The 129,009-nt window shown below is 46.8% G+C and overlaps 3 protein-coding genes across 3 annotated transcripts; all 3 read left to right on the top strand.

The window, feature by feature from the left end:
- Positions 1 to 15,495: 15,495 nt before the first annotated feature.
- On the top strand, positions 15,496 to 91,479 carry LOC105709678 (ATP-binding cassette sub-family A member 17-like). The gene is given in 22 exon segments (XM_064362739.1): positions 15,496 to 15,873; positions 16,231 to 16,486; positions 28,889 to 29,013; positions 30,438 to 30,528; positions 30,531 to 30,596; positions 33,726 to 33,809; positions 38,049 to 38,209; positions 39,168 to 39,311; positions 42,636 to 42,794; positions 48,817 to 48,872; positions 57,600 to 57,842; positions 60,012 to 60,110; positions 73,658 to 73,839; positions 74,835 to 74,956; positions 76,240 to 76,434; positions 86,347 to 86,534; positions 87,634 to 87,804; positions 88,050 to 88,240; positions 88,448 to 88,521; positions 89,034 to 89,261; positions 89,893 to 89,972; positions 90,981 to 91,479. Coding segments are annotated over 22 exon segments (3,627 nt in total). The 5' UTR covers positions 15,496 to 15,660.
- Positions 91,480 to 91,631: 152 nt separating this feature from the next.
- CCNF (cyclin F) lies at positions 91,632 to 121,184 on the top strand. Its single transcript, XM_012441965.2, has 17 exons — positions 91,632 to 91,689; positions 93,379 to 93,533; positions 94,858 to 94,964; positions 97,005 to 97,072; positions 98,343 to 98,536; positions 99,278 to 99,331; positions 100,658 to 100,762; positions 101,059 to 101,136; positions 104,645 to 104,796; positions 107,997 to 108,161; positions 111,179 to 111,302; positions 111,607 to 111,787; positions 112,113 to 112,200; positions 115,560 to 115,659; positions 115,760 to 115,887; positions 117,682 to 117,851; positions 118,892 to 121,184. Exons 1-17 carry the CDS (start codon positions 91,674 to 91,676, stop codon positions 119,326 to 119,328), a joined length of 2,322 nt encoding a protein of 773 aa, XP_012297388.1. The 5' UTR covers positions 91,632 to 91,673; the 3' UTR covers positions 119,329 to 121,184.
- Positions 121,185 to 122,719: 1,535 nt separating this feature from the next.
- On the top strand, positions 122,720 to 127,310 carry TEDC2 (tubulin epsilon and delta complex 2). The gene is made up of 10 exons (XM_012441964.3): positions 122,720 to 122,745; positions 122,842 to 122,940; positions 123,183 to 123,253; positions 123,374 to 123,782; positions 124,276 to 124,329; positions 124,671 to 124,761; positions 124,936 to 125,047; positions 125,149 to 125,250; positions 126,247 to 126,437; positions 126,759 to 127,310. The coding sequence occupies exons 1-10, from the start codon at positions 122,720 to 122,722 to the stop codon at positions 126,903 to 126,905; spliced, it is 1,302 nt and encodes a 433-aa protein (XP_012297387.3). The 3' UTR covers positions 126,906 to 127,310.
- The last annotated feature ends 1,699 nt before the right edge of the window (positions 127,311 to 129,009 follow it).

Genomic DNA, 129,009 nt, shown 5'->3' with positions numbered 1-129,009 from the left:
GCAACCCCCCAACCAAAATATCTTCCCCATTCTCTACTTCCTCCCAGAAAACGATGTGAACTTGGCTGCTTAGCCCTTCTCTTCGCCTGGTCATATCCTGAATCATTTTTCTTTGCAAAACCAATCCTTGCCATTTCCAAATTGAATTCATTAGACCTTGCACGTTTTTCTGGCCCTTTCGAAACCTGATCTGAGTTCTCTGTAACCAAATCTAGTACCAGAAATGGCTGACTCAGAACTTAGATGGAAGATAAGGGTGGGAGTATGGAAAGAAGGATGACCTCACAGATCCAGACTGATAATTGCAGAGTACTAATTTTATATCTTTTTTCTTAACACTGTCAGGTTAATTTTAATTATTTTTATTTTTATTTTTTTTTGAGGCGGAGTTTCGTTCTTGTTACCCAGGCAGGAGTGCAATGGTGCGATCTCGGCTCACTGCAACCTCCGCCTCCTGGGTTCAGGCAATTCTCCTGCCTCAGCCTCCTGAGTAGCTGGGATTACAGGCACGCGCCACCATACCCAGCTAATTTTTTGTATTAGTAGAGACGGGGTTTCACCATGTTGACCAGGATGGTCTCGATCTCTTGACCTTGTGATCCACCCGCCTCGGCCTCCCAAAGTGCTGGGATTACAGGCTTGAGCCACCGTGCCCGGCCTAATTTTAATTATTATAGTCACAATCATGAGGTGGGAGGGTGTGAAGGCCACTGGCGAAGTGTCTTAGGCACAAAAATTTGAGGCTCTGGACTGCTTAAAATCCGTAGCCCACAGTGAGCTGGACCCTTCTGATGCCCTTCAACAATCACTGGGTAATTCATCACCTTGTGCTCAAGGCCCACTACTAAAAAATAAAACAAACCTAGATGCTCCATCTAATCATTTCTCTCCAGATGGAGGCCCAGATAAGGTTTGTTATAATTCTTTAAAGTCGTAATTTTTCATAATTTGTTCAGAGTCACCCAGTAGAGGTGAGATGACAACCTCCATATTCAGGCTCCTGGACTCTACCCCTCTCTGGTAAGGAAACACTTACATCCATATACCATGAATAATGCTGAGAAATTGAAGGATACATTTCTGGAAGTTACCATGGCTCAAACATTTCTTTCTTTTCTCCCAAGATTGATGGTAAACATTATAGTGGATGGTGACACTCATAAACAAATCTTAGAGCTTCACAAAGACCAGTAAATCTAGCCTTACACTAGTTGGCTGATACATATAATTAGGTCAAAAAGTCAGCTCTGAATTGTTTTGAAGGGGTACAAATACTGTATTCTATCTACTTACTTATCTGCCTATCTATCTATCTATCTATCTATCTGTCTATCTATCTATCTATCTGTCTGTCTAATCTATCGTACAGCAGTACCCAAATTGGTAATATCCAATGCAGAATCTTAGAATAGGGCTTCTTTGATTGTTTCCCTGGGAATGATGTTATAATTCAGAGATGCATTGTAGACCAAGGACTGTACACATATTCCTTCATTCAGTGATAGAGAGGCATTATGTTGTAATGGTTAAAACTGGACTCTGGCCACATGCCTCAGATTAAATTCCAGCTCTCAGTGTCTTTAGGCAAATTACAGAACCTTTCTGTGTTTTGGTTTCCTAGTGTAAAATGAGGATCATATAACAATTCCTCAATGAATTGTTGTGAGGATGATTAGATGCCTTAAAAAGTGTAGAGTACAGGACTTAGAAAAGTGCTTGGCACTCAGCAAGGGCTCAATAAGTGATCTAAGCTTTACACTGTATGCTTTGGAAACAGACAAATGAAATTTATATGTTTTGCAGGATCTTAAAAAATAGAGTTGCTTAATTCGATTTAGTTTTCACTGTGTGCTTACTATATGCCAGATGAAACTTGAAGTAAAAATATGAATAAGCCACCATCTATAATAGAATTCAGGGAGTCCAACAGTATGTTGTTAGAAGCAAAGATACAGCAATTGAAGACAATACAGATTATGAGTTGCACAGAATGGACATTAATGCATTGAATATCTCAGTTATTCAGGGGTTTCCTTTGTCCTATTAAATACTACAGGAACTGCAAGTAAACTGTTTCCTAACTATATTTGTCTAAACCAAATCACTTGCTTTAAAAATAGTTATTTTGCTTAGGTTTTAAACATTTAGAATTTTGGGGAGTTTTTTTTGTTTGTTTTTTGGTTTTTTTGAGACAGAGTTTCGTTCTTGTTGCCCAGGTTGGAGTGCAATGGCATGATCTCAGCTCACTGCAACCTCCACCTCCTGGTTTCAACCCGTTCTCCTGCCTCAGCCTCCCGAGTAGCTGGGATTACAGGCATGCACCACCACGCCCGGCTAATTTTGTATTTTTAGTAGAGATGGGTTTCTCCATGTTGGTCAGACTGGTCTCAAACTCCTGACCTCAGGTGATCTGCTCAGACTCCCAAAGTGCTGGGATTATAGGTGTGAGCCACCGTGCCCAGCTGGGGAGATGATTTTTATGGACGATTTACATGCTCTCAAATTAATTTTAAATGTAATAAGTGTTATATGAATATATTCTTGTTGAGAAATTCTAACTAATAGGCAAACCGGTGTTCTTTGTAACCACCATCCTCTTCCCTGATTTCCTCTCCATGGTCATAGGTTTGGTAAATATACTTCTTAACATTTTTCGGTGTGTTTGCACACATATATAGATTCGCTTACACATGTATAGCATTATTTTATGATTTTTCCATAAATGATTTCTATAGACATTCTTCAGTTTTCTTTTCGGAAATGAAAACTGGGCATTTGACATTTGAACCTCTCTCCTGTGTTTAGAAAAATCTCCATTGAATGCGTATTGGAGGAAGGCGCGGTCTAGGCTCAATGGAACAGGTGCTTTTGCAAATGTATTACAGGTGATTTCCCCAGGTTGTCTTTCAGCTTTTTATCTTTTTTTCAAAGAAAAGTTGTTTTTTAAATGTAATCTTTCTGTTTCTTTATAGTTTCCAGGTTGTAGGTCCTGCTTATTTAAAAAAAAAAATCCCAGCCGGGCCTGGTGGCTCACGCCTGTAATCCCAGCACTTTGGGATTACAGGTGGGTGGGTCACCTGAGGTCGGGAGTTTGAGACCCAGCCTGACCAACATGGAGAAACCCCATCTCTACTAAAAATACAAAATTAGCTGGGTATGGTGGCGCATTCCTGTTATCCCAGCTACTCAGGAGGCTGAGGCAGGAGAATTGTGACATTGCTCTTCAGCCTGGGCAACAAGAGCGAAACTCCTTCTCAAAAAAAAAAAAAATTCTCCATGCTAAGAATATAAAAGTGCTTTTATAATGAAATTTTATATGTTTAAACCTTTATCTACCTGGGGCTTATATTCTGGAGTGAGCTAGCCATTTTTCTTAACACTTTAAAAATATTAATTATTGCTGATAAAGGCATACCCAAAAGAAAAAATATATTAATTATTAAATTCTCAGCTTACATACAGTAAAATTCACTCCTTCTGGTTATAATTCTATGAATCTTTGTTCTTGTTTGGAGATGGAGTCTTACTCTGTCATCGAGGCTGGAGTGCAGTGGTGGGATCTTGGCTCACTGTAACCTCTGCCTCCTGGATTCCAGCCTCAGCCTCACAAGTATCTGGGACGTTAGGTGCGCACCACCATGCCTAGCTAATTTTTGTATTTTTAGTACAGATGGGGTTTTGCCATGTTGGCCAGGCTGGTCTTTAACTCCTGGTCTCATGTGATCCACCTGCCTCCGCCTCCCAAAGTGCTGGGATTACAAGTGTGAGCCATTGTGCCCAGCCATAATTCTTTTTTTTTTTCTTACATGAATAATGGAAGCACTGTGGTTTGTACCAGCCATAATTCTATGAATTTTGGCAAATGTACAGACTTGTGTAATTACTACCACAACCAAATTCAGACATCATTCTCCCAAATTTCCTCATGATGTCCCTTTTCTAGTTAATTCTTTTTACCTACCTGCTGGTAAGCACTGATTTTGTTCACTATTCTTATTTTTGTCTTTTCCAGAATGTCATATAAGTGAAATCATACAGTTTATAGAGTCTGAGTCTTGCTTCTTTCACTTAATACATTTGAGATTTGTGCATGTCAAGTATATAATAGTTCTTTTTTTTTTTTTTTTTGAGATGGGATCTTGCTCTGCTACTCAGGTTGGAGTGCAGTGGCACAATCTCGGCTCACTGCAACCTCTGTCTCCCAGGTTCAAGTGATTCTTCTGTCTCAGCCTCTTGAGTAGCTGGGAATACTGGTGCACGCCACCATGCCCAACTGATTTTTTTATTTTTAGTAGATACAGGGTTTCACCATATTGTCTAGGCTTCTTTTGAACTCCTCACCTCGCGATCTGCCTGCCTCAGCCTCCCAAAGTGCTGGGATTACAGGCATGAGCCACCACTTTTGGCCCAATAGTTCATTCTTATAGCTTAATAGAATTCCACTGAATGAATATACCACAGTTTGTTGATCCATTCATTAATTGAGAACATTTGGTTTATTTCCAGTAGTTTTGGAGATTATGAGTAAAGCCCTCTGTAATCATTTGTGTTCAGATTTTCATTTCTATTGGGTAAAAATTTATGAATGAGATTGTTGCATTGCATAGTGTTATGTTTAGCTTCTAAAGAAACTTCTGGCCAGGTATGGTGGCTCACGCTTGTAATCTTAGCACTTTGGGAGGCCAAGGCGTGCAGATCACAAGGTCAGGAGATCAAGACCATCCTGACCAATATGGTGAAACCCCATCTCTATTAAAAATACAATAATTAGCTGGCCATGGTGGCACATGCCTGTAGTTCGAGCTACGTGGGAGGCTGAGGCAGGAGAATCTCTTGAACCCAGGAGGTGGAGGTTGTAGTGAGCCGAGGTTGTACGACTGTACTCCAGCCTGGTGACAGACTGAGACTCTGTCTCAAAAAGAAAAAGAAAAAGAACAGAAACTTCCAAAATGTTTTTGATAATCAGTGTACCACTTTGCATTCCCAATATACTTAAAATATATATTGGCCATTCTTATAACTATGTAGTAATATTTCATTGTGGTTTAAATTTATATTTCCCTAATGACTAATGATGTTGAGCATCTCTTTATAGGGTTATTTGTCATGCATATATTTCTTTTTACTTTTGTTTTCTGAGACAGAGTCTTGCTGTCACCCAGGCTGGAGTGCAGTGGCATGATCTCAGCTCACTGCAACCTTTGCCTCCTGGGTTCCAGTGATTTTCCTGCCTTAGCCTCCCAAGTAGCTGGGATTACAGGTGCGGGCCACCACACCCAGCTCATTTTTTGTGTTTTTAGTAGAGACAGGGTTTCACCATGTTGGCCAGAGTAGTCTGGAACCTGTGACCTCAGGTTATCCACCTGCCTCGGCTTCCCAATGTGCTGGGATTACAGGCGTGAGCCACTGCAACCTGCTCTTTTTGGTGAAACATCTTCAAATCTTTTGGCCATTAAAAAAAGTGGGTTGTTAGTTTCCTTACGTTTGAGTTTTGAAATTTTGTTTGTTTGTTTATTTGTTTGAGACAAAGTCTTGCTCTGTTGCCAGGCTGGAGTGCAGTGGCATGATCTTGGCTCACTGCAACCTCTGCCTCCCACATTCAAGCAATTCTCCTGCCTCAGCCTCTTGAGTAGCTGGGACTATGGGTGCACAACACCGTGCCCAGCTAATTTTTGTGCTTTTAGTAGAGACAGGGTTTCACTATGTTGGCCAGGATGATCTCGATGTCTTGATCTCATGGTCCACCTGCCTCAGCCTCCCAAAATGTTGGATTACAGGCATGAGCCACCACACCCAGCCTATTTTGTTTTGTTTTGTTTGAGACAGAGTCCTACTCTGTCACCCATGCTGGAGTGCTGTGGCATAATCTTGGCTCACTGCAACCTCCACCTCCTGGGTTCAAGCGATTCTCCTATCTCAGCCTCCCAAGTAGCTGGGATTACAGGCGCAGGCCACCACACCCGACTAACCTTTGTATTTTTAGTGGAGATAGGGTTTCACCATGTTGGCCAGACTGGCTCGAACTCCTGACCTTAGGTGACCCACCTGTCTCGGCCTCCCAAAATGCTGGGATTATAGGCATGAGCCACCGCACCAGCCTTCTTTATATATTTTGTATACAACTTTGTATACAACAATTTGCAGATGTATGGTCTTCTCCCAGTCAGTGGATGGTCTTTCTATTCTATTAAGAGTGTCTTTTAGGGGACAGAGAGTGTGTCTCTTTTTTTTTTTTTTTTTTTTTTTTTGAGACAGAGTCTTGCTCTGTCATCCAGGCTGGAGTGTAGTGGTGCAGTCTCAACTCACTTCAACCTCTATCTCCCAGAATCAAGTGATTCTTCTGCCTCAGCTTCCCAAGTTGCTGGGGTTATGAGCATCCACCACTACACCCGGGTGATTTTTGTATTTTTAGTAGAGACGGGGTTTTGTCATGTTGGCCAAGCTGGTCTCGAACTCCTGGCCTCAAATGATCCATTTGCCTTGGCCTCCCAAAGTGCTGATTTTACAAGTGTGAGCCACTACACCTGGCCAGAAACAAAGGTTTTTAATCTTGATGAAGTCCAATTTACTATGGTTTTGGTGTCATATTTAAGAAATCTTTGCCTAACCTGAGGTCATAGAGATATTATGTTCTCCTGTCTTTTTTTCTAGAAGTTTTATAGTTTAGATTTTGTATTTAAGTCTATTTTAGATTTTGTATTTAAGTCTATTGTATTTAAGATTTATTTTGAATTTATTTTGTATAATGAGTTGAGGTTTGGGTTAAAATTTTATTTCCATACATAGATGTCCATTGTTCCAGTACATTTGTTAAAAAGACTATTCTTTTTCCATTGAATTGCACCTTTGTCAAAAATTAATTGACCATATATGTGGGTTTATTTCTGGACTCCCTATTCTATTCCATTTAGCTATATGTCTTCTGTAAAGGGCAAGATAGCAAATTTTTTAGGCTTTGCATGCTAATAGGCAAAAACGAATATATCATTTATGTAACAAGAGACAAGGCAAGTTTCCACAAAATTTTTATTAATGAAATTCAATATAATAATTGAATATAATTTTTAAAATAATACAGATCTAGTAATGGGAATGGGATTTTTAAAATAGGATAATAAGTTACTTAATTGGGATCCAAAGTCAGTGTTCCCTACCATCAAGAATCAGTTCTACATATTCATCTGTTAATGCTGATCTGTAATGAGATTTTACATATTTTTTGCCATGAACTTATGATTTCAATTGAGCACATGACTTGAAATACATTGATATATTAGATTCTCTCAATATTTGCCTTGTGACTTGTCATTACATCATACATTAATCATTTTCAATTGGAGGTTAGGTGGAAGTGCCTCAGTTACACAGTTAAATGGATTTTGAAATATGGAAATTTCCTTTGCCCTTGCATAAAGGTCTGGAACAAATGATGCTGGAACTGTAAGTTAAGCTTGGAAGATATATCTGCTGGCCACGTGTGGTGGCTCACTCCCATAATTCCAGCACTTTGGGAGGCTGAGATGTGTGTATGGCATGAGCCCATAGAGCACAGGAGTTCGAGACCAGCCCGGGCAACATGGTGAAATCCCATCTCTACAAAATATTAGCTGGGCATGGTGGCACATACCTGTAGTCTCAGTTACGTAGAAGACTGAGATAGGAGAATCATCTGAGCTCAGGAGGTCAATCTGCAGTGAGCTGTGATCACGCTACTACACTCTAGCCTGGGCAACAGAGTGAGACCCTGTCTCAAAAATAAAAAGTTATATATGCTGGAAATTTGTATGGGAATGGAGATTTTATTTCTTGTTTGAAATTTCACCAGCATGGGAAGTGCTGTGGTTTGAATGTGTTCCCTCGAGTTCATGTATTGGAAACCTAATCCCCTATGCAATAGTGTTGGAGGTGGGACTTTGCTCTCTCATACATGGATTAATGTCATTATCATAGGAGTCGGTTTGTTATAAAAGTGCATTCAGCCCCCTCTTGCCTTCTTTTGCCACATGATGCCTTTCACCATATTATAATGCAGCAGTAAGGCTCTTACCAGATGCAGCCCCTCAGTCTTGGACCTCTCAGCCTCTAAAACTGTGAGCCAAATAATCTTCTATCGTTTATGAATTACCCATCTTTGGTATTCTGTTATAGCACCACAGAATGGACTAGGACAGGAATGCTTAAAGCAGCTTGCCATTACTTGTGATTCAAGCAGCATTGGTTGTTATAAAAATGGCTGTACCGCCTAGTTGCAGTGGCTCACACCTGTAGTTCCAGCACTTTGTGAGGATGAGGTGGGCCAATCACTTGAGCCCAGGAGTTTGAGCTAGTCCAGGCAACATGGTGAAACCCCGTCTCTATAAAAAATACAGAAATTAGCTGGGTGCCTGTGGTCCCAGCTACATGGAAGGTTGAGGTGGGATGAACCCTTGAACCTAGGAGGCGGAGGTTGCATTGAGCTGAGTTTGTGCCACTGCACCTGCACTCCAGGTTGGGTGACAGAGTGAGACCCTGTCTCAAAATAAATACATAAATAAATAGACTGTACCACAATATAAGTTTCACACACACCGTCTCGAAAGACTAAATTCAGAGATATTTAGTGTTTGATAACTGTGGAGGACAGTTTCTCCATTAAAAACTATTGGCCAAGTGTGGTGGCTCATGCCTGTAGTCCCAGCACTTTGGGATGCTAAGGTGGATGGAACCCTTGAGGTCAGGAGTTCAAGACCAGCCTGATCAACATGGTGAAACCCCATCTCTACTAAAAATACAAAATTAGCTGGGTGTGGTGGCACATGCCTGTAATCCCAGCTACTTGGGAGGCTGAGGCAGGCGTATCACTTGAACCCGGGAGATGGAGGTTGCAGTGAGCCAAGATTGTGCCACTGTACTCCAGCCTGGGCAACAAGGGTGAAACTCTTGTCTCCAAAAAAAAAAAAAAGGTATCAAAATTATTCTTAGTTTGTAAGCTATAGAAAAAGAGGTCCCATGGCCCATAGTTTACTTGCTTGTGCTTCAGCTAATATTACAGTGGTTTGATTAGCATAGCTTTATAGTAGTTCTTGGAACCATGTAGTGGGATGAGTCCTCCAGTTTTGTTCCTCTTTCAAAATTATTTTTGTTATTCTAGTTCCTTTGACTTTTTATATAATTTTAAGAGTAAGCTTGTTGATACCTGCAAAAGATACTGCTGAGATTTTTATTGGAATTGCATTGAATCTATAAATCAGTTTGAGAAGAATTGGCATCTCAACAATATGGCTTGTTTGATCTGTAAGTATGGTATACCTTTCTATTTATTTAATATTTAATTGTGTTTAGAGGAACTTGCTAGAAAGAAAGCAAAAAACATATAATATTTAAAAAAACTTTTATCAGTGTTCTTTCATCAGCATTTGGATTCTGCAAATGTTTTGTTGCATTTATACCTAAGTATTTCCTTCTTTCAGTGTTACTACAAATGACACTTAAAATTTTCCACTTGTTTTTTGTTGTTACATAGAAGTAAGATTTATTTTTATTTTTGAAAATAATTTTTTTAAAGAGAAGGGATCTTACTTGTTGCCCAGTCTGGTCTTGAACTCCTGGCCTCAAGTGATCTTCCTGCTTTCTGCTCCCAAAGTGTTGGTATCACAGGCAGGAGCCCCTGTGGCCAGCCAATTTATATACTGATCTTGTCTACGATGACCTTGCTGAATTCATTTATTGGTTGTAGAATACTTCATGACGATTGTTTTGGGAGTATCTAAATAGAGAGTCATGTTATCTGAGAACAGAGATGCTTTTATTTCTTCCTTTTCAATCTGAATGTCTCGTTTCTCTTTATAATTGTCTATAGTATTCAGTACAATGTATGTCTCTCATTTCTGGCTTTATTGCACTGACTCGGGCTTCCACTATGATGTTGAGTAGTAGTGAGAGTAGTCACCCTTGGCTTGTTCTTCAATCTTAAGGGGAAAGTACTGACTCTTGGACCATTAAGTATCATGTTAACTGTAGGTTTTTGTAGCTGCTATTTATTGGGTTGAAAACATTTTCTTCTGTTTCTAGTTTGCTGGGAAATTTTACCATGAATGAATGTTGACTTATGTCAGATATTACTTATCCACTGAGATCATTAAGTAGTTTATTCTTAAGTCTCTTAATATTATGAGTTGCATTGTATTTTTTTTTAATAGTATGTCTTTTTTGTGATGTTTTTATCTGGCTTTGGATCACAGTAATGTTGACCTCATAAAATGAGTTGGAAAGTTGTCCTATTTTCTGGAAAAGATTTTACAGAATTAGTGTTATTCCTTCTTTAAATGTTTGTTAGAATTTGTCAGTGAAGCAATCTGGATTTTCTTTTTAACTACAAATACAAATCGTTTAGTAGATATTAGGACTATTCAGGTTACTTATTTCTTGGGTGAATTTAGGTAGTTTATATCTTTCAAGGAATTGGTCTGTTTCATCTAGTAGTTAAGTAAATAGGTATTAATACTGTTTTAATATTTATGTGGTTTATTTGAAAGCCTATGTTTATAATACACTAAATTTCCATATGTATTAGTTCTATATATAAATTGTTTTTGGGGGCTGTTACTATACTAGTAGGATGTTCTTTTAATTAATGAAGCTATTTACAACATATTTTAATATTTTGATCATCTCTGGTCAATAGCAGTCTCAGAATTTTCTTGGCTAATCTCACAGCTTTATATTTCATGTGAACTTAGAATCAAATTTCTTAATTGCATTAACATTTTTATTGGGTTACAGAACATTTGTAGATTTACTTGGAAGAATTGATATCTTAAAAATAATGACTGTTTCTGTGCAAGGATGGGATATGTTGCTTCATTTACTCGAGCTTTTTATTTATTGTTTTTAGAGACAGCGTCTCGCTGTGTTGCCCAGGTTGGTCATTAACTCCTGGGCTCAAGTGATCCTCCTACCTCCACCTCCTGAGTAAATGGGACCAGCACTGAGTCACTGAGCCTGGCTTATTCAAGCCTTAGTTTTATGTTTTTTTGATAGTTTTACAGTTTCCATCCCAGAGATCTTGCATATTTCTCACTATATGTATTTCTAAATGTTTTCTTTTGTTGCTATTGTGAAAGGGATCTTTTCTTCAAATATATTTTCTTAGCTGGTTTTTTGATAGGATAGCTATTGATTTTTTTATATACTGCTTTTGTAACTGGCTACTGTACTTACCTTTTACTGTTTCTTATGGTTTTTCAGTTGTTATCTTGGGTTTTCTGTGTATACAACTTTATAACGTGCCAACAATCATAATCTACTTCCCTCTTTACCCACATCTATGCCTCTTGATTCATATTACCTCTAACTGTAGTAGTATAGGACCACCAGGAGCTTATATAGGGTACCCGTGCCTGCTGAGGAATTGCCAAGAGGTGTTCCTGCCTCCTCACCTGTTAGATAAAGGCAGCTCTTCTTAGTGGACCAATTAGTTAAAGGTACCCAGCTGCACAAGCCAATTAGATAAGGGTACCCCTGAGTGGACCTTTCAGCCAGCAGATCCAGGCTTAGGTCAGGGTGACTGGAGCATAGACTGGATCTCAGCCCTGACTCTCATTCTCATAGCCAGGTGCCCTTGTGTAGGGAAGAGCCCTCATAACTGGACACAATGGCTCTGTGTTACCATTTCCAGAACGGTGCTAGAAAATAATATTGCCACTGACATTCTAATCTTGGTTTTGTCTTGTGAATGCTTCTGTAGTCACCAGAGAATATTTTTGCTTTTGATTTGAGAAATGTGTTTTTAGCACATTATAGATGATTTTGTTTCTGAGGATTTTTTTTAAAGTATCTAAGAACAGATGGAAAATTTTATCAAATGCTTTGGTAATTTATTTGACATGATTATGGTTTCATTCCTTTGACCAATTGATATAATAAATTATACTAGGCTGGGCGCGGTGACTCACGCCTGTAATCCCAGCACTTTGGGAGGCCGAGGCGGGTGGATCACGAGGTCAAGAGATCGAGACTATCCTGGTCAACATGGTGAAACCCCATCTCTACTAAAAATACAAAAAATTAGCTGGGCATGGTGGCGCGTGCCTGTAGTCCCAGCTACTGAGGAGGCTGAGGCAGGAGAATTGTCTGAACCCAGGAGGTGGAGGTCGCAGTGAGCTGAGATCGCACCATTGCACTCCAGTCTGGGTAACAAGAGCGAAACTCGGTCTCAAAAATAAATAAATAAATAAATAAAAATAATAATAATAAAAATAAATTATACTAATAGAAGTCATAGTGGTGGAAATAGTGAATCATTCCTATATTTCTGAAATAAATTTTCCATTTGTTCATGATATATTATTAATGCACTTCTAGATTATATGTGCTAGCAAGGATTTTTACATCTTCTCTTTACTAAAAATGGGCTTTAGTTTTCTTAAAAAAAGCTATAATTGTCAGGTTTGGGTATCATCATTAGCTAACCTGATTTTTTAGTTTTTTTGTGGAAGTTTACTCTCACTGTGCTTATGGATTAGTTTAAATAGCATTAGAATGACCAATTGCTTGTAGTTAAAAATAACTTACCCATTTGAGTTTTTGCACTTGCGCTGCTTGGAGGACTCTGACAAATTTCTCAATTTCTTAAAGAGTTTATGTGAAGAAATGTTTAGGTTTTTAAAAAGTATCTTACTGGATTATGATAGTAACTTCTGTTTTCCTAATCAACCCATCCAAGACAGATTGACAAATTTATCAGCATAGTGTTACAAAAAGCATTTAATTTTCTGTGCTATGTTAGGTATTTTTTCCTTTTCATTCTTCATTAATACGTCTGACGGTGTGTTTGTTCCTTTTTTTGTATTAACTGGATGTGCTAGTGGATTATTTATTTTAGGGGCTTAATTTTCCCTATCTGTCCTTTTTTTTTTTTTTTTGAAACAGGTTTTCTCTCTGTTGTCCAGGCTAGACTGCAGTGAGTGATCATTGCTCGCTGCAGCCTCGAACTCCTGGCTGAAGCAATACTCCTGCCTCAGCCTCCTAAACAGTTAGGACTGTAGGTTTATTCTCATCTAATTTTGGTTTGTGCTTCTGAGTTTGTTTGTTTTTTTTTTTTTTTGTAGAGATGGGGGTCTTGCTGTGTTGCCCAGGCTGGTCTTGAACTCCCAGGCTCAAGAGATCCTCCTGCCTTGGCCTCCTAAAGTGCTGGGATTACAGGCTTGAGCCACCCTGCCCAGCAACCACTGTTTTTTTTTTTTTTCTCTGAGAAAGAGTCTCACTGTATTGCCCAGGCTGGAGTGCAGTGGCACAATCTTGGCTCACTGCAACCTCAGCCTCCCAGGCTGAAGCGATTCATGTGCCTCAGCCTCCTAAGTAGGTGGGATAACAGGTGTGCACCACAATGCCCAGCTAATTTTTGTATTTTTATTATTTATTTATATATTTATTTGAGATGGGGTCTCACTCTTATCGCCCAGGCTGGAGTGCAATGGTGAGATCTCCTACTTCAGCCTCTCAAGTAGCTGGGATTATAGATGCCTGCCATCATGCCCAGCTAATTTTTGTATTTTTAATAGAGACATGGTTTTACTGTGTTGGCTAGACTGGTCTCAAACTCCTGACCTTAGGTTATCTGCCCACCTCGGCCTCCCCAAAGTGCCGGGATTATAGGTGTGAGCCACTTTGCCTGTCCTAATTTTTGTATTTTTAGTAGAGACAACGTTTTACCATGTTGGCCAGGCTGGTCTTGAACTCCTGACCTTGTGATCTGCCCACCTTGGCCCCTAAAAGTGCTGGATTACAGGCATGAACCACAGCGCCTGGCCTTTTAATTTTGTTTGTGCAAAGTTAGAAGTGCTTTCACATGAGAAAAAATATATTCCGTTGCTTTTCCCACTGGAAAAATGTTTTCTGTAAATGAAAATCTCATTGTTGTTATAATAATAGTATCTAAAAATTAAAGCATATATTACACTTGGGATACAAAAAGATTGATGGGAGGAACTTTCTGCTATCTGAGGTGTTTTTCTTTCTCACAATCATTTTTGCTTCCTTCACACCCCTACAAAGACCGTATACCCTTTAATTAATCAATTCATTAAATATTTACTGAGTTCCTTCCAGGTGCAACCTCTGCTCTTGTGTCTGGGAATTCAGTGTTGGGAAAAAAAAATCAGAACAAAAAATTTCTGCTTTCACAGAGCGTACATTCCAGTAGGGATGTCAGATTAAATAAGCAAATAAATAGCATGTAAATCATTTAAAAGTGCTAAGAAGAAAAATAAACATGGAAAGTTGATATGACATCTATAGGGATATTGAAATTTTATATAGAATGGTCAAAAAGTCCTCATTGAGAAGGATAGATCTGAAAGAGATGGGGGGCTAGCAGTGTTGATACACAAGGGAAGTGTGTACTTGACAAAGGAGTATGAATGTCAAGGTGAAAGTGTGTTCGGTGTGTTTTAGGAATAGCAGCTATGCCTGTGACACAGGAGCAGGGAAGAGGAGGGAAGTAAAGTAGGAGACACAATGAGATGAGGAAGTGAACAGGAACTATATCATGTAAAACTGTAGTTTATTGTAAGGCAAGCCTTTTGCTTGGAGTGAGATAAGAGCCAGTAGACAGTTTTCAGTAGAGGAGGAAGCGTGATCTGACTCAAATAGGGTCACTGTTATTGGTGCTTGGACAATGGATTGCAAGGTGGCAAGGACAGATGTGGTGACAACACCAAAGAACGTATTGCAGAAATCCTAGCAAGGGACCATAAAAATAGGGGTGGTGAATGGTGGTGAATTCTAGGTCTGTTTCAAAGGTAGAGCCAACAGGATTCACTAACTGGATTTAGGCTGTGAAAGAGAGAGAGAGAAAGAAGTAAACAATAATCCTGAATAGAATGAAATACTGTTGATATTTTGGTATCTAACCTTCCAGTTATTTACATACACATTCATGATTTTATATTTTTTAAAATAAAAATTGAAGTCATCCTCTACTTACTATTTGTAATCAGTTTGTTTTGTAACATGTTACTTTCCTGCGTCATTAAAAAAGAAGGACTGGTGAGGTGGCTCACGCCACTAATCCTAGTTCTTTGGGAGGCCGAGGTGGGTGAATCATTTGAGGTCAGGAGTTTTAGACCAGCCTGGCCAACATGGTGAAACCCCATCTCTACCAGAAAATACAAAAATTAGCTGGGCGTGGTGGTGCATGCCTATACTCTCAGCTACTTAGGAGACTAAGTAAGGAGAATTGCTTGAACCTGGGAGGCAGAGGTTTCAGTGAGCTGAGATCATGCTGCTACACTCCAGCCTGGGTGACAGAGCAAGACTATGTCTCAAATAATAATAATATCCTGTATAACTCAAAGAATGGAACTGACATGAACAGAGGTGAAGAATATTGTAGGACAGTGTTTTAACAGGTATAAGAAAGCCCAGTTTTGCCTTGTCAATTTTGAGATGAAACACATGGAAATGTTAAGCAGGCAGCAGGCAATTGGGTATCTAGGTCTAGAGTTCGAGCTGAGGTCTAGGCTGGAGATACAAATTTAGAAATCATCAGCATATAGATGGATTCAAATCTAAGAGCTGAGTGAGATCACCAAAGGAGAGCACAGACTGAGCTCTGGAGTACATTTAGAGGTTGGGAAGAGGAGGGAGTATCAGCAAAAAGACTGAGAAGGAATTACTAGAATGATAGGAGGAAAAGTAGTCCAGCACGATGATCTGGAAGCCCCAAAGAAGAAAGTTTTCGAGGATGAAAAAGTAACTCTTAACACTTTTGTACTATGCATAACATTTCCCCTCATTTGTTTCCTGACTAGTGGTGAGCCCTCCTCTTCAGCTATAAAAATGGCAGTGTTCAGAAAGTTAAAACTTCTTCTCTGGAAGAACTTCGTCTTAAAGGTGGGTATGGTTATCTGTGGGAAGATGTAAGTCCTTGGGAAGGATTGAATGTTTAAATGGTTCATAAAAATGGGTAAAGAACGATTAAGATCTTTGCATGTAAAGGGGCCCTTTTCTGCAAATGAGGCATGTAATTATTAAAGATGACATCATTGTTACTGATTTTTGGCCATTGGTGTTACAGAAAAGCTAAAAGGAGATGTTTCAAGCAATTCTTATTCTGTGTGTTTCTTTTTCATGTGTTGTACAGGGAGGTTGGAAGAAATTAAAGTGTTCCAAATGAAAGAGCATTTATCACATAGCAACTTACACTTGTGTTCTGTTTTGGGTTAACATTTAGTTTTGTTTTTACTTTAGAAACAGAAGACTCTGGTAGCAATCCTTGAAATCTTCATGCCATTGCTATTTTCTGCAGTTGTATTCTATCTTCGTTTTCGTAGTACTCCAATGAAAAGACCTTCTAGTAGCTACCATCCAATTGATATCAGTACATTGCCAGAATTCTTCTATTATTTTTCTCTGAAAAAGAGATTTCAACTAGCTTATATCCCTTCCAGGAGTGAAACTTTGAAGGCTATCACTGAAATGGTGGGACAGACCTTTGAGTTTGAAGGTTAAACATAAAGATGGGTAAGGATTGGGAGGATATTTTCATAAAGTATAGTTTGAAGTTTTTCCCTGAGAGTTCTTAGAGTAGTGATTATAAATCTAGGATCTCCAGATTCTAAAGAGTCTATGAGGTGGTAGCTATGGAAAAGCTGTCCATGAGATATTTTTATTATTTCAAACAACATACAGAGTCTTGTCTATATATGTGAGAAGACTTCAAGGCTAATTAAAATGTTAAGTATTTGTTTTTGATGGAGGGATTCAAGATGGCCGATTAGGAGCAGCTCAGGATTGCAGCTCCTAGCGAGAGTGCGGAGGGTGAGTGGACACCACATTTCCAGATGGATTTTTATTGCCCACAGACCAGGAGATTCCCGGGTGGAGGAGCCCCACGGGTTGCCAGCACAGCTGTTTTGGCCAGTGCAGCAGGTCTCTGTACAAAATACACGAGTCCGGGCGCCATTTTAGCTGGCAATTGGAGTGCCTGAGAGACAGAGTCACCTGTTCAACTGATAAAAAGGGGACTGAAACAGGGAGCTAGACCAGGAGATTCCCAGATGAAAAAGCACCACGAATCTCCAGCACGGCTGTTTCAGCCAGCACAGTGGGTCACGACTCGGGAAATCACACAGATCCAGGCGCCTTTTCAACAGGCGACTGGAATGCCTGGGAGACAGAGTCACCCATTCAACTGAAAAAAAGGGGACTGAAACGGAGCCAGGCCAGGAGATTCCTGGGCGAAAAAGCGCCACGAGCCCCCAGTGCAGCTGTTTCAGCTAGTGCAGTGGGTCTCTGCACAAAATCTCACACGAATCTGGGTGGCTTTTCAACTGGCAACTGGAACACCTGGGAGACAGAGTCCTCCATTCAACTGAAAAAACGGGGACTGACACAGGGAGCTAGGCCAGGAGATTGCCCAGCAAAAAAGTGCCACAAGTTTCCAGTGGCTGTCTCAGCCAGCACAGTGGGTCTACGCACAAGAAATCACACAAATCCCAGTGCTGTTTCAACTGGTGACTGGGACGCCTGGGAGACGGAGTTGCCCATTCAACTGAAAAAAAAAAAAAAAAGGGGGGGTCTGAGGCAGGGAGCCAGGTGATCAGGGTTGGCCTGTCACACCCCCACAAAAACAGCAATCTGAAATGCTCTGGATTGAGAGTTTCACAGCAAGCACAGCTGAACCCGGGATGATCCAACTCTGTGGGAGAGGAGCGTCCGCCATTACCAAGGCAGTCCACCACTACACAGGTAGTCTGCCATTGCCGAGGCGGCCTGCCATTGCTGAGGCAGTCTGCCATTACAGAGAGAGTCCACCATTACAGAAGTGGGCCACCATTACCGAGGCAGTTCTAACTATACCCCTATAAACAGGACTGCAGGGAAGTTTACACAGCAGCTGGGTGGAGCCCACAGTAGCTTAGCAAAGCCTTTGCAGGCAGACTGTGACTGGGCTGCCTCCTCACTGGGCAGGGCAGCCCTGAAAAAAGGCAGCAGCATGACACAAACTTATAAATAAAGCTCTACCTTCCCGGGACAGAGCACCTAGGGAAAAAAAAGGTGTTTATGAGTTCTGCTGCAGCAGATTTAAACGTACCTGCCCAGCAGCTCTGAATGGAAAAACAGAGCTCACCGCTGAGCACTTGAGCACCTATAAAGGACAGACTGTCTCCTCAAGCAGCTCCCTGACCCCTGTATATCCAAAGAGTCACCTCATAAAGGAGAGCTCAGACTGACATCTGGTGGGTATCCTTCTGGGACAAAGATAGCAGAAGAAGAAACTGGCAGCAACCCTTACTGTTCTGCAGCCGCTGCAGGTGATCAGGCAAGCAGGGCCTGGAGTGGACCTCCAGCAGTCCTACAACAGAGGAGCCTGACTGTTAGAGAAAACTAAGAAACAGAAATAACTACATCATCAGCAAACAGGACGTCCACTCAGAGACCCCATCTGAAAGTTAACAACTACAAAGACCACAGGTAAATAAATCTACAAAGATGGGAAGAAACCAGCGCAAAAAGGATGAAAACACCAAAAATCACAATGCCTCTCCTCTTCCAAGGGATCACAACTCCTCACCAGCAAGGGAACAAGGCTGGATGGAGCATGAGTCTGATGAATTAACAGAAACAGGCTTCAGAAGGTGGGTAATAAGAAACTTCTCTGAGCTAAAAGAACATGTTCTAACCCAAAGCAAAGAAACTAAGAACGTTGAAAAAAGGTTTGACGAAATGCTAATGAGAATAAACAGCTTAGAGAGGAATATAAATGAAATGATGGAGCTGGAAAACAACATGAGAACTTCACAAAGTGTACACAAGTTTCAGTAGCCGAATTGACCAAGCAGAAGAAGGGATATCAGAGGTCGAAGATCAACTCAATGAAATAAAACGAGGCAAGATTAGAGAAAAAAGGGTAAAAAGAAATGAACAAAGTCTCCAAAAAATATGGGACTATGTGAAATGACCTAATCTATGTTTGATAGGTGTACCTGAATGTGACGGAGAGAATGAATCCAAGCTGGAAAATACTCTACAAGATATTATCTAGGAAAACTTCCCCAACCTAGCAAGGCAGGCCAATATTCAAGTCCAGGAACACCACAAAGATATTCCTCAAGAAGAGCAACCCCAAGGCACATAATCATCAGATTCACCGGGGTTGAAATGAAGGAGAAAATGCTAAGGGCAGCCAGAGAGAAAGGTCAGGTTACACACAAAGGGAAGCCCATCAGACTCACAGCTGATCTCTCAGCAGAAACCCTACAAGCCAGAAGAGAGTGGGGGCCAATATTCAACATCCTTAAAGAAAAGAACTTTCAATCCAGAATTTCATATGCAACCAAACTAAGCTTCATAAGCGAGGGAGAAATAAAATCCTTTACGAACAAGCAATTACTCAGAGATTCCATCACCACCAGGCCTGCTTTACAAGAGCTCCTGAAAGAAAACTAAACATAGAAAGGAACAACCAGTACCAGCCACTCCAAAAACATACAGAATGGTAAAGAGCATCAAGACAATGAAGAAACTGCATCAACTAACAGGCAAAACAGCCAGCTAGCATCAAAATGGCAGGTTCAAATTCATACATAACAATAACCCTAAATGTAAATGGGCTAAATGCCCCAATCAAAAGACACAGACTGGCAAATTGGATAAAAAGCCAAAACCCATCAGTGTGCTGTATCCAGGAAATCCATCTCACATGTAAGGATACATAAAGGCTCAAAATAAAGGGATGGAGGAAGATTTACCAAGCAAATGGAGAGCCAAAAAAAGCAGGAGTTGCAATCCTAGTTTCTGATAAAATAGACTTTAAACCAACAAAGATCAAAAGAGACAAGGACATTACATAATGGTAAAAGGATCAATGCAACAAGAAGAGCTAACAATCCTAAATATATACACACCCAATTCAGGAGCACCCAGATACATAAAGCAAGTTCTTAATGACTTACAAAGAGACTTAGACTCCCACACAGTAATAGTGGGAGACTTTAACACTCCACTGTCAATATTAGATCAACGAGACAGAAAATTAACAAGGATATCCAGGACTTGAACTCAGACCTGGACCAAGCAAACCTAATAAACATTTACATAACTCTCCACCCCAAATCCTCAGAATATACATTCTTCTCAGCACCACATCACATCTACTCTAAAATTGACCACATAATTGGAAGTAAATCACTCCTCAGCAAATGCAAAAGAACAGAAATCATAACAAACAGTCTGTCAGACCACAGTGCAATCAAGTTAGAACTCGGAATTCAGAAACTAACTCAGAACCGCACAGCTTCATGGAAACTGAGCAACTGGCTCTTGAATGTTGACTGGATAAACAATGAAATGAAGGCAGAAATAAAGATGTTCTTTGAAACCAATGAGAATGAAGACACAACATACTAGAATCTCTGGGACACATTTAAAGCAGTGTCTAGAGGAAAATATATAGCAATAAATGCCCACATAAGAGGCAAAGAAAGATCTAAAATTGACACCCTATTGTCAAAATTGAAAGTGCTAGAGGAGCAAGATCAAAAAAATTCAAAACCTAGCAGAAGACAAGAAATAACTAAGATCAGAGCAGAAGTGAAGGAGACACAAAAAACCCTTCAAAAAATTAATAAATCCAGGAGGTGGTTTTCGAAAAGATCAACAAAATAGATCACTAGCCAGATTAATTAAAAAAAAAAAGAATAATCAAATAGATGCAATAGAAAATGATAAAGGGGATATCACCACAGATTCCACAGAAATACAAACCATCATCAGAGATTATTACAAACAACTCTATGCACATAAACTAGTAAACCTGGAAGAAATGGATAAATTCCTGGACACTTGCATCCTCCCAAGCCTAAACCAGGAAGAAGTCAAAACCCTGAATAGACCAATAACAAGGGCTGAAGTTGAGGCAGCAATCGACAGCCTACCACCCAAAAAAAGCCCAGGTCCTGATGGGTTCACAGCCGAATTCTACCAGACATACAAAGAGGAGCTGGTACCATTCCTTCTGAAACTATTCCAAACGATCCAAAAAGAGGAAATCCTTCGCAAATCATTTTATGAGACCAACATCATCTTGATACCAAAACCTAGCAGAGACTCAACAAGAAAAGAAAACTTCAGGCCAGTATCCATGAGGAACATAGATGCAAAAATCTTCAATAAAATATTGGCAAACCGATTGCAACAGCACATCAAAAAGCTTACCCACCATGATCAAATAGGCTTCATCCCAGGGATGCAAGGCTGGTTCAACATATGCAAGTCTATAAGCGTAATCCACCACATAAACAGAATCAAAGACAAAAACCACATGATTATCTCAATAGTTGCAGAGAAGGCCATTGACAAAATTCAACAGCCCTTTATGCTAAAAACCCTCAATAAACTAGGTATTGATGGAACATATCTCAAAATAATGAAAGCTATTTATGACAAACCCACAGCCAATATCATACTGAATGGTCAAAAACTGGAAGCATTCCCTTTGAAATCTGGCACTAGACAAGGATGCCCTCTCTCACCACTCCTATTCAATATAGTATTGGAAGTTCTAGCCAGAGCAATCAGGCAAGAAAAAGAAATAAAGGGTATTCAATTAGGAAAGGAGGAAGTCAGATTGTCTCTGTTTGCAGACGACATGATTGTATATTTAGAAGACCCCATGGTCTCAGACCAAAATCTCCTGAAACTGATAAGCAACTTCAGCAAGTCTCAGGATAAAAAAATCAATGTGCAAAAATCACAAGCATGCCTATACACCAATAACAGACTTAAAGAGAGCCAAATCAAGAACCAATTGCCATTCACAGTTGCTACAAAGAGAATAAAATACCTAGGAATACAACTAACAAAGAATGTAAAGGACCTCTTCAAGGAGAACTACAAACCACTGGTCAACGAAATAAGAGAGAACAGAAACAAATGGATGGAGAAACATTCCATGCCCATGGTTAGGAAGAATCAATATCGTGAAAATGGCCATACTACCCAAAGTAATTTACAGATTCAATGCTATCCCCATCAAGCTACCAATGACCTTCTTCACAGAACTGGAAAAAACCACCTTAAACTTCATATGGAACCAAAAGAGAGCCCGCATAGCCAAGTCAATTCTAAGCAAAAAGAACAAAGCTGGAGACATCACACTACCAGACTTCAAACTATACCATAAGGCTACAGTAATGAAAATAGCATGATACTGTTACCAAAACAGAGATATAGACCAATGGAACAGTACAGAAGCCTCAGAAGCCACAACACACTTCTACAACCATCTGATCTTTGACAACCCTGACAAAAACAAGTAATGGGGAAAGGATTCCCTGTTTAATAAATGGTGTTGGGAAAATTGGCTAGCTATGTGCAGAAAGCAGAAACTGGACCCCTTCCTGACACCTTACACTACAATTAACTCCAGATGGATTAAAGACTTAAACATAAGACCTAACACCATAAAAACCCTAGAAGAAAATCTAGGCAAAACCATTCAGGGCATAGGCATAGGCATAGGCAAGGACTTCATGACCAAAACTCCAAAAGCATTGGCAACAAAAGCCAAAATAGACAAATGGGACCTAATCAAACTCCACAGCTTCTGCACAGCAAAAGAAACAGTCATTAGAGTGAAGCAGCAACCAACAGAATAGGAAAAAATTTTTGCAATCTACCCATCTGACAAAGGGCTAATATCCAGAAGTTACAAAGAACTAAAACAGATTTACAAGAAAAAAAAGCCCATTCAAAAGTGGGCAAAGGATATGAATAGACACTTTTCAAAATTAGACATATGGGCCAATGAACATGAAAAAATGCTCATCATCACTGGTCATTAGAGAAATGCAAATCAAAACTACATTGAGATACCATCTCATGCCAGTTAGAATGGTGATCATTAAAAAATCTGGAGACAACAGATGATGGAGAGGATGTGGAGAAATAGGAAAACTTTTACACTGTTGGTAGGAGTGTAAATTAGTTCAACCATTGTGGAAGACATCATGGCGATTCCTCAAGGACCTAGAAATAGAAATTCCATTTGACCCAGCAATCTCATTACTGGGTATACATCCAAAGGATTATAAATCGTTCTATTATATGGATACATGCACACGAATGTTCATTGTGGCACTTTTTACAATAGCAAAGACCTGGAACCAACCCAAATGCCCATCGATGATAGACTGGACAGGGAAAATATGGCACATATACACCATGGAATACTGTGCAGCCATAAAAAACGAGGAGTTTGTGTCCTTTGTAGGGACATGGATGAACCTGGAAACCATCATTCTCAGCAAACTGACACAAGAACAGAAAATCAAACACCGCGTGTTCTCACTCATAGGCAGGTGTTGAACATTGAGAACACATGGACACTGGGAGGGGAGCATCACACACTGGGGTCTGTGGGGGGGAAATAGGGGAGGGACAGCAGGGGGTGGGGAGTTAGGGATGGATAACATGGGAAGAAATTCCAGATATAGGAGGGGGAGGAAGCCAGCAAACCACACTGCCACGTGTGTACCTATGCAACAGTCTTACATGTTCTTCACATGTACCCCAAAACCTAAAATGCAATAAATAATTTTTTAAAAAGTATTTGTTTTTAACTCACTATCATGACACCTGTTGTCTCATATTAATCCAAAGGTCTGATTGGCAGTTATATGTCTCTGACTAATAAAACATGGAAGACATTCAGAGGTTCTAAAATAGCTTCTCTTTTTTGTTGTTGCTGAGATGGAGTCTCGCTCTGTCACCAGGCTGGAGTGCAGTGACATGATCTTGGCTCACTGCAACCCTCGCCTCCTGGCTTCAAGCAATTCTTCTGCCTCAGCCTCCCGAGTAGCTGGGACAACAGGTGTGTACAACCATACCCAGCTAATTTTTTTGTTTTTAGTAGAGATGGGGTTTCACCATGTTGGCCAGGATGGTCTCGATCTCTTGACCTTGTGATCCGCCCTCCCTGGCCTTCCAAAGTGCTGGGATTACAGGCGTGAGACACGGCGCCCAACCACTTCTAACTTTTTAACTGGTCTCTGCTTCTCCTCTTGTCCCATTCGAATCCAATCTCCATATGGAGGCAGAAAGATCTTCAAAAGCTCAATAGGATCCGGCTTAGTCTCCAGCTTAAACCCCTTCAGTAGCGTCCCATTGCCCTGTGAGAAAACCAACTCTTCTCCAGGTTCTGATCGTGCTTTTTTCCCAGTCTTAGTTCGGCTCTTTTCTGTGCTCCCACTGGTCATGTTGGTCTTTTACTTCCTAGAAAGCAGCTCCATGAGGTTCTCTCCCCACAGGGCCTTTGCATCAGCTGTGCCTTCTGAAAGTGCTTCACCCCCAGCCCTCCCTGTGCGTTGCTCCCTCTTAGTCTTCAGGTTTCAGCTGAACTGATGCCTAGGAAGACAAATCAGTTTTAGGTTTCTTCTGCTTTATTCTCTCTCACAGAATCTTGTTTTATACTTTCTATTAAAAAGGGTATTTTAATAAATGTTTATGTACACATTCACTTTCTTTCTTTCTATGTATTGTCTGCCTTTCTCCACTGGACTTCACCTCCGTGACGGCAGAGGACCATGTCTGTTTTGTTCATCACTGTGCCTGTTATAGTACCTAGCACATAGTAGGCACTCAATAAACATCTATTGAATACATTAATGCAATTAGGTGGATAAAGTTCTTCAAAATATGTAGTTTATAGGATAAATTTTTAAAAATTACTATAATTGTTCTACATGCTACTGTAAAAGTATTCTAATAATACACAGAGCATAAAGTTAATAGATATTTTTCTCTCTAAGCTGCAGTACCACTCAGTGGGGATACTTCTTTCAAAGGCTTTCAGTTCCAGGAGTTTGAGACCAGCCTGGGAAACATAGTGTAACCCCATCTCTACAAAAAAGAAAAAATTAGCCAGCTGTGGTAGGTGATGTGATGCCTGTAGTCCCAGCTACTTGGGATGCTGAGGTGGAAGGATCTCTTGAGCCTACAAGTTAGAGGTTACAGTGAGCTATGACTGCATTACTGCACTCCAGCCTGGGCAACAGAACAAGACCCTGTCTCAAAAAAAAAAAAAAAAAAAAAAAAAAGGCCCTCAGTGGTAAAATGTGGAGGAATATGTCAGGAATATGTTTTGAAACTTGTGCTTTGGCCGGGTGTGGTGACTCATGTCTGTAATCCTAGCACTTTGGGAGGCCAAGGCAGGTGGATCACTTGAGGTCAGGAGTTCGTGACCAGCCTGTCGAGCATGGTGAAACCCCATCTCTACTAAAAATACAAAAAAATTAGCTGGGTGTGGTGGTGCATGGCTGTAGTTCCTGCTACCTGGGAGGCTGAGGCAGGAGAATGCTTGAACCCGGGAGGTGGAGGTTGCAGTGATCTGAGATTGTGCCATTGCACTACAGCCTGGGTGACAGAGCAAGACTCTGTCTCAAAAAAAAAAAAAAAAAAAAAAAAAAAAAAAATTTGTGCTTCATGGTTTTCTAGTATCCTAAAATAATACATATTCTAATTTAGTTACCTTATGAGATTATGAAATTTAAAAAAACACAAAGAAGTCACCTCTGGGGAGGGGATAGGTTAGTTAAGACACAAATGATAAAGAACAAGCCATGTAAAGCAGGATGGTGCTGGCTTTCAGGAGTAAGGGGCTATGCAGGTGGAGAGGGCAGCAATTAGCAAAGCCCTGAGGTAGTAAATATTAATACTTAGGTATCCAAAGATCTAAAAGTCAGCCAGCCAGTTTAAAGTACTTTGGGAGAGTGGTTTGAGATGAGGATTCAAAAATCAGTAGAAGCCACGTTATTCAGAGCCTTCAAAAAGTCCATGGAAAACTGAAATTAAACGAGAAAAATAAAATATATTTAAAAAGTTAACCCTTAAAATTGTTAAAGTATTTGGATTTTCTTTTGTATGCAGAAGGCAGCCATTGAACAGGTTTTTTTTTTTGAGACAGAGTTTCACTCTTGTTACCCAGGCTGGAGTGCAATGGCGCGATCTCGGCTCACCGCAACCTCCGCCTCCTGGGTTCAGGCAATTCTCCTGCCTCAGTCTTCTGAGTAGCTGGGATTACAGGCACGCGCCACCATGCCCAGCTAATTTTTTTGTATTTTTAGTACAGACGGGGTTTCACCATGTTGACCAGGATGGTCTCGATCTCTTGACCTCGTGATCCACATCCTCCCCCCCCCCCCCGCCCCGGCCTCCCAAAGTGCTGGGATTACAGGCGTGAGCCACCGCGCCTGGCCTGAACAGATTTTTAAAAGAGAAGTTGTATGATGTAATTTGTTTTAAATGAGATTTCTCTGGCTGTTCTCTGAAAGTGTGATTGGAAGGGTGTAGTATTTTCAAAAATTCAGGAGGAAAAATACAGTGATAGTTTGAACTAGGAAGATGGAGATATGTAGTTAAATTCAAGATAAATTTTGGAGTTAGAGGTGATCATTTAGAAGCCCTCCTGCTCCTGTTGGGCCTTTCTTAATCAGTTACTACTCCCACTGGAGAAATATTTCCATCTGGGCTGGATTTTCCCCCTCATTTTCAAATAAGCCTCAGTCACCTTCACTTTAACAGAAAACATTTCCTATTCTGTCTTTAAGATCTTTCCTCGGTAATTTAACTTGATAAATGTCTGGAAAGTATATTACTTATCACTCATTTTAACTTTTATTCAGCCCTCAGTACTAGGCCGGTATTTGCTAAGACTTCATTAATGACTTGCTAATTGGCAAATTTAGTAGTTTATTTCTAGTCCTCCTTCTGTTTGTCCTCACTATAACAAGGATGATTTTAACTACTGCATCTGTGGAATTATCTCCTCCTCTGAATCCTGGGATAGTGTTGTCTTCTTGTCTTCTATTCCTTCCGGCTGTCTCCATTTCAGTCTTTCTTTTTTTTTTTGAGATGGAGTCTTGCTCTGTTGCCCAGGCTGGAGTGCAGTGTCATGATGTCAGCTCACTGTAACCTCTGCCTCCTGGGTTCAAGCAGTTCTCCCTGCTCAGCCTCCTGAGTAGCTTGGATTACAGGCACATGCCACATTACCCAGTTAATTTTTCCGTATTTTTTGGTAGAGATGGGGTTTCACCGTGTTGACCAGGCTGGTCTTGAACTCCTGACCTCAAGTGATCCTCCTGCCTTGGCCTTCCTAAGTGCTGGGATTACAGGCATGAGCCACTGCGCCTGGCTTCCATTTCAGTCTTGTTTGCTCACTTTTTGTCCTCTAAACAGCTTTCTGCCTTCCTTTCCTCCCTTTCTCCGTATTACAAAAGTGGTGATATGAAACTATACAGTATTTAAAACGTTTTCTGCTGGGCGCGGTGGCTCAAGCCCATAATCCTAACACTTTGGGAGGCTGAGGCAGGCAAATTGCCTGAGCTCAGGAGTTTCGGTCCAGCCTGGGCAACATGGTGAAACACCTTACCTACTAAAAATGCAAAAAATTAGCTGGGCATGATGGTGCCCACCTGTAATCCCAGCTACTCTGGAGGCTGAGGCACTGGAATCACTTGAACCTGGGAGGTGGAGGTTGCAGTGAGCAGAGATTGTGCCACTGCACTCCAGCCTGCAACAGAGGAAGACTGTCTCAAAAAAAAAAATTGTTTTTGATCCCAGCTCCCACTTACCAGAAGAATTCTTTAATGAATTGGGATGTATTTTTGGGGGGATTAAAAAATTTTTTTGAAGCCTTAAAATGTACAACAAATAAAGTATTTGCATTGAAAATTCCAAACAATGTAACAAAGAATAAAAAGGCTGGGCACGGTGGCTTACGCCTGTAATCCCAACACTTTGGGCAGATCACTTGAGGTTAGGAGTTCGAGATCAGCCTGGCCGACATGGTGAAACCCCATCTCTACTAAAAATACAAAAATTTACTGGGCACGAGTTGGGTACCTGTAATCCCAGCTACTTGGGAGGCTGAGGCATGAGAATGGCTTGAACTTGGGAAGTGGAGGTGGCAGTGAGCTGAGATCAGAGGAGAGAGGGAGCAGGGGAGGGGGAGGGGGAGGAGGAGGAGGGGAAAGGGAAGGAGGGAAGGGAGGGAGGGGAAGGCAAGAAAGGAAAGAAAGAAGGAAGGGAGGAAAGAAAAGAGAAACCCTTCAAACTGTGAAGTGAGACAGTGGAATTCAGATTGATAGATGCCAATGTATATTTTCCCTGGAGGAATGTACCTTCATTCTGTATCTCAAAGAAGACTCACCACAAGAGTATCAAGGTCAGTGAGCAAACACACTAGGAAACAGGACACCAAGAGTCATTATCAGTATAACAACAGATAATGGAATTATTAGTCTCATGTTATAAAATCACTATGTTTACCTGGTTTGAAGAAATAAAAGTTAACGTGAAAGGATTTATATGTAGCATGTCACTATAAAAAGTCACCTAGCAGATTTGGGAAAAAGAAAAGTAACTAAAACTAGAAATGAAAAATAAAATAATCAACATGTAAATCTTAGGCCTTGAAAGGATGATACTGAACTTAAACTTCCTACAAGAACAAACTCATTCTTTAATAAAAAACCAAAAGGCTTGATCCAGGTCTCAAGTCATGTTGTCAGCACTTAAATTCTCTCTTCCTTCTCAGCATTACTTTCTTGATGCTCCAAGATAATTGCTAGCAGTTCCTAGGTCTACAGACTTCTGTTAAAGTTCTGACTTGAAATAACAAGAGTCATGTTCCCTAACTTAGCTCCCTTCTTTTTTTTTTTTTCCCACAGTGGTTTGGCAGAGCCAGTGTGCTCCCTCTGTGACTCTAGCCAAAGAAGCTCCCTTATTTTCTGTCTCTCTCTGAGTGAATGGAGCAGTCAGCTGTCAATCTCCTTAGGCAGAGAGCAGGCAGCTGGGTAGCCTTTGCCTTCACACCAGCCACTCACTGATGGGATTTTTCTCTGTGTAGTTATAGGCTATCCTTCAGTGCCTTTGTTTGAATGTTACATAATTGATCGCAAAGCTTACTACATGTTGGTGGGAATTGTTTTTGACCACACCTTCAATGACAGCAGTGGATCTTTGCCACTTGCGGTAAGAACTTCCTTTCTTTAACAATTGTGCTGTGCTACCCAGGCTTGAGCATGTGTTCCTTCTGCAGTCTCATTGGTTGACCTGCCCCCTGCTTTTCTCTGTGGCAGCTTTGTCATCCTATTTTCAGAGGAGATAAACAAAGGCTCCTGTGTTTCATGTCTTACAACCTAGACTTTGAGGTTCCTTCCGGTTTTCAAATTCTTTAGAAGACTTGTTCTGAGCAAGTCTTTATCCTGAGGGTTCAGGGTGGGATATATTAATCTGCCTGGTGACAGAAACAGACTACAACATGAGGCTCCACAGACTTGAGTCTCAGTCCTGCAACTCACTAGCTGTGTAATCTTGGGAAAGTTATCAACATTTCTGGTCCTCAGTGTCCTTATTGTTGTGAGGACTAAATGAGTTTTATGCCTATTAAGTGCTTAGAACAAAGCCTAGAACAGAATAACTTTCCAGAAGGATTAGTAATCTCATGGACTTCAGATATAGTATGAGTGTGAGTTTGTTTAAGGAAAAGATGTTGTAAACATGGGACTCTTTGGTTTATGTTCTGGGATGGGAAATCCACTCATGTATAGCTTTTGTGTTGTACAGTGTATCTGATGATTAATTGTTAGAACTTTTGTGTGTGTGTGTGTATCAACAGGGCTGGAGTGCAGTGGCGTGATCTCAGCTCACTGCAACCTCCACCCCGGGGATTTAAGTGATTCCCCTGTCTCAGCCTCTTGAGTAGCTGTGACTGCAGGTGTGTGCCACCACACCTGGTTAATTTTTTTTTATTTTTACTAGAGATGAGGTTTTACCATGTTGGCCAGCATGGTCTCGATCTCCTGACCTCATGATCTGCCCACCTTGGCCTCCCAAAGTGCTGGGATTACAAGTGTGAGCCACCACGCCCAGCCTAATTGTTAGAACTTGCATGGACTATTGGTAGATGGCGAGAGACATGTTAGTAAAATAACCAACAATGTTTTTCAAGCATTTATTAATGCTAGGCAAATCACAGGTACCATCTGGCTCAGTCCCACTGTAGCCTATGAGGTAGGTGTTAATATGATCCCCATTTTACTGATGTGGAAACAGGAATGAAGATTAAGTAATTTGCCTAAGGTGACAAGGCTATTCAGTAGGAGATTTGGGGTTAGAATCTGGGTGGTCTGACTCCAGAGCCCTTGCTGTTGATTGTTATGCAGCACACCATTCCTGAAGGGGGCTCAGGAGCGGCTGTGTGCTTCCCAGGCTGGCCGCAGGGAGAATTTCAGAGTACACAGGGAAGACCACTGTTGTAGCATGCTCCCCGAAGGGACACCTGCCAGTGTGGGCCCCCGTTACAGCTAACATCAGGCACAGCTTTGCTCTGTCCTGTGCCTTTGCTGAGTTTCAGGATTTTATAACCTAATTTGATTTCTCTTTGTTCTTCATAGGTTAAGTATAGCTTGCGCTTCAGTTACATTCAGAAGAATTTTTTCCTGGAGAAGCATATATTTTTTGAAGATGACCTGTATGACTGGTGCACATCCTTTACCCTCCCAATCCACGCCAAGAACCCAGGGAATTTCCATTTTCTGATGGGGGAAGTCCTGGTGAGAAAGCCCCGTGTGCGTGTTGAGAGCTTGGCTGCGGACAGGCTCGGTTTCTCAGGCCTGTAATCCCAGCACTTTGGGAGGCTGAGGTGGGGGGATCACCTGAGATCAGGAGTTTGTGATCAGTCAGACCAACATGGAGAAACCCCCTCTCTGCTAAAAATACAAAATTAGCCAGACATGGTGGCACATGCCTGTAATCCCAGCTACTTGATAGGCTGAGGCAGGAGAATTGCTTGAACCTGGGAGGTGGAGGTTGCAGTGAGCAGAGATCACTCCATTGTACTCCAGCCTGGGCAACAAGAGCAAAACTCCATCTCAAAAAAAAAAAAAAAGTACGGCCACTTTTGTCCTGCTTTTTTTGTTGTTTTTGCTGCAAGAATATTTGCTAAACATTTCAGAAGAGGTTGAAGGAGTTACATTTAGAAATGTGGCATTCAGTAAAATGCTTACATTCTAGAGTAAGTAAAAACAGTAGTTATTGGTTTGATTGTAACAATAGTGAATTGTTTGAAGGAAGGATGGAAACAGTTTACTGGAACAAGGAGTGCAGGGACCAATGGGTAGTATGGCCAATTTAGTAGTGACATTTCTCATCATGGAGGAAACATGATCTGTGCTTTATGGAAGTTTAAGATTTTCTTGGCTTCCCTTTTCCACTTGCAAGTACCACTCCTATTCTGTCTTTTTATTTATTATTATTATTATTATTATCATTATTATTATTTTAAGACGGAGTTTCACTCTTGTTGCCCAGGCCGGAGTGCGATGGCATGATCTTGGCTCACTGCAACCTCCGCCTCCGTGATTCAAGTAATTCTCCTGCCTCAGCCTCCGGAGTAGCTGGGATTACAGGTGCCTGCCACCACACCTGGCTAATTTTTTTGTATTTTTAGTAGAGACAGGGTTTCACCATGTTGGCCAGGCTGGTCTCAAACTCCTGACCTTAGGTGATCCACCCACCTCAACCTCCCAAAGTGCTGGGATTACGGGCGTGAATCACCACTCCTGGCCCTATTCTATCTTTTTAAACACATGTCCTGTTCAACAGATGTCGCACTGTATGATCTATGTCTAACATACCTCCCTTGACAATCTCCACTGACCATGTCCTTTGCATTTCATCCATCTCATTTAATTTAATGACGAGGAAACAGAAGATAGTCATCCATACTCTCAGGACTCTCTGCCTGCCTGTGCAGCTCCAAAGAGTCTGTTCCTGCTTGATGGAATCCTTGAACTCTGTCTGGCCTGTTCATTGGCTGATGTTTCACTTTGATTTTATTCACTCTGACTGATTCTTTAGAGCTTGCCTTGATTCTTATTCTGTCCTCACAACCCCATCTGCACTGCTCCCAGTTCCTGTTCTTCAGGCCTTGTGGTCTTGGCTGATCCTCTCCCTTTCCCCCTCGTGAATCTCCCTATCTGCATTTCTAGGCTGGGAAAAGCTCCTTCTCCCTTCCTGTCATTTAGGATAAGTGGACAGAAAATAAATGCCAGAAGGTTGGAGTTTTTCCAGGAGTTCCTATTTGTCCCAGGGGCTGGCATGTGGTCCCAAAACCAGGTCCTGACTCCTGGCTGCTAAAGTCCTCTCTCCTTGGGCAACCATGCTGACTTTCTGCTCTGCCACCCTCTGTTGATGGTGAAGGAGAGCCTTGCTGAGTGGCTACTTTCCATCGGCTTGCTCTTTCCCATGCAGTGGAGTCTAACTGCACCTGACAGAGCAAACACCTAAAACTTGGCACCCAGTGCTCCCTGGACCTGCCTGCATTGCCCAATTCTCACTTCTGGCAACCCCAGGTTCCTAGAGAAGTAGTGGGGCAACACTGACACCTGTGCATCTTCTGTCCTTCACAGTAAGCATTACGTTCCTGACTGAAGGTACATGGGCCAATCCTCTCTTGAAAGACTCATGCTCAGCTGGGCATGGTGACTCATGCCTGTAGTCACAGTACTTTGAGTCTGAGGTGGGCAGATCACCTCAGGTCAGGAGTTCAACAGCTTGGCCAACATGATGAAACCCCATCTCTACTAAAAATACAAAAAAATTAGCTGGACATGGTGGCAGGTGCCTGTAATCCCAGCTACTAAGGAGGCTAAGGAGGCTGAGGCAGGATAATCACTTGAACCCGGGAAGCAGAGGTTGCGGTGAGCTGAGGTGTGCCACTGCACTCCAGCCTGGACAAAAGAGCGAAACTCCATCTCAAAAAAAAAAAAAAAAAAAAAGAAAGAAAGAAAGAAGAAAGAGAAAGACTCATGGTCTCCAATTCACTTTAGATTTCTCCAGATGAATTAAAGACTTAAACATAAGACCTAACACCATAAAAACCTTAGAAGAAAACCTAGGCAAAACCATTCAGGACATAGGCATAGGCAAGGATTTCATGACTAAAACATCAAAAGCATTGGCAACAAAAGCCAAAATAGACAAATGGGATCTAATTAAACTCCAGAGCTTCTGCACAGCAAAAGAAACAGTCATTAGAGTGAACCGGCAACCAACAGAATGGGAAAAAATTTTTGCAATCTACCCATCTGACAAAGGACTTATATCCAAAATCTACAAAGCACTAAAACAGGTTTACAAGAAAAAAACCAGCCCATTCAAAAGCGGGCAAAGGATATGAACAGACAGTTTTCAAAATAAGACATATATGCGGCCAATGAACATGAAAAAATGCCCATCATCACTGGTCATTAGAGAAATGCAAATCAAAACTACATTGAGATACCATCTCATGCCAGTTAGAATGGTGATCATTAAAAAATCTGGAGACAACAGATGCTGGAGAGGATGTGGAGAAATAGGAACACTTTTACACTGTTGGTGGGAATGTAAACTAGTTCAACCATTGTGGAAGACAGTGTGGCGATTCCTCAAGGACCTAGAAATAGAAATTCCATTTGACCCAGCAATCCCATTACTGGGTATGTATCCAAAGGATTATAAATTATTCTATTATAAGGACACATGCACACATATGTTCGTTGCAGCATTGTTCACAATAGCAAAGACTTGGAACCAACCCAAATGCCCACTGATGATAGACTGGACAGGGAAAATGTGGCACATATACACCATAGAATACTGTGCAGCCATAAAAAATGATGAGTTCGTGTCCTTTGTAGGGACATGGATGAACCTGGAAACCATCATTCTCAGCAAACCGACACAAGAACAGAAAATCAAACACCGCATGTCCTCACTTATAGGTGGGTATTGAACAATGAGAATACATGGACACAGGGAGGGGAAGCATCACACACTGAGGTCTGTAGTGGGGGACTAGGGGAGGGACAGTGGGGGGTAGGGAGTTGGGGAGGGATAACATGGGGAGAAATGCCAGATATAGGTGATGGGGATGGAGGCAGCAAACCACATTGCCATGTATGTACCTATGCAACAATCCTGCATGTTCTTTACATGTACCCAGAAAGACTCATGCTCTCCAATTCACTTTAGATTTTTTGGTCTTCCTCTCTGTGAGGGGTTTAGGGTGAACACCCTCTAGGCAACTAACTGTTCTTAGAAAATTTAGCTGATACTCACCCATTGTAGAATGACTCAAATATTGACTTGAAGCCTTGGGCCTTTGTGCACATTAATTGAGAATCCAAGTCTCAGTACTGACAGTTTTCGTATAATTCTAGAAAAGATCCAGCAGTTCTGCAGTGAAAATACTCCTACATACAATCAAGAATATGTAACTATTTTCAGAATTTATTACCAACAGTTTGTTCTTTTTCCATCTGGACAGATTTGAGAGTCTGCCTAGGTCTAGGCCATCTGAAGACCATAGCCACCTCTACTCTGGGAGGGGGCTGAGGTACCCCACCCTGGCTTTGCCCGTGTTGGGGCCTGGTAACCATCACTTGGAGGTGGGGCCGTTATCTCTTAGAAGACCCCAGAACCAGGGATCTTTGCCTTTCAGCCCATTTTTCCTGAAAATTGACCCCAACATGCCAACTATACTGTATTCTTTTTTTTCTTCTTGAGACAGAGTCTCCCTCTGTCACCAGGCGCCAGGCTGGAGTGCAGTGGCACAATCTAGGCTCACTGCAACCTCTGCTTCCCGGGTTGAAGGGATTCTCCTGCTTCAGCCTCCCGAGTAGCTGGGACTACATGCATGCACCAACACACCTAGCTAATATTTTTTGTATTTTTAGTAGAGATAGGGTTTCACCATGTTACCCAGGATGGTCTTGATCTCCTGACCTCATGATCCACCTGCCTGGGCCTCCCAAAGTGCTGGGATTCTAGCTGTGAGCCACCACGCCCAGCCCAGCAGTTTATTTTTTAATGGAACTTGATTTGATTCTAAAATTTATGTAGAAGTGTAAAGGAACAGAAAAAAGGAAAAAAAAAAAAAGGCCAGACAAATTTGTTATTACATGTTAGAGAAGATACTACAGAACAATGGAGATTCAATAAATGGTCCTGTGGCCACTGGATAACTTTATGGAGCAAAATGAAATAAGACTCCTAATTCACACCATATGGAAGTCAATTCTAATTTCAGAAAACTATAAAGCTTTTTGGAGATGATATAGAAGGATATACCGATGTCCTTGAAGTAGGAAGGATTGCTTAAACAAGACACAGAAATACCTATAAAGGAAAAGAATGAAAAGTTTGATAATAAAATTAGGGTTTCGCAAAGAGAAGGAAAAGACAAGCTAGACGGGGAGAAGATACTTGCAACGCACTGAACTGACAAAAGACATATTCAGAATACTTAAAGATCTCATGTAAATTCATTAGAAATCTGATTTTGTGGTTTAAAAAATGGGTAAAAAGGCTCAGACCTGTAATCACAGCACTTTGGGAGGCCAAGGCAGTTGAACTGCTTGAGCTTAAAAGTTCAAGATCAGCCTGGGCAACTTGACAAGACCCGTGTCTTTACTAAAAATGCAAAATAATAGCCAGGCATGGTGGTGTGTGCCTGTGGTCCCAGTTTCTTGGGAGGCTGAGGTGGGAGAATTGCTTGAGCCCAGGGTGCAGAGGCTGCAGTGAACCAAGATTGCATCACTGACAAGGGTCTTGCCATGTTGTCAACTCAGAATTCTACACCCAGTGAAAATATCTCAAAAATTAGAGAGAAAGACTCTCTCAAATAAACAAAAACTGAGAGAATTAAGTGCTAGCAGACATGAGCTCTTCAGCCACAAAGAATCAGACCAGGCAGAAACTTGGATCTACACAAACAAATTAAGAGCACTGAAAATGGAAAACATGACTTATTTTTTCTAATTTTTTTTTGTTTTGAAGGAGAGCTGACTGTCTAAAGCAAAAATAGTAGCAATGAATTGTGTTTATAGCTTATGTAAAAGTAAAATGTCTAACAATCATAGCATAAAGTTTGGGAGGTAAGAACTGGGAATGTATTGTTGTGAAGTCCTTATACTATACATGAAGGAGTATAATATTATTTTAAGATAGACTCTGACTAATTAAAGGTATATATTGTAAACCTTAAAGCAACACTAAATTTTTTTTGAGATGGAGTCTCACTCTGTCACCCAGACTGGAGTGCAGTCGTGCTATCTTGGCTTACTGCAACCTCCACCTCCTGGGTTCAACAATTCTCCTGTCTTAGCCTCCTGAGTAGCTGGGACTACAGGCGTGCACCACCACATCCGGCTAATTTTTGTATTTTCAGTAGAGACGGGGTTTCACCATGTTAGCTACTCTGGTTTCGACCTCTTGACTTCACGATCCACCCGCTCAGCCTCCCAAAGTGCCAGAATTACAGGCATGAGGCACCATGCCTGGCTCATACTAAATAAATATTTTTAAAATTTAAATGATAAGTTAATAGTGGTGATAAAATGAAATCCAAAAAATTCTCCATTAATGCAAGAAAAGCAGAAAAAAAAAAAAAAAACACTTTGGAACAAATAGAAAAAAAACTGGTAAGATGATATATTTTAATCCAGACCGTCAATAATCATACTAAATGTGAGTGATCTAAACATACCAATTAAGAGCAGGTTGAATTAAAAAGGCAAAACCCAACTATATGGTGCCTTGTAAACATCAGTAGGTTGGGTGCAGTGTCTCACGCCCGTAATTCCACCACATTAGGAGGCTGAGGCAGGTGGATCACTTGAGGTCAGGAGTTTGAGACCAGCCTGGCCAACATGAGGAAGCCCCATCTCTACTACAAATACAAAAATTAGCCGGGCGTGGTGGCGCATGCCTGTAATCCCAGCTGAGACAGGAAAATTGTTTGAAACCAAGTGGCGGAGATTGCAATAAGCTGAGATGGCACCACTGCACTTCCAGCCTGGGCAACAGAGCTAGAATCCATCTAAAAAAACAACCACCACCAATAAAACCATTAATATAGGGATGGGGTGTACACATTTGGGGTTTGGGGGTGATTTGGATAATTTTTCATAGGTATTTATAACTGTTAAATTGTACACTTTTCTATATGTATATTCACAATAAACAAAAATAAACTGACAAGTGTCTACTGATGTGGGAAGGAACTTTGTCTATTTCTTCTCTTTGGACACTGCATACTTTGTATTGGATGAGGAAGTACCTGACCTTTGTGAACATTAGGCTGCAGCTTTGGAATCCGGAAGTGTGCAAGATGTGTTTATAACCCTAAGATAGAGTAAAAGGCAGAGTTCTTGGTGGGCACACAGACAGACACACATCAGAGAATCTCATCACTGGAAGAGCCTTGGAGGTCACCTGGCCCTGCTCCTCATGTGTGACCTGCAGACCAGCAGCATCAGCACTCCCACAGATCTTGTTAGAAATGCAGAATCCCAGGTCCACCCAAACAGACCTCATCAGAATCTGTGTGTTAACAAGATCCCCAGCAATTAGGAAACTTGTTAAAAATTTGAGGACACGTGCTTCTTGGGTATGGAACTATCTGTGCTGATCTTTGAAATAAGAATTAGCCAAGCAAAGAAGCTGGGGAGCAGTGGGAAAATGCTGCTGTAGCAGGTGCGGATGTGTGGAGATGCATTTTGGATAGCCCAATTCTCACTTTTTGGTGCCAATGAAAGTACTGCCAACTTTTGACAATAATAAAAATGTTTTATCTTCTAGGAGAAACTTCTCTAGCTTTTCCTTTCCCTGTGGCTAGCATCGGTCCCACAATGCCTCAGACACAAATAGTCCAGTCTTGTCATTGGCCTGTTTCATGACTAACTATAAATTTCTGGTAACTCTTCTCTGTTGTTTTGGTTTTTTTGTTTATTTGTTTTTTTGTTTTGTTTTTTTGATACTGGATCTGTCTGTGTTCCCCAGGCTGGAATGCAGTGGTTATTGACAGGCATGATCACTGATTGCACACTATATAGCCTTGACCTCCTGAGCTCAAGCTATCCTCCCACCTCAGCCTCCCGAGTAGACTATAAGTGTGTGCCACCATGGCCAGCTTCTTCTCTGTCTTTGATGTGATGAGTGATGTTCTTCCTTTATAACAGGCACAGGCATCCAGTGGAGGAATATGGGCAGTGTACATGGAGAGTTTAACTTCCCTCAGGTGCTGCTGGACTCTTTCTTATACTGCTTAATAGCCTGGTATGTGGAGTCCATCTTCCCAGGGAAGTATGGTACACCCAAGCCTTGGGACTTCTTGGCTCTGGTGAGTATTGATGCTGCTGTTTTGTAGGTTGACATTAGACTTCTTTGTGTGTGTCATTAATACTCCTACTCCTCTTGGTGATGTCCTGATTAAAATGTCAAACTCCAGGAAATCTCTAACCTGGGTTCGTCCCAAACCTTTCAGCTGTGGTTACCAGTAGAGCGTAACTAATGGTATGTCTCAATGTTTCTGACTCTGGCCTCCCTGCTCATGCACTGGGCTGGGAGTAGCCCCATCTGTCCCATGCAGAGTCCCCCCCAGGAGTGTCTGTGGATGTCTGACGTGTGTCTACTCAAACATCAGGCCCCACATTCTCCCATGAGACCTAATTCCCAACATGCTAGAGTCCTCATGCTGCCTCTTTCCCCAGTGAGCTGCACTGTTGGGATGGCCCTGAAGCTCTTCAAGACCTCTGTGACCATCAGTACACTGGCAGGGGACAGAGCATTTGTTAACAACCCCAGGAAGTTTTCAGAATCACTTATTTCTCACGATGACCAAGTTTTTCTTACAAAGCTGAGCTCTTCGTGCCTGATTCAGTCCTCCTAAAGTAGCATCTGGTGGCCTTACCCATGGGCTTGCCTGCTGATCCTGCCTCTGCACAAGTACTCATTAGGATCTCTACAAAGGCTGCCACGCTCACCCTTCTTGGAGCGTGGGGAAATGAGTAGATTGTTAACTCCAGTATTTATCCAGGCCTCTGCCCACAAGGACTATGAGTGCTGACATGATGGCTTCCCTGGTACATCAGGAACCTGGATAGGAGGCATCTTTTGTAGCTCCATCCTTGGGACCATGGGTTGTAGGTTGAAATGCAGTCGATTAGTAATGAGTCCATGAACAAGTTGCTTAACTTCTCTGGGCATGGGGTGGGGGTGTTCTAATATACCAAAATATCTTCCAGAAAGGGAAGTCACTTTGCCTAAATGATTAATGCATAAATTGATTTCCTCTCCAGCCCTCCTACTGGCATGGAAAGCCTGTACTTGTTACCCAATCACTGCTGGACATGAGGGGTCCTGTAAAAGCTCCAAACAGTGAGTTCATTCAGGAAGAGCCTACAGATTTGATCAAAGGAATTGAAATTCAGCATCTATACAAGGTAGCAGCTCACAAACCTCCTTCTAAGAACTTAAGAAATTACGCATATAAGCTTCTGTTTTATTCAAACTGGGATTACAATGTACATTTTGTGACTGGGAATTTTAATTCCCTCTGTCATGCTGTCCTAAAAATTAGAAATATAACCTGAAATGTCCTGTTTTCTGTCATAAAGTTAAATGACCAGATGAAAGGCCTAGATGCCCTTTTTTTTTTTTTTCATTTTTTTTTAGAGGTGGAGTCTCACTATGTTGTCCAGGCTGGTCTTGAACTTTTGGGCTCAAGAGATCCTCCTGCCTTGGCCTCCCAAAGTGCTGGGATTATAGGTGTGAGCCACTGCTCCCAGCCTAGATGATCTGTCTCTTGAAAACAGTCTCCTCTCATCCTCCCACTGCCTAATACTCCTTGTTAGGGACTAACTGTAATTCAACCATTTGATGGATAACTTTTATCCACCAACATTTTTATATACCCAAATCACATTTTAAGCCAGATATCACTGTTGGCTTCTCGATATAGAAGTGGAGGTGTCTGTTCTTTCACAAGTGTCTGCTGAGTACTTGCTACATGCAGAGCCCTGGGTTGGCTAAGGACTCCTATAACAGGATGGCTGGATGTAAGCTGGAGGCTCCCACAGAGCATTCGCTTTGAAATCTTCCATTCTTCAATTATGCAGGACACTCTGTGCCATTGCTGCCGCCGCACTTGCACATTGGATGCTCCAGCTCAGCACTTGTGTTGCCTTCTGGTGGGATCCAGTAGATACCATCCTAGCCTAGGGGATTCTGGAAATGGGTGATAATTCCAGCTCCTCTGTGTACTACAGTTAGTAGTTAGGAATACTTGACTCTTCAGCCAACTTACTGTGGGGATGTTGTTTTCCTTTCTTTTTTTTTTTTAAGAGATGCAGTCTCGGGCCGGGCGCGGTGGCTCAAGCCTGTAATCCCAGCACTTTGGGAGGCCGAGGCGGGTGGATCACGAGGTCAAGAGATCGAGACCATCCTGGTCAACATGGTGAAACCCCGTCTCTACTAATACAAAAAATTAGCTGGGCACGGTGGCGCGTGCCTGTAATCCCAGCTACTCAGGAGGCTGAGGCAGGAGAATTGCCTGAACCCAGGAGGCGGAGATTGCGGTGAGCCGAGATCGCGCCATTGCGCTCCAGCCTGGGTATCAAGAGCGAAACTCCGTCTCAAAAAAAAAAAAAAAAAAAAAAAAAAGAGATGCAGTCTCGCTCTGTTGCCCAGGTTGGAGTGCAGTGTCATGATCTCAGCTCACTGCAGCCTCTGCTTTCCAGGTCCAAGCAATTCTCCTGCCTCAGCCTCCTGAGTAGCTGGGATTACAGGTGCGCCCCACCACATCTGGCTAATTTTTGCATTTTTAGTAGAGACAGGGTTTCACCATGTTGATCAGACTGGGCTTGAACTCCTGACCTCATGATCCAACCACCTCAGCCTCCCAAAGTGCTGGGATTACAGGCATAAGCCACTGCGCCCAGCCTGTTTTGTTTTCTCACGTAACTAGTGGTCTGCCGGTAGATGATTCTGGCATGATTTCAGCTGCTCCACAAAGGCATTCCAGACCACAGCACCTTCTTATTGATTGATTGCTTGATTGATTTTCCCTGGGTCATTCGTAGCCCATTAGCTTTCATCTGTGTGTTTATCATTTCATGGTTGCAAGATGGCTACTTGGCTCTCCTATAAGGAAAGATAAAGTTTAAACTGCTTTCTTTTGACAAGACTTTTCCCTCTTTCTTTCCTTCCTTCCTTCCTTTTCCTTCTTTCTGTCTTCCCTCCCTCCCTCTCTCCCTTCTTCCCTCCCTCCCTCCCTCCCTCCCTCCCTCCCTCCCTGCCTGCCTGCCTGCCTTCCTTCCTTCCTTCCTTCCTTCCTTCCTTCTCTTTAACATAATAGAGTATCCCTTTTTCTTATTGCCCAGAATTCTGCCACATGGTCACCTCTACTGTAAGGATAACTGAGAAGTCAGGGAACAGGACTGTCATGCTTGATTTAAAACAACTGAGAAAAGGCTGGGTCCAGTGGCTCATGGCTGTAATCCCAGCACTTTGGGAGGCCGAGGTGGGTGGATCACCTAAGGTTACAAGTTCGAGACCAGCAAGGTCAACGTGGTGAAACCCCGTCTCTACTAAAAAAAATATATACAAAAATTAGCCAGGTGTGGTGGTGTGCAGCTGTAATCCCAGCTACTCTGGAGGCTGAGGCAGGAGAATCACTTGAACCCAGGAGGCAGAGCTGCAGTGAGCTGAAATTGCACCATTGCACTCCAGCCTGAGAGACAGAGTGAGACTTCATCTTAAAAAAACAAAAAAGAGAAAAGATGTAGGGAGGGAGAGCTTACCAAATGCCTTTCAACAGCTCTCTGCTCCCAAATGTCAGTACAGTTGACCCTTAAGCAACATGATTTAAACTGCTCAGGTCCAGTTATATATTTATTTGTTTCAACCAAACACAGATTAAAAATTCAGTTTTTAGGGGAATTTGAAACCTGCGAATACAGAGGGCCGAGCGACCTTTTGAGTTGGCAGGTTCCCAGGGCTTCAGGGGACTGCCTCCAGGACCAAGTTTGAGTACACATGGATTTTAGTATGTGCAGAGGTCCTGGAAGCAGTCCGCCGTAGATGCTGAGGGATGACTGTAGATGGATTGTGGAAGAAGTGACAACTAAATACCATCCAAATATAGTATCTGGACTCCAGACCCCAAACCCAGCCCCAACGTCATTAGACAGGACACAAATAATCTAAAGCATATACTATAATGTGTTGCTATCTCTGGGATGTCCTGTAGGATTTTTATTTTCTTCTTTTTACTCAATGTATGAATTATTTGCATAATAGGAAAATCAATGGTATTTAAAATACTGGAGACATTTAACTTGGAAAGCAGGCTACTCTGTCTGGGATTCCCTCCTCACATCAACACCTCCTGCAAAAGAGGCAAGGTGCCTTTCTCAGGGGCTCAGCTGGGTTATGCTGAGCAGGGTCTGGCTCCAGAAGCAGAGAGGAGTGCCTTCCATGCTGCCACACTGCATCTGGGAGCTCCCGGCCCTGTGGTTCAGGTTCTCTACACCAGGTTCCAGGGATCAGGAAGAAGATCCCCATGGAGATTACTCCTGCTCAACTTCCTCAGCAGCTCCAGGGAGTTAAATGCTAAAAGAAGGGAGTCCCTTTTTAGATTTCCACTTGGATTCCTACTGCTGAGCTTTTAAGAGAAGTTATGTATGTGTGCAGCCTGTCATAAGTTCTTTAGAAATGTCATTCTTGTGTTCAGGTTACACTGTCAGTCAACCTTGACTTTTCCTCAGGTATATCACAGAGGAGGGACTAAACACATAGCAGCCAACTGTCTGACCATGAACATGTACAGAGGGCAGATCACTGTTCTTCTGGGACACAACGGAGCAGGAAGAACCACCACCTGCTTCACGCTCAGTTACATGTGTGGGGTCAGCCATCCTGGGGAAGTCCTGAAAAAAATCATTGAACATATCTAGATTTTTTGTTTCACCTCCTCTCATTAGATTTCACTGATATTTTAATATTAAGCATTGCTCGTTGCTTAATATTAAAATATAAACTGTCTGGTTGTTCATTTACCCTGCACCAGGAAAAGGAAACCTTTGGCTTTCTGTCAATCTGCAAAACTTTATACCATTTACTATCAAGAAGCTCTGATCATTCAACCTGAAGAAACTGATGAAAAAAAAAAGAGAACCTATGAACTGTGCTTAGCATTTCTTTCTAGATTTCACCTTCCTGTTACAATGCAGCACCACTAATCTCTCAACACAATAGTCTTTCCATTTGCTTCTGATTGCCACAGGCACTTTTAGAATAATATCTGGTGAATTACTCCAAAATGATTTGTGTTTCAGAGTAATTTTTATGCTAAAATAACTGTTTCATATCCCATCAACTAAAATAATATTTTGTGAAATTTAGAATCTCCTTTATTTAAGAAATTTATGTTTATTGAAGTCTTAACATGTGTAAAGCTCCATACAATGCCAGCAAGATGCGCTTTCAACCCCCAAGGAGCTCTGAAAGCTTACTAGTTCCCCCTCATTGCACACAGAACACAAAACTGCTGGGAAGGTATTGCACCTCAAAGTTAAGCTGCCCTGATGCTCCTCATATGTGGCTGATGATCCTTCCACTGAAGGCATTTGAGGAGCAGCAAAATAGTGCAGCTGGACCAGAGGTGCCTTTGGCCACCTCTCTGGTATCAGGGCTTTAAAAACCAAATCTCGGCCAGGTGCAGTGGCTCACGCCTATAATCCCAGCACTTTGGGAGGCCGAGGCAGATGGATCACGAGGTCAAGAGATCGAGACCATCCTGGTCAACATGGTGAAACCCCGTCTCTACTAAAATACAAAAATTAACTGGGCATGGTGGCGCATGCCTGTAGTCCCAGCTACTTGGAAGGCTGAGGCAGGAGAATTGCTTGAACCCAGGAGGCAGAGGTTGCGGTGAGCCGAGATCGCGCCATTGCACTCCAGCCTGGGTAACAAGAGCAAAACTCCATCTCAAAAAGAAAAAAACAAATCTCAGCCCAGCAGGCACTTACCAAGCAGGCTCTGTACCCATCAGGACTGGGACACAGCAGTGTTTCTGAAAGGATAGTCCTCTTTCAGATATAGACATTGTTGCTCCTGACAGTGTTGACCACTTAGGAAAGGCCTCTCCCCCTAAATAGGCCTGTGAGGTTCTCACTGCCTGAAGGGTGAGCTGGCTAGGCTAAGAGATCAAAGAGCCAAGTCAGATATGTGTGTGAGTTATTCTTCTGTCTCCCCCTCATCCCTCTCCCCAGGGAACCTGTTCTGTTTACTTCTGGATCCACAGTGTCTGAATAGTATTTGGCACAGAATAGGCAATCCATAAATATCATTGAATGATGACAGAATTAATTAATATAATTGCAAATACTGCCAAAATGCAGACTGGGAATGATGTATCAGAGCTCTGCCATGGCTTTCCACCAATGGTGACATGGCATAAAAAAAGCTAACACTGCCCTGGGGAAAGTGTCAGTAGCCTTGAAGATGCTAAGCTGGGAAGAAAAATTTGGCTAATTGCCTAGAACATCGGACAGCAAAGAGCTTCTATTTCGTAATTGGTGATAGAAAGGCCCAAAACTTGGCACAGGCATGTTTTGTATCTTAGACCCTGTTTCTCTGTCCTATAAAGTTATGCGGTTTTTTTGGTTCTTTTATGAGTGCTATTTAGTTCTTCTGTTATCATAACTTTACATTAAAAGACCTGTTATATTTACTATACAATAGTATTACCTTTTCCCCTTTTTACCCCTAAACAATCATGGATGCTTCATTATTCACAGCCAAAATGGAAGATCTGACAACCAGAGGGTAATCTGGCAATAAGTATCAAAAATCTTTCAAGTCTTGTCCTGTCTTTGACCTGCCAAATCTGCTTATATTGATTTAGAATAACGAAATAATTGGGAAGCAGGCAAAGTTATATCACATGTTTATAATTGTGAAAATTGCAAATAACCTAAGCATCCATAGTTTGGACTGAATCAAGAAATAGGGTATGTTGATAACAATAAAATCTTTTTAGCCCTTAAAGATGATATAGGGCTGGATGCTGTGGCTCATGCCTATAATCTTAGCACTTTGGAAGGCAGAGGCAGGTTGATCGCTTGAGCCCAGGAGTTTGAGACCAGCCTGGGCAACATGACAAAACCCAGTCTCTACAAAAAATACACCCAAAAAATGGTGCACATGTGTAGTCCCAGCTACTGATATTGAAAGAGCGCTTGAGCCCAGGAGATCAAGGCTGCAGTGAGTCATGATGACACTAATGCCCACAGCCTGGGCAATAGAGCAAGACCCTGTCTCAAAAAAAAAAAAAAAAAATAGAGATTTTGTTGATGTAGACAAATTGCCTCAATACATTGTTAAATGAAAAAGCCAGTTAGACCAGCCTGGCCAACTTGCTGAAACCCCATCTCTACTAAAAATAAAAAAAATTAGGGGGCCATGGTGGCACATACCTGTAATCTCAGCTACTCAGGAGACTGAGGCATGAGAATCGCTTGAACTTGGGAGATGGAGGCTGCAGTGAGCTGAGATCATGCTGCTGCACTCCAGCCTGGGCAACAGAGCCAGACCCTGTCTCAAAGAAAAAAAAAAGCCAGTTAGAAAACTAGAATTTATATTTGTATTCTCATTTTTGTTAAAAAATAAATATATGAGTTGGTTGTACATAAAAAATACCTAAGGCTATGGGGCCGGGTGTGGTGACTCAAGCCTGTAATCCCAGCACTCTGGGAGGCCGAGGAGAGTGGATCACGAGGTCCGGAGATCGGGACCAGCCTGGCTAACACGGTGAAACCCCGTCTCTATTAAAAATACAAAAAAAAAAAAGCCGGGCGTGGTGGTGGGCACCTGTAATCCCAACTACTCGGGAGGCTGAGGCAGGAGAATCTCTTAAACCCGGGATGCGGAGGTTACAGTGAGCCAAGATGGCACCACTGCATTCCAGCCTGGGTAACAGAGCAAGCCTCCATCTCTGCCAAATCAGAACAAAAGATTTGACTTGATTTTCCTTTAAATTATTTCAGACTTCGACTAGGTTCCCAACACTTCCTTCTCGCCTCGTCAGTCCCTATGTCTCTGTCAAACCAGAATCTTACCTTATACTTCACTGAGAAAATAAAAACCATCAGACCATCCCTATCACAAACCTATAACCCTGGTGGCTTTTACACTTGTTTTTTTTTTTTTCTTTCTTCCATCTTGTTACAGATCAGAGTTTGTTTCTCTTTCTATCACAGTCCTGCCCTTTAGCACCAGTTCGAGACCCCATCAACCCCATCTCCTCAACAACTCCCGTATTTGATTATCCTCTCTCACCTCCGTCACCATTTTTTCCCTTTCCTGGATCATTTTTCATAACATACTCGCATACTCTGGTGAAACGGCTTCCTGGGCCCTCCTCCCTTCCCAGCTGCCTCTCCATGTCTCTGTCACCCTTCACAGCCAAGTTTCATAGTAAGTGGTCTACACATGCTGCCTCCCCTGCATTGTCATGCTACTTCCAAGTGTCTTCAGCCCAAACCCTTCCATCCAAACTGCTCTTTCAAGGTCATCATCAGCCATCATCATCAGGTAAGATATCACTTAAAATATTAGGGACTTTCTATTTCTTTAAAAAAAAGTTATTATCCAGGCACGGTGGCTTACACCTGTAATCCTAGCACTTTGGGAGGCTGAGGCTGTGACATGGTAAAAGCCCCATAAAACTGCATAGTTCAACCATACCTCAGCTTTCTGTTGAAACTGCTCTCTGTAACCCCTAATGTTACAGGCAAGCAGTCCAAACCGACGCCATCTTGGCCCCTGCGACTTGTAATAAGTAATTAAGGTCTGTAATTTCCACCCTACCCAGACAATGTGGAAACTAACGCTTATCTTGACTTCTGTGAACCACTTAAGTAACAATCAAAATGTCTAAAGTCCCCTGGCCCTCGGAATGTCCGGAGCCCCTCACCCTCATCTCCGCCCAGGAGGTGATTTACAGAATCCACTGGCCCTTGGAATGTCTGAAGCCCCTCACCTCCACCCCCCCCACCCTCACTCCCGAGGTGGTTTTATGGGCATAAAAGGTCTTGACAACCTCCTTTTGGGGCCACAGGTTGGAGAGACTCGAGTCCTCCGTGGCCGCTGGCAATAAAGACCCTGCAGTTTGGCCTACTTTTGTCTTGGTGTTGACTTTCTATACTCGCTCCAGGACAACAGGCAAGTGGATCACCTGAGGTCAAGAGTTCAAGACCAGCCTGGACAACGTATGGAAACCTTGTCTGTGCTAAAAATACAAAAATTAGCCAGGCGTGGTAGTGGGTGCCTGCAATCCCAGCTACTTAGGAGGCTGAGGCAGGAGAATCACTTGAACCCGGAGGCGGAGGTTGCAGTCTGATATGGCACTCCAGACTAGGCTTCAGAGAGAGATTCTGTCTCAAAAAATAATAATAATATAAAAAATAAAATAAAAGTTATTGGATAATATTTTATTCCTGTAAATAAATATGTTTCATACATGTAATTATGAAGTATAAATAACAGAATGAGCACTAGTGAGCCCTCTATGCAACCTAAGAACTAAGACATAGCAATAACTTTTTACCCTAACCATACTCAACCCCACAACATCAGTTACCTAGTTAACCATTTCTTTCTTCTTGAAACACTCTTCTCTCTTGGCTTCCTTAGCAAAGTTTACTCCTTGGTGGTTTTATTTCTACCTGTCTGGCCACTCCCGAGTGGCACTGGGAAAGAATGGGAGACACGAGTATTGGGAAAGGTGGTTATGAAAAGGTCAGTAGGAATTCTTTACATTTGAAAGGCCCCTGAGCCACCCCGGTAGAGATAGCAAGAAGAGGAGTTGCATATGAATGAAGCTGGGCATTGAGGAGAGGTTCAGCCAGGAAATGCATGAGAGTCATCTGCCTGTGGAAGTATTTAAAGTCATGGGAAGGGATCCGGCCATGTAGGAAGAGAATGTAGAGAAAGAAGCAAGACAGCATACAACCAGTTCCTGAAGCACTCCTAGAATTCGAGGTTCCACGGAGAGGGGCCCTGCAAAGAAGCCTGGAGAAAAGCAGCTTCATAAAAATGAATGGAGAATAAGCACAAATACGAAAAATTGGCATTGAGAATTTGGGGGAAAAAAACCTATGAATACAAAATAATTAGAAGACAATCTTTTGTACAGCTTTAAACTAATATATTGGAAAACTTCAATAAAATTTTAGATTATCTAAAAAAAAATTTTATTAAAATTGACTCAATAAGTACCAAAAAGTTTGTATAAACCTGATCACTTTTATCAAATATTTAAAGAAAAGATAATTTTGATTTTATTCATATTCTTCCAGAGAATAGAGAACATTAAAAAAAATACAGGCTGGGAGGAGTAGTGGCTCATGCTTGTAATCTCAGCACTTTGTGGGACTGAGGCAGGAGGATCACTTGAGCCCTGGAGTTCAAGACCAGCCTGGGCAACACAGGGAGACCTTGTCTCCACAGAAAAAAAAGAAAGAAAGAGCCAGGCTTGGTGGTGCACAGCTGTAGTCCCAGCTAGTGGGGAAGCTAAGGCAGGAAGAATGCTTGAGCCTGTGAGGTCAAGGCTGCAGTGAGCCATGATCATGCCACAGTTCTCCAGGCCGGGCAAAAGAGTGAGACCCTATCTTAAAAACAAACAAACAAACCCTCCCTACTCCTTTTTACTAATACAGTGTAATAATGTAGCGGTTCATTGAAAGACTACTATACCATATTGAAAGGATTATTTGATATTATCATTAATCAATATGATTTTCCATAATATGTCAAAAAGAAATCACCCTGTATTCATCCACATAAATGAGAAAAACATGCTTTCTATAATAATTTACTTAGGAACGCAAATAAGAGCATGGCCATCCAGGAGAGGCCTGAGTCCTTAACACCACCTCCCTTCAGAGAGGGCAGTGCACTGGCTGTGCCCCAAGTCTGGTGCAGCCAGGGCAGCTTTCCCTGTGAGGCCTGCCAGGTAAAACCTTGTAATTACCTATAGTCAGGCCTGAAAAATCATACATGGGTTTTTAACCAGGAGCCAGACTCCTTAACACACAAAAAAACTCATCATAAATTTAAAAACAAAAGTCCACTGTCCACTTCTTCCAGTCATGATGGAGTAACTGATCAAGAACATACCCTTCCACTAAAACTGGACAAAAATATATGAAGCCATTTCAGATATTAAGCATTATGAAGTCTAGGACCATGACTGATTGTTGAGAGAAGAGAAACACCAAGAAGAGACCTATATTTGCCCCAGCTCTTTGGCTTGGGCACTTTCTAGAACATAGCCCAGAAAAGTAAAAACAAATCACAATGTAGCAGTGAATTTGCTTAGCTGAGAAGGCAGAGATGAGAGGTAAGAGCTCCTGAAGTGTCTGGACTTTGTGGGACTAGGACAGCAGAGGAGAAAGCTCGCAGGGGAGGGAGGGCCCCAGGGGAGTTCACTTGAATCTGTGGCTGAGGGCTGGGTACAAGAGCAGGCTGAGAGTTCATGGTGTATAGCACAGAGCAGCTACTGTGCACCTGAGCTGTCGACTCAGCTGGGCTGTTGCCTCTGCCTCTTAAATAGTATGAATACTTCCTTTTTCATGACAGATGGCTGATGTTTGTAGCTGAGCAGCTTCATTTGCCTGCTTCCTCCTTGTAGGAGGTTCACTACAGGCCACTTTTCACTTTGAACTCTCTCTGTCCTCTTTTGTGTAAGCTGATACAATTTGTAAAAAATTATTATTACTGTTTTTGAGATGAGGTCCTGTTATGTTGCCCTGGCTGGAGTGCAAGGGTGCAGTCATAGTGTATTGCAGCCTGGGACTCCTGGGCTCAAGCCGTCCTCCTGCCTCAGCCTCCTGAGTAGCTGGGACTGCAAGTGTGCACTATCATACCTGGCTTGTTTTTAATTGTTTGAGGAACTGACATGCTGTTTTCGTTAGAGGCTGCGTCATTTTACATTCCCACCAACAGTGCACAAGGCTCCAACTTCACATCCTCTCCAGTACTTGTTATTTTATGGGTTTATTTTATTTTTATTTTTAAAATTTTTTAAATTTTTTATTTTTTGAGACGGGTTTATTTTTTAATAGTAGCTATTCTAATAGATAGGAGAAGGTATCTCATTGTGTGTTTTTTTTTTTCTTATTGTACTTTAAGTTCCGGGGTACATGTGCAGATCTTGCAGGATTGTTTCATAGGTATACACATGCCATGGTGGTTTGCTGTCTCCATCCCCCCATCACCTACATCAGGCATTTCTCCCAATGTTATCCCTCCCCAACTACCCCACCCCCTGCTGTCCCTCCCCTAGCCCCCTGTCCCCCAACAGACCCCAGTGTGTGACATTCCCCTCCCTGTGCCCATGTGTTCTCATTGTTCAATACCTACCTATAAGTGAAAACATGAGGTGTTTGGTTTTCTGTTTTTGTGTTAGTTTGCTGAGAATGATGGTTTCCAGACTCATCCATTTCCCTACAAAGGACATGAACTCATCGTTTTTTATGGCTGCATAGTATTCCATGGTGTATATGTGCCACATTTTCTTTATTCTGTCTATCATCGATGGGCATTTGGGTTGGTTCCAGGAATTTGCTATTGTAAACAGTGCCAAAATGAACATATGTGTGCATGTGTCTTTATAATAGAACTATTTATAATCCTTTAGGTATATAGCCAGTGAAGGGATTGCTAGGCCAAATGGAATTTCTATTTCTAGATCCTTGAGGAATCGCCACACTGTCTTCCACAATGGTTGAACTAATTTACACTCCACCAACAGTGTAAAAGTGTTCCTATTTCTCCACATCCTCTCCAGCATCTGTTATCTCCAGATTTTTTAATGATTGCCATTCTAACTGGCGTGAGGTAGTATCTCAAGGTGGTTTTGATTTGCATTTCTCTAATGACCAGTGATAATGAACATTTTTTTCATATGTTTGTTGGCCTCATAAATGTCCTCTTTTGAAAAGTGTCTGGGGAGCCGCGGTGGCTCCGGCCAGATGTCCTGGCGCTTGAGGAGGCGAGGCTATGAGTTCAATGCCAAGCTGGGCAATATGAGAACCTCTCATTCATTAAAATAAAAAAAAGAAAAGTGTCTGTTCATATCTTTTGCCCACTTTTGAATGGGGTTGTTTTTTTCTTGTAAATCTGTTTTAGTTCTTTTTAGACTCTGGATGTTAGCCCTTTGTCAGATGGGTAGATTGCAAAATTTTTTTCCCATTCTGTTGGTTGCCGATTCACTCTGATGATTGTTTCTTTTGCTGTGCAGAAACTATGGAGTTTGATTAGATCCCATTTGTCTATTTTGGCTTTTGTTGTCATTGCTTTTGGTGTTGTAGTCAGGAAGTCCTTGCCTTTGCCTATGTCCTGAGTGGTTTTGCCTAGGTTTTCTTTTTTCTTTTTCTCTCTTTGTCTTTTGAGACATTGCCTAGGTTTTTTTCTAGGGTTTTTGTGGTGTTAGGTCCTATGTTTAAATCTTTAATCCATCTGGAGTTAATTTTAGTGTAAGATGTAAGGAAGGGGTCCAGTTTCAGCTTTCTGCACATGGCTATCCAGTTCTCCCAACACCATTTATAAAACAAGGAATCCTTTTCCCATTGCTTGTTTTTGTCAGGTTTGTCAAAGATCAGATGATTGTAAAAAGAAATAAAGGGTATTCAATTAGGAAAAGAGGAAATCAAATTGTGTCTATTTACAGATGACATGATTGTATATTTAGAAGACCCTGTCATCTCAGCCCAAAATCTCCTTAAGCTGATAAGCAACTTCAGCAAAGTCTCAGGATACACAATCAATGTGCAGAAATCACAAGCATTCCTATACACCAATAACAGACAAACAGAGAGCCAAATCATGAGCGAACTCCCATTTATAATTGCTACAAAGAATAAAATACCTAGGAATACAACTAACAAAGGATGTGAAGGACCTCTTCAAGGAGAACTACAAAACACTTCTCAAGGAAATAAGGACACAAACAGATGGAAAAACATTCCATGCTCCTGATTAGGAAGAATCAATATTGTGAAAATAGCCATACTGCCCAAAGAAATTTATAGATTCAATGCTATCCCCATCAAGCTACCATTGAACTTCTTCACAGAACTGGAAAAAAGCACTTTAAACTTCATATGGCAACAAAAGAGAGCTGGTATAGCCAAGACAATCCTAAGCAAGAAGAACAAGCTACAGGCATCATACTACCTAGAGGCATCAACTACACTACAAGTCTACAATAATCAAAACAGCATGGTACTGGTACCAAAACAGAGATATAGACCAATGGAACAGAAGAGAGGCCTCTGAAGTAATAAAGAGAGGCCTCAGAAGTAATAAATTGTATCTGCCATACAGATACAATTTATTTAAATACTTTGTAGGTTTCCTGTGTATCGAATTATGAAATACAGTTTGTTAGACTACAGCCACACTCACAATCTCTTCAACATAAGTCTGTCTACATTGGGCTGAGAGCCATGGTAATATGGGACAACACCCTTATGATTTTAATTTTTTTTTTTGAGACAGGGTCTTGCTCTGTCACCAAGCTGGAGTGCAGTGGTGTGATCTTGGCTCACTGAAACCTCTGACTCTCCTGCCTTAGCCTCCCAAGTAGCTGGGATTACAGGCACATGCCACCATGCCCAGCTAATTTTTGCATTTTTAGTAGAGATGGAGTTTCACCATGTTGGCCGGGATGGTTTCAATCTCTTGACCTTGTGATCCTCCCACCTCGGCCTCCCAAAGTGCTGGGATTATAGGCGTGAGCCACCACACCTGGCCATGATTTTAATTTTTTAAAATTATTTTATTTTACTTTTTAAGATGAAGTCTCACCCTGTTGCCCAGGCTGGAGCTCAGTGGCGTGATCTCAACTCACTGCAACCTCTACTTCCTGTGTTCAAGTGATTCTCCCACCTCAGCTTCCCGAGTAGCTGGGATTATGGACATGCACCACTACTCCCGGCTAAATTTTTGAACTTTTTTAGTAGAAACAGGGTTTCACCATGTTGACCAGGCTGGTCTCAAACTCCTAAACTCAGGTGATCCACCTGCCTAGGCCTCCCACAGTGCTGGGATTATAGGCATAAGCCACCGTGCCTAGCACCCTTATGGTTTTTTAAAGCTTGTGTCCAGGTGATGAGAGTCTGTGAGCAGTGATATGTGTGCTGCTAAATATTTTACAGTTATTCTCCATGAAAAAAGTGTGCATATTTTATATGTTTATAATATTATAATATATTAAACCTACATACATATATAAAGTTATATACATATGTATATAATTTTATTATAAATTTTACTGATATAAAGAACGTGTAGTACACAATTTACAAATCATGATAAAGTATACAGTATTCTTTATTGTAAATTCCATTTAGCTAATTTGGTTTCACAGAATGCTTATGTTGATGTTTACCAAACTCTCATATTCATAGTCAACTGTAGTTGCAATTCAGCTATTATTTGACAGTTTTTTTTTTTAATGCTAGTCATCATATAATGGCTTCAGATAATGACATTCTTTTAAGCATTTTATCACTTTCTTAAGTCTAAACAGCCAACAAGAAAATTAATAAGCCCTGATTTACAGCTTTTGCTAATGTCTGTGGTGTAAATACTCCCACCACAGCCAATTTCATGTTACCAGAGTGAAATTACTGACTGTGGCATTGGGAAGACATGTTCAGTAACACTCTATAATATTCCTACCCTAAAGACAGTAGAGTTAACCTCAGGAACATAAACAATATATTAAATACAATGTAGTAAAAGAATGAGGAATCAGTGAGTATTAACACCTTGACTGTGATTTGTCAATTTTAAATTCTTATGACTTGATTTTTTAAAATAGTTGTAACAACCAGCTCACAGAATTTCTGAAAATTTAACAGTTGGCTGTCAAGAGCTTATGTAAGTCAGCTTCAGCACACCACATTTGAGAGGTATGCTCTTAAACCTTTCTGAGGTCTTGGCAAAGGACCTTATAGGTGCACAGTTAATCTGATTTTTATCCTGAAAAAGTATTTTGTTGGCATCATTTTGGCTTTTATTTTTGTTCTGAGAACTTTGAGAACCTTTTGCAAACTGGAAAGACTGCCCTGGGCCCTCTCTATTTTCTTTTCTTTCTCTCTTTTTTTTTTTTTTTTTTTTGAGACAGAGTCTCACTCTTTCATCCAGGCTGGAGCGCACTCTTTTGGCTCACTGCAACATCCGCCTCCCAGTTTCAAGTGATTCTCCTGCCTCAGCCTTCCAAATAGCTGAGATTACAGGCACCTGCCACCACGCTCTGCTAACTTTTGTATTTTTAGTAGAGACAGAATTTCACCATGTTGGCCAGGCTGGTCTTGAACTCTAGACCTCAGGTGATCCACCTGCCTCTGCTTCCCAGAGTGTTGGGGTTACAGGCGTGAGCCACCATGCCCAGTCTGTTTTCTCTAAACTTCTGCTAAATATTTATTTCCTTTTTTTTTCCTTTTTTTGAGATGAAGTCTTACTTTTTTGCCCAGGCTGGAGTACAGTGGCACAATCTTGGCTCACTGCAACCTCTGCCTCCCAAGTTCAAGTGATTCTCCTGCCTCAAACTCCCAGAAAGCTGGGACTACAAGCACGTGCCACCACGCCCAGCTAAATTTTGTATTTTTAGTAGAGATGGGGTTTCACCATATTGGCCAGGCTGTTATCGAAGTTCTGACCTCGTGATCCACCCGCCTTGGCCTCCCAGAGTGCTGGGATTACAGGTGTGAGCCACTGCACCAGCCTGATTATTTCCTTTTTAAATTTATTTCTCTCATGGTTTAATCACAGGCAGCAAAAATAAACCAGTCAGCACTTTCAACATTGTGACTGGAAATCTCCATAGGCACTTATCCACAAGTTCATTAAATACCCTTTTAATCTTTTATGTTATTGCAGGTAAGAGTGTTGCCAAACCTTCTGCACCAAATAACATGAGAAATAACAATTTCCTCACTGTTCTTCCAGCCTCTGTCTAGAGTTCCCTTGAGGCTCCTCTTGCCTTTTGTCCTGTTGTCGGGTCCCACAGGCATGCCACATGTTGTAGGTCTTCGTCACAGTGCTTCTGGTGCCAAATTCTGTTTCAGTTGTATAATATGTAACAAATTATCCCCAAATTTTCTGATTTAATGTGACAACCATTTTACTGCCTATCATGATTCTGTAGCTTGTCTGGGCTCAACTGGACAGACGTTTTGCTCTAAATAATGTTGGCTGGGGCTACAGTTATCTGGGGCCTAGAATGGGTTGGAATATCCGAGATGGTTCATTCTCGTGTCTGAGACGTTGGCACTGGCTATCCAGTGGGAGCTCACTAGGGCTGCTGACTGGCGCATCCAGTACACCTCCTTGTAGCTTCTCAGTGTGGCCTGGGTGTCTCATAGCATGACAGCTAGGTTCCAACAGGAAGCATCCCAAGAGTGCATGTTTCAAAAGAAAGCAAAGACAGCCAACCTCTCAAGGCCTGGGCTCAGAAATACCAACATGTCACTTCTGTCACATTCTATTGCTTAGAGCAGTCAGAGAGGAGGGGAAGTAAGCACCACTTCTTAATGTGAGGAGTGCCTTGCTCAATCAGGGAGGTCAGAAATTGTCAGGCCATTTTTTCAGAATAGTGACGCCACAGAGATAGAGACAGTGCATAATGATGAGAGTCCATATACCAGGAAGACATAACAGTTGTTTACATGAATGTGCCTCATAACAGAGCTTAAACACATGAAGTGAATGTTGACAACAATAGACTAAGTCAAAATCCCAATTATGCTGGAGATTACAGCACCTTTCCTCATTCATAGAATGAGTAGACAAAAAACTCATTAAGGATATAAAATATTTCGATAATACTGTCGTCACACTTACTTCCTATAGATGGACACTATGTGCCACAGCTGCAGAATACCCATTCTCTCCAAGTGCCTATGGGATATTTACCACAGTGGATTACTGGGGCCCTCCCTCCCCTACCAGCTTCTCCTCTGCTATACTAGTCCTACAAAGTCCAGACATTTCAGGAGCTCTGACCTCTCATCTCTGCCTTCTCAGCTCGGCAAGACCACTGCCACTACACTCTCATTTGCCTCTACTTTTCTGGGCCATGGTCTAGAAAGTGCCCAAGCCAAAGAGCTGGGGCAAATATAGGTCTCTCTTTGGTGTTTCTCTTCTCTCGAGAATCATTCATGGTTCTGGACTTCCTAATGCTTAATATCTGAAATGGCTTCACATATTTTTTGTCCAGTTTTAGTGGGAGGGTGTGCTCTTGTGAAATAAGTCCAAATAAGTTTCAAAAAATTGAAATCACATGGATTATGATCTCTGACTACAATGGAATTAAATTAGAAATTGATTACAATAAGATGTCTAGAAAATTGACAAATATTTGAGAGTTAAACAATATACTTCCGAATAACTCATGGTCAAAGAAAAAGTGGAGGCCAGGCGTGGTGGCTTACACCTGTAATCCTAGCACTTTGGGAGGTCAAGGCGGGTGGATCATGAGGTCAAGAAATTGAGACCATCTTGGCCAATATAAAACCCTGTCTCTACTGAAAACAGAAAAATTAGCTGGGCATAGTGTTGCGTACCTGTAGTCCCAGCTACTCGGGAGGCTGAGGCAGGGGAATCGCTTGAACCCAGGAGGCAAACGTTGCAGTGAGCCAAGATCATGCCACTGCACTCCAGCCTGGTGACAGAGTGAAACTACATCTCAAAAAAAAAAAAAAAAAAGTGGAAAATATTTTTAACTAAATGATGATGAAAATACAACATATCAAAAATTTTCAGATGCTACTGAGGCAGTGTTGTTTAGAGGGAAATATATAGCTTTTAAAAACTTACATTTGAAAAGAAAAGGATCTCAAAATTACCTGTTTCCAATTGAAAAGATAAGAGAAAAAGAGAAAATTAAACTCAGATTATGTAGAAGAGAATAAATGAAAAATTTAGGGAGAGAAAATAATGTAATAAGAAACAAAAAGAAAACTGAGAAAAGCCAAAATGCTAAAAAACAAAAAGTTATTTTAAAAGATTAGTAAAATTGATAAATAGATTACATTGATAAACCATTAAATGACAAAACATTAATTGCAAGACCATTAAAGAAAAAAAGAAAATTTACTATCATTAGTAAGGAAACAACTGCTATAATTACAGAATCTAGACTTATAAAAAGGCTAATAATAAAATAGCATATATAAATAAATTGGACAATTTAGGTAAAATGGGCTTATTTCTTAAAAAATACAACTTACCAAAACTTACAAAATGAAACAGAAAAATCTGAATAACCATATATCTATTCATGAAATTGAATTTGCAATCAAAAGGGTTCCCAAAAAGAACTCCAGATTCTATCAAACAATGAAGAAAAAAATAATGTCAATCTTTTAGAAAATAGAGAAGGAAGCATTTCCCAACTCATTTCAAGGGCAGCACAACCCTGATACCAAAACCTGGAAAAGGTACGACAACAGGAAATTACAGACTAATGTTCCTCATGGGCATAGACATAAAAGTCCTTAACAAAACACAAGTCGGGGAGTGGACTTAGCTGGAGGTTCCAGTATGGCTTTGTTCATATGTCTGTGCCTTGGCATGGATTCAGCCTGGTTTCACTGTGTCCACAGCCACAAAAAAAAAAGGAGATCCGCAGGTCACCCACCTTCCGTCGGCCCAAGACACTGCGACTCTGAGGCAGCCCAAATATCCTCAAAAGAGCGCCCCCAGGAGAACAAGCTTGGCCACTGTGCTATCATCAAGTTTCCGTCTACCACGAAGAAGGTAGAAGACAACAACACACCTGGGTTCGTCGTGGATGTTAAAGCTGACAAGCACCAGATCAAACAGGCTGTGAAGAAGCTCTATGACACTGATGTGGCCAAGGCCAACACCATGATTCGGCCTGATGGAGAGAAGAAGGCGTACGTTCCACTGGCTCCTGATTACGATGCTTTGGATGTTGCCAACAAAATTGGGATCATCTAAACTGAGTCCAGCTGGCTAATTCTAAATATATGTATATCTTTTCACCGTTAAAAAAAAAAGAGAAATCAAGATACCCGAAGCCTTCTACCCAACCTCCATTATTTGCGTTGCATCCTCTCACACAAGCAATACACTAAGGCCAGTCCAGATAAAAGGGAATTAAAGGCCACCTCTCAGTGGGGAAAGGAGCCAAGAATTTGCAGCTATCTTTTATTTACTATATTATCCAAGATATGAAAGCATATGTCCAGACACAGGACACACAGAAGAACATTTATTTATTTATTTATTTATTTATTTATTTATTTATTTTTTGAGATGGAGTTCCCTCTTGTTACCCAGGCTGGAGTGCAATAGCATGATCTCGGCTCACCGCAAACTCTGCCTCCTGGGTTCAGGCAATTCTCCTGCCTCAGCCTCCTGAGTAGCTGGGACTACAAGCACACGCCACCATGCCCAGCTAATTTTTTGTATTTTTAGTAGAAACGGGGTTTCACCATGTTGACCAGGATTATCTCAATCTCTTGACCTCGTGATCCGCCCGCCTCGGCCTCCCAAAGTGCTGGGATTACAAGCGTGAGCCACCGCGCCCGGCCACAAAAGAACATTTATAGCCGGTTTATTCATTGGCATCCTTACACGGGAACAATCCAAGTGTCTGTAAACAGGAGAATAGATATATTCCTTTTGTTGAATGCCACTATGCAATGAACAGGAACGAGTTAATGCATGTAACAACATGGTTGAACCTCAAAAACATGTTGCATGGATGAAGCAAGCGATGAAAAGACCATATGATTCCATTTTCATGAAAAGGAAGAAGCAGCAAAACTATTCTAAAATACAGGACATTTGGTTGTCCGAGAGCAAAAGAGGGACTCATCAAAGGGGACATGGGGCATTTCTAGGGTGATGGAATGTTCTGTGTCTTGATTAGGGTGAGATTACACATTTGTCAAACTCAAACTGTACACTTAAGAACAAGATACTTTACATAAATTTTGCCTCAAATTTTTAAAAAGGGATACACTTATCTTGTTGGCAAGACAGTAGCAATAGCATGAGTACAATATCAGTAACTGGAAACTGAGTGAAGAGCAAGATAGTGAACACACTGAGGCTATGACTGTTGATCATATTCAGTAAATAGTATTTGCTGGATGTTTAACACAGGCTGGCTACTTTGCTAGGTGTCTTTACATTTTTCTCCATCCTTACAACAACTTTTTGAATTAAGTAATATCTGTCTTACAGGTGAGGAAAGATTTGGAAAGGTTAAATAAGTAGCTGAAAGTCACAAAACTTGTAAGTGACAGAGTCTAGACTGGCACCCAGCCATGATTAGTTTATAACCATAGTCTGCCCACAGGGACACACCCTGCAGACCTCATATAGGCATCTGGCGTGTGTCTCTGGTTTCTTATAAGCTGGACACTAGGTTGTGAGAGAATAGAAACCTTCATTGTAGAAGATTATGATGGATTTCTTAACATCACACAAAAAGCCACGATTCATTTAATTCCAAAAAGAATGGAAAGCGTGTTTGAGAAAGGTTTCAACATTAGCAGACTAGTAAGAATTAGTTCCTTTCCTCACTTAGATAACAATTAAAATCACTCTCTCTGGAGGTGGAGGGCCTGAGCTAGACTCCTGGCTCTGCTACTTTTGGCTGTGTGGCCTCAGGGAAGTTTCTTAACTTCTCAGCACTGTCCTTGAAGAGCTGTTGAAAGCATCCACAGAGTTAATAGGTAAAAAAGCTGTGAAGGGCCCCTGACATTTAGTAAGTGTTCCAAAAATTGTTTGCTTTTTCTACTCAGGGCATTTCTCGTAACTGACTTAAAAACAAAAATGAGTTAATAATTACCTTGCCAATGTGACATGGTAGATGTGTTTTAGGTTAATCCTTACAGGAAACTTCCAGAGTAAATGCTATGACCCGCACTGTTCAAGTTCACGTAGTTACAAAGCTAGTGACAAAGCTGATCTGTGAACAAGTATCTTCTTGACTCCAAAGCCTGCGCTTTTTCCCAGTAGAGAGCCAAGGGCAGTGATAAAAGGGATTCACCTTACACCTTTCAGGAGTAAAACCAGTTCTTTTCTTCCAGGTTTGAATCTCTGTTTACTGACTTGGAACTGAGGCAGGTAGAGCTGGGCATCTCCAGCTTTGGGGCCTCTGTCACCACCGTGGAGGATGTCTTCATAAGGTGAGCACGTATAAAACTGTAAGACTCTGAGGTTCTTAGGGTCAGAAGGGATTTGAAATGTTATCTATCTAAACATTGCTTGAATCTTTAATCTTTTATGTAGCAACCTCACTGCATGGCCTTCCAGCCTCTGACTTGTACTTCCGGTAACAGGGATACCTGAATCTCGGCTCACTGCAACCTCTGCATCCCAGGTTCAAGCAATTCTCCTGCCTCAGACACCCGAGTAGCTGGGACTACAGGCACCTGGCACCACTCCTGACTAATTTTTGTATATTTAGTAGAGACGAGGTTTCACCATGTTGTCCAGGCTGGTCTCAAATTCCCAACCTCAAGCCATCTGCCTTGCTCGGGCAACAGATATATTGGTGAATAGTATCATTCAACAATCATAATTTTAGCAGAAATGTCTAGGAATGAAAAACAGAAAAAGATATTGTATCATTTGAGATGGTTTAGCCTGCAAATAACAGATAATCCCAACTCAGCAGGTTTAAACAATAAAGAAGGTTTATTATTTTATTTAAAAAGAATTCCCGGCCGGGCGCGGTGGCTCAAGCCTGTAATCCCAGCACTTTGGGAGGCCGAGGCGGGTGGATCACGAGGTCGAGAGGTCGAGAGATCGAGACCATCCTGGTCAACATTGTGAAACCCCGTCTCTATTAATACAAAAAAATTAGCTGGGCACGGTGGCGCGTGCCTGTAATCCCAGCTACTCAGGAGGCTGAGGCAGGAGAATTGCCTGAACCCAGGAGGCGGAGGTTGCGGTGAGCCGAGATCGCGCCATTGCACTGCAGCCTGGGTAACAAGAGCGAGACTCCGTCTCAAAAATAAATAAATAAATAAAAATAAAAAAATAAAAAAATAAATAAATAAAAAGAATTCCCCAGATGAGGCAGCTCTGGGGTGGCAGATTCATCCACCAAATAGTCTTAGTGTCATGAAGCAGGCACGCAGGCTCAATTCTAGGACAGCTTTGATGGAACACTGAAGGTATACTGCCCGGGAGGCTGTGCCCAGCTAGAGGGTGGTGATGAGAAAAGGTATTTTATCCAGTAGGGCAATCTTTGTCTTTTAACTGGAACGCCTAGTCTATTTACAAGTATTTATATTATATTCAAACTTATATGTTACTTTATTTGATATTTTCTACCAGTCTTTCTTTTTTTTTTTAACGAGGATTAATAATTTTTTAATTTTTTTAATTGTATTTTAGATTTTGGGGTACATGTGAAGAACATGCAAGATTGTTGCATAGGTACACACGTGGCAGTGTGATTTGCTGCCTTCCTCCCCTTCACCTATATCTGGCATTTCTCCCCATGATATCTCTCCCTCACTCCCCACCCCCTGCTGTCCCCTCTCCTGTTTCCCCCCAACAGACCCCAGTGTGTAGTGCTCCCCTCCCTGTGTCCATGTGTTCTCATTGTTCAACACCCACCTATGAGTGAGAACATGCGGTGTTTGGTTTTCTGTTCTTGTGTCAGTTTGCTGAGAATGATGGTCTTTCTAGTCTATGTAAATTTAACCAACGAAAAAATTTTTTTGGAGACAGAGTCTCACTCTGTTGTCCAGAGCGAAGTGCAGTGGTGAGATCTCAGCTCACTGTAACCTCTGCCTCTTGGGTTCAGGTGATTCTTCTGCCTCAGCCTCCTGAGTAGCTGGAACTACAGGCATGTGCCACCATGCCTGGCTAATTTTTATTTATTTATTTATTTATATGTATTTATTTGTTTTTGAGACGAAGTCTTGCTCTGTCGCCCAGGCTTGAGTGCAGTGGAGCCATCTCAGCTCCCTGCAGCCTCTGCATCCCAGGTTCAAGCAATTCTCCTGCCCTCAGCTTCCTGAGTAGGTGGAACTACAGGTGCCTGGCACCACACCCGACTAATTTTTATATTTTTAGTAGAGACAATGTTTCACCATTTTGGCCAGGGTGGTCTCAAACTCCCGACCTCAAGTGATTTGCCTGCCTTGACCTCCCAAAGTGCCTGCGATTACAGGTCATTTTTGTATTCTTAGTAGAGATGGGGATTCACCGTGTTAACCAGGCTGGTCTCAAGCTCCTGACCTCTACTGATCCACCCACCTCAGCCTCCCAAAGTGCTGGGATTGCAGGTGTGAGCCATTGTACCTGGCCTTTAAACAAATTTTATTGATACATAATGTGCGTATGTATGGAATACATGTGATATTTTGATAGATGCATATTTGACTTGGCATTTGATTGATGTCTGCCTATAGACATCTTCCATGAGTTTAGACTCCCCAGCCGGGTGCAGTGGCTCATGTCTCTAATTCCAGCACTTTGAGAGGCCGAGGCGGATGGATCACAAAGTCAGGAGTTTGAGACCAGCCTGACCAATGTGGTGGAAACCCGTCTCTACTAAAAATACAAAAATTAGCCGGACGTGGTGTCGTGCACCAGTAATCCCAGCTACGTGGGAGGCTGAGGCAGGAGAATCACTTGAACCCAAGAGGCGGAGGTCGTGGGGAGCTGAGAGTGTGGCATTGCACTCCAGCCTGGGTGACAGAGCAAGTCTCAAAAAAAAAAAAAAGAATCCCCGGCTATTATTATATGTTCATACAGGGCCTCTGCTCAAATATCTCCTCTCGTTCTGGAACTCCAACTAGACATATTAGATCTTATCACTCTACTATGTGAACTTGAACTTTTTTTTGTTTTGTTTTGAGATGGAGTCTAACACCATTGCCCAGGTTGGAGTGCAGTGGTGCAATCTCTGCTCACTGCAACCTCCACTTCCCAGATTCAGGTGATTCTCCTGCCTCAGCCTCCCAAGTAGCTGGGATTATAGGACCTGCTACCACATCCCGCTAATTTTTTGTATTTTTAGTAGAGATGGGGTTTCACTATGTTGGCCAAGCTGGTCTTGAACTCCTGACCTCGTGATCCACCTGCCTCGGCCTCCCAAAGTGCTGGGATTATAGTCGTGAGCCACCATGCCCAGCCAAATTTTAACTTTTTAAATATTTTCCAACTCTTTGTCTCTCTGAGTTGCACTCTACATAATATCTCCTGATCCACACCCATGTCTTTGATTCTCTCTGCAGGTGTTTCTGATCTTCAGCTAAATACTTCCATTGAGAGTATTTTATGTTTTTTTATTTTTATTTTTTGTAGAGATGAGGTCTCATTATGACCTCGAACTCCTAGGCTCAAGTGATCCCCTGCCTCAGCCTCCCAAAGTGCTGGGATTACAGGTGTGAGCCACCTCACCCAGCCTGATTTTTGTATTTTTAGTAGACACAGGGCTTTGCCATGTTGGCCAGGCTGGTCTCAAACTCCTGACTTCACGTGATACACCTGCCTCAGCCTCCAGAAGTGCTGGGACTACAGGTATGAGTCACTGTGCCCAACTGAAATTTGCTATTTTAAAGTGTACAGTTCAGTTGCATTAAGTACATTCAAATTGTTGTGAATTAGCACATCCATCTCCAGAACTTCTTTCATTTTGCAAAACAGACACTATGAACCCTATAAACAATAACTCACCGTTCCCCTGCCCCCTGCCCTTGGTGATCAACATTCCACTCTATGTCTCTTTGAATTTGATTAAATACCTTATATGAAACATTTTCATCGAGTTCTTATTTCCTATTGTGTATCTTCTTTTTTTTTTTTTTTTGAGATGGAGTTTTGAGACAAAGTGCAATGGCGTGATCTTGGTTCACTGCAACCTCCGCCTCCTAGGTTCAAACGATTCTCCTGCCTCAGCCTCCTGAGTAGCTGGGACTAGAGGCACATACCATCACACCCAGCTAATTTTTGTATTTTTAGTAGAGACAGGGTTTCGCCATGTTGGCCTGGCTGCTCTCAAACTCCTGACCTCAGGTGATCCATCCGCCTTGGCCTCACAAAGTGTTGAGATTACAGACGTGAGCTACTGTGCCTGGCCCTTTTGTGTATCTCCTATAACTATTGGCTTATTTTCTTTGTGGTTACCACAGGGATTACATTCAACATCCTAGAGTTAGAACACTCTAATTTGAATTATATCATCTTAACTTGAATAATATACAAAAATTCTGTTTCTATAAAGCCCTGTCCCCATTCTCTTTGTTATTGATGTTACAAAATTACATCTTTCTGTATTGTATGTCCAAAAATATATTTATCCATGTATTTACCTTTACTAGAGACCTTTATTTCTTCACGTAGCATCAAATTACTATTAGCCATTCTTTTTTTTTATTTTTTTTTTGAGACAGAGTCTCACTCTGTCACCCAGGCTGGAGTGCAGTGATGCAATCTTGGCTCACTGCAACCTCCACCTCCCAGGTTCAAGCAATTTTCCTGCCTCAGCCTCCCGAGTAGCTGGGACTACAGGCGCCTGCCACCACACCTGGTTAATTTCTGTATTTTCAGTAGAGATGTATTTTCACCATGTTTGCCAGGCTGGTCTTGGACTCCTGACCTCATGATCCACCTGCCTCAGCCTCCCAAAGTGCTGGAATTATAGGTGTGAGCCACTGCACCCAGCCAGCCGTTCATTTTTATTGTTTTCTGAGACAGAGTCTCGCTCTGTCACCCAGGCTAGAGTGCAGTGGCGTGATCTCAGCTCACCGTAATCTACGACTCCCAGGTTCAAGTGAGTCTCATGCCTCAATCTCCAGAGTAGCTGAGGTTACAGGCGCACGCCACCACGCCTGGCTCATTTTTGTATTTTTTGTAGAGACAGGATTTCACCATGTTGGCCAGACTGGTCTCAAAATCCTGACCTTAAGTGATCTTCACGCCTTGCCCTCCCAAATTGCTGGGATTATAGGCATGAACCACCTTGATTCATTTCAACCTGAAAGGTTCCTTTCAGCAATTTTTTTTTTTTTTGAGACGGAGTTTTGTTCCTGTTGCCCAGGCTGGAGTGCAATGGCACAATCTCAGCTCACTGCAACCTCTGCCTCCCGTGTTCAAGCAATTCTCCTGCCTCAGCCCTCTGAGTAGCTGGCAGCCTCCTGAGAAGCTATAATCCCAGCTACTTAGGAAGCTGAGGCAGGAGAATTGTGCCACAATGCCTGGTTAATTTTGTATTTTTAGTAGAGACGAGATTTCACCATGTTGGTCAGGCTGATCTCAAACTCCTGACCTCAGGTGATCCACCCACCTGAGCCTCTCAAAGTCCTGGGATTACAGGCATGAGCCACTGTGCCTGGCCTCCTTTCAGCATGTCTTACAGGGCAGTTCTGGTGGTAATTATATGCCCCCTTCTCCAACACTTTTTAATTTCCTTTAGAATATTGTATTGTAAAGCCATGTGCAGTGGCATGCATCTGTAGTCCCAGCTATTCAGAAGACTGAGGTGGCAGGATCGCTTGAGTCCGGGAGCTCGAAGCCAGCTTGAACAACATAGCAAAACCCCATCTGTTTTTTAAAAAAGTTTTTATAGCTTTTCTTTTCTTTCTTTCTTTATTTTTGAGACTGAGTTTCACTCTTGTTGCCCAGGTTGGAGTGCAATGACGTGACCTCGGCTCACCACAACCTCCGCCTCCTGAGTTCAAGCAATTCTCCTACGTCAGCCTCCCCAGTACCTGGGATTACAGGCATGTGCCACCACGCCCGGCTAATTTTGTATTTTTAGCAGAGACTGGGTTTCTCCATATTAGTCAGGCTGATCTTGAACTCCCAACCTCAGGTGACTGGCCCACCTTGGCTTCCCAAAGTTCTGGGATTACAGGCGTGAGCCACTGAGCCCAGAATATTAGAGCTATTCTGATGAGTATACGGTAGTATCACATTGTGGCTTTGATCTTTCTTTCCCTAATGACTAATGATGTTGAGCATCTTTTCATGTGCTTTTTGGCTATTCTTGGGAGAGCTATTTAGTCAAATCCCTTCTCCATTTTTAGTTAGGCTATTTGTCATGAAGTTGTAAGAATTCTTTTTTTTTTTTTTTTTTTTGGGGAGACCAAGTCTCTCTCTGTCGCCCAGGCTGGAATGCAATGGCACGATCTCAGCTCACCGCAATCTCTGCTTCCCAGGTTCAAGCAATTCTCCTGCCTCAGCCTCCCAAATAGCTGAAACTATAAGTGCATGCTGCTATGCCTGGCTAATTTTTTTTACTTTTAGTAGAGATGGGGTTTCACCATGTTGCTTAGGCTGGTCTCAACTCCTGAGCTCAGACAGTCGTCCTGCCTCAGCCTCCCAAAGTACTATGATTACAGTGGATGTGAGCCACTGTGCCCAACCAAGAATTCTTTTTTTTTTTTTTTTGACAGTTCTTACTCTGTCACCCACTCACCCAGACTGGAGTGTAGTGGCGTAATCATGGCTCACTGCAGACTCAACCTCCTGGGCTCAAGCCATCTTCCCACCTCAGCCTCCTGCATAGCTGGGACTATGGGTGCGTGCCACTGAGCCCTGCTAATTTTTAAATTTTTTATAGAGACAGTAGTCTTACTATGTTACCCAGGCTGGTCTTGAACTCCTGGCCTCAAGCAGTCCCCCTACCTCAGCCTTCCAAAATACTTGCAGGCATAAGCCACCACACACAGCCAATGATTCTTTATAAAGTTGGATACTAGAGCCCTGTCAAATATATCAATTTCAAAAATTTCCTCCATTTGCAGGTTGTCTTTTCACTTTTTTCCTTTCTTTTCTTTTCTTTTCTTTTGAGATGGAGTTTCACTCTTGTTGCCCAGGCTGGAGTGTGATGCCATGACCTCGGCTCACTGCAACCTTCACCTCCCAGGTTCAAGTGATCCTCTTGCCTCAGCCTCCCGAATAACTGGGATTACAGGAGCATGCCACCATACTCTGCTAATTTTTTTGTATTTTTAGTAGAGACAGGGTTTCACTGTGTTAGCCAGGATGGTCTCCATCTCCTGACCTCAAGATCCACTCGCCTCGGCCTCCCAAAGTGCTGGGATTACAGATGTGAGACACTGCACCTGGCCATCTTTTCATTTTCTCGATAGTATCCCTTGATGAACAAAAGCTTTTAATTATGAAATTATGACAAAGACCAATTTATCTGTTCTCTTCTCTTTTGTGTTTTAGATACAAGAAACCATTGCCTTATTTAAGATAGGGAAGATTTACATCTGCATTTTGTTCTAAGAGTTCTAGCTCTTGCATTTAGGCCTTTGATTCATTTTGAGTTAATTTTTTATATAGTGTTAGGTAGAGATCCAAATTCATTATTTTGCGTATATGTGTAATTGTCTCAGTGCCATTTGTTGAAAAGACAAAAGTTTCTGTTTTGGAAGATTTTTAACTACAAATTCAATTTCTTTTCTTTTCTTTTCTTTTTTTTTTTTTTGACATGGAGTCTTTCTCTGTCGCACAGGCTGGAGTACAGTGGTTCGATCCCGATCTTGGCTCACTACAATCTCCATCTCCTGGGTTCAAGCAATTCTCCTACCTCAACATCCAGAGTAGCTGGGATTGCAGGCACATACCACCATGCCCAGGTAATTTTTGTATTTTTTTAGTAGAGACAGGGTTTCACCATGTTGGCCAGGCTGGTCTTGAACTCCTGACCTGTGATCCACCTGCCTTGGCCTCCCAAAGTGTTGAGATTACAGGTGTGAGCCACTGCACCCAGCCCAAATTCAATTTATTTAATAGTTCAGTTTAATGTATTTCTTCTTAGATAAGTTTTGGTAATTTGTGGCTTTCAAAGAATAGGTTGATTTTAGCTCAGCTCAGTTGTCTTATCTATGTGCATAAAGTTGTTCATAATATTCCTCTATGATTATTTTAATGTCTGTGGGGTCTGTAGTGATGTAATATCCTTGTTTTCCTTCCTATTATTGGCTATATTTGCTTTTCTGGCAGTCTTGTTAGAGATTTATCAACTTTACTGCTGTTTTCAAAGAACCAACTTTTGGTTTCATTGACTTTTCTCTATCGCTTTTGTTTTAGTTTTGGTGATTTTTGCTCTTTATGCTTGCCTTCCTTCTACTTGCTTTAGGTTTATTTTGCGGTTCTTTTTTGTGTTATCTTTTTTTTTTTTTTTTTTTTGAGACGGAGTTTGGCTCTTGTTGCCCAGGCTGGAGTGCAATGGCGTGATCTCGGCTCACCGCAACCTCAGCCTCCTGGGTTCAAGCAATTCCCATGCCTCAGCCTCCCGAGTAGCTGGGATTACAGGCACGCATCACCATGCTCAGCTAATTTTTTATATGTTTAGTAGAGGTGGGGTTTCACCATGTTGACCAGGATGGTCTCAATCTCTTGACCTTGTGATCCACCCACCTCGGCCTCCCAAAGTGCTGGGATTATAGGCATGAGCCACCGTGCCCGGCCTTTTTGTGTTATCTTAAGGTAGAAGTATAGGTTGTTTACTTGAGAACTTTTTCTTCTAATGTGAGTGTATATCTATCTACCCTCTGAACTGCTTTAGCTGCATCTTACTGTCTTGCCATTGTATTTTAATTGTCACTAAGAATATGCTCATAAAAGTGGACTTTTAAAAATTAATATTTTTTATTGAAAAATCATAACCGTATGCATTTATGGGAAACATCGTGATGTTTTGATGTATGTATATAGTGTGATATGTTTAAATCAAGCTGATTTTTGAAAATCAAGCCAATTAACATATCCACAGCTTCTCTTACCTGTCACTTCTGATGGTGAAACATTTCAAATTTCTTCTCTTAGAGATTTTCAAGTCCAGGCCCAGTGGCTCACTTCTGTAATTCCAGCACTTTGGGATGCTAAGGCAGGTAGATCACTTGAGGCCAGAAGTTCAAAACGAGTCTGGCCAACATGGTGAAACCCCATTTCTACTAAAAATAGAGAAATTAGCCAGGCATGGTAGCATTCCACTGTAATTCTAGCTACTCAGGAAGCTGAGGCACGAGAATCCTTTGAACCTGGGAGGTAGAAGTTGCAGTGATTTGAGATAGAGCCACTGCATTCCAGCCTGTGTAACAGAGCGAGACTCTGTCTCAAAAAAAAGAAAGAGACTCATGCCTGTAATCCCAGCACTTTGGGAGGCCAAGGCGGGCAGATCACGAGGTCAAGAGATCGAGACCATCTTGGCCAACATGGTGAAACCCCGTCTCTACTAAAAATACAAAAATTAGCTGGGCTCGGTGGTGCGTGCCTGTAGTCCCAGCTACTCGGGAGGTTGAGGCAGGAGAATGCTTGAACCTGGGAGGCGGAGGTTGCAGTGAGCCGAGATCGCGCCACTGCACTCCAGCCTGGCGCCTGGTGACGGAGCAAGACTCTGTCTCAAAAAATAAAAAAGAAAAAAGAGGCTGGGCCCGGTGGCTCAAGCCTGTAATCCCAGCACTTTGGGAGGCCGAGGTGGGTGGATCACGAGGTCAAGAGATCAAGACCATCCTGGTCAACATGGTGAAACCCCTTCTCTACTAAAAATACAAAAAATTAGCTGGGCATGGTGGCGCGCGCCTGTAATCCCAGCTACTCAGGAGGCTGAGGCAGGAGAATTGCCTGAACCCAGGAGGCGGAGGTTGCGGTGAGCCAAGATCGAGCCATTGCACTCCAGCCTGGGTAACAAGAGCGAAACTCCGTCTCAAAAAAGAAAAAAAAAAAAAAAGAAAAGAAAAAGAAAGAGATTTTGAGGTACACAATACATTGTTATTGACTGTAGTCACCCTGTTGGAATATCTGATGGGAGTATCAGCTTCATCAGATATCAAGACATCTTGAGATCTATTGTATTCAATAATGATGAGAGCTACAATAGATCTTAACATTATCTACAATAGAGGTCAGCATTATTCCTCCTATCTGAAACTTTATGTCCTTTGATCAACACCTCCTCATTACCTCCCTCCCAACTCCCTAATCCCACCAGCCTCTGGTAACTATCATTCTAACTCTCTACTTCTGTGGGTTCAACTATTCTATATTCCACGTATAATTGAGATCATGTAGTGTTTGTCCTTCTGTGCCTGGCTTATTTCAGTTAGCATAGTGTCCTCCAGATTCTTTGATAGTATTTTTGCTTTTCACATTTATATCTATAACCTACCTGAAATTAATTTTTGTGTCTGATACACAGTAGGAGTCAGCTTTCTTTTTTCTCATATGGATGTATATGAAATGTGACATGCTGATTCTAAAATGTGTACAGAAATATAAAGGGCCAAGAATAGCCAAGGAACTGTTGAAGACGATGGACAAGATGGGTACTAGCTCCATCAGATATCAAGACATTATAATGCTATATTAATCCAGACAACGTTGTAAGAGCAACAAGATATATAATGGGACCAGCGAAATAAAACAGAGTTCATAAACAGATCTGCAAAGTGCAGAAAAGTATGTACATGGAGATTCAATTTTTCTAGAATACATACGTATGTTTATATATTTTTAGTAAAGAAAACTTGGAAAGACACACACCCAACTGTTAACAATAATTAGTTATCATAGGACAGTGGGGTTGGTGGGATTTGAGGTAATTTTTTATTTTGTACTACTTATTTATTTAGAGACAGGGTCTTGGCTTGGTGCAGTGGCTCACACCTGTAATCCCAGCAATCTGGGAGGCCAAGATGGATCACCTGAGGTGAGGAGTTAGAGACCAGCCTCGCCAACATGGCAAAGCCCTGTGTCTACTAAAAATACAAACATCAGGCCGGGTGAGGTGGCTCACACCTGTAATCCCAGCACTTTGGGAGGCCAAGGCAGGCAGATCACATGCTCAAGAGATTGAGAGCAGCCGGCCAACTTGGTGAAACCCCATCTCTACTAAAAATACAAAAATTAGCTAGGTGTGGTGGTATGTGCCTGTAGTCTCAGCTACTCGGGAGGCTGAGGCAGGAGAATCACCTGAGCCCAGGAGGCGGAGGTTACAGTGAGCCAAGATTATGCCACTGCACTCCAGCCTGGGTGACTCTGTCTCAAAAAAAAAAAAAAAGATAAATGGTATTTTATATATTTAAGCTGATTGGGAAGGACAAATGCACAAGAATAGCCAATAGCATATAGGAATTTTATTAATGTTAAAAATTGCACTTTGAAATCAATAAAAAATAGATTAATCAATAGTGTTGGAACAGTTGGCTGTCCATTTGGAGTAATATTACATTACTTTATGCGCCAAATACACTCCAGGTTGATTAAATACTTAAACATAAACAACAAACAACTTAAGGATTAGAGGAAAATGTAGGAGAATAGTTTTTCCTTTGTTTTTAGAAGTCAGGTTTCACTCTTTCCCTGGAACTTCAGGCAGGTGCCACCATGCCAGGCTAATTTTTGTATTTTAGTAGAGGTGGGGGTCTTCTATGTCTCCCAGGCTGGTCTCAAACTTCTGGGCTCATGTGATCCTCCTGTAGATTCCCCAGAAAAGAGCAGCAAACAGGCTTGGCCTCTGTCCAAAGGGAGGGTGCCTTCGGAGGCTGCTGCAGCAGCATGTTCCCTGATAGTCGTGCTGGCGGATAGTAGAGAACAGGGTAACCACCTGCCAGGGGACAGTCAGGATTCTTGTGGCCACACCCCCAGCACAGACTTTCAAACAGCCTTTGGGCCCCTCCCCTAATTTTTTTTTTTTAGAAGAAACAATGTCTTGCTCTGTTGCTCAGGCAAAAAAAAAAAAATCCAGTGTCTAATAACCATATGAAAATATGCCTAATTTTACCTGAAGCTATATAGAGCTATATAGACAGGTAACAACTAGTATTATCAACAGAATGGGAAACAGGCATCCTCAGAGGCTAGTGGTAAGATCAAACTTTTTTGAGGACAATTTGGCACTATTTATTAAATTTTAAAAGTGCATGCCTTTGGCCCAATTATCTTCTAAAAATTAGAAATTTATCTTGCAGAAGTTATATATATATGTGTGTGTGTATGTATGTGTTCATATATAATATATAAATGTTTATTTTAGTATTGCTTTATAAAATTAAAAATAAATAACAAACATATACAAAAAAGAGATTGGTTAACAAATTATGGTACATACCTACAATATAAAATGATGTTGGCATCAAAAGGAATTATTTTGGGCTAAGGGCGGTGGCTCACACCTGTAATCCCAGCATTTTGGGAGGCTGAGGTGGGCAGATCACGAGGTCAAGAGATCAAGGCCATCCTGGCCAACATGGTGAAACCCTGTCTCTACTGAAAATACAAAAAATTAGCTGAGCGTGGTGGTGCACACCTGTAATTCCAGCTACTCAGGAGGCTGAGGCAGGAGAATCACTTGAACCTGAGAGGCAAAGGTTGCATTGAGCCGAGATCACGCCACTGCACTTCAGCCTGGCACATAGTGAGGCTCCGTCTCAAAACAAACAAACAAACAAAACCAAAGAATTATTTTGACCTGCATATCCTGATATGGTCCATGTCCATTATATACTATGAAATGTGACAAGTGAATTGGAGAAGATAATGCATAGTGCCATTCCATTTTCATTTTAGAAGATGGTATCTAGAAAATATGAAAGGGTCATGCACAAAACCGTAGCAGTGGTTTTGGGGAGTGGAGAGGTGCCTATACTTTCTAATTCCTACTTGTCTCTCTTTTCCAATGAACATGTATTTATTGTATAATTTTTTTTTTTTTTTTGAGATGGAGTCTCACTCTGTGACCAGGCTGGAGTGCAGTGGTGTGATCTCGGCTCACTGTAACCTCCACCTCCCAGGTTTAAGCGATGCTCCTGCCTCAGCCTCGCAAGCAGCTGGGATTACAGGTGTGCACCACCATGCCCAGCTAATTTTTGTATTTTGAGTAGAGACAGCGTTTCACCATGTTGGCCAGGATGGTCTCAATCTCTTGACCTCATGATCTGCCTGCCTCGGCCGCCCAAAGTGCTGGGATTACAGGTGTGAGCCACCACACCTGGCCCTTATTGTATAATTTTAAAATACATGTATTCTGAGGCAGGTGCAGTGGCTCACACCTGTAATCCCAGCACTTTGGGAGGCCAAGGAGGCTGGATAACCTGAGGTCAGGAGTTCAAGACCAGCCTGGCCAAAATGGCAAAACCCCATCTCTGCTAAAAATATAAAAATTAGCTGGGTTTGGTGGTGGGCATCTATAATCCCAGCTACTCAGGAGACTGAGGCAGAAGAATCACTTGGACCAGGGAGGCAGAGGTTGCAGTGAGCCAAACTGATGCCACTGCACTCCAGCCTGCATGACACAGTAAGACTCCTTCTCAGAAAAAAAAAAAAAGAAAGAGTATGGAGGCTCCTGAGTGTTTTTCACGTGAGTGGCCAGTCGTAGTTACAGGGAGGTTAATGACTGATGGAAGAACCTAACATGTAAATATTGTGTATTTCAAACAGTTGTGATATGGATAGGAAGAACCCTTTTATTTACTTCATTTTTGAGATAACAAAGAAAAAATGAATATATTTTTATATACAACACGAAAGAAGTCTTTTATTACATTATTTTTACAGAACATTGGTTATAGCAAGGGAAACAAAATACTACTCATGTTTACCATTTGCTGGGATGTGGTTATGGTACTGATGACAATAATGCTTCCTTTAAATAGTATTTGTTGTAAGAGGAATTCACCTACTGTATGTAAAGGTGAGGAATTGCCTTGTAGCCTGAAGGTCACCCAGATTTTAATAATGTCTATTTATCCTATTTTAGCAGAGGATATGTGATCCAAAAGAACATCTATGCGTGCGAGTCGCTAGGTATGGGGAAGTACCTCACGACTGTGGCGATATCAGGACCTGTGTACATCATCCTGCTTTTCTTTGTTGAAACCAATATGTTCTGGAAACCGAAAACCAGGGTGTGCAACTTCTGCATGAGGCAATATCTGGTGAGTAGGTCAATGCGTAAATCCAGGGCCTGGCTCCATAGCTTCCTTCCTGTGGTCTGTAGCTGCCTTGATTCTCAGCATCAGAGGGAGCCTGCAGATCATCTGGTCCCATCTCAGAGCAGAGAGGTGACAGCTCGTGCCCAGGGACTCCCAGAGAGGGAAGAAGGCTTGGGCTTAGTCCCTAGGCCCTGTTCATGATGCTGGCCACCTGTGGGGCTTTAAGGCCTGCTCATCAATGAATAGAAACAATACCCTGAGATGAGGCCAAGTGCGGTGGCTCACACCTGTAATCCCAGCACTTTGGGAGGCCAAGGCGGGTGGATCGCCCAAGGTTGGGAGTTTGAGACCAGCCTGGACAACATGGTGAAACCCTGTCTCTACTAAAAATACAAAAATTAGCAGGGCGTGGTGGTGGGCATCCGTAATCCCAGCTACTCAGGAGGCTGAGGCACGAGAATCGCTTGACCTGGGAGAGGGAGGTTGCAGTGAGCCCAGATCACGCCATTGCACTCCAGCCTGGGCAACAGAGCAGGACTCCCATCTCAAAAAAAAGAAAAAAAATTACCTGAGAGTCCTAAAACCAGTCACCTTCTGGAACACCTCTTACCCCACAGACATGAGCCAGACGGGAGAAAGTTCTGCCCAGTCAGCTCTTGGTTTGAGTATTTTCCAGAGGCCAAGACCACCCGAGGAAACTGTAGAAAATATGCTTTTATTATATCTTGACATCCCCAGGTCATAAGTCTTCTAGCTTTCCTCGAACGTTGACGCCATGTTGTTGTATGTCCACCATATCATGGTCATGGCAGTCTGAGTTCAGTCTTTGATACCTGTAGTTGCTTCTGAGATAGGGGTGCACATTTTTATGAGAACTAGTGTCAGCTGGGCACCTTCAAGGCCTTCAAGAGAGGATCCAGCCTTTGTTGGTCCCTTCAATCTCTACCTCCTACCATTGCAAAAGCAGTTGCATTTTCCCTCCTTGTCTTGGAATGTAGGCAGTGTTGCACAAAGTAGCATTAGTGCCTGAAGACCAAGATGTGGAAGAGGAGGCAAAAACTATCCAGACTTATTTGGAAAATTTGTGTGAGAAAAATCCACTAGCTGTTAAAGAAATATCAAAGGTAAAGTCAGACTTGGCTTTAAAAAGTCATGAACATTCTTCTTTTGGGCCCTTTGCATAAGGAATCAGTAAAATGAAGGACGCCCAGCCCTGCCCGCAGGTGTGGAGTGTTGGCAAGTGCCTCGGAGTGAATCACGTGAGTTCTTTTGTGTACCCGGAGACAGAAATTTACATCTTAGCCCTCCATTGTTTCTTCTGTGGTCCCCTGGAGGACAAGAGGGCCTGGGATGAGAGGGACACCAGAGCCATGAATCTCAAAAAGCAAGGATGTGAGCCAGGTGCGGTGACTCACGCCTGTAATCCCAGCACTTTGGGAGGCTGAGGCAGGTGGATCACTTGAGGCCAGGAGTTTGAGACCAGCCTGGCCAACATGGTGAAACCCTGTCTCTACTAAAAATTAATCTCTACTAATTAAGGAAAATTAGTAAGGTGTGGTGGTGGGCGCCTGTAATCCCAGCTACTCAAGAGGCTGAGACTAGAGATTTGCTTGAACCCGGGAGGCAGAGGTTGTAGTGAGCCAAGATCATGCCATTTTGCACTCCAGCCTGGGTGACGAGAAACTCCATCTCAAAAAAAAAAAAAAAAATCCACGAACTTTGTACCATTTCCCCGCAAGTTTGTTATTCTTAGTGTTTCCCTGTGGTTACCAGTAGTTAAAAACAAAATCAAGGCCAGGCATGGTGACTCGCACCTGTAATCCCAGCATTTTGGGAGGCTGAGGAGGGCAGACTGGCTGAGCTCAGGAGTCTGAGACTAGTCTAGGCAACACAGTGAAATCCTGTCTCTACTAAAATTTAAAAAAATTAGCTGGGTGTGGTGGTGGGGGCCTGTAGTCCCAGCTGCTCGGGAGGTTGAGACAGAATTGCCTGAACCCAGGAGGCGGAGGTTGCAGTGAGCTGAGATCATACCACTACACTCCAGCCTGGGTGACAGAGCGAGACTCTATCTCCAAAAAAAAAAAAAAAAAAAAAAAATCAGAAACAAACCCTCAGGCAACATCAAAAATATTTTGTTAGCTTTAGGGACAGAAGGGAAAGGGCCTATCTTAGGGAACTAAGTTCTCAATTTGCAAAGACAGTTGGAGAAGAGAAAGACCTTAATAAGCCCTGCTTGGAGTAGCAGCTGAGAAAAGGCAAGTCCGAGCCTGGGTACAGGAGAGGCCACGTGAGCCAGAGAGCAGCTGGGACCTAGCCCAGAGCAGGTGTGCAGCAAGCACAGTGCAATTGCTGGACTGCTGATCGCGTTGCAGCCTCCTCACTGCATCTCCTGTCTTGTGTGTCCCAGATCTACGTCCAGAAGGTACCCCTTCTGGCTGTGAACAAAGTGTCCTTCACTGTGCCACCACAAGAATGCTTTGGCCTTCTTGGCATCAATGGGGCCGGGAAGTCTTCCATTTTCAAAATGCTGACTGGGCAGAAGCCCATAACCTCTGGGGACGGCTTTGTCAAGGGCCTCAGCATCAGCTCTGATGTAGGGAAGGTGAGTGTGTCTCTGGAAACAAACCTGGGCTATGACACAGGATTTGGGGACAGGAACTGGAATGGGACTTGCTCTCTGAAAATTCCATGTATCTGTTTCGTCTGTGACCCCCAAGTCCATAGCTCCATCCTAGACTGCTTCTCTGAGCGCCAGATCATGTGTCCAGGTGTTTTTACTTAACATCATCTCATGAATGGCCCACAGGCACCTGAAACTCAACAGGCCCAAATCTCCCCACACATCCCCCCAACCTGCTCTTTCCTACTCCCTCATGCTTCCTCGGGGAATGTGTGACACATGTCCTCCTGCTGTTCAAGGCACCTCTCCAGACATCCAGTCAAGCAAAGTCGTGGATGCTCCCTCCCAGCAGCCCTCGAATCTGCTGTCTCTGGACCTGGTCCTCCCGCACTTCCCCTAGTTGAGGAGGCTTCTGTTCAGTCTGTGTTTTCCTTAACTTGTCTGCAGTATTCATAATGCTGGCCCTTTCCACCTTCAAACTAGGCTTTCTATGTTAATGTCCTTAGCTTTCCCCTCTCCTGGCTCTTCTCAGTCACTGACACATCCTTCTCAGAAGAGGGTCTTTTCCCTCTGGGACTTAGGTCTCGCAGGGGCTGCGTCGTCAGCCACTGTCTTTCTCCACACGCGCTGTACCCGCCTACTGCGTTCTTGGCTGCTGCAGCTCCCGCTACCACCTGTCTGTGGCTGCCTCCCCAGCAGCCGCACCCCAGCCCCCTCCGGCCCTGTGCTTCAGTCCTGCATGTTGATGCCTGCTCATCAGCGTTCCTTGGACATCTGGCAGATGTTTCCAACTTGAACTTAATATCTACACCTAAGCCTGCCCCACTTCTTGGAGTCTCTATCTCAGTGTTGGCACTGGTTCAATGAGACACTTCTTGAAGGCCTCGTGTGTCCAACCATTGTGCTAGAGCCAGTGGTTCTCACTTGCATGGGCACATGAACAAGCCATTCCATGAGGTAAGTGCATAGCTGACATCGGGGTGGTACAGAGGGGATGCGGTCAAAGGCGTCTAGAGAGACTGCCCTGCAGAGGCATAGTCAGAGTTGTACTCTTCACAGCAGATGCATGCATGAGTCACTCTATTGCCAGGAAGTTTATCAAGCTGGCCTCCATCCATGCCCTAATCCTGTAGAAAGAAAGGAAAAGAACCCGCCCAGTCTAGTTCCAGAATCCGTGCCTCAGTTGCCACTCATGTTGTCTTCCAGTGTACCTACCTTAGCTGGAGAGTTATAACCAATGTAAGCCCTTCTTGGTCGTAAAACATTTACTATTAATTTTAACTTTTTGTTACTCAAAAAATCATGGGCAAGGTCTTCTAATAATGTCAAACAAGGAAATTCTGGCCCCCCTCCTGCTGATGACAACTAGAAAAACTGGACCAAACGTTACAAACATGTTTGAAAGTCTCAGAAAGTTAACAAGATAGTGAAGCCTTACTGGGCCAGGAGGTAGAAGAGGATGGGGCCCAGGGAGGGGAGCAATGCAAAGCTGCACAGCTGAGAGCTGAGCGTTGCTCTTTATGCTGAGTGACAGGAGTTGGAATTCGGGGCTTAGCTGGGGCAAGACCATGCCTGGTGAATGCATCCTTTGTTTGAGTTGAGACCCTAAAGGGCTGCACTATAGACACAGGGGTGAGCTGTGCTCGTGCAAGCTTATACAATTGCAGAACGGCCTGGACTTGATAGCAGTCTTTGACATGAAATTGATGTGACCCTAAACTGCCAGTGCTACCAAGCATCTGTCAGAAATAAAAGGCGGTGGCTCACACCTCTAATCTCAGCACTTTGGGAGATTACAGAGGGCAAATCACTTGAGGTCAGGAGTTCAAGACCAGCTTGGCCACCGTGGTAAAACCCTGTCTCTACTAAAAATACAGAAATTAGCCGGGCATGGTGGCAGGTGCCTCTGATCCCAGCTCTTTGAGAGGCCGAGGCAGGAGAATCATTTGAACCTAGGAGGGGCGAATCCAAAATCTCGCCACTGTACTCCAGCCTGGGCAACTGAGCGAGACTCTGTCTCAAAAACAAATGACCAGCCACGGTGGCGCATGCCTGTGAGCCCAGCACTTTGGGAGGCCAAGGCAGGTGGATAAGTTGAGGTCAGGAGTTTGAGAGCAGCCTGAGTAACATGGTGAAACCCCATCTCTACTAAAAATACAAAAATTAGCCGGGTGTGGTGGCACATACCTGTAATTCCAGCTACTCGGGAGACTTAGGCATGAGAATCGCTTGAACCTGGGAGGTGGAGGTTGCAGCGAGCTGAGATCAAGCCACTGTACTCCAGCCTGAGTGACAGAGAGACACTCTGTCTTAACAACAACAAAACAAAAACAAAAACAAAAAGTTAAATCTTCTTTAGGGAAAGATTATATCATCTTAGTCCTCAAATGATTTCTACAAACGACTTGACAAATGCAGTGCTTGGTGCACAATGAAAAATACCCAGGTACCTGTGGATAAAAGCTAACACCCCAAATTGCAAAAAATAATAATTTAGAACAAAGCACAGAGGATCAAAAGGGTGGAACATACACAGAAGAGGCTAAGAGTCATTGTGGTATACAGCCTCCAAGGTGAGCCTAGTAATGCTCCACCCAGCGTTCACACCCTTGCGTAGTCCCTCCCCATGTTGTACCAGGGTTGGTGCATGTGACCAGCAAAACACTGTAGTCTTCTGAAGAAGAGTTGGGGTGTCACTCCTGAGACTGGGTCATAAAAGACACTACAGCTTCTGCCTTGGATACACTCTCCTCTTCACAGCACTCACTGTATCATCATGCTTTGCCAGATAAACAGAACAAATAAAATACAGATAAACAGACACATAGAGATTTATCATGAGGCATTGGCTCACACAATTATGGAAGCTGAAAAGTTCCACAATCTGCCATCTGCAGGCTGGAGGCTCAGGAAAACCAGTGGTATAGTTCCTGTCCAAACCCAAAGGCACAGGAACTGGCGTGACAATGGAGTCAGTCCCAGTCTGAGTCTGAAGGCCCAAAAGTTAGTGGCCCCAGTGTCCAAGTATAGGAGAAAATGGACGTCCCAGCCTAGTGAAAGAGCAGAGTCACTTTTCCTCTGCCTTTGTGTTCTCTTCAGGCCCTCTGCGGGTTGGATGACACCCAGCGGCATCTGTGAGGGCAAGTCTCTACTCCATCTCTGATTCAAGTGCCGAGTGCTTCCAGAAACACTCTCGCAGGCACACCCAGAAATCATGTTTCACCAACTATCTGGGTATCCCTGAGCCCAGCCAAGTAGGCACATAAAATTAACCAGCTACCTATAATCCCAGCACTTTGGGAGGCCGAGGCGGGCAGATTACTTGCAGTCAGGAGTTCAAGACCAGCCTGACCAACAGGAAGAAACCCATCTCTACTAAAAATACAAAAAATTAGTCTGGCATGTTGGTACATGCCTGTAATTCTAGCTACTCAGGAGGCTGAGGCAGAAGAATTGCTTGAACCTGGGCGACGGAGGTTGCAGTGAACTGAGATTGCACCATTACACTCTAGCCTGGGCAGCAAGAGTGAAACTCTGGCCAGGCGCGGTGGCTAATGCTTGTAACCCCAGCACTTTGGGAGGCCGAGGCAGGCAGATCACGAGGTCAGGAGATTGAGACCCTCCTGGTCAACATGGTGAAACCCTATCTCAAGTAAATATTCAAAAAAATTTGCTGGGCATGGTAGCGCACCCCTGTAGTTCCAGCTACTCGGGAGGCTGAGGCAGGAGAATTGCTTTAACCCAGGAGGCGGAGATTGCAGTGAGCCGAGATCGCGCCACTGCACTACAGCCTGGGTGACAGTGCGAGACTCCACCTCAAAAAAAAAAAAAAAAAATGAAAAAAAAATAACCAGCATGCTCTCTCTGAGGGAAGCTAAGTGCCGTGTCATGCAGACAACTAGGTGGCCTTGCAGAGAGGCCTGTGTGGTGAGGAGCAGTCAGAAAGTACCTGAGACCTGCCAGCCCCTTGGAAGCAGCTCCCCCAGCCTTCAAGAGACTCTGAGCCCAACTGTCAGGTTAGCAGAACCTCATGAGAGACCCTGGCCAGCAACACCCAGCTAAGCTGCTCTGAGATTCCTGATGTGATGCATAGAAACCATGAAATAACAAATTACACCCAAGTTTTGGTGTAATTTGTTATGCATCAACATGACTAATCACATACGAAGTATACAGTAAGAAGGCTTTATGTGTGTGTAACAGAGGTTCCAAAAGGAAGGGAGACAAGGCAACATTTGAAACCATATGGCTTAAACTGTTCAAAATTTATGGGAGACATCAATTGCAAATGAAGCCCTATTAGCCTCAAGCAAGATGAATGAAATCAGCCCCTAGGAACAGTATACTAAATCTGCTGAAAACCAACACAAGAAAAAATATTAAAAGGACCCAGAGATAAAAGGAGGATTCTCTTCACAAGAGCAACAGTCACTGGTCTCAGACCCCATCACAGAAATAATAGAGGCCAGGAGACAATAGAATGATACATTGTGATATAAGAGGAAACGACCTACCTAGAATATAGTAACCAGTAAAACTATACTTAAAAAAGAAAGGTGTCGTGTTTTGTTTGTTTGTTTGTTTTGGTTTTTTTTTTTTTTTGAGACAGCGACTCACTCTGTCACCCAGGCTGGAGTGCAATGGCATGATCATGGCTCACTGCAACCACCGCCTCCTGGGTTCAAGCAATTATCCTGCCTCAGCTTCCCCAGAAGCTGGGATTACAGGCATGTGCCACCACCTGGCTAATTTTTTTGTATTTTAGTAGAGACAGGGTTTCACCATGTTGGCCAGGATGGTCTTAATCTCCTGACCTCACGATCTGCCTGCCTTGGCCTCTCAAAGTGCTGGGATTACAGGCATGAGCCACCATGCCCGGTCAATTTTTGTATTTTTAGTAGAGACGGGGGTTTCTCCGTGTTGGTCAGGCTGGTCTCGAACTGCGGACCTCAGCTGATCCACCCACCTCAGCCTCCTGAAGGGGCTGGGATTACAGGTGTGAACCACCACACCCAGCCGGAAGGTATTTTTTTAAAGACCTTCAGATAAATAAAAGCTGAGATAATTTATCACCAGCAGATGTATGCAAAAGGAGATAATAAAGACTAAATTTCAGACAGAAGGAAAATGATTCCAGATGGAAGCTCAAAGATTCGGAAAAGGCTAGGCATGGTAGCGGTGGTTTATGCCTGTAATTCTATCACTTTGAGTGGTAAGGCAGGAGGGGGAAAAAAACAGAAAGGGATAAAAAGTGATTTTTATTTTTTTGAGTCGGAGTCTCATTCTGTCGCCAGAATGAGTGCAGTGGCACGATCTTGGCTCACTGCAACCTCTTCCTCCTGAGTTCAACTGATTCTCCTGCCTCAGCCTCCAGAGTAGCTAGGACTATAGGCGCCCATCACCACATCCAGCTAATTTTTGTATTTTTACTAGAGAGGGGATTTCACCGTGTTGGCCAAGATGGCCTCAATCTCCTGACCTTGTGATCTGCCCGCCTCAACCTCCCAAAGTGCCGGGATTACAGGTGTGAGCCACCGTGCCCGACCAATTTTTTTTTTTTTTTTTTTTAAAGAGAGATCTGTGAGTTTTGACTGAGAGCTATAATAGTAATGTCTTATGAGGCTTAAAACACATATAAAGGTAAAATACATGACAAGAGTAGCTTTAAGTCAGGAGAGAGTAAAAGAAGTTAAAGTATTTTAGGGTTCATGCCTTGTTCATGAATAAAGTAAATAGTTAATGATATTCATTGCTACGTCAAGGATGCATATTTTAATCTCTAGGAACAACCAAAGGAATAGGGGAAAGGAGTATATACCTTTTAAGCTAACAGAGGGGAAAAACAGAAAAATGAAAAAAATATGACAGAAGAATTGAGAGAGAAAAAGGAACATAGAACATATGGGCTACCAAGCCCTGAATAAGATGGTAGATTGAGGCCAGGCATGGTGGCTCACACTTGCAATCCCAGTACTGTGGGAGGCCCAGGCGGGAGCATGGCTTGAACCTAGGAATCCGAGGCCAGCCTGGACAATATAGTGAAACCACATCTCTACAATAAAATTTAAAATCAGCCGGGTGTAGTGGTGTGTGCCTGTAGTCCCAGTGATTCTCTGATTCTCCTGCCTCAGCCTCCCAAGAAACCGAGATTACAGGTGCGCACCAGGCTAATTTTTTTGTATTTTAGTAGAGACGGGGTTTCGCCATGTTGGCCAGGATGGTCCCGATCTCCTAACCTCATGATCTGCCTGCCTTGGCCTCCCCATTGCTGGGATTACAGGTGTGAGCTGCCACACTGGGCCATGCTGAAGCTGCAGTGAGCCATAATCACACCACTGCACTACAGCCTGGACAAGAGAGACTTTATCTTAAAAAAAAAAAAATGTGTTTTTATGCATCACATTTAAATCCAAACATCAGTACTTACATTAAATATAAATGAACAAAGCCTCCAGCTAAAAGATCAAAATTATCAGAAAGGATACTCAAAAGGTTAAACATAGAATTACCATATGACCTAGCAATTCCATTCCTAGGTATATAACCAAAAGAACTGAAAACCTACATCCACACAGAAACTTGCACAAGAAAGTTCATAGAAGCTTTACTCATAGCAGCTAAAAGTGGAGACAACTCAAATGTCCATTAACAGATGAATGGATAAACATATGGTCTTGCTATATAATATGTAATGTTCCTCAGCCATAAAAAATAATGAAGTGGCCAGTCACAGTGACTCACACCTGTAATCCCAGCACTTTGGGAGGCCGAGACAGGCGAGTCAAGAGGGCAGGAGTTCGAGACCAGCCTGGCCAATATGGTGAAACCCCATCTCTACTAAAAATACAAAAATTAGCTGGGAGTGGTGGTAGGTGTCCGTAATCCTAGCTACTCAGGAGGCTGCGGTAGAAGAATTTTTTGAACCCAGGAGGCAGAGGTTGCACTGAGCACTGACATACACCACAACATGGATGAACCTAGAAAACATGCTAAGTAAAATAAGCCAGACACAAAAGACCATGTGCTGTGATTCCGTTAATATGAAACGTCCAAAATAGGCAAAGCCACGGAGGCAGAAAGCTTGTTAGCGGTGGTCAGGTGCTGGAGGTGTTAAAGGCAATGGGGAGTGACACTAGTGGGTACAGGGTTTCTTTTGGGAACAATGAAGTGTTTTAAGTTGATTGTGATGATGGATCTGAGAAGGAACATGCTGAGAACACTTGAACTGTACACACTGGTGAATTATGTGGTATGTGCACTGTATCTTAATAAAGCTGCTATAAAAAGAAGGGAAAGGGGGAAGCCCCACTCTGGGAACCAAAGCCAGGCCCTTACTTGTGTGAGGTCTCTCAACGTTCTTTCATGCTGACAGCCTTCTTCCTTATCTCTCTTTCCCTAAGCAGACACTCCATATGGTTTGCTTTCTTTCCTTCCTTTCCTTCCTCTCCCTCCTTCCCTTCCTCCTCCCTCCCTCTCTCCCCCACTCACTCTCTTTGTCTTTTTCTTCCCCTTCCCCTTCCCTTTCCTCCTTTGTTGCAGTCTCTCTCTGTCACCCAGGCTGGAGTGCAGTGACATGATCTCAGTTCACTGTAACCTCTGCCTCCGGGCTTCAAGTGATTCTTGTGTCTTAGCCTCCCGAGTAGCTGGGATTACAGGTGTGTGCCACCACACCCACCTAATTTCTGTATATTTAGGACATATGGGTTTTCACTATTTGGGCCAGGCTGGTCTCAAACTGCTTGCTTCAAGCGATTCACCCGCCTAGCCTCCCAAAGTGCTAGGATTGCAGGCATGAGCCACAGTGCCCAGCCTCCATGTGGTTTTCTGTTTTGCACCCCGTAAAATCCTCCCCATCCTCCAATCTCAGGCAGTGGAGCCCAGGGTTGTCCAGCTGTTTCAACAGGGAGGAGAAGAGGGGAGAAAATAGGAGGGAAACATTTCTCAAAAATGGCATCCCACTCTTTTCCGCATCTGGAAGCAGATGAACATGGGCACAAACCCGGGTGGCCAGCTGCAAGTTTAGAAAGGCAAAAACCTGAGGTCAGGAGTTTGAGATCAGCCTAGCCAACATGGTGAAACCCTGTCTTTACTAAAAATACAAAAATTGGCTGGGCATGGTAGCTCATGCCTGTAATCCCAGCACCTGGGGAGGCCGAGGTGGGCTGATCACCTGAGGTCAGGAGTTCCAGACCAGCCTGACCAATATGGTGAAATCCCATTTCTACTAAAAATATAAAAAAATAAAATTAGCTGGGCGTGGTGGCACCCATCTGTAGTCCCAGCTACTCGAGAGGTTGAGGCAGCAGAATCAGTTGAACCGGGAGGCAGACGTTGCAGTGAGCCGAGATTGTGCCATTGCAGTCCAGCCTGGGCAACAGAGCAAGACTCTGTCTCAAAAAAAAAAACAAAAAATTAACGAGGCGTGGTGACGTGCACCTGTAGCTCCAGCTAATCACGGGGCTGAGAGGAGAACTGCTTGAACCCGGGAGGCGGAGGTTACAGTGAGCCAAGATCGCACCACTGCACTCCAGCCTGGGCAACAGAGTGAGACTTCATCTCAACCCCCCCAAAAAAGGTGCAAAAACCTGGAAATGAGTCAAATGAATTTTTTAAACAGCTAAATAAAATGTAGAACCCTTCCCTGGATGACTAAGTAGCAGCTGAAATAGGCGGGGGTAGGTCTGTGTTTATTGACCTAGGAAGATCTTTAAGACATGATATTGAGTAAGAAAAGCATGCACTTTGGGAGGCCGAGGTGGGCAGATCACCTGAGGTTGTGAGTTCGAGACCAACCTGACCAACATGGAGAAACCCCATCTCTACTAAAAAAATACAAAAAAATTAGCTGGGCCTGGTGGTGCATGCCTGTAATCCTAGCTTCTCGGGAGGCTGAGGCCGGAGAATCGCTTTAACCCAGGAGACGGAGGTTGCCATGAGCTGAGATTGTGCCATTGCACTCCAGCCTGGGCAACAGGGAGAAACTCCGTCACAAAAAAATAAATAAAAAGCATGTTGGCTGAGCGCAGTGGCTAACGCCTGTAATCCTAGCACTTTGGGAGGCCGAAGCAGGTGGATCATGAGGTTAGGAGATCGAGACCAGCCTGATCAACGTGGGGAGACCCCGTCTCTACTGAAAATACAAAAATTAGCTGGGCGTGGTGGCAGGCGCCTATAATCCTAGCTACTCAGGAGGCTGAGGCAGGAGAATTGCTTGAATCCAGGAGGCGGAGGTTGCAGTGAGCTGAGATCGCACCACTGCACTCCAGCCTGGGTGACAGAGTAAGACTTCTTCTCAGAAAAGAAAGAAAAAAACCATGTTACAGAATGATAGATAAAGGTTGATACCATTTGGCAAAAAACAGCACCCAGCTAGTCCTAAACAAGGAGCCTAGGCCCACGCAGGTGCCTTTGCCAACACAGAATGCTGGACGATGCACAGCTGCCTGGCCACAGTGGGCTGGGGCAGGCCGCCAACAGACTGCAGGAGTCTTTACTTGAATATTTTACAAAGAAAATCGACTTATGGATTACAAGTCTAATAGAAAATATTTCTAAAGGGTAAAAAAGCAAAGCAAGCGTCTTGTATTGACTGGATGCTTCAAAGGCACCAAGAAGTAGGGAGGCACTGGGTGCTAAGGTTTCATGCTGGGTGAGCTGGAGGAGGAGCCAAATAAGTGATCCACCCTGCCCGCTACACCAACAGCTCCCTGACGTAACTATAGTACCACTCACAGACCCTTAGTGGTGCGCATTCATGTGGCAGATGTGGGTAGCGGCAGCCTGGAGCAAGACCAGCAGGTGTCCAGGCCCTTGCCTCATTGGAGGCTTGGTGAGCCTGGTGGGAGGAGGGTTTCCTCTGACGTGTCTCCCTCTCGGGGCTGTTTCCTAACCCAGGTACGGCGGTGGATTGGTTACTGTCCTCAGTTTGATGCTCTGCTGAACTTCATGACAGGCCGAGAGATGCTGGTCATGTATGCGCGGATCCGGAGCATCCCAGAGTGCCGAATCTGTGCTTGTGTGGACCAGATTATTGAGGACTTAGTTATGTACATGTATGCTGACAAGCTGGTCAAGACCTACAGGTGAGATCTGAGGCTTCCCCCGGCCCCTCCACCTCCAGTTACAATGTAAGTTCCAGTTTTTCCCAGAGCTGGAGAGCAGGGCAAAGCCCCCAGCTCTGGGCATGAAGTCCCTGCACAGGTGGTTGGGGGCAGCTTCCACTCCTGTGGGAAGAGGTCAGTGGCCTGGGCTGCCCCAAGGCACCACTTCTTCTTGGTCCTGGACTTGAGTGGATTATGAAGCTGCCCCAGTCCAAAGGCAGTTTACATGGCTGACGACAGGCAAATGGTACCATAGGTGTTACTGTCCTGATAAGATGAGGACAGACCTTTCTTCCTGCCACTTCATGAAGGGCTTTCTGTTTTCGGTTAAGTTTGCATTTTAAGCCCACAGTTACCTCATACCTCTGTGTCTAGGGTGCCTGAACTGCTGATGTTCTGCTGAAGAGCCTGGGGTATTCCTCAGGCTCTGTTGTCAGTGATGGAAGCCCGAGTCCAATTAACTATTAAAGCAAGACCCCAGACTGCACGGGTCCAAGGACTCCCTTCGCGTTGTGTGCAGCGCCCCTGGAGGCACTTAGCGGTACTGCACACCCAGGATTGGGACGTAGAGGCGCCCACACGGTGGGCAAAGTGGGCCCAGGATCAGACGATGATATCCCTTGGCTCTTCCCTCTTTGTTGGCTTCTGTTTCAAGCAGGTTTTTATGTTTCCTTGTATCTTCTGAAGATCAAATGAGTTCATATTTGCACAGTTTAGAACAGTGTGTTGCACATAGTAAATGCTGTATATTTTAAGTTAGCTAAGATGGGCCAATGCCCTTCTTCTCAGATGGAGAAGCAGTTGCCCTCAACACTTCCAGACCCTCAAAGAAGACTCGCCAACCATGTGCTCACCCTGGACTCATCCTTGTGTCCAGGGGAAGGGGTTATTCTCTGAGGGGATAGCCCCAGCCACGGTTCAGCCCTGGGTGAAAGCAGTGGGCTGCACTGCTGAAAGCCCCATGAGGGGTGTGGGAACACTTCCTGAACAGAGAAGGAAAGGGGGTGAGTGTTGAGCCAGCAGTGCTCACTGCTGGAGTCTGACCATTCCCGTCACCTAACCTTCTCCCCTCCACCCCCAGCGGTGGTAACAAGCGGAAGCTGAGCACCGGCATCGCCCTGATTGGAGAGCCTGCTGTCATCTTCCTGGACGAGCCATCCACTGGCATGGACCCTGTGGCCCGACGCCTGCTCTGGAATGCCATGGCACCAGCCCGTGAGTCCGGCAAGGCCATCGTCATCACCTCCCACAGGTAGAGCCTGGCTCTGCGGGTCACTGGAAGTTTCAAAACCAGGTGGGCTGGGAAGGAGCCAGATGGCCAGGAGATCCATCAGCAGCTGGTGCAGCATCTGCAAGGACATTCCCTAGGCTCTGCACATGAGCCACACTCTGAGCATGGGTATCAGGAATGGCCTGATCAGGGTACCAACCCCACCTTCCTGTCTGCACAAGCCTTTGGTACCCTCAGCCCTGTCTCAAGCCCTGCCCTCTCCCCAGCATGGAGGAGTGTGAGGCCCTGTGCACCCGGCTGGCCATCATGGTGCAGGGGCAGTTCAAGTGCCTGGGCAGCCCCCAGCACCTCAAAAGCAAATTTGGCAGCGGCTACTCCCTGCGGGCCAAGGTCCAGAGAGAAGGGCAGCAGGAGGCGCTGGAGGAGTTCAAGGCCTTCGTGGACCTGACCTTTCCAGGTGTGTCCCAGCCCTGGCAGCCCCACACTGGGTGGGCCCTGGGCCCCTGTCTAGGCCTCTCCCATCCGCCGTGAGACGTGTCTGTGCCTCACCCCTGCCGTGTCCCATCTCCCCCATCCCTGGGACGAGGATCGCAGTGCTGAGCACCCAGGCACCCTCCCTGATCCTCCAGCCCAGCCCTCACGGCCACGCCATCTCTCCTTGCAGGCAGCGTCCTGGAAGATGAGCACCAAGGCATGGTCCATTACCACCTGCCGGGCCAAAACCTCAGCTGGGTGAAGGTGAGTGCATATCTTTGATGTGACCCACTTTCTGGGGATAACTCTGTCACTCTCTCTCCCCCTCTTTCTCTCCCTCCCATTGCCCTGAAGTCATGTTCAGCGCTGCTGCTGTCCGCTGCCGCTGTCCTCTGCCATCTCCATGGCAACGTTCACGTGATTTCATAGAACAGAAGGTGCTTCAGCTGGAAGGGACTTTGGAGATCGGCTCCTCCTGCCCCCTCATTTCACAGAGAGGAGAGCAGGCCCAGAGAGGAAACACCACATGCCCAGGGACACAAGCAAGCCAGGGACCCTGCCAGGCCTCTGCCCTTCTGGCACCATTCCCATCCAAGGGTACGGGCAGTGGAGATCCATAGCGCTGACTTCTTGGGAAGTGTTCTGGAGCAGCCGGGAGAGGGATGGGCCTCTTGGGGACCTTGTCACAGTCCCAGAGGCCAGCCCTTCCCACCCGCTCCTCCCCTGTGTGTGTCTGTGGGACAGCCTGGCCACAGCAGCCTCCTCCCTCCTCTCAGGTGTTTGGCACTCTGGAGCAAGCCAAGAAGAAGTACATGCTGGATGACTACTCAGTCAGTCAGGTCACCCTGGAGGACATCTTTCTGAGCTTCGCCTGCCCTGTGCCCCTGGTCCAAAGTGAAGGCCAACGAGAGCAGGCGGAGCATGCGGGCCTCATCGTGCCCGCTGCCTCCCTCAGGGCCTGTCCTGAGCTTCCAGGGCTACAGAGGCAGCTCTCAGCCCAGCTGGTTCGGCACGGGGCTCTCCCCTCCACTGCAGTGCATGGAGCAGAGTGGGGCCCACTGGGGAACTTGAGAGGCCCCCTGGAGAACCCAGGAGCGTTTCAGTAGAAAGGGATGCCCGAGTCCCACCTGAGTAGCCTGTGGTCTTCCTGAGACCTGGATGTGGAAGCAGCCTCAAAACATCTTGCATGTCCTTTCCAAGGGTGGTGGCCTGGGGGTGACCACAGCACTAACCATGACCCACCACAGCACTAACCATGACCCAACCAGGTGCCAGTTCTGTGGTTGATCCCCTGCAGGCATCATGTCATTTGATCACACCACCCTCAGGCCCAGCCTCAAGGGGCCTGTCCAGGTCATGCCCTTGCTCATGGGCAAGAAGTCTGCAGGGCAGAGGGAAATGCCCACCCAAAGCTTGTGCTCTTCCTTCTCTAGAATCCCCTGCCCAGATCGTTTGTCCATCCAGTGCACTCCCTCCCACAGCAGGCCATGCCACCCAACGCACCCAGAGACACGAGGTGGACACACACTGCCCCAGCCTCCAAGTCTGTGGCTTCTCTCCAGGGCTGACCCTTCTAATTTGGACTTGAAAACAAGACTCTTCAAGCCCACAGATCCTTATTGATCATTTCTAAAGCCCAGTGGGAAACGGGCTGACACCCTGGAGGAGCCACTCATCACCGCAGCACAGCCCTGGAGGCTCCGGCTGCCAGCGCAGTGGGTGGAATGGGCCAGGCGTGGCTGGAGCCAAGACAACTCCTGCTCCCGGAAAAAGAGATTTGCCTCTCAATATAGAAAGGAGAGTGATCAGGACACAAAGCACAGGATGGAGTCAAACAACATAGGGAGCAGGGATGCTGTTCTAGGTCCCAGAGGCAGCCGGTGTCACTAGTGTGCTCATGGCTGGCTCTTGATCAATCCCTTCAAGAAGCTAACCCCGAAAGTGCACCTCTGCCCTAGGGGGAGACAGGTAACAGTGACAAAGTAGGAAACAGTAACCCAGGGGACAAAAGAGAGATGATGGGGTGAGAAATCTGGGGGCTGAGAACATGGAATATCTGGGGAGCAGGCCCCAAACTCGCTCAGCCTGTCCTCTCTTCACCCTCCTTCACCAGCTTCCTGATTCCAGGGCAGGGAATAGTCCCAACTTCCAGGGCCTCTCTGGGGCCACGAACTCTTCTGTGCCCTGTGCTGTGATCACCTGTGTACTCCGTCTCTTGCTCCAGGCTGGCTGACGCCTGCACGCCAGAGCTCCTGTCTGTGTGCCCAGGGCAGGCCCAGTACCTTTAGGGGTTCTGTGGTCACGAGGGCTGTGGGCACTCAGAAGGATGGGACGGTGCAGACTGAGGGAAGCGTGATGGAGGGGTGGGCAGCCTTGGCCCAGGCCCCCGCCTCCACCAGACACTCAGGAGGCTGCGTGTCTTCCCTTGTGAAAGGGGTGGGGTGAGGCTGATTCCTGAAGGACAGGTCGGATGGGCTCTGCCCGAGACTAGAGTGAGCAGATGTGACACCTCCCTCCGCGAGCAGCTCCCAAGTGGCGCCGAGGAGGCGAGACGGGGCAGCAACCGGTCAAAGTGATGAGGAGGGCTTGCCCCGGTCCTGGGGCACTGAGGCGTCCAGGGTGCGCCACGTTTCGCAGGAAAGGGGTCAGCGTTCCGGAGGGTAGGCCAGGGGAGACTTCCAGCGCCGGCTCCCACCCCCTTTCCCTACCACGATCTGGGCCAGCATCCCCGCCCAGAAGCGGCTCGGCCACAAACCCAAGGGTCTCCACCTGAAGCGGGCGGCGGAAAGGAAGACCGTGCAGCCTAGGGGTGAGGGTCGCGGGCCCAGGACCGACCCCGGGACCGGGGCAGGGCACCGCCTCGTTCTAGAAGCGCCACGTCGGGGCTCTCGCAGGCCGGGTCACGGCGGCGACTGCGAGGGACGCCAAGGAGTCCCCTTTCCCCTGGCCGCCGGCACCCGTCTTCGCAGCCTATCTGGCATCGCGGATGCCAGTCACCGGAGTCAGCGGCGAAACCCGGACCCACGCGGGCGGGAAAGGACGCCGCCAAACCCTCGCCCGCCGCCCGGGAGTCGCGCTCCTCAGGGAGTCACATCCCCGCTGGGGAGGCGGGGCGGCCACACGGGCTCCACCAATCAGCGGCCAATGTTCGAATTTGCGTCCTGGCGCGGCCAATGGCGGGCACCCGGAGCAAGCGGGGCGGGCGTGGAGGGCGGGGAATAAGGCGTGTCCGAGGCGGGGAGTGGGCGGGGCCGCCGCCGGCCCCCCCGGGCAGGCCAATGGAAGGGCCGGGCGCGTTTGAAAACTGGGGCGGGCGGCGGGGCGGGGTCTGCGCCTGCGCGACGGGTCGGCGCGCTCCAGCCGGGGCACGGGCGCGCTCGCAGGCGGGCTCTGGCTGCAGCTACGCGAGCGCCGCGATGGGGAGCGGCAGCGGTGAGTATCGGGCGATGCCCGCAGGTCTCTGTCCCGCGCCCCTTCTGCCTGCCCTGAGGGGCGGACGGCGGATCCCGCGAGAGGAAAGACCCTGGCGGCCTGAGGAGGGTGGGCTCGAGCCCTTCAACTCGGGGCGGGGGTCGTGTTCGGCGCGGGGAGCCCCAGAGGCCGGGCGCGCGGTTTAAATGCCCGGCGGGCGCCTGAACCCTTCGGCGTCTTCCCCCGCCGCGACATTTTCCAGCCAGTTCCCGGAGCGGCAGTCGGTTCCCGGGGAGCCAAACACCAGCGCCTCCTGGCCGGGGATGGGGCTGCGGAGCGCGTTGGGGCGAGGCGATCCCGCGGTCCGGCCGGTCCTGACGGGGCTTCCGTCCAGCGGGGCCCGCTCCGTGGAAAGCCGCGCTCGGCTCCGCGCGCGTTGAGGCGGAGGAAACCCGAGCTGCGGTTTCAGTTATTATCACAGCGATTATCACACGTCTCCAAGTGTCTGTCCTGGAGCCGGAGAATGAGGACTGTTTAATGGGGAGGTCTATAGAATCTGAGAATTTGTAGCTCTGGAATACGTTTGGCTTTTGCAGCTGATTTAATTGCTGACGGGAAGACCCGGGGCAAGAGAGGGGAGCAGGGGGCAATCGCTAGGAGGTCCTGGCGGGGACGGATTCGGACCCACAGAGGGGAGTGGCGTTTCCTTTCAGGACTGGAAGAAGAATGGATAGAAAGGTGGAGTTGTAGATGGGGAGGCAGGATCCCGAGGTTCCTCTCTTAGGGCTTCTGTTATCCTATGAAATCAGGGCTAGGGTCATCTGCTTAGAGTGAGGAAGGGGTTGCTGGAGTAGGAATTGGAACATCGGGCTGTGGGGAGAGGAGAGGGCACGCATCTCAGAAGCATGGCTGGGCTGCCTGCCTGGTAGGGGGAGAGCCTGTCTCACCTTTAATGATTGCACCTGTACACAAACCTACAGGTTTAGGTTTGTGTTGCGATCTGAGCAACGACCTTACTGTGTAGCTGTCAACGCCACATTCTTCAGTGGAGGCCACATTGAGACTCAGGGGCCCGGCAGGTCTGCAGAGCTGAGACGTGGACACACACTGCCCCGGGCCTCCAAGTCTGTGGCTTCTGTCCACGGCCGACCCTTCTAATTTGGACTTGAAAACAAGATCTCTTCAAGCCCACAGATCCTTATTGAACATTATGCACCTTAGTCATGTGTTGGAAAAAGCAGGCTATCCACCAAAGGCCCCAGGGGTCCCTCGAGAGGAGAGACCCTGGCGGCCTGAGGAGGGCGGGCTGGAGCCCTTTAACCCAGGGCAGGGGTCGCGGGTTAACCAGGGGCTTTCCTGAGAGTGAATGTGAGGAAAACCGTCCTCAGCCTTGGCAGCTTTTTCCCCTTCCTGGGTGTCGTGTGGGCCCTGGATTAGAAAGTTTCCCAATAGCTAAGTTACATGATGGGTGCTATTTGCCAAATATTTGTTGAATATTTGAAAATGAATGATGTCGTCTGTAATTCATGCAATGCCACTCCTTTGCATAATCTTTGTTTGAGACAAGAAGCATGATTCGTTCTTTTGTGTGCAGGGAATAGTAACCATTAGATCATCTTCAGATGGAAATTTATCCTTTTTTTTTCCCTTCAAGGGTTGTATGTAGAATAACTTTTAATCTTATCAAGGCTTCTGTCTTTTTTCCTTAAGTGGTCCACTGTAGGTGTGCCAAGTGTTTCTGTTATCCTACAAAGCGAAGAATAAGAAGGAGGCCCCGAAACCTGACCATCTTGAGTCTCCCCGAAGATGTGCTGTTTCACATCCTGAAATGGCTTTCTGTGGAGGACATCCTGGCAGTCCGAGCCGTAAGTCCCTAGATGGAAACAGTATGAGCCCTAGCATTGTTGATTATACCATCAAGGCCTTGTGTTCTTAAATGTCAGAACAAAACTGGCTAAAAAGGAGGGCAGGCCAGGCGCTGTGGCTCACACTTGTAATCCTATCACTTTGGGAGGCTAGGAGGGCAGATTGCTTGAGCCCAGGAGTTCAAGACCAGCCATAGCAAGACCTCATTTCTACAAAAAATACAAAAATTAGCTGTGCGTGGTGGCGCATGCCGGTACGCCTGTTACTTGGGAGGCTGAGGCAAGACAAACACCTGAGCCTGGGCAGTCCAGGCTGCAGTGAGCCATGATGTGCCTCTGCACTCCAGCCTGGGCAATGGAAGTGAAACCTTGTATCCAAAAAAAAAGAAAGGAGGTCAAAGGAAACAAGGACATTACCAGATGCTTTCTTTGAGACATTTTGATTACAGAAATTTCTATAGCTGTCTCCCAGCACACTAAGGTTGCCTCTGTTCATTGTGGTATCAACAGAGAACGTACCCTTTTATGGCAGTGAAATTTGCATCCCTTAGATAATAGAACAGTGTTTAAAAGAAAAAAAATATATTCTTATATACAAATCCCATGTAAGATTTACCATTGAAATAGATTCTAGGGGTTATTTTCTAGATATTGGAACTGTAGCCTTACTTTGAGTGACTTAACCTAGAGTCTACAGTGGATTCATGGGGAAACTCCAGCAAGAATGCATTTCCTGACTCCCAAAGCCACCTCCATTGCAGGTGTGACACACTGTATGGACCCCAGGGGGTGCTGAATTTCCAATGTCAGTGGAAACTTTGGCACTTAAAATGCTTACCTGTGCTCCGGGTCCGGGCCCAGACACTTCCTGTTCTACCTGAGACCTCCATCATGGGTGTCTTCTTTGCGCTGAGTCCCTGTGACCTGTTTCTACACTCCCACTGTCAAGGCCCCCAGCGGGGAGGCACAAAACACATTTCCGTCCTGCCTGCCCCCGTTTAGAGTCAGTTTCCCTGGTCTTTGCGGGTGATACCTTTGCAGGGATGTCGAACCCTCCTTCTCAGCCTGGGTGCTTGTTCCCTCCTCCCAGGACCATTGTCCTCCACCCACCTTTAGAACCTCAGAGAAATGCATTTCTGGGGCTCTTTTCTCTGTTCAAAGCGACGGTTACTTTCACACACAGAGATTGGGGACCTCAACTATTGGCATGGGGAGGGAGACAGGAGACCCTGCGTCTGCACCTCATTCTCAAGAGCCTCCAGGCGTGGGGCTTTCATTTCAGGTGGTCCCTCCGTGACCCAGCCCGGCCCCCGTTGTTCCGCAGGTGCACTCCCAGCTGAAGGACCTGGTGGACAACCACGCCAGCGTGTGGGCATGTGCCAGCTTCCAGGAGCTGTGGCCATCTCCAGGGAACCTGAAGCTCTTTGAAAGGTATCTCTGCACCCTGCAAATGGCTTGGTCTTCTCCTGCCTTGGCCTTTCTGTGTGCCAGCCTATGTCCCGAGGCCTGATTCAGCAACGATTTTCCTGTTGCTATCTCCCATGACATTGCCTCATTCCCTGGGGAGTGACTGAGGGCAGCAGACCTCACACGTCGGGCCACACAAGCCATACACCTTCCAGCAGGTCATGCTGTCAGTCATTCTCCATGCCACTGACATGGGCCCGGGGTACCTCCAGAGGGCCGTGACCGATTCCCACATGACCCAGACACGAGTCACCTTCCTGTGGAAACTTCACTCAGCCTTCCTTCCCTGTGGTCAAAACAATGTGATTTCTATCCTATGGCATTTCACTCACTGGCAGATTCCACCCCAGCCTGCACCCCGCTCCCTGTTCGTATGTGCTCATGGGCCCAGGTAGGCCGCCCTCAGAAGCAGGCCTAGCTTGAGCTTAACAAACTAAAGAACCACAGCTCAGGCGGGCTTTTTTCTGACGGGGATTCACTGTGGTCGTCCACCTGAGTTGCCAGAAATCAAGATAGACAGATAGCCAGCAAAGGCAGGCAGCCATGTTACCGGGGCGGTGCTTCAGCTGCTTCTAGTTGGAATGTGTATATTTCTTATTGAGATGGGATCCACACATCACACACTTCACCTGTTTAAAGTCTATAACTCACCTGATTGTGGTGGCTCACACCTGTATTCCCAGCACCTTGGGAGGCTGAGGTGGGTGGATCACTTTAGGTGGGGAGTTTAAGACCAGCCTGGCCAACATGGTAAAACCCTGTCTCTACTAAAAATACAAAAATTAGCTGGGTGCAGTGATGGGCATTTGTAGTCCCAGCTACTCTGGAGGCTGAAACATGAGAATTGCTTGAAGCTGGGAGGCAGAGGTTGCAGTGAGCCAAAATCACACCATTGCACTCCAGCCTGGGTAACAGGGTAGGACTGTCTCAAAAAGAAAAATAAAAAATAAAAAAATAAGATGTGGCCAGGCATAGTAGCTCACACCTGTAATCCTAGTACTTTGGGAGGCTGAGGCTGGCGGATCACAAGGTCAGGAGTTCAAGACCAGCCTGACCAACATGGTGAAACCCCATCTCTACTAAAAATACAAAAATTAGCCGGGCATGGTGGTGTGCACCTGTAATCCCAGCTACTCAGGAGGCTGAGGCAGGAGAATCGCTTGAACCCGGGAGGCGGAGGTTGCGGCGAGCCAAGATCCCTCCACTGCACTCCAGCCTGGGCGACAGAATGAGACTCCGTCTCTAAATAAATAAATAAATAAATAAAACGTGTAATTCATTGGTTTTTGGTATATTGAGAGTTATATAGATATCACCAGTATATAACTTTAGAACATTCCCGTCACCCCAAGAAGGAAGCTTGTCCATGTCAGCAGTCACTTCCCATTTTCCCCACAATCCTGGAAACTCTAGACGACCCCTAATCGATTTTCTGTCACTCTGGATTTGCATCTTGTGAGCAGTTCACATGGAATCATGCAACACATGGTCTTTTGTGACTGGCCTTCACAGACCCTGCTATGTAATGGATAATTTGTATTCGACTATAGGACATAAAGAAATGTTCTAGGGCCAGGCGTGATGGCTCATACCTATAATCCCAGCACTTTGTGAGGCCGAGGCAGGAGGATTGCTTGGGCCTAGGAGTTTGAGACTAGCCTAGGCAACGTAGCAAGACCCTGTCTCTAGAAAAAAAAAATTTTTTTTAACTAGCTTGGCATGGTGGCACATTGCCTATGGTCCTAGCTACTTGGGAGGCCAGGATAGGAGGATGGCTTAAGCCCAGGAGGTTGAGGCTGCAGTGAGTCATGATTACACCACTGCTGGATCACCACTGTGATCCAGCCTGGGCAACAGAGCAAGACCCTTTCTCAAAAACAAACAAAATATATATATATGTGTGTGTGTGATTCAGGGATCAAGTATTCTGACTTAAAGTGGTGTGGTGCTTCGTAATGTTTGTGGCATAAAATATTGTGATGTTTTATGTTCTTAATATTTCAGGGCTGCTGAAAAAGGGAATTTCGAAGCTGCTGTGAAGCTGGGCATAGCCTACCTCTACAATGAAGGCCGTAAGTCCCGACCCCGCCTGCATGTTGGCGCTTCAGATAAGCGTGAGCCTTTGGCCCTACGAAGTGGTGGTCCCTGTGTTAGCAGTTCACTTGCTGTTTTTGCCCTATCTGATGGCCTGCCTTCCCATCCCCTCTCAGGAGCTTGTGCCCAGATGTACCTGCTGAGGGACCCACTAGTGATACTCTGACTTTGTAGGTTACGAGAGAGTCACCTCTGGTTTTAGCAGACCCTTTCATTTCAGTTTGCAAAGAGTGACTAAGCCAGAGCCTCAGCACAGGGGCTGTTTGGGCTCCCGCCCTCTGTGCCGTGAGCACGCAGGCCTGTGTGTGGATGCTGGCCCTCTCCTTGGCCATCCTCTGAGAACTCTGAGACAGAGGTCAGTGTGCCAGTTCCACAGTTAGTAATACAGAGCCAAGCTTCTAAACGGGAAGCAGGAACGGGCAGGTCGGAGCTGGCTTGGTGCCTGGATCCCTTCATCCCCAGAGGCCAGGTGCTTCTTGAAAGAACCTTATGCAGCCTTTTCTTCTACCAGTTCCCGCTTATCTGCTCAGCACCCCAAGGAATGAGCCCACGACCTGTCCCAGCTCCCAAAACACATAAAGACTGGGGTGTAGCCTGCCGCATTCTTACTTCTAAACGATCTGGTGTCTTGCTGGGAGAGTCTCTCCTGTTTGCCAGCTGGCAGGATTTCGGTGACTGACAGGGAGGGACCATGAGCAACACCCTCCTCCAGGATCGGGGGAGCTGAGGTCCTATCTCCACCTTCCCATGAGAAGGCAGTTCCCAGACAGAAAATTCACATACGGCATAGTTCACCCATCTAAAGTGTGCAACTCTGTGTGTTTTAGTACATTCACAGGGTCGTGCAGCCATTGCCACTGTCTAATTTTAGAATGTTCTCCTCTTCCCAAAAGAACCCCCACCCCTGCTCTGGACCCATTACCAGGGGTCACGAAGCGGTTCCCAGCTGGAGGGAGGATGGGACATGAAGCATGGCGGGGTCTCCTCCCCATTACCTTCAGAATCCAGGCTTCCGGGAGGAGTGCAGCAGGGGCATTGATCACAATGACCCTCCTATTCTGGACATTAACCAAGTAGGGGGAGAAGAGGCAGGTACCCCCATCCTGGAGGGCTCTTCCCTCCTCAAACACCAGCTGCATTGCACTATGGTGGGCTTTAGGCTTTACACTGTCCACCAAGGCCATGCAGAACTTTCCACATTCCGTGCCCAAGAGACATCCCTGGGCCCTGTCCTGTCTGTCCCCGCAGTGTCTGTGTCTGATGAGGCCCGTGCGGAAGTGAATGGCCTGAAGGCCTCTCACTTCTTCAGTCTCGCGGAGCGGCTGAACGTTGGTGCCGTGCCTTTCATCTGGCTCTTCATCCGCCCTCCGTGGTCAGTGAGCGGAAGCTGCTGCAAGGCCGTGGTTCACGAGAGCCTCAGGGCAGAGTGCCGACTGCAGAGGGTGAGTCTGGGCAATGGGCGAGGGGCGAGCAGCACCTTTGAGGCCACCTGCAGGGTCCCAGGAACACCCTGAGGGTAGACTCTGGACCCGGGAAAGTCAGGTGCCTAAGGGAAGTGAAGATGCAGAAAACTGAGAGTGCGGATGTAGAGAAAGCATCTTGAAATTACCTGGCAGGAGAGGAGGAAGCCTGAGAGCCAGGGTGGGCTGCAGAGTTCTGGGCACACCTGCGGACGGCTGGAAACATGGGGCTGAGGCTGCATGCAGCAGTTGGAGCTCAAGACACAAATCCGGCCGGGTGCAGTGGCTCATGCCTGTTATCTAACACTTTGGGAGGCCAAGGCTGGAGGATTGCTTGTGGGCAGGAGTTCAGGACCACCCTGGGTAACATGATGAAACCTCATCTCTACAAAAAATACAAAAATGTTAGCCAGGGGTGGTGGTGCATAGCTATTGTCCCAGCTACTTAGGAGGCTGAGGTGGGGGGATCGCTTGAGCCTGGGAGGTTGAGGTTGCTATGAGCTGTGACTACGCCACTGCACTCCAGTCTGGGTGACAGAACAAGACCCTGTTTCCATTAAAGAAAAAAGAAAAAAGACTCAAATCTTGGAGTGGCCTTCTGCAGGCGAGGGAGGGCCAGACAGCAGGGCCATGGGCATGGGACTCGAAGACACACAGACTGGGGAGGGGCGGCCCCTGTCAGTTCTCTGCTAGAAATCACACTTCTTTCTCCTTTTTTTAAAGACTCACAAAGCATCCATATTGCACTGCTTGGGCAGAGTGCTGAGTCTGTTCGAGGTGAGTCATATTGTTCTCTGCACTTGGACTTTCTGTTTGACACATCCCTAGCCAATATCCTGGCAGTGAAAAGCAGCAGCAGGGGGCGTCCAAGGCCCAAAACAAAAGGCAAGCCTTGCCCAGAAAGGCCCAGCCAGAGAAGCCAGGTGGCACACGTGGGCCGGCAGCAGGCTATGGTCCTGGCTCCGTGACCTAGCTGGCGGATGAGTGGGGATGATGAGAACTGCAGAGGAGATCAAAGGAGGTGGGCCTCCCCTGCTGCTCATGTGGACCTCTCTGCTCTTGATGTCCTAATGGGCTTTGTGATCCGTAAAGCCCCTTTGCAGCAAATTGCAGGAACGTGATGGCTTCTAGTGACAGGCATGGCAAATGCATCAGAGAAGGACACTGAGGAGAAGCCCTGAGAGCCACCACCACTGTCGTGGCAGTTCAGGGCAGTTCCTTTGGCAGCGGTGAGAAGGGCAGGCATTTGGTGGTGCAGAGCCGAACCAGGGATCCTGTAGGCCCTGCCCAAATGTAAACCCTTCTAGGAAGAGAGCAGGACTTCTGTGGTTGGAGCTCTGAGTTCATGCTCCTCCCTGGGTATGGAATGGTATCTCTGTAGAGAAGTCATTTCTGCTCTGATTTCGATAATTCATTTTATTAAAGCTCAGAGCAATGTGTGTTACTACTTAAGAGTATGGAGGCCGGGCACAGTGGCTCACGCCTGTAATCCCAACACTTTGGGAGGCCAAAGTGGGTGGATCACCTGAGGTCAGGAGTTCAAGACCAGCCTGGCCAATGTGGTGAAACCACATCTCTATTAAAAAAACACAAAAATTAGCCAGGTGTGGTGGTGGGTACCTATACTTCCAGCTACTCAGGAGACTGAGGCATGAGAGTTACTTGAACCCAGGAAGTAGAAGTTGTAATGAGCTGAGATTGCGCCACTGCAATTCAGCCTGGGTGACAAAGGGATACTCTGTTTCAACAACAACGAAAATAGCCAGGCGCAGTGGCTCATGCCTGTAATCCCAGCACTTTGGGAGGCCAAGGTGGGTGGGTGGCCACCTGAAGCCAGGAGTTTGAGACCAGCCTGGCCAACCTGGTGAAACCCTGTCTCTACTAAAAATGCAAAAATTAGCAGGGTGTGGTAGCAGGCACCTGTAAGCCCAGCTACTCAAGAGGCTGAGGCAGGAGAATTGCTTGAACATGGGAGGCAGAGGTTGCAGTGAGCCAAGATCATGCCATCACACTCCCAACTTGTGCCACAAGAGCAAAACTGTCTCAAAAAAAAAAAAAAAAAAAGAATAAGAGAAGAATGAACTCTGCTGGGATTTATTCTAGGATGAAGAAAAGCAGCAGCAGGCTCGTGACCTGTTTGAAGAGGCTGCTCATCAGGGATGTCTGACCAGCTCATACCTCCTCTGGGAAAGCGACAGGAAGACAGATGTGAGTGGAGCCTGCTCTGGGTGGGGCGGAGTTAACGCTGGACAAAGGCACAGTTGATGCTGGTCCTTGGATGCAGTTCTGTCTGCAAAAGGGAGGTGGCTCTTGCTGCTCCCGGCCTCTCAGCCTCCAGGAGCCACTGGACAGTCGGCTGTTCTTGGCAACCCCCAAAATGACTCCCGCCATTTGAGAGAGAAGAGGTGGGAAGTTAGCTTAGTGTCGGCCCTTCTGTGTCTTGGTACTCCATTCCTCCTGAGACACAGTTGTGTAAAGGCTCAATGATCTTCTCCCATTGACAGATGTCAGATCCTGGGCGATGTCTCCACAGCTTCCGAAAACTCAGGGACTACGCTGCCAAGGGCTGCTGGGAAGCGCAGGTGATGTCTGGGGCTGGGATGACGTGGGGAGCTAGCTTTTCTCCCTCCAGCCTTGGGGCAGGACTATCTGGGCTCCCACATGGGAGGCTGGGATTAAGGGATACCATAAGATCGATTCGGGAGGCCGGACACAGTGGCTCAGCCTGTAATCCCAGCAGTTTGAAAGGCCGAGGAGGGTAGACCACCTGAGGTCAGGGGTTCAAAGCCAGCCTGACCGACATGGAGAAACCCTGTCTCTACTAAAAGTACAAAAAATTAGCCAGGCAGGGTGACAAGTGCCTGTAACCCCAGCTACTCGGGAAGCTGAGGCAGGAGAATTGCTTGAACTGGTGAGGCAGAGGTTGCGGTGAGCTGAGATCGCCCCATTGTACTCCAGCCTGGGAGACAAGAGTGAAACTTTGTCTCAAAAACAAAAAAAGGAGATCAGTTCAGGACTGGAACTGAGTCTTTTTTTTTTTTGAGATAGAGTCTCACTCTTGTTGCCTAGGCTGGAGTGCAGTGGCACCATCTCGGCTAACTGGAACCTCCATCTCTCGGGTTCAAGCTCTTTTCCTGCCTCAGCCTCGAGTAGCTGGGATTACAGGCATGCACCACCCCGCCTGGCTAATTTTTTATTTTTAGTAGGGACGTGGTTTCTCCATGTTGGTCAGGTTGGTCTCGAACTGTCAACCTCAGGTGATCTGCCCACCTTGGCCTCCCAAAGTGCTGGGATTACAGGTGTGAGCCACTGCGCCCGGCATTGGAACTGAGTCGTAAAGGACAGGTACACAGCGAGAAGAGCTGGGAAATGGGATATTAATCTCTCCCCATCCACCCTTGCCTCTCAGCCAGCAGCCACTTAATTTTCGAATGCTTATGAACTACAGCTGCTGTCAAAGTTCGTACCACTCTTGAAAGTTATCCCATAAGTAGAACAAAACTTGAGGCTACTTGAGAGCATGTGGAGTCCCTTCCTGCTTCCTCTTCCTATTACTGCCTTGCTTGCCATGTCACCTGCTCACCAAGTCATCCAGGGCTAGAGACAGGAGATCAAGCATTGGTAGACTCTCCCCTCACAGCTGCAAAGAAGTTGTCAGGGACTGGGCACCGTGGCTTATGCCTGTAATCCCAGCATTTTGGGAGGCTGAGGCAGGTGGATCACGAGATCAGGAGTCCAGTCCAGACTGACCAACATGGTGAAACCCTGTCACTACTAAAAATACCAAAATGAGCTGGGCGTGGTGACATACACCTTTAATCCCAGCTTCTCAGGAGGCTGAGTCAGGAGAATCACTTGAACCCAGGAGGCAGAGGCTGCACTTAACTGAGATTATGCCACTGCACTCCAGCCCTGGGCAACAGAGCAAGAGTCCATCCCCCCCACAAAAAAAAAACAAAAGGAAATCATCAGGGCCAAGTGCAATGGCTCATGCCTGTAATCCCAGCACTCTGGGAGGCCAAGGCCGGGGGTGGGGCAGGGGGATCATCTGAGGTCACGAGTTTGAGACCAGCATGATGACACACTGTCTCTACTAAAAATAGAAAAATTAGCCGGGCATGCTGGCGGGCACCTGCTACTCAGGAGGCTGAGGCAGGAGAATTGCTTCAACCTGGGAGGCAGAGGTTGCAGGGAGCTGAGATCGTGCCACTGCACTGCAGTCTGGGCAGAGCAAGACTCTGTCTCAAAAAAACCAACAAAAAAAGAAGTTGCCAGGACAAATCAAAGAAAGCCCCACTGCCAAATAGATAGAAGCTTGTTCTTGTCACCCTACCAAGTGGGTGGCAGAGTGATTTGTGCTCACATGCTAGAAACAAAATTACAGATTGATAATGGACCAGCCCGACGTGTTATGGCACATTGTGGTGTTCACGTCCAAAATGTCAGTCAACAGATTTACAAGAAGGCCAGGAGTGGTGGCTCATGCCTGTAATCCCAATACTTTAGGAGGTTGAGTTGGGAGGATCGCTTGAGCCCAGGACTTCAAGACTGGCCCTGGCAACATAGTGAGATCCCATCTTGACAAAAAATTCTAAAATTAGCTGGATGTGGTGGTGTGTGCCTTATAGTCCCAGCTACTCAGACAGGAGGATCTCTTGAGCTCAGGAGGTCAAGGCTGCAGTGAGCTGTGATCACACCACTGCACTTCAGCCTGGGCTGCAGAGGGAGACCCTATCTCAGCAAAAAAAATTTTTACAAGAAATGCACCAATGTAGGTCTGTTGGAAACTCAGGGTAATCAGTAAGAATAGGAAGACCCTGATGGAAGTTGAGAGGGCCTCAGTTGATTGTCAAAAAAGAGGAAATAGGGCCGTGCTCAGTGGCTCACATTTATAATCCCAACACTTTGGGAGGCCAAGGCGGGAGGATCACTTGAGGCCAGGAGTTCTCTCTCCGTTGCCTGGGCTAGACCACAATGGTGTGATCTGAGCTGCAACCTCTGCTGCCTGGGTTCAAGCCTTCTGAGTAGCTGGACTACAGGCGCCTGCCACCACACCCAACTAACTTTTGTACTTTTAATAGAGACGAGGTTTTGCCATGGTGGCCAGGCTGGTCTCGAACTCCTGACCTCAAGTAATCTGCCTGCCTCGGCCTCCAAAAGTGCTGGGAATACAAAGTGCTGGGAATACAGGGGTGAGCCACTGAACCTTGCCAAAATAATAATAATAAATAAATCAAAAGAGGAAATAAACTCAACTGGTTAGAAATTGCAATGTTCAACCTTACTCCTAGTCATAAGTGCACTTTTAAATGAGATATTTTGGGTGGATCACATTAGCAAATTTTATGTATATGTTTTTGAGTGGCTAGCTAGTAACTTCTAAAAATAACTGTTTTTAATCATCACAGTGCTTGGTTGTATGAAGCTGTGATGAAGCGGGTTCTCCCAATCCTGAGTGTAAACATTGGCATAAGCCTTTCAGAGAGCACTGGGGCATGTGGCCAGAGACATAACACAGCTGCCCCAGGCATTAACCATGTAAGGAACTGAGACCTGAACCAGGGTGGAAAGGCAACTGATATTTCATGATACATCTTTTCTCACATCATCTCCTTCTTATTCAAAAAAGAATAATGATTAAAATCTGAGGCAAGACACGGTGGCTTACGCCTGTAATCCCAGCACTTTGGGAGGCTGAGGCAGGTGGATCACGGGGTCGGGAGGTTGAGACCATCCTGGCCAACGTGGTGAAACCCAGTCTCTACTAATATACTAAAGATTAGCCAGGCGGGGTAGTGTGCACCTGTAGGCCCAGCTACTTGGGAGGCTGAGGCAGGGCAATTGCTTGGACCCAGGAGGTGGAGATTGCAGTAAGTGAGATCACGCCACTACACCCCAGCCTGACGACAGAGCAAGACTGCATCTCAACAACAACAAAAAAAGCCCCAGTCAGCCTCTTTCCCGAAGGTTTAAGTTGAAGGAGGGCGATGTTTCCGCATACATTTGCTCCCTGAATGACCCTTTGCTTCAGAAGCGGAAAACCGCAGCACGGCTGCTGCCTCACGCTCTTGTTTGTCTTTTCCTCCTCAGCTGTCTTTAGCCAAAGCCTGTGCAAATGGAAACCAGCTTGGACTGGAGGTGAGAGCTTCCAGTGAGATCGTCTGCCAGCTGTTTCAGGCCTCCCAGGCTGTCAGTAAGCAGCAAGTCTTCTCTGTGCAGAAGGGACTCAATGACACAATGAGGTGAGGCATTCAGGCCAGGGCTTCTAATCAGAGCAGCGCGACAGCCAGCCTCCAGAGGAAGGGAGCCCTTTCCACTTAACTCCAGTCACCCGCCACAGGGCAGCATAGAGTCCCCTTTATCACCTCACCAGATACCCCCACTTGGGTGTTTTTTAAAACTGGTAATGCTAAGTTATCATGGACTTTTTGGAAGAAAACATCCTACTCTGCTTTCTTCAGTTACCTTTTTTTTTTTTTTTTTGAGACAGTGTCTGACTCTGTCACCCAGGCCAGAGTGCAGTGGCATGATTTCAGCTCACTGCAGTCTCTGCCTCCCAGGCTCAAGTGATCCTTCCACCTTACCCTTCTTAGTATTTGGGACTACAGGTGTGCACCACCACGCACAGCTAATTTTTGTATTTTTCGTAGAGACAAGATCTCACTATGTTGTCCAGGCTAATCTTGAACTCCTGGGCTCAAGCGATCCTCCTGCCCAGTCTCCCACAGTGCAGTGATCTTTTTCAAACTACAGAACACATTGAACACCTTTATTTTTTTTAAGATAGGCTTTCTGTCACCCAGGGTGGAGTGCAGTGGTGTGATCTCCGCTGACTGTGATTTCCGCCTCCTGGGCTCAAGCTTTCCTCCCACCTCCGTCCCCCAATTAGGACTACAGGCACCACACCTGGCTAATTTTTATATTTTTAGTAGAGACAGGGTTTCACCATGTTGACCAGGCTGGTCTCGAACTCCTGTCCTCAAGTGATCTGCCCACCTCAGCTTCCCAAAGTGCTGGGATTATAGGTGTGAGCCACCACACCTGGCCAATCCTAGCATTTGGGACTCTGAGGAGGGAGGATCACTTAAGCCCAGGAATCTAAGACCAACCCCATCTCCATTTTTAAAAAAGAACTATCATCCCTTCCCCAAGAGAGGGCTGATGTTCCTTTCTGACAAACGCACATTCACACTCACACACAGTCTTAGGGATATAGCACCCCTTTGCTCTACATTAAATGACACTGGCCAGGTGCTGTGCCTCACCTATAATACTAGCACTTTGGAAGGCCAAGGTGGGAGGATCACTTGAGGCCAGTTCAAGGCTGCAGTGAGCTATGATCATGCCAGTGCACTCCAGCCTGGGCCACAGAGCAAGACCCTGTCCTCAAAAAAAAAAAAAAAAAAAAAATATATATATATATATATATATGTATATATATATTTTAAATGGCACGAGGCCGTAGTGCTGTTGAGTTCTGTGCTGCCTGTGTGGTGATGGCAGCCTCTTTCCCTCTTTCCGTTGGAAGAAATAGGCTGATAACACCTTCTAACCTTCTGGATCTGCTCTTGCTTTCTTTTTTTTTTTTTTTTTGATGTGTTGATACTCGTGTGTGGGCTTTTTTTTTTTTTTTTTTTAATTTATTTACCAGGGAGCTATATCGTCTGATATGAAGTGAAGGTGCATTCCCCATTTTAAAGTATGCAATTCTGTGGTCTATTTTTATTTTTATTTCATTTATTTATTTATTTATTTATTTATTTTTGAGGCAGAGTCTCACTCTGTCACCCAGGCTGGAGTGCAATTGGGCGATCTCGGCTCACTGCAACCTCTACTTCCCGGGTTCAGGCGATTCTCCTGCCTCAAACCTCTTGAGTAGATGGGATTCCAGGTGCCTGCCACTGCACCTGGCTAATTTTTGTATTTTTAGTAGAGATGGGGTGTCACAATTTTGACCAGGCTGGTCTTGAACTCCCGACCTCGTGATCCACCCACCTCAGCTTTCCAAAGTGCTGGGATTACAGGTGTGAGCCACCTTGCCCAGGCCTGTTTTTATTTATTTATTTATTTTGAGATGGAATCTTGCCCTGTTGCCCAGACTGGAGCATAGTGGCATGATTTTAGTTTACTGCAGCCTCCACCTGCTGGGTTCAAGCAATTCTCCCATCTCAGCCTCCTGAATAGCTGGGACTATAGGCATGTACCACCATGCCTAGCTAATTTTTGTATTTTTTGGTAGAGACAGGGTTTCACCATATTGGCCAGGCTGGTCTTGAACTTCTAAACTCAAGTGATCTGCCCTCCTCAGCCTCCCAAAGTGCTGGGATTACAGGCATGAGCCACTGTGCCCGGCCCAGTGGTTGTTTTTAGAAGTTAGATCATTAAGCTTGTTAAATCCATCTGCTTTGAGTAAGCTTCCCAGTCTGTTCACGGTAGCAGCCAGTTTAAACCTTAAACACCTGACCCTTGCATGGTCTCTGTTCTAGAAGGAAATAGAGGCTGATCTGCTTCTCCTCTGCCCTTCTTTTCATGCTTCGGCTCATCTTCCTCTCCTCCTCTCCGCCGCTGAAGATGCTTCTGCCTGGGGTGACACCTGACACCTGTTCTGCCTGTCCAGCAGAATTGCACATCCTCCCATTCCTCTATCACATTCTGTTACTCTGACCCCTCTGCTTGAAGACAAGTGTCTGCAGCTGGGTGTGGTGGCTCATGCCTGTCATCCTAGCACTTTGGGAGGCTGAGGAAGGCAGATCACCTGAGGTCAGGAGTTCAAGACCAGGCTGGCCATCAAGGTAAAACCCAGTCTCCACTAAAAATAAAAAAATTACCTGTAGTCCCACCTACTAGGGACACTGAGGCAGGAGAATCGCTTGAACCCAGGAGGTAGAGTTTACAGTGAGCTGAGATTGTGCCATTGCACTCCAGCCTGGGTGTCAGAGTGAGACACTGTTTCAAAAAAAAGAAAAGGACGCAAGTGTCTCCATTCTATTCAGAAGGCATTTACCATATTGGGTATCCTGTGGCATTCCCTTGCAACTGTCTACCTTCCCCTGCTACCTGCACGCCCCAAGGTGCAGGGTTGATTGCTGCATAAACAGCTATGGGCTGACTTTTCACTCTGCGCCAGGTCAAGGTCTCACAGCGCTTGTGTTTTGGAGCACTGGGAACGTGTGGTCCTCTAGGAGGGAGACGGGTACACAGGTGTGCAAGTCCGTCCATCTCCCAGGAACACCGTCAAAGGGTGTGGGGCCTGCTTTGGGGCTGCGACCCACCGAGCCTTCCGGACTTCCTGGGGCATGGGCTCCCCAGCCTGGGTCCCAGGGTAAATCCATGATTCTAGAGCTACCCAGGATTTGGTCAGGCCCAACAGGTGGGGTTGAAATTACAAACAGGGACGCGTGGGGAATGCCTGCCCTAGTTCTGGCTGCTGTTCTATCCACAGGTACATTCTGATTGACTGGCTGGTGGAAGTCGCCACCATGAAGGACTTCACGAGCCTGTGCCTGCACCTGACTGTGGAGTGTGTGGACCGCTACCTGCGGAGGAGGCTGGTGCCACGATACAGGCTACAGCTGCTGGGCATTGCCTGCATGGTCATCTGCACCCGGTGAGAAGCCCCCTCCGTCTGGCCAGCAGGGACATACTGGCCCTCCCTGGGTTCAGGGGCACTGCCCTTCATGTGTTCCTCACTGGTTCTTTGTTTTTGTTTTTGTTTTTGTTTTGAGATGGAGTCTCGCTCTTTCACCCAGGCTGGAGTGCAATGGCACGATCTCAGCTCACTGCAACCTCTGCCTCCCAGGTTCAAGCAGTTCTCCTGTCTCAGCCTCCTGAGTAGCTGGGACTACAGGCAGCCACCACCACGCCCAGCTATTTTTTATATTTTTAGTAGAGATGGGGTTTTACCATGTTAGTCAGGCTGGTCTCAAACTCCTGACCTCAGGGATCCACCCTCCTTGGCCTCCCAAAGTGCTGGGATTACAGGTGTGAGCCACTGTGCCTGGCCCTCATGGGTTCTTGAGTCATGAGCCGCCTGGTCAGACGTGAAGTGCTGAGCTGAGAGCCTTCCACAGGCAGGGGTGGCAGAACGGCCCTCGGCATGTGGGGGTTGCTCTGTGGGGCACCTGCATCCAGGCATTTTGTCGTGGCACAGTGTCTAGGACCCAGTGTGGCCTCACTCTGGCAGCCACAGGTTAGACCCCCTGTCCCCTGGCTCCTCAGGGTGGCAGGGTGACTGATTAGGGAGGGTGGCAGTCAGCTGCCCTTCTCTGAAGTCGGGTTCTGAAGTCTGTTGCCAGAGTTTCCTATACTCCCGGAGTCAAGGGTTTTTTGTCCCCCACTGGTGCCCTGCAGTGCCCACTCCAACCACAAAGGTGGCTCTCAGCTGCAGGGTGCATCCTCACACGGTAGCCTGTACTTTTCATATCAGACCACTGCTCTCCTTTACCCAATGCTGGATCCCCTAGTTCCGCCTTTGGAAATAGTGTGGAAATGATTCTCATAATATGTTTTGCATTTCCTAAACCAGCTGTCCCCAGCATGGTCTACATCTCCCTAGGAAATGCTTTCCAGACCAACTCATCTGTAGCGCCTGGTGGGCGAGGGTAGGTTTGGCTGCACACAGCTTATGTGTAAGCTACAGAGACTTGTTTCTCTCTTGCAACCCAGAGGCAGAGGATCCAGGCTCAGGTCATTGGGATGATTTTTGTTTCACGAGGAAGCAAAGGAAGCCCATCTCCCATCTTAATCTCTGCCACCAATTAGGGTGCTCCCCTTGTCCCTGACACCTGTACCTGTCACATTCACCTTTGCACTGAGCCTCGTCTTGTGGCCACATCTCACCAGCGGGAACCGGGAAGTGTCGTCTCTTTGGGCCTGCATGTGGCAGCAGCTCGAAGCAGTGTCATTCCCATGGAAAGAGGGAGCAGCCCCTGCCGCAAGCATCCAGAGCCGTCGTCAGATGTGCTCTTCAGCCGGAATCCAGGGTCCCAGGTCTTCTGACCTGAGAAGGTGGAGTGGCTGCCTCCCTGTATCTAACTGCATATCCCTCACTGCAGCCTATGACCAAGCTCCTGGGTGGCAAACTGGCTGGCCGTGAGAGAATAACGCTAAAAACGTTTCAGTGAGCTGAGTCCACTACCACAAGACCTGGTTGCAGTGGTCCATATAACTGTCACCACGGCTCCCTCAACGTCTGCCTTATTCTCTTTCTTTTTTTTCCTAAGTGGGTGTTGCAGGCACGGTGGCTCATGCCTGTAATCCCAGCACTTTGGCAGGCTGAGGTGGGCAGATTGCCTGAGTTGAGGAGTTTGAGACCAGCCTGGTCAACATAGGGAAACCCCATCTGTACCAAAAATACAAAAAAAATTAGCCAGGCGTGGTGGTATGCACCTGTAGTCCCAGCTACTCGGGAGGCTGAAGCATGAGAATCACTTGAACCTGGGAGGCGGAGGTTGCAGTGAGCCAAGATCGTGCAACTGTACTAATTCAGCCTGAGTGACAGAGGCAAATTCTGTCTCAAAAAAAAAAAAAAAGTTTGAAAGGCTGAGCTGCTCCCCACCTCTGCTCTCAGAGCAGCACCTTCCTTGCCCCACCAGCCCCCTCACACCCCACTTGGGGCTCTCGTTGGCCACTGACGTCTCGTCTTTTTGGCATCTGCAGCCCCCACACTGGCAGGCGAGGTCCTTGTGCCTCTTGTCCTCTCAGTCAAGCTGATGGCACATGCAACCTGCAGAGGCCCCAGGACGGAGCAGCCGAGGAACTTGGCCTGAGTCCCAGGGGAAGGTGCTCTGGGGGCTGCTGGAGCAGCATGTTCCCTGATAGTTGGTGCTGGTAGATGGCAGAGAACAGGGTGATCACTGCCTGGGGACAGTCAGGATTTCTGCGGCCACACAGTGCCGGGCACAGACTTTGCAACAATCTTGGGGCACTTTGCCTCCAATTCCTAGATGTGGTGGTTCACCCACCTTCTGGGTCTAAAACATTTCCACCCCACTCATAGAGCCGTCACGTGACAGGCAAGTCTCCTCTTGGTGTTTTTCAGCAAGCTGAATGCTCATGGCACTCTGGCCTTTTGCAGACATTTGTGAGTCTGCCTAACAGCCCTGCAGCTTTCTATCTGCCTTGTGGTTCTCATCCCTCTTTCCAGTACTTTCTGACCTCCTCCTGTTATTATTATTATATACATTTTTGTTTTGTTTTGTTGTGTTTTTTGAGACAGGGTCCTGCTCTGTCACCCAGGCTGGAGTGCAGTGGTGTGATCATAGCTCACTGTAGCCGCAACCTCCTGAGCTTAAGCAGTTCTCCCACCTCAGCCTCCCAAGTAACTGGGAATATAGACGCAGGCCCCCATGCTCTGCTAATTTTTTATTTTTAACCTTTTGTAGAGATAGGGTCTCGTTTTGCTGCCCAGGGCGGTCTCCAACTGCTGGCTGAGCTTTCCTCCTGCCTGGGCCTCCCCTAGTTAGCCGCAGGCAGCTGGATCCATTATGTAGCCTCCTTTTGTCACCAAAGCCTAAAGCCATGGCTCCCTCCCTACCTTGAAGCCTCCTAAAGCCTTGGGTCCCTGCCTCCCATCCCTGCCCCAGGAAGTGGGCTCTGCACCGAGACCCCTTCTCGGCGTTGCAGGTTCATCAGTAAAGAGATCCTGACCATCCGGGAGGCTGTGTGGCTCACGGATAACACGTACAAGTACGAGGACCTGGTGAGAATGATGGGCGAGATCGTCTCCGCCCTGGAAGGGAAGATTCGAGTAAGCAGTGGTTCCATTTTCCTCGTTAATCTTAGTTGTCGCTGTGCTGGAGGGTGGGGTGGGGGGCATGCAGCTTTCCTGCTGTGGGAGGGCCTCATGGACCCAGAGGGCAGCTGTTTCTGCTGTGCCCAGAGCCACAGAGCAGGAGGCCACAGTTGCACCATATCGCCATCTGCATTGGTGCCCTGCACGTACAGCATTGGCATGAACATCATCTGGGCCACACCCTACGCTGTGCTTGCACGCAGCATTGCACAAATGAGCTCCGAGTGCTGAGAGCCTACACCCACTCCCTGCTGCCTAGGTCCCCACTGTGGTGGATTACAAGGAGGTCCTGCTGACGCTAGTCCCTGTGGAGCCGAGAACCCAGCACCTGTGCAGCTTCCTCTGCGAGCTCTCCCTGCTGCACACCAGCCTGTCTGCCTACGCCCCAGCCCGCCTGGCCGCCGCAGCCCTGCTCCTGGCCAGACTGACACACGGGCAGAGTAAGGAGCGGCCTTTCCCAGGGATGCCTATGTCGGGGAATGTGCTCACATAGGAGGAGGCTGTGGGGAGGAAAAAAGTCCAGCCTCCATTTGTCCTGGTTACCTCTGGGGGGCGAGGTACAGCATAGCTCCTAACTTCAGTATGTCCCAGATTTCTGACCTTGAGCCTGCATGTCCTGTGTGGGTTTTTTTCAAAACTATTTTTGAAAGATTGTAACCCTGAGCTCCAGGAAACTCCGCAGCAGAACCCACAGAGCTACCGGGCGGGAGTGGTCAGGTGGCTGTCACCATGGCCCCTCCATCCCTAGCCTGCTCTCCTCCCCAGCACAGCCCTGGACCACTCAGCTGTGGGACCTCACCGGATTCTCCTATGAGGACCTCATTCCCTGCGTCTTGAGCCTTCATAAGAAGTGGTGAGTATGAAGGAAGTGAGTCATCTGACTAGACTGTGCCACAGTGGGTAGGGCTCGAGCCCCTTGAAGGGCATCTGCTTCCTCCTGAGACAACTGGCAGTCACATGCAGATTTTCCTTCAGTGAATGAGGTACAGGAGGTCTTCCTCAGAGCTGATGTTTAAAAATTCCAGCTGGCACTTTGGGAGGCCAAGGCAGGCAGATCATTTTAGGTCAGGAGTTCAAAACTAACCTGGCCAACATGGTGAAACCCCACCTCTACTAAAAACATAAAAATTAGCCAGGCGTGGTGATACATGCCTGTAATCCCAGCTACTCAGGAGGCTAAGGCACAAGAATTGCTTGAACCCAGGAGGCGGAGGTTGCAGTGAGTTGACTCCAGCCTGGGTGACAGAGCAAGACTCTGTCTCAAAAAAAAAAAAAAAAGAAAACTGCCTGGCGTGGTGGCTCATACCTGTAATCCCAGCACTTTGGGAGGCCAAGGCAGGCAAATCACCTGAGGTCAGGAGTTCGAGACCAGCCTGGTCAACATGGTGAAACCCCGTCTCTGCTAAAAATACAAAAATTAGCTGGGTGTGATGGCACACACCTGTTATCCCAGCTACTCGGGAGGCTGAGGCAGGAGAATCGTTTGAACCCAGGAGGCGGAGGTTGCAGTGAGCCAAGATCGTACCCCTGCACTCCAGCCTACATGACAGAGTAAGACTCTGTCTCTCCCCACAAAAAAAAATTCCAGGCCTTTCTTTTTTCACACCTTTTTCACATTTAGAGCATCTGCTCCCAACCCAAGCTTGCTGCATAGGCAGCAGAACATGCTAGAAGAGATGAGGGCATCTCCCTGACCTGTGGTAACTTGCGCGTGTGACAGGTTGTCATCTAGCTCAGGTGCTGGCACGCCGTGGCCCCAGGCCGCATCCGGCCGCTTTTGTGAATGGGGTTTTCTTGGCAGCAGCCACCCTCATTGGTTTCCTCGTCGTCTGCAGCTGTTCTTGCTCTGGCAGTGGCTGAGTTCATAGTACAGCAGAGACCACGTGGTCCCCAGTGGGAAAATACTCTCCTTCCCTTGAGAGAATGCCTTCTGCCCTGATGCAGCTGTTGGGATAGAACGATCCTCCATCTCATTGAGAAGATGGAACCTGCAGGCGAGTCCCTTGCCCCATCATGCCCAGCTGTGGCCCCCTCTCTGACCCAGCCCTGCTTGGCTTCTCTCTACTTGCCCTGGCCCCTCTGCCCTACTGTCTGCTGGGCCTGGCCCAGCCCTCACTGCATCTGAGCTCTTCCACTTGCCCTGGCAGCTTCCCTTCAGCCCACATTGGTTTGTTCCAAGCAGTCCATGAAGCCTGCACCATGGGCGGGGCACTGGAGGAGAGGCCAGGACAACAGAGAGTTCAGAGGTCAGGTTGTGACAGGAAAAACAGCAGGCCATTGCAGGTCAGGCGGCACGGGCGGGTGTGGCTCCATGCACGGAGTGCGGCTGAGGGCACCTGAGCATCTGCAAAGGGGGCAGTCATGCTAGGGCCCAGTGCAGACCAGCTGGGCCAGGGCCGTGAGTGGAATCATGGCAGTGAGGGGCACGGAGGATGTGCATGGGGCTGAGTTTGCATCCAGCCAGGCGACCTCCCTCTCCCCTCCTCAGCTGTGCTCACAGACTTGCTCCTCCCACCTCTTGGCACCCTCACTCCCTAGTCTCCCCCTTCCCTGCTTCTGCCATGACCTCCGTTTCCTCAGTCAAATCCAGCAGACTCAGCTGGTGTGAGCTTTATTTTTCCTGTTTTGAGTTGGGGGACCAGGCTGGAGTGCAGTGGTGCCATCCTAGCTCACTGCAGTCCTGACCTCCCTGGCTCAAGGGATCGTCTCGCATCAGCCTCCCAAGTAGCTGAAACCACAGACATCACCACACCAGGCCCAGGTGGGCTTTTCTCCAGCGAGCATTACGTTGACCCTCCCTCCCTCGGGGGCCTTGGCTTCCTGAACTAGACCTTGCGGCATGGGTGGTGGTCTCTCTTCTCCCCTACCCAAAGGGGCCAGGGAATTCTGGCTTTCTGCCACTCCTCAGACTCCTTTCCTGGGAGACTTCACCACTTCCAGGATTCAGACCACATCTCAACCTCAACCTGCCACCCCACTGCCAGCATGACTCAGCCAATGGCCTGTTCTAGCCCTGGTGTTGTGCACGAAGCCCTGTGCTCCGAGCCGAGCCCGCCACCAGCCTTGGCTGCTTCTCCATCCCTGCACCCTCGCCAAAGCACTTTCCTCTTGCACTGACAGCCTGAGGGCTGGAGCTATACGTGGCGGCTGCCCGGCCTCCTGGAGTACTGTGGCAGCCACCCTGCACGAGTCCTGTGTGTGCCACCCAGGGCCTTACTGTCGGTTTCCAGGATGAGATCAGAACTCCCTGGGGGTTCCAGTGCCCCTGAGCAACCCCTTCTCTGGCCCATCTGCTGTTTCTCCCCGATGTTGTGCTGCAGCCACAGGGTTCCTGGTGCTGTCTCCTGGGCTTTGGTGTGTGCTTCTGCTCATGGTGCTTTCTCCTGCAGTGCCCAGACCCTGTGTGGAAGGGTCAGTGTGGATCTCACCCCCCTACCTTTGTTTACGGGGAGCACAGATCATCCCCTGACACCGGCTGTTTCTGGGTTGTGTTTATTCTCTTCTTCCTGAAGAAATTAATTTTTTTTTTCCAAACCAGATAAATTAGAAACATTTATTTACAAACTAAACTTCCTTTTATTGTGTGATTTAATGGGCTTTTAGTTTATTCACACAGTTGTGCTTGTCATCACAACAATCACATTTAGAACATTTTCACATCCCCAGAAGGGACAACACACCCCTCAGCTGTCACCCTCCAATTCCCTGAAACTGCCTTAGCCCTAGACGACCCCCAGTGGTCTACTTTCTCTCCACGGATTGTCCCCTTCTGGACATTTTGTACAAATGGAGTCACAGGACAAGTGGCCTTTTCTGTGTGGGTTACTTCCCTGGGTGTTGTGTTTGTGGGTCTGTCCATGTTGTGGCATGTGTCCCTGCTTTGTTCCTTTCATGCCTGAATAATACGCCACTGCATGGACCACATGTTTATCCAGCCCGCGGCTGGTGGACATTTTGCCTTTTGTCAACAGTCCTGTGATGAACATTCTAGCACAGGTTTCCACGTGGACATAGGTTTTCCTTTTTCCTGGGTCTGTACCTAGAGGGAAATGGCTGGGTCCTATGGTGGCTGCGTTTAACCATTTGGGGAACTACCAAGTCAGATTCCAGAGTGACCACCATTTTGTATTCTCATTGCTTACTTGGGGAACTGAGGCCAAAAATGGGGTTGGGGGTGCCTCACGTGTCCACTCCATGTGACTCTGTTTCCAGCTTCCACGATGACGCCCCCAAGGATTACAGGCAAGTCTCTCTGACTGCCGTGAAGCAGCGATTCGAGGACAAGCGCTACGGAGAAATCAGCCAGGAAGAGGTGCCTCCCTCCCGACACCTGGGCATCTCATGGGGTGCCGGGGTGTGGGTGGGCCTCGTCCTTGGGGCCTCTGTGCCCTCTAACTCTGGCTTCTCCTCAGGTGCTAAGCTACAGCCAGTTGTGTGCGGCATTAGGAGTGACACAAGACAGTCCCGACCCCCCAACCTTCCTCAGCACAGGAGAGATCCACGCCTTCCTCAGCTCTCCCTCGGGGCGGAGAACCAAACGGTTAGTTATCCCTTGTCCTAGCCCAGTTCCCTCAGCGGTGCCGCTTCCTCACACAGAGAGGCCCTCCAGGCTTGTCAGGGAAGCAGCAGATCCCAGGACAGAGACCCTGGGACAGAGCCCCGCTGTCAGGCCTTGGGCCCCTGCGTAACCTCCACCATCTCCAGCCCAGGTCTCCTTCCTCCGGGGCTGTTGTCTCGCGCTGAATGGGCTCCCTATGGATGGTTTGAGCATGCGGGAACCTGGCCCCGGCTCCAGCCCTCCCCGTGCCTGTCATGTGCATCCTGGGCTTCTTTGGTCCACGATGCCACTGTCACCCCGGCGCTCCAGTTGTAACCTATTCCCATCCCCAGCACTTCCCTCGCCACCTCTGTGGACCTGTGTACCCGCCTCTCCTATCTCAGTAGCTTGGTTGTTCCTCCTGGAGTTAACTTCCTCTCTCCACCTCACCCATCTGGAAAACTTCTATCCTGCAAAGCCCAGATGAGCAGGGCCCTCCCTGTGCTGCTGGCCTGCCTCTGTGACTCCTTAGCACCATGTGCACCCATGAGCTTCCCAAGGGCAGGCACTGGGTGACTGTCAATACAGGACCAGGCAGGCCTGCCTCTAAGAGTGTTGTGTGGGGAGTGGGCCCCTGGAAGGAGACCCTAAACTTCTGGGAGCCCTGGGGAAGCAGCTGAAGCCCGTGCTGCTGCCACTTTGTCCCTGAGAAGCGTGACAGCACTTTCCATTGTACAGAAGGCAGGAGACCTGGCCCTCCTATCTCACTCCTCACACACACCCTGACTCTTCCTGGGGCAGGGTCATCACAAGGAAAGGGAAAGTCCACGCAGATACACACTGCTACTCCAGGAGGGGGCCTGGCCCTGGCCCTGTGCTCAGCCTCACTGTGTCAAACCCGCTTCTCAGAGGCCCCTCACAACCCCATCAGTCTTCTGAGAGAGACCCTCCTGGGTGACACTGGGGTAGCTCTCCCCACCCTGCCTTCCTACCAGGCCCTGGGATCAGAAAGTGGAAAGGCTTGGCTGGTGTGGTGGCTTTTCCCAGGCTCAGGCTCATACTCTGGCCTCCAGCCCCATCCTGGGCAAGACTTGACCCCAGTTGGGTGTGGGTGCAAGCACTGCCCAAGCCAGACCATTCCATGCAGTCTGCCTGGCGCTGGGCTGAGCGCAGTCAACACCAGAGGGGCCAAGTGTGGTGGTTCACCCCTGTAATCCCAGCACTTGGGGAGGCCCAGGCGAGTGGATCACTTGAGGTCAGGAGCTCAAGACCAACCTGGCCATCGTGGTGAAACCCCATCTCTACTAAAAATACAATAATTAGCTGAGTGTGATGGCGGGCACCTGTAGTCCTACCTACTGAGGAAGCTGAGGCAGTAGAATCGCTTGAACCCGGGAGGCAGAGGTTGCAGTGAGCCGAGATTGCGCCACTGCACTCCAGCCTGGGTGACAGAGCAAGACTCCACCTCAAAAAAAAAAAAAAAATCACTGGAGAGTGGCATCATCCTAGGGGTTTCCAAGGGACCAGGTAGTTGGCACAGGCCCCACAGCTGAGCCAGGTGTGCTGGGGTTCACACCCAGACCTGGGGCCTGAGTTCGCCTGAGCTGCCCTCCATGTCGGCCGTGCCTCAAGGGCTTATACCTGTTTGAGCTTCATTGGCATTTTGTACACAGCAGACCCTTCGGGAGCACGCAGTGACAGGCCGGGGCATGTAGGTGTTAGAGGCAGGTGCGGAGGACCCAGCCTCCCAGCGCTGCCACCCATGACCGGGTCTCCTGGGCTGTCTCCCCCTTGCAGGAAGTGGGAGAATAGCCTCCAGGAGGACAGGGGCAGCTTCGTCACCACCCCTACTGCAGAGCTGTCTAGCCAGGAGGAGACGCTGCTGGGCAGCTTCCTCGACTGGAGCCTGGACTGCTGCTCCGGCTACGAAGGTGACCAGGAGAGCGAGGGCGAGAAGGAGGGCGATGGTGAGTGTGCAGCTAGGGTGCACTTGAGAGAACATTGCACAGACAGCGGCCGTCACTGAGGGCCTCTGCGCACCTGGCCCTGTGCATGTGCTGTGGGAGGGAGGAGGATGTGCACAGAGCAGGGCCTGGTGGGCGGGGCCAGCTCCTGCCCCACAGGGGAGCATGTCCAGACACCAGGAGAGTGAGAGGAGGGGAGAGCCCCCAAAACACCCCAGCTCAGGGCTTTTCCCACCGCACAGGGATGAGAGGACTTAGCCACACCTGTCCACCACAGCTCAGGGCTCCTCCCACCGCACAAGGACGAGAGGACTTAGGCCACACCTATCTAGCTCCTGCTGATTCTGTGTTGGGAGGACCTTAGTAGAATTATGGAGGTAGAGGCCCAGTCTGGAGCTCATGATAAGACCTTTCTAGGCCAGGTTTGGTGGCTCATGCCTGTAATCCAAGCAATGTGAGAGGCTGAGGCAGGAGGGTCACTTGAGGCTAGTTCAGGACCAGCCTGGGTGACGTAGCAAGACGAAAAATTTAAAAATTAGCTGGGTGTGGTGGCTACTCAGAAGGCTGAGGTGGGAGGATCTCTTGAGAGCAGGAGGCAGGAGCTACATGAGCCTTGATCATGCCACTGCACTCTAGCCTGGGCGTTCTTTCTAGAATATTGAGATGTGCCCACGTGGTGTACATGAGACTCCTCACTGCCCTTCTGGGATCAGTGCCCTGTGCAAACCCCAGGCAGACCGCAGGGGTCCTTGCCAGAAGCCCAGTTAGGACGAGTCCTGGCGATTTCCCAGTTGTTTGCTTCTGCGTCCACTTGGCTTGAGGTAGATGGCCAGCTTATCATCTCCACTGTTGGGGTCATGGCGGGCAGCTGTCCAACTTTGGAAGAGCCCTGTCACCCATGGCTTCTTACCACAGGAGGGCAACACAGAGGTCCATAGCAAGGTAGAAGATTCTTGACCTGGACTTCAGGGTCCTGACCTGGCAGGGGTCTCCCCTGATGCTTGGGTGTGACACAACCTCCCTCCCCACCAACCTTCCTGCAGTGACAGCTCCCAGTGGCATTCTCGATGTCACCGTGGTCTACCTGAACCCAGAACAGCATTGCTGCCAGGAATCCAGTGATGAGGAGGCTTGCCCAGAGGACGAGGGGCCCCAGGACCCACAGGTGTCGGCGCTGGACACCCAGATCCCTGCAGTCCCAGGACCCGAGTCCCCGCTCTGCACCAGCCAACAGCCAGGGAAGGACATCACGACCTCAGGGTACTCCTCCGTCAACACCTCAAGTCCCACAAGCTCTGTGGACGGCAGCTTGGGGGTCCTGCCCCGATCTACCTCAGTGCTGTCTCTGGACAGTGACTCGCACCCACAGCCCTGCCACCATCAGGCCAGGAAGTCATGTTTACAGTGTCGTCCCCCAAGTCCCCCGGAGGGCAGTGTTCCCCAGCAACAGGTGAAGCGGAAAAATCTGTGTGCACAATGAGGAGGAGGGCATGAACTGGGGCTTGTGAGGCTGTGAGTGTGTCAGCGTGTGTGTCACGGTGGATGTGTACTGAGGGGGCTGCTAGCCAGGGGTGGGAGCACAACATAGGATTGCTGTGTAGACCCTGGCGGCCTTTGCACAGAGCAGAGAGGGTGACTTGTGGCCACCAAGTTTCTTTCTCCATGGGAGTTGTGTGAGTCATCAGAATGTCCAAATGAGGGTGAAGAGCTCAGATCCATCTCTTTGGAAAGTTTAGCCTCAAAGCAGTCAGCCGCACCGCGTGGAGGGCACCTCTCTCTCCTTTCTGTGTCCCACTGTCTCTGGAAACTTCAGCCTGTGTGTGTCCTGGTCTTCCCAGCCCCACCAGAGCCCTGTGCCAGGAGCTGACAGCTTTCACTCAGAGCACGTGTGCCCTGGGTAGTCAGACACCACTCGAGCCCCTGCCCACGTCTGTCTGGTTTGGGGCCCCAGTCGGGAGTTGACAGCTCGGAGCATACCAGTGTCCCTTCAGTGTGTCCCCTCATCCACCTCGGCCTGCGTGGGCACCCACTTCCTTCTGGGTAGGGCTTCCGTCGCCAGGGCGCCTGTGTCCCTGCACACTGTGTGGACTGCCTTGGCCACAGGCCCACTCCCTACAACATGTTAGTCATTTTAGAGCTCTGTCCCAGAGGCGTTTGTCTGACCCACAGATGGTGTCAATGTGAACACCTCTCTTTGTGCTGAATTTCTGGGCCATTCTTTTCCCATCTTTATTTCTAAATTTTCTTCTTCTAAGATGCAAACAAGAGAAAAACTTACAACAGAGGGTATTAAAAAAACAAGATTCCCACCATTATTTAGGCTTAATTGCAAAACAGAAATCTTACTCCAGCCCCTCAATGCCATCCTGACACTCTTTATGCAAAAATAATCTTCCCAGAGAGGCTAACCAGAAAAAACTTGAAGTCCTCTGTAACATTTGAGGTGACTGAGAGGCAGACGAGCAGAGCAGTCTGGGGCCATGTCCTGGCTGATCCCAGCTGCAGCTCTGCTCTGGGCACCCATGGGAGGGAGGCAGATGCTCTAGTCTTTCCCGCTGGCTACGGAGACTCTGGTCTCGCATGAAAAGGGAGGCTAGGAGACAGCAGCCCATGCCTGGGGAGCCTGCCTCCAGCCAAGTGACCATGGCCTCTCCCAGGGACTGGGCTGACCACAGCACACTCACCCTACTGCCATCCTCTTCTGTTTCCTCTGGAAATGTACGAAGTGTCCCCAAGATGCTTTTTTTTTTCTTTTGAGACAGAGTTTTGCTCTTGTCGCCCAGGCTGGAGTGCAGTGGCGTGATCTCAGCTCACTGCAGCCTCTGCCTCCCAGATTTTCCTGCCTCAGCCTCCCGGGTAGCTGGGATTACAGGCACCCAACCATGCCTGGCTAATTTTTGGATATTTAGTAGAGTCGAAGTTTCACCATGTTGGTCTGGCTGGTCTTGAACTCCTGACTTCGGGTGATCCCCCAGTTTGGCCTCCCAAAGTTCTGGGATTACAGGCATGAGCCACCACACCTTGGCCCTCAAATGCTTTTGAACCAGAAACCCACGACTGGGAGATGCTCACTGAGTGACTACTTTTCTGTGTGTTTGTGTCTGAGGCAGCTGTCTTTTTTGCTACTAGAAGGGACTTCTGGCCACCCTGGGTGGGGCGTGTTTGGGGTAAGAAACCAAGCGTTGGAACTGTAGACCTGTCCTGTTGGCTGTGTGCCCCTGGGCATGTGTGGGCCTCAGTTTCCTCATTTGTAAGAGGGGGCGATGATACCTACCTCACAGGGGTGTTGTGAGGATTAAATGTGAGGAGTATAGTGGCAGATGAGTGATGGACGTCCTTTGCTGCCTCGGCCCCTTTTCTGGGGGCTCTTTTGTCAAAATCCCAACTCTGGATGGTGACGGAGGAAACCACTCTGGGGGGACCTGGCACTGCCTGCCTGTGGTGGGTTCCTGCATCTCAAGTGCTGACTCAACCTTTCCCAGCCTCCTCCTTCAGAGAATCTCCAGGGAGGCAGGGCAACCGGCAGCCTCCCCCACCGCTAACAGAGGGGCCCACCCCCAGGACTGGACCAGAGCTGCCTGGGTCCCAACCTCCCTGACAACTCTGTGCCCTTCTGCGGTGGCACCTTCCCATTAACAACTATGGAACAGACTCACCTGTCCCATCTTTAAACGGCACTTCCAAGTCTGTTCTCTCTCCAGCTACTGCCTGGGATTTCTTCGCCCCTATTTATTTATTTATTTACTGATTTTTGAGACAGTTTTATTCCTCTTGCCCAGGCTGGAGCACAATGGTGTGATCTGTGCTCACCACAACCTCTGCCTCCCAGATTCAAGTGATTCTCCTGCCTCAACCTCCCAAGTAGCTGGGATTACAGGCGTGCACCATCACGCCCGGCTAACTTTTCGTATTTTTAGTAGAGAGGGGGTTTCTCTATGTTGGTCAGGCTGGTCTCGAACTCCCAACCTCAGGTGATAAGCCCACCTCTGCCTCCCAAAGTGCTGGGATTTCAGGAGTGAGCCACCACACCCGGCTTTATTGTTTATTCTTAATTCCAACTATGTGAAGCCCTGCTGCCCTGCTCACTTCCACCGTAGGTGTCCCCTATGTCACTGAAGGCCCTGTCCTCCCATGCTGTGTACACTGCCTAGGCCTCAGCAGTGCTTGGCCTGCGGCCCACTCCCTCCTGCCACTGCCTCGTGTTGCCTCTGTGACACTGTCCTACTGCTCCTCCACCTCCCTGGCCATTGCATGGGCCCCATTTTCCGTGGCTTACCTGTCCCTACCCGAGCCTCCTACCCCACCAGGGGTCACCTTGCCAGGCCCACTGCACCAGGGTCTGAGCTTCCTCCCCTCTACCCAGTGCTATCACGTCACGTATCCAAAAGTGAACATGTCTCCTCCCTCATCCGTGCTCCTGATGCGCCATCTTCATCTCCAGCAACGCTGTCCTCCTGCCTGGCCCTGTGCTCTGTGGCCCGGCGTCAGCAGGACGGCTGATCCCTGCGTTAGAGCACTTTGAGTAAGAACAGATGGAGCCGCTCGTATAACCTGCACAGGTGCCCTGCAAGAGGAGCGCGAGAAGCCCCCCCATCTACCCAGTTACCCAAACCAAAAGCCCGGAGTCGCCCGCAGTCCCCTCCCTGGCGGCCTCGGGACCCAGCTCCGAGCGGGAGTCCCCACCAGACCTAGGGGGCAGGAGTGGGCGGGGCTTGAGGCTGGCCAGTAATAGGGGAGAGAAAGCTTCGGGGGGACGGACCCCGATCCCTGGTTCAGGATTGGGCAGCCCGGCCGGGAAGGGGCGGCCTTCCCGCCCGGAAGAGGCGTGGCTCTTCGGAGGCGGCAAATTGCAAGGAGACGCCGCCGGCTTCATGCTGCCCCGGGACTGCTCGCGCCGGTGAGGCCTGCGCAGCGGGAGGGAGCGGGAGGCGGCAGGCATGGGGCCCGAGGCCCGACGCCAACAGAGGTGCTGAGCTGCCGGTGCGTCCCCCAGGCTGGTGACCGAGCTGCAGGGCGCCCTGGACGCCTGCGCAGAGCGACAGCTGCAGCTGGAGCAGAGCCTGCGCGTCTGTCGTCGGCTGCTGCAGGCCTGGTAGGCGGACCCCGGGACCCCCTGGCCAGACCTCCCTCGGCCCCTCAGAATCCTGCAGCGAGCCACCGGGACTGGGAGGTCGGGCCCAGCCGCGCACTTACGAACTGCTTGTTGTCAGTGCCACCCCCCTTACCCTGCAAGCTCTGAGCTGGGGGCCTGCGGTGGGGCCCGGCGGCCCCCTCGGGTCTTTAGGGGCTGGGCGCTGCCTCCTGGCTGTGCAACCGCTGCCCATGTCTTCTCAGGGAACCAACCGGGACCCGGGCTTCGGAGCCACCTCCAGGGCCAGAAACTAATGAAGAGGACCCGCCTCCAGGTAAACCTCCACCGCCACCTTCCCCAGGTGCTGCTCTGGCCAGTCTTTTAGCGTGCAGTTGTGACGGACCCTCCTGGGGACAGTGAGGAGGGATCGCTGCATAATTCTTGGCTTTCACAGCATGCACACCCAGTCCACAAGACCTCAAAGAGCTGGAATGTCTGACCCAGGCACTGGAGAAGGCTGCACGGGTTCGAAGAGGCATCACTAAGGCTGGAGAAACAGACAAGGCCCCCAGCCTGAAATCTAGGTCCACTGTCGATCCTCCTGGCACGAAAGCCTTTGCCCCACCCCGGACCCCAGGCCGAGCTGGTGGTCATGCTTCAGACACGAGACCCACCAAAGGCCCCTGCCAGACCACAGTGTCTGCCAAGGGCCACTCTGAGCGCCAGCTGCTGTCACTGGGGAATAAGACTCGTGTTGGGACAGGAGCTTGGGCCCCCAGGCCTGGACCGGGCCTCAGGGACCAGCAAATGGCCCCATCAGCTGCTCCTCAGGCCCCAAAAGCCTTCACACTCAAAGAGAAGGGGTAGGTTTCCCCGACCTTCACTGGAGGGACCTCTGTCTCTGCCTGCTGAGACCCTGGCTAGCAAGGAGTCTGGGATTTAGGGTGATAGGGAGGGCAGGGCGTTAGTGGCATTGAGCCCTGGGCACACCTCTGAGGCTTGTGCTTGGAAGCTGGCAGAATGAAACAGCTGTGTGACGGTGTCCGGGTTGGTACCTTCAGGATGGGAAGTACTGGAGCTTGTCCTGCCCTCCTCTGTGGCTGTCCCCTTATCCACGCAGAGGCTCCAGGTGGGCTCTGCTCACGGGGCCCCCTCTTCTCTCTACTGGGGCAGCACTGGACCTCACAGCTCCCATGGCCACTCTGGAAGCCCTGTCCAAGGGGGCTTATCCTTAGTGGGGTCAGGCGTGGGAGAGGGGCCAAGAAGCTTCATCCCTGATTGGGCTCTGACCAGGAGATGGGACTTGTAGATCTCAGAGCAAAGCAAGGCTCCTCTGAACACGGGCTTCTCCGACAGGCACCTGCTGCAGCTGCCTGCGGCATTCAGGAAGGTGGCTTCCCAGAACGCGAGGTGAGGCTAGGTCTTCGGCTAGGCAGGGGCAGAGGAGAACCGGGAGGCATCATCAGCTTGGGGACAGGTTTGAGAGACTTTCCAGCGGGTCTCTCTGCTCCCTTTGCTGAGTGGGGTCACTGTGATGTTAAAACTCTGTCAGCTGGTCAGCTCTATCCCCTTGTCCCAGTCAGTGTCTTGGTTCCCTGTGGCCTCTAGAGGCCCCTCCTGGCATTCAGCAGAGCCAGACACCTAGCTTGGGGTCCCCGCCCTGGCCCTTGCCTACCTCCCAAGGCCCAGCTCGCTGTCTGGAATAACCATGTCCCTCTGTGGTTCCTGGGGCGCCCGATGTGTGCACCCAGCCTGTGGGCCCAGCTCAGTTCCATGCAGACCAGTGATTCCACGGATGCTGCTGCTGCCAAAACCCAGTTCCTCCAGAACATGCAGACAGCTGTATCCTTGCTGGGCTCACGGGAGCCCCGGGGGCCTCTGGCTCTGAACCTGGTGGCTTTGTGGAGCAGCCCCAGGAAGGGCTGGCGTGGGATGGCCAGGGCCACTCCCCGGACCCGGTCGTTGGTGGGAGCAGAGGGGCTTGGCCACAGGGAAGTTTTCCTGACCCATGTCCAGTCAGGCAAGCCCCAGCCCAGGCTCAGCGCTGAGGAGGTGGAGGCGGAGACAGGGCGCCTTTGGAAGGCCTGCTCACTGCTGAGACTGCGCATGAGGGAGGAGCTCTCAGCAGGTGTGTGGTCCTGGGCCTGTCTCGGGAGGAGTGTGGAGGGCTGGTGCAGGGAGGGTTTCCAGACTGCCACGGACCCCACCTGCCCTCCCTGACTTCTGCAGCCCCCACGGACTGGATGCAGGAGTACCGCTGCCTGCTCACGCTAGAGGGGCTGCAGGCCATGGTGGGCCAGTGTCTGCACAGGCTACAGGAACTGCGTGCAGGTGAGACCCCACCCTCATCCTGCTGCCTGCACCGAGGTCTGGACCAGGGACAGGGCGCAGTAGCCAGCCTTATCTGTGCCTCAGGGAAGGGTGAGCAGCCCAAGGACCAGAAGCAAGTTGGTGGGCCCTTCCACCCCTCCCGCACCACTCCCCAGTGTGCTTGGTCCTCTCCGGTTGTCCTGTGGGAGCTGCCAGCCTTCCTTCCCTCCTCAGGGCAGCTCCCCCACCTCGCTGCTCCCTGAACACAGAACCTTACTGCTCTGAGCAGTTGCTTAATCACCCAGTTTTTGAAAAAGTAGCATGTGAGGCCGGGCACAGTGGCTCACGCCTGTAATCCCAGCACTTTGGGAGGCCGAGGTGGGCAGATCATTGAGGTCAGGAGCTCGAGACCAGCCTGGCCAACATGGTGAAAGCCTGTCTACTAAAAATACAAAAATTAGCCAGGTGTTATGGCGCACGCCTGTAATCCCAGCCGCTTGGGAGTGTGAGGCATGAGAATCGCTTGAACCCAGGAGGCAGAGGTTGCAGTGGGCTGAGAGAGACACTCTGGGTGACAGAGCAAGACTCAACCTCAATAAAAAAAAAAGGAAAAAGTAGTGTGTGAGAATCAGCTCCTGGGAGGTGACTGGCCTCGTATACAAGAGGGGGTTATTTATGGACTATAGAGCTTCCTTCTTCCTGTGTATTTTCTAATGGCTTGAAGTTTTAAGAGTGAAGATACACCATTTGTCAAAAGAAAAGCCAGTCTCACAAAAGTCATGCTTAAACACAATAGAGCCCTCCACAGCCAGAGGGCCCCCCACAGAGGACTTCCTGCCAGTGAGTCCACGCCCCAGTCACACCATCTTGCACTGGGCTGTCCTGAAAGCCCACCTTTCCCTGCTAAAGGCAGGGCAAGTGGTGCAGATACCCAGAGAGCCAGGTGCTGGCCCACAGGAGAAGCTGGACCCTGGGTTCAGCTGCCACCCCAAAGGCCACATCCTCTTGTGCACACAGCGGTAGCAGAACAGCCGCCAAGACCGTGTCCTGTGGGGAGGCCCCCGAGAGCCTCGCCATCCTGTGGGGGTGGAGTGGATCCTGCATGGAGCTCCCAGCTGCTTGTCTACTCCAGCACCCAGGAGCTGCAGACCCTGGCAGCCCTCAGGCTTCGAGTGGCCATCCTGGACCAGCAGATCCACTTGGAAAAGGTGCTTCTGGAAGAGGAGGTTGGGGGGCAACAGGGCACCTGGGGTAGGGGGGCTGTCGGCCACAGGGGTCTGCAGCCTTGAGAGGAGGAGGACCCGAGGGTAGGGGCTGGACTGCTCCACTCCCCAGGACCCAGGAGGATGGGGGTGAGCTTGGGGTCTGTGTGTGGGTTGGGAAATGCACTGGTCACACTGGGCTAGGGACAGCAGAACGGAGCATGGAGCCTCAGAAGGAGAGGGGCTAGAGCATGGGGGCCTCGAAGCCTGTCCTGGGATTGCCCTGCGCCTAGGTGGCCTGAGATCTTGGCCCTGCCCTGCCCCCAGGTCCTGATGGCTGAACTCCTCCCCGTGGTAAGCGCCACACAGCTGCAGGGGCCACCCTGGCTGACCCTTTGCCGGGCTGCGCACAGCCTGCTCTGTGAGGGAGGCGCACGTGTCCTCACCGTCCTTAGAGATGACCCTGTGGACTGAGCCTTTCCTGTGCTGCCCCCACCCGCCTCCCAGGCCTCAGGACCACCTGGGCGCTGGCCTGCCAGGGAACGTCCCCTCAGCCCTCTTCAGAAGGGGATTGGGGATGTCTTCCCTGGCACTGTGCTCTGGGACCCAGAGATGCCTGTAACTTCCCTGGGAAACCTGGTGAAGTGGATGGGGTAGCCTCACTGGCTCTTCTCAGGACAAGTAAGCCTGCTGGTCAGGGCTGGCTTTCAGCCTTCCCGAGGCTCCTGGACTCCAGTGGCCGCCTTTCTTGGCTCCCTCTGTTTTCTCACTGTAAACCAAAGAGCGGCTTGTGTGATATTAAAGCTACTGTAGAAAGCATTTGTACTGATTGATTTTTTTGAGACAGTCTCACTCTGTCACCCAGGCTGGAGTGTAGTGGTGTGATCTCAGCTCACCGCAACCTCCGCCTCCCGGGTTCAGGTAATTCTCTTGCCTGAGGCTCCCAAGTAGCTGGGATTACAGGCTCCTGCCAGCATGCCTGGCTTTTTGGGGTTTTTTTGTTTGTTTGTTTTTGTTTTTGTAGTGTTGGGGTTTCACCATGTTGGGCAGGCTGGTTTCACACTTTCCATCTCATGTATCCTCCCAGCATGCTGTGTGCATGAGGCACCACGCCCCGCTGAAAGCGTATGTATTTAAATCACACCAGATGAGACTTGGTGGACACTTGTTCTTTTTGCTTTTATTTGTCAAGTTATATCACTGGTTGATACACGCCACGCTGAAAAAGAACATACCAAGTGTATTTATCAAGATTATAAGTGGGTCAGGTGCCGTGGCGCACGCCTGTAATCCCAGCACTTTGGGAAGCTGAGATGGGCAGATCACCTGAGGTGAGGAGTTCATGACCAGCCTGGCCAACAAGGTGAAACCCCTTCTGTAGTAAAAACACAAAAATTGGCTGGGTGCAGGGGCAGGTGCCTGCAGTCCCAGCTAGGCAAGAGGCTGAGGCGGGAGAATCATTTGAACCTGGGAGGCAGAGGTTGCAGTGAGCTGAGATCGGCTGAGATCGCACCACTGTACTCCAGCCTGGGCGACAGAGCAAGATGCTGTTTCAAAAAAAATGCTGGCCACAGGGCCGTGGCATTGGCCATGGCTAGTGATCCTAGCATTCTTTAAAGGAACCTGCACTGAGGGCCCAGGGCATCCCACGCATTTTGGGACGGGTTGGGTGCTCTGTGTAGACAGCTCAGAGCTCCACCATGCCCAGCTGTGGGCAGGGACCTGCGGCAAGGAAGATGACCAGCCCCTTCCCGGAGGTGCCCCCATGGACAGGGCAGCAGGACAGGAGGTGGGTGGCACCCAGAGAGCTGGGTCTTCTGAGAGCCTGATGAAGTGTCGCAGGTGTACAGGGATGACCTGGGTGATGGTGCTGTAGCTCCGAGGTGGCCTCTTGGCCTATAGCCAGAGGTTCTGCTTGTAGAGGGCCTGACAGTCCAACAAGCCAGAAACATGCTCCCAAGTTGAGGGCTGCTGGGGACCAGATGACAGAGACCAAGATAGGAAACCAAAAACAATGGTCCTGATTGCATTGAGGGGGCGCCTCCGGAGACAGCAGCTCCACCCCCTGCCCCCAGCAGCCTGGCAGCAGCCCCAGAGTCACATCCCTTGAGCAGGTCGGCCAGCCTCGACCCTCCCAGCCACCCCACTGCTGCCTCCAGGCTACTCCCGGGGACCCCAATCTGCAGGAGCCGCTGACTCACTGGAAGCCCCCATCAAGCTGCGACTGTACACTCCATGGGTTTCCACAGCAAGGTGGACTCTACCCAGCCTTATTCGCTGGCTGACGTGGCTTATCCCCCGTGCCTACTGGATGTGTGCCCCAGGAGGGCAGGGGAGCTGTACCCCTCCACCCTGGCCAGGCCCTGATGATCCACCTATCCTGGGCCAACTCAGGGCGCGGTGGCTTCCCGGAGCAGGGAGGTGGCTGGGATAGCTTTGTGGAGGCCCTGACACAGGGGTCCAGGGCGGGAAAGAGAGACCTCCTCCGACTAACGCCCACCCACTGCGATTCCCCGCCAAAACGGAGGCCACACGAACTCCCGGGTGTCCGGGCTGGCGTCACCGCCTCTGTAGCCAA

The sequence above is a fragment of the Aotus nancymaae genome, unplaced genomic scaffold (assembly GCF_030222135.1).
Source record: "Aotus nancymaae isolate 86718 unplaced genomic scaffold, 86718_ANA_hifiasm-v0.15.2.pri h1tg000049l, whole genome shotgun sequence".
NCBI classification, from domain to species: domain Eukaryota; kingdom Metazoa; phylum Chordata; class Mammalia; order Primates; family Aotidae; genus Aotus; species Aotus nancymaae.
The sequence above is the reverse complement of the archived record's forward strand: the minus strand, read 5'-3'. Positions and strand labels throughout refer to the sequence as shown.

Excerpts from the sequence above, each read along its gene's own strand:
- TEDC2 (XM_012441964.3), top strand. The coding sequence starts at position 122,720 with ATGCTGCCCCGGGACTGCTCGCGCCG. Across the intron at positions 124,762-124,935 it reads TCCAGAACATGCAGACAGCT|TCAGGCAAGCCCCAGCCCAG; the intron begins GTATCCTTGCTG and ends ACCCATGTCCAG. Across the intron at positions 125,251-126,246 it reads GCTACAGGAACTGCGTGCAG|CGGTAGCAGAACAGCCGCCA; the intron begins GTGAGACCCCAC and ends TTGTGCACACAG.
- CCNF (XM_012441965.2), top strand. Across the intron at positions 94,965-97,004 it reads AACCTGAAGCTCTTTGAAAG|GGCTGCTGAAAAAGGGAATT; the intron begins GTATCTCTGCAC and ends TTAATATTTCAG. Across the intron at positions 97,073-98,342 it reads CTACCTCTACAATGAAGGCC|TGTCTGTGTCTGATGAGGCC; the intron begins GTAAGTCCCGAC and ends CTGTCCCCGCAG.